This window comes from Temnothorax nylanderi, unplaced genomic scaffold (genome assembly GCF_030848795.1).
Source record: "Temnothorax nylanderi isolate EJ_2023f unplaced genomic scaffold, tnyl_v1.0 TNYL_tig0131_pilon, whole genome shotgun sequence".
In the NCBI taxonomy this organism is placed as follows: domain Eukaryota; kingdom Metazoa; phylum Arthropoda; class Insecta; order Hymenoptera; family Formicidae; genus Temnothorax; species Temnothorax nylanderi.
Genome location: NW_027249193.1, coordinates 120,357 through 264,535, shown reverse-complemented (window position 1 = coordinate 264,535; position 144,179 = coordinate 120,357). Strand labels below are relative to the sequence as shown.

Below are 144,179 nucleotides of genomic sequence, written 5' to 3'. Positions count from 1 at the left end.
CCATATTTCTTTCATGTAGCTTCGTAACTTCTTCTTTTAACGCTTTGTGTACTTCAGATGAAACATATTCTTCTTCCTCGTCAGCATCACCGTAGCTATTACTAGCTTCAGTAATGTCAGTTTTAGCCGTCTTTTTATCCTTGCTTAAATCAGTTCCTATTTCCTTAGCAATAAGTGTGCTTGAACTTTCAGTGTTACAAGTTTCTATGCGCTGAGAATTACAGTTATTACTAGTATTGGGTACGATAGCTGTTAGATTATCAATACCACATTTCTGCAATAGTGCATCAACATTTCTCTGCTTTATACACTTCAATGCTTGCTTTGTAGAAACTCCCTTTACCTGTTACAAACAATCTCATTATTATACATATTACAGAAAGAATTTATAGAAGGATTTTGTAAAGAATAATATAAAGAATTTATAGAAATTATATTACATCCTCTGTGTGTGAATCCTCGGCGGTCTCTAAAGATGAAGCACACGTATTTGAAGTTATTCTAACTCTTTCTGCTTTTAAAGATTTGTATAATTCAACCTGGGAGTCTTTAGATAGAATTAGTACATGAAACAATAACATGTAGTTTTAATATATATATATATATATACACACATACATACATATATATACATACATATAATTAAACATTAAACAGCAGTATATAATTATATATATATATATATATATATATAATAGCAATCTTATATATAATTATCCGTATTAATATAATTACTCATACATACCTTTAATTCTAAGAATTATCGCTGAATAATAGCCAGTAATACAAGAATTGCTTACGTATGTCTACGTAAGCAATTCTTCCTTGCTTTTTAAATAAACTTTCAGGGGTAATAATGGGATTACTACTCCAAAAAACCTGCCGCCGAGAGTTCTCACGAATTTCTTCCGTTGTTGAATATACTATAAAGGAAAGCGGGACTTCTCCTGTCGACCCGTCGAAATCGTATTTAACGTGAGCCCACTTCATTTTAATGTCACAAAAACTTGCACGTTGTAAAAGAATCAATTCTTGTAATGAAGACAACAACGACGACGACGACGACGACAACGACAACGACGAGGACGAGGACGAGGACCAAGACGAAGACGAAGACCGAGACGACGACGACGACGACGACGACGGCGGCGACGGCGGCGGTAACGACGACGACGACGACGTCGACGATCACGACGACGTTGGTCGGGGAATTGCGACCGGAGCGACAGAAAAAGGCGCGCACTTGCACGCGCTCCGAATTGTCACGCAACCGCGACATTCACATAACCGCGACGTGTCTGCTGAGTCTCCTGACGCGTGCGGGCTCCTAGCTCGTAAAATACACGAAACTTTTACGCGGCAAAAGGCATAAACGCTTCTTTCACTGGTTAGCTTATCAAGAGACACGGCAGTGTCTCGCGCCAAGTACACGCGGAGCGATTTTAGGTTACGTAAGAATACCGCCAATTGTGCATCGACCGATCATATCATCATCTACCGATGATCATCGCACGATCGAAACGCTCGTTTTGAACATGGATCTGATTGGCCACGGTGAAGCATAGAGGCCTGTGACCAATCATAGGCTGCTGTGCTTTGTCGCGGGCAACTATAAGTGTTTGTTTAACGTAGTTAAACGAGTTAAACGAGTCTCTCCCGAAATTGAACGTACTTGAACGAGTTAAACGAGTCTCTCCCGAAATTTTGTTTGATACACAAGATCACTTTGCAAATAACACTCACAGTATTGTGCTGAGATAATTATTTCAAATAATGCCCAAAAGACCAAGAGAATATAAGCAATAAATGTTCTTTTAGGAAAGCTAATGAATGGCGCGCGTGCTTTATTACAGCCTGCCATGCTTGTTTCTATTTCTGATCTCGATAATGCCACTTGGAATCTAGTTCAATACGTAACAGATTTCCAAAAGCTGATGTATGGCCCTCACAATATGACATTTAATGTACATTTATTGCTGCATTTAGGTAAAACGGTTTTAATGTTTGGGCTATTCTGCATTTTCATTTGAAAGTGGGAATGGATTTCTTCTAAAGCTTGTACAAGGAACGCGTGGCGTCCTAACTCAAATTGCTCGCAAGTACACATACCTTCAGTCACTTTTTCGGTTACTTGGTAAATACGATATTAGTGATTCAACAATAAATTATTGTTGAACAATATTCAACTACCATTTACAAAAACATGTAACAAAACTTGCTAATGTTACGTGTGTGTGTGTGTGTGTGTGTGTGTGTGTGTGTGTGTGTGTGTGTGTGTGTGTGTGTGTGTGCGTGTGTGCGTGTGTGCGTGTGTGCGTGTGTGTGTGTGTGTCAGAATAGCATAACAATTTTCACAATAAAATAATAATTTGTACTTAAATATGTAAAATATTTTGTGATGTACATATTTAAAAAAATATAAACATATTATCTATATACTTATTTGTCTTTATTCTTCATATTTTTATTACATCCAGAATATCCGATAATAAACATTATCACCGCTGGTGAAATATATAAAGAAAGATTTCTTTGAAATATATAAAGAAAGATTTCTTTCTTTATATATTTCACCAGCGGTGATAATGTTTATTATCGGATATTCTGGATGTAATAAAAATATGAAGAATGAAGACAAATAAGTATATAGATAATATATTTATATATTATAGTGTTATTGCATAAACGACAGATCCGCATAATATTTTGTCAATCACTTATCGACGTATAGTCGACATCTATAGAAGTATACATATCGATTTGATATATAGAAGATATCGTATAAGTGTGGATCAATTATTGGGGATTTAGTTGATGTGTAGTAGATATCATATTCAAGTCAAGTCGATATATGGAGAAGTTGATTCGACTTCAGTATGATATCAGTTGAATGATGACTAGATCGTCGACATCTACATAATATTTTCCAGATATTACGATGAAATCTTCGAAATATCAAATTGATTATTGATTTGCATATGATCTCAACTTGATTTCAATATGATATTCACCAGATTCTTTATCGACTTGTGAACCCGGGTAGTTGTCCTGGTGCTTCGGTCAATCCCACCGCTGCCACCAAATTATGTTATGCCGTGTCGCCGGTTGGTGACGGCTTACGGCAAAACGTTTATTCTTTTCGGGATCTCTTGACCTTACGAGTTGGAACTCGGTAGGCACAGGCGGGCAGACTAGGAAGAGTTCGGGTTCGTAGGTGGAACGGGGTGTAGGCGTCGTTAAATTAACTTCACTTCGTTTTACTTATATCGGAGCTTTATTTCAGCGCCCCTTTACACTCACTAATTTACACTTAGCTTCGCCTCTTACATCTACTTTAACTCGTCCGCACTTCGTTATACTTTCGCTTGCACGACACGACTTACGAGAACGGTCACGGGCAGAGACTCGGGTGTAATACTCTCCGTCGCGGCTTCTTCGGCGGTCTCTTATATTGTTTTGAGTTATGCCCTGTCGGCGCTTTTCCGCCGGGTTCGACGGTCCCCCGAATGAGGTCGGTCAGTGACCGAGCGCATTCGCAATCTCGCTGTACTCCCGCGGTTCCGCGATGGTCAAAATGCGTTGTCGCACATTCCTATGCATCTCGCAATATTGACGCGGAAGCTTGGTGAACTTCCGCGGTTCCGCGCTTGTCGAAATGCGTTGTCGCGCATTCCTATGCATATCGCAATAGTTCGATTGACGCGGAAGCTTGATGAACTTCCGCGTCCGCGTTGGCGTAAATTGAGAAGTCTTTCGAAAGACAATTTCCTCGAAGTCTTTCGAAAGGCTATTCTATAATTTCATTATAATGAATTTAATAATTATCCGTTGTAATTTTAGATTACAACAACAGCAACATCCAGGCGATGGGACTTATAATGCTTATCATTCCTGCTAAGTAGGATTTATCCTTACGAGGCATCCACTGTAAAAATGGCTCAACCACGTACATCTCGTAATCCCATATGGTGTTGGTATACATGTGGTGGCTCATCACGTGCGTGATGCGCCAATCTTTCGAGGATACCATGCTGAGATCGAAATAATACATACGAAAATTGTCTCTCATGTGGAAGTAATTGTGTGCCGCGACGATCGTCCATGTCAAAAAAACGCCTAGAATTATCGTCGAATAAACCAATCGATTAATACGTTTGCTCTTAATGATTGTAATTAATACAAAGCTATATTAATTAATAAATATAATCGTAAATTTTATTTTTATCGTTCTATTGCAATTGTCGTCATTTTTATTATACTGTTAATTAACGAATATCTTTAATCTCCATTATTTATAATTTCAATTCTTTATCTAATAAACTATTTATATCTTAATTATAAATAACTTCACGAATGCTCACTGGCCAGGACGGTAATGGCGTAAGAGTCGACGAGAGCGGCCGCGAGACTCAGCGCGAAAGTCGCGGTTGCCAAGGAATCGGTGATGAGATTCGTCGTCGTGGACGGTTTATGGAAATTGACGTTTTTCAAAGCCTCGGCCGCGCGTCTCTTGAATGTGCGATAGAAGCCGTCCGGCAGAAAGGTCAGGGTCGCGGACTCGTAGCTTCGCGGACGTAGAATTTTGACAGCAGTCCTTCGGCCTTGTCAGTGATGTGGTGACTCTAAGTGATAGAATTGACCGTTAAAATTTAAAGTTGCCTCCGAATTTACCTACACGAAAATCGTAGCGACAGACCCGAAATTTTTCAAGGAAAATTGTTAAAAGAAATAGGGTGATATATGTAAATAGTAAAGACACACATATTTCGGAATAGTGTAGCTGCAGGAGAATTTCTGCTTCTTCGTGTACCGGTTTAAGTTCCGGATGGGTTAGTTCAACGCGAAACGTCTTTGGTAGGGTGCTGGATAAACGGGCAGATAGATAGGAGTTTTATTCAGAATCTTCGAGCGTTCTCAGGATTACACGAAGAGTCGGGGGAAAAAGTACGGATAAACTCTGTAACCGCTCGCGCGAAACTATAAAATATTCTTGAAGATTACTTTTACTCATATGATTCATTGTGTGTTGTTTGAATCACAGGAGGAAAGAGAGTTTTATCAGTGGGTTCAGTGACTCCGATCATATCCTATTTCGATCCGATCGATTGTTTTTTTCGAAAATCCGTTACCGCGTTGGCTTGTGACATTTTATGGATCATGTTGAAACGATTCAACTTATCCATTATCGAGTCCATTAACAGAGAATAGCTATGGGAATCGGAGAAACCGCAACCGCACGGAGGGTTTCGTTTGCCGCAGTTCGGAGAAACCTCCATTTTCGGTAAACCTATTGCTTCCGGCAATATCGTTGTCGAGCTTTAAACGGAATCGTTTAACCTTAAAACCTTAAAACTTGCTTGACACGCGACTTTACTTAAGACGCTGCACATATTGCGCTGCACATTTGCGCGATATAAAATAAATATAAACTTTGCAAGATTTCTTCAGAATTTCTTGATTGCTTTAAGTCTCTGCCACAATCTTTCTTATATTAAATATACTTATATTTACTTTACTTATATCAAATATACTTATGTTAGTATTTGTGAAAGATGCTAAAGACTTGAAATTATTAATATACTAAATGTCAAGTGATCTAGGAAACATAATTATTTCTTTATTATTGCTTTCGCTATTTTAAGATTAATTCCTATTGTACACACAGAAAAATATATACTACCTACAAGTTAATATTACTTGCTTCAAGTATTTGATAAGTTCATATATGAGCAAATCTACCATAAAGTCGTCATAAGTATCACATTTACTCAAAACATATTCTAGATCTTAGCAAGTTTAGTACTTGAAACAAGAATATTAAATTAATACGAACATTCTGTTTACTTACAATATAGAGTCCACGGAAGAGAAGCACATATACTTCAATAAAGATATCACATTTTCTTGAGAGAAGTTTATCCGTTATTTGAATCAAGTAAAAATTTTATTCATCTAGAATAATCGTTTACTTCAAAAAAGTAATTTGTATTCTTGATGATTACAATTAATATTATTTTTATTTATTTAATTTTCTTTAATTCTTTAGTTCCTAAGTGGAATGTAGGTTAGGAGGTTTTCGTGCGCGGTGCGGAGGGGTACAGTTTAGAATATAAAAATTCCTGTCCTCAGGTGGACTCGAACCCGGTTCCTCGTGGTTATGAGTCTGACACTTTATCACTAGGCCACATCTCTGATTATATTCTTAGTGCTGCAGTATCTAGTTTTCACAAAAATGATTCATTGATTTCAAGTATTTCATATTCTTACCTAAAGAATCAGTAAATATTCAAATCAAGCTTATGTGGTTTTTCTTAGATAAAGTTTACAGAATATACTTGAAATCAATGACCCTGGTAACCAGTCTGATAGTTCAGATACGTCCCGAAAAAGTGCGCAAGAAAACAGTCCAAAATTGCGACAGAAGTGCATAATATCTGTGATTGAACGTGTACTTACTGTACTATTGCAGTAGTCTGCTGTAAGAAGCTACTGTAAAATTTTATACTACTTGTTAAAAGTAAACATGCAGCAGAAATGTGAAAACAATATGGAAGTATCTGCCCAACTGAAAAATAACAGCAAATCGCGTTAGACTCTTCACGCACATTTGCAGCAGAGTTTTGAGTACAGATCCGACCGGCAGAAACGTGAAAAGAACGTGCAAGCATCTGCCCGTGAGAAAAAAAGCAGTCGAGTGTGCTAGACGCTTGAAACATATTTGCAGCAAAATTTCACAAGTGTATGTCGCTTAAATTGTTGTTTTTGCCGTACAGATCCGACCGGGCAGAAACGCGAAAAGAACGTGCAAGCATCTGCCCGTGAGAAAAAGAGCAGTCGAATGTGCTAGACTCTTGAAACATATTTGCAGCAAAATTTCACAAGTGTATAATGTCGCTTAAATTGTTGTTTTTGCCGTACAGATCCGAGTGACAGAAATGCGTAAAAAGCGTGCAAGCATCTGCCCGTCAGAAAAAGAACAGCCGAGCGCGCTAAACTCCCAGACAGCACAAAATATTTATAAAATATTTTCAAAATATTTATAAAAAATATTTAAATATTTGAAAATATATACGTTGAATATTTTGTAAATATTGTAATGTCCGGAAAATAAAAGTATCTAAAAGATTATAATAAATATTTTAAAATAAAGTGTAAATAATTATCATCAATATTATTAAAGTTGTTTTTAATTTATGTTATAAATATTTATAGAAATAATTACTGTAAGTTAACTGGAGATTGTGAAACTGTTATAGCTTCGTGATGTAAGATGTAGGCTATACGGTCCATTTTGGCGTTTCGAATTTCGAAAAATGTTTGATTGATAAATCAGATGTACGGTATATTCTGCCAAAGTCATTTGTATTTCTGCTGCTCTACTTCTTACGCAAGCATCTGCCGTAATTCTTGTTGAATTCTGCTGTATGTGCTAGTTTACAACGATGCCGCTAGGCGGCGCATAATGGTAAAACTAACTCGCAAATAAATTTTAGTTGGGATCTAATATAAGCAGGCCTCCGGCGAAGCAAAATCATGACATTTGTGACAATATTTTCGCTAGTAATACAACGCAAGACTTACCCAACACCACTGCGGTGCTATAAATATAAAAAATATTTTTGTAAATTATTTTAATCTTCCTAAAAAATATTTTAAAAATATTTTGTGCTGTATGGGTAGCAGTAGGCGCTGCTACAAATCTGGCGCGATTATGTTGCACTGCAATTTGCGCAAGCATCTACCGCATTTCTTGCACTATTCTGCTATATGTAAATGCATACATATATCTTCCACAATTCTGTTGCACTACGACGAGAGCAAGTTTCTGCCAACAGAAAAATAGTCAAAGTTGGAAATAGAAAACGCATGATCTGCCCGAAAGTTAATGCACGACTTTTCGTGCAGTTTTACAGCAGAATTGCAATGGACTGGTTACCAGGGGAATCACTTCTGTCAAAACTAGATACTGCAGCACTAAGAATATAATCAGAGATGTGGCCTAGTAATAAAGTATCAGACTCATAACCACGAGGAACCGAGTTCGAGTCCATCTGAAGACAGGAATTTTAATATTCTAAACTGTACCCCTCCGGACCGCGCACGAAAACCTCCTAACCTAGAAGAATGTTGTTCTATACAGCCAAGTATTTCATATTCTTACCTAAAGAATCAGTAAATATTCAAATCAAGCTTATGTTGCTTTTCTTAGATAAAGTTTCAGAATATACTTGAAAGAAGAATAAATTCTTCTTTTAAGCACATGATGATAAGCTTTTCTAATACTTATGATAAGTATATCTTAAAACTAATATTAAGAAAATATTCTTTGTTGAAGAAAACTATTACTCAAACCAAATAAAATAAAATGAGTAATTGCTTTTCTTGGCTGTAGAACGATATTTTTCTGTGTGTACCATTTTTTTTCTTCTTGTAAGATATATACATAATTAGCAAATGGAAAAATATGTTATTCGTTTCTCTCGTAGAACTCTTTCTCCAACGAGAACAATTATGATCATTTGACTGATATTAAGATCGAGGGTTTGCTCGCGGTTCCTGCTCGCTTTTGCTGATTGGAAAGAAAAAATGATAAGAAAAGAAGTGTATTTGAAGGAGACATAAGCTTTCTATGCTATTATACATTCTTTGTCTTATTGTTCGTTTAGATAAGTGAAGATAGTTGAAGAGAAGCCTATAATTGTTTTCTCTTAATGTTTGTACTTTTAATGATTGGGATACTCTTAAGTGAATACGCATCAAATTGGCATATTAAACGGATGTATCCTTAAATGGATATATTAGTTATTTCGTATTTTTTATTTGGTATTTTTAAAGTTTTATGAATGATTTCTTTTGCACTAAAAGACAATCAAAAAATACATTATAAATTAATTTTATAATAGATATCTAATTATAAAATAAATAACAACAAAATGTATTAATTTTTAATCGGACCGTATATTACATGATTTCAATACAGTTTTAAATATTTTTAATAAACAATTGTAATATGTCGGCCATTTCGCGACGCCAAATATTTCTTAGATGAAAAATCAACAACGGTAACTTTATCAGGCTTTTGCGCGGTAAAAACTATTGTGCTAGAGGATTAAAGAGATATATGGCATAATAGGAAGGGGAGAAAAAGAGAAAGAGAGAAACGAGGAAGAGAGAAAAAAAGAGAAACCAGACGGCATCATCCCGAATATAATTTCAGTTTACGTATCGGGGGGAGAGGAGGGGGGAGGGGGAACGCAGAACGACTCTGCGTAAATACAAACTGCAATGTTGACCTGCCTTTTCTGAGACTCGAATCCTGTTACGTACGACCCACGGCGATGTTTTATTTCGCAATTGTGACGATGTCGCCGATCCGATTACATCGCTCGCGCGTGATATATATCGGGCCTGTTTGTTCGCAAAGAGGGAAGTCTGGTATGAAGCGGCGACGCGGGCGATCGAGACGCGGATCAGGGAGGCAGCGAGCAGCAGCGTCAGCGGCACGACGCCGCCGGCCGGGGTGGCGCGCGGCGTCGTCCTCTTCGTCGGCGACGGCATGGGGATGAGCACCCTCACGCCGGCGCGGATCCTCGCGGGTTATCGGCACGGGAATCCGGGTGAGGAGACGCAGCTCGCGTGGGAGAGCTTCCCGGCGGTGGCGTTGGCGCGGGTGAGTACGAGAAAGCGCAGATTGTTTTTTTCGTCTTTTTTCTTTTCTCGGAAACGCGCACGTAACAAAACCGTTGCTTTACGTGCATCAAATTTGTTGCGGTAAACTGTCCGTGGTCGAAGCACGCAAATCGTTAAATTGGCGCACGTAAGACCGACGATTTGGCCGCGGAATCTGGACGACTTTTAGCCGCGTGACTCAAGAGTTCACTCATCCTTATGGCGTTTTTAATTTATGCTGGCCCATGCCCGGTAATTTTTTAGGTAATTAAAATTTCGTGTTCCATTTCGTGGAATTAGAGGGGTACGACATACAAGTCCATAATTTGTTTATTTTATTAGGTCCGAGTTATCTAAAAGGTTTGGTTATCATTTACTTTTTAATGAGCGATGACATTTTGGAATGCGTCGGGTTGCATCCGCTCGCCAATCGATAACCGCTGTTTATGATTTCCTGCGAAAATTTACGAAGAAGAGAAAAATGAGATGAGCCATCAAACAAACAAAAGAGATAAGTCATCAAACATGCCCGATAAAAACAGTACGTGAAATCCACGTTATTGCTACGTGGATCAGCATCGTGGAATCCACGTGGACATTCGAGTGGACAATCCGCTCAAGAACGGTACTGTAGTCCACGTGGATGAGATCATCGATTTGACGTGAAATCCACGAGCTTTCTCTCTGAATTTCTTGGAGTGGAATCTCACTCCAAAAGAGTGAGATTTCACTCCTAGGAATAATGAAAATACTGCCAGTCTAATTGGAGTGAAATTTCACTTTTCGAAAAAGTGAGTTATTCATTCTTTACTTGGAGTGATTCTTCAACTCTGAAAAGAGTGACATGTTTCACTGAATAATTATTCACCCGACATAAAAAAAATTATTTATTTCGAAATTTTATTACTATTTTTTAACTAAATTTGTTTCTTAAGATGCAGTCTATGATTATAAATATTTTCTCGTATTTGAAAAACACACTTACCTTGGTAGGATTTGAACTCGGGACCTCGGGACCTCTGCATCGTGAGCCAACTGCCTTACGTGGTAGACTAATTTGATGTAAGCGTTATATATAGTCTACATATGTCATAACCAGCGCAAATATATAATTTTTCAAAAATCATCTTAAGAAACAAATTCAGTTTAAAAAGAGTAATAAAATTTTGAATTGGATATATGATATAATATTTCTTAATGTCGGGTGAATGTCAGAAACCAGTGCCGGCTCATTATGAAATTTTGTGTTCGTAAATATATTTATGAAAAAAGTATATTTATAAGGTTAAAACATTCTTATCAAATCCTTACAAGGGCCTCACTAGACAAAAATAAGGAAACCTTTCTTATGGCATCCCTAATAAATAATGATCGGGACCTCATCCGGTTAGCGCATAAACGCAGTATAATAATACTTTCATTAATTATAATCTTTATATCACTTTGATTAATTATAATCTTTAATAGAAATTACGTGGATGCAGATTTATCCACAAACTATCCACATGGATGCAACGTTTTTTTTTCATCACTACATCGAAGTCTTTTATCCTCGAAATATCAATAAAAATTCCCTGTACATATTTCTTAATAGATATATCCACAGAGAATCTACATTGATATTTCGGAGATAATAGACTTCGATGTAGTGATGAGAAAAGAACGTTGCATCCATGTGGATAGTTTGTGGATAAATTTGCATCCACGTAGTCCACGTAAATTACGTGGATTCGACGTGGATGTGACGTGACTGTTTTTATCGGGATGCAGCCAGTTTGATTTGGTAACAAACTAAGATCTTGAGATCGATATTAATATAAACTAAAAATATAAGAAATTAATAAAAGAAAAGTATGGAATACTTTGGTATCTGCTACAAAATTAAGAAAGAAGTCACTACTCAGAGAGACAATTATGGCAAACATAATTGAATTTGTTATTAGTGTAAGCCTCATGGGTTTCTTTTGTCGCTAATTTATATATTTCGGGCGTTGCTAGACTTCTGTTTGTTTTCCTCTTTCATATATTCGGCATTTTAAATTAATAATAAGAGTATTTTTATTTAAAAAAATATATATATTGTTATATCACGATGCACCTCGGACTATCGGGGGGTGGGGGGGGGGGTGTTGCTCTATATTTTTGAGCCTACCAATATATACCGACAATAACTTGGGATAGCGAGTGCGCTAAAGACGCGAGATGTTTGCTTATTTTTTCTGTAATATGCATTGTGTGTACATGTGAGCGAATATAAATTTATTTGGTCTACTGTGCTGGAGTAAAGTGTGACTGTAAAGGTTCTCATCTACAAATATGTAACATATGTAATGAATATATATCGAATTACGGTCTAAAGCGGTGGTAAAGTTTAGATGAGCACTATTGCGATTTAGAACAATCGAGATCAACGCACAATCGATCGACATCAACAGTAGAATTGTGACCGATTCACAATTCTATGTGCAATTGTGATAGATATATAATCGATTTAACCACGATTAAAATCAATTGCAACGACTACAAGATCGTACTGGAGTGTTAAGGTTTGCTGAAATCAATTCTTTTTATTGAAATTTGAGGTGTCAATCTGTGTTCTTTTATTAGAATCACAAACTGATACTAAACGTTTATTTACTGTTTATTTGGCGGAATAAGTGTTTCAAAGATTTCTTTTTCCTCGATGTCATTGGTCAATCGAACTTTTTAAAACATTTGAAGCAACAAGAAAAACGTTTTTGTTGACAATGTGCTTCATATGTTAATTTTATTAGTTTATGACTTTCCAGCATATTTTTTTCTCTGTACTTTCATATATGTTCCATTGTCTTATTATCTTTATAATTTTTTTTCCATTGTTTGACTTATTTAATTTGTTTATATGATATGTTAGTTTAAATATTATGTTACGGCTGAAGAAGACTCAGTGAAGTCGTATCGTACCAATTTATATATGTATTTACTAATTAATAAGTTTATGATTTAACATCTACCGTTGCTCAATTATTGGCCCCTCTTCTTTCAATTTTGTTAGTAAGTTGAAAATCAAGAAAATATAAAATGCAAAAAAATTATATGATTAAATAAAATCTCGAATTTAATGGCATGTATTATAGTGGACAACTTAATATAACATTATAAATGTATAGTGCTAAAACAATGTAATAATAATATGTTGAAATAAGTATACGTAAAATTATAACAGTAAGTTTATAATATAATAAATTTGCATTAATATAATACATTAAAATATATTGAAATGGTAAAATAATAGTAGTGTGTTAAAACAGGTGTATAATAAAGTTATATTAATAATAATAATACATTAGAATATATTGGTATAATAAGATAGTAGTAGTACGTCGAAAATATATAAAATTATAATGAGATTTCAATAATGTTATGCTAATAAAGTAATTGAAGTAGTAATATGATAATAATATAGAAGATCGTCGAGAATAGGTTTATAATAGGAAGGAATGGCAATAACAAAACATTGAATGAGTAATAATAGTATGTTATTTTGCAATTCTTTGGTAATATAATAAAATTTAGCGCTCACAGCAGCACAACAGTAAAAAGAAAAAAAAAGATGGTGACTTACTTCGGAAATCTGCGCGAAGACCGAGATTATGGATTCACAATATTCCGCGGTTATGAACTGATGTCTGTCAGGCTGAGTGATGGTTGTGAGACCGTTGCGATTAAAAATTTTTCAGATTAAAACATTTGAACTGCTTGATGGAAAAATTACTATTCCCAGCTCTGATTAATCCTTTGCGGTTAAATAGGCGTTCGGATAGCGGGCGGCCCTTGTCGCCGCGAAATTTGTGAAAGTAGGTCTAGGTGTCGGCATGGGTCCAACAATTAAGGTATCTATGTTTTGAGTTGTTTAAAAACATTTCGGAGGGATATTTATCCGTTCGTCACGACCAGGTACGCGGTATTTTTTCAGATGGTTACTTCTATGAATAAATAGAGTGTGCTTAAACTTAGATTATTGTCGCTTATTGATTTCTTGTTTTCATGTAAAAGAAGAGAAGACAGATGGGGGAGGATGGTGAAGGGGAAGAGTCGAGGATAGCGTGGCCGGTACGCGGAGACCGTTTATGATTCAAAAATTTGGCGAGGAGCTGTCGCTCCACTATACGAACCCGCCTGTTCCGTTCAATCCTTGCCCGTATTTTGAAAGCCAATGGTTTGCGGCACAGTATTTTCGGGCTCACTAAAATTGTTCGAATTCTTTAGCTTTGAATTGGGGAAGTTTAAAGATAAACTATACATACATATATATATAGATATATAAAATAAAACAAAGGAGACACTTTATGTAAATAGTTGTTATACATTTCGTGTGGATTCGGAAAGAGTCGCGTAGGTGCGTAGGTTTAACAAAGGTTTCAATTGAATCAAAACGCGCGGTGATCTTGTTAAAGTCTGACGAGGGTGGATTTTCAGTGGTTAAGTCGATGACCGGTGTAGGCGCAGTCAAGTCGATTAATTCCGGCGCGGGTAGATTCTTATTTTCCGTCGTCGGAGCGGAATGTAGTCTGTTAAGCCGACGCAGTTCGGCTAGGACTCTGACACGCTTGGCTCTAGAACACCGTGACCGCCGGGGCACGAAGCCCTCGGGGCACGCGCTCCGCCTAACCGAGTAAGTAAGGAAACTATGAAAGTAGTATTTCACCGGCGATGTTGCCATCTCCCACTTATGCTACACCTCTCATGTCTCCTTACAGTGCCAGACTAGAGTCAAGCTCAACAGGGTCTTCTTTCCCCGCTAATTTTTCCAAGCCCGTTCCCTTGGCAGTGGTTTCGCTAGATAGTAGATAGGGACAGTGGGAATCTCCTCGGAGATGAATCTCCCGGAGAGGACGGCCGTTATTATGGGAGAACGATTCTGCCGGTTTTGATATTGCAGAATGCGTTCTCTTCGCATCTTGCCTGCTCTATGTTTCCATACCATCTATATAGGAAAAGGATTCTTAATTACTCCGAGCGGATAATCGCTAAAGCAACTAGGCGAGAGAATAACTCTAAGGAGAAACAGCGGATTGATAGGAGATTGTGAGTGAATATCGCTGGGACAAAGGATTGTTGAGCGAATAACGCTAAGGTAATTAACCGGGAGAATTTAGGGACGGGAGATTCTGAGCGAATATTGCTAGGACAAAGGATTCTTAATTATCTTGAGCGAATAAAGCTAAGGTAATTAAGCGGGAAAATTTAGAATTGACGGGAGGTCCTGAGCAAATATCGCTAAGACAAAGGATTCTTAATTATCTTGAGTAAATAACGCTAAGGTAATTAAGCGGGAGAATTTAGAATTGACGGGAGGTCCTGAGCAAATATTGCTAGGACAAGGAAACTGAAAATCCTCTGAGCAAATAATGCTTGAGGAATTACAGCTGGGTCGTATGGAGCAGAATTGCGGGTCGGTAGAAGAGTGCCTTGAGCGTGTTGTCACTAAGGTAAAGGCTCCGATAATTACTCTGAGCAAGTAATGCTAGAGCAATTTCGAGAGGAGTTATAAGAATCTTGAGCGGAGAACGCTAAGATTATTCGAGACAGGAATAGAATGGCTATTATAATACGACCTATATATATATATATATTTCTGTTGGACGCTGGTGCTGATCGCAGGTCTCAGCGAGTCGCTAGCGAGGGTGATTCGTGGCACTTAGCGCGCACAGAATTGACACGCGAATCTTTAGGTTGGCGGAGCAGCAGAAAATTGCCTTTAATATATAAGTAAATGAAAACTGTGATGAGTATACGGATTCAGAAGTGAACTGTTTCGTGCCGGATCGGAAGTGACTCCAAGTGCGTAAAGTCGCGATTTTTATACAGAAGTAAGGAGGCGGGATTATTTTTTAATATAATTTGATTGGTAGAGTTCTCTTCCGATCGTGAGTTTTCCGACGTAAGTTTCGGTTTTCCGCCTATCCCTTGGCGAGCTAGATATAAATTATCTATTTTTACGGCTGTCCATTGGCAAGTCTTGTCGTAAGGCCCACCCCCACCGTCTTATTTTGGGAGTTATCGATTCTTCCAGTGACTTATCCATTTTTTTTATTATTATCGATTTCTCTTTTATTAGGGCTCTGGGTCCTTAGTTTATCTCGCGATCCTGTTTTTAGTACCGGCAGACAAATGCATTCCATCTAATCTTAATTGCAGTTTTATTGCAAACAGAAACCTCCGCCATGTGCCTTTTACAGGATTTTTAAAAGCACGTTTTAGATCTTGTTTCTGTTTGTCGGAAACATCGCGCGAGCAATTTTGAGCTGGTCGCGCGATGTAATAAAGATATTCATCAAACTCTGTCTGGGATTAAGGGCCCTTTGGCGCGTCATGTAGCCGTGTTTTATAGTAGTGGGCCAGACAAAGTTGATAAAATTAATGTATATATAATACTTACTGCATTAGCACTGTGAATTTCTGTCCAATCTTTAAATAATAACTGGCCGGCACAATTATTAAATCAGTTTTTAGTTTTTACTGCGTCTTTTCACTCTGTAGCTGAATGGCGGTAGCCGTGGGTAGCCGGTAGCAGAGAGAAGCCTCAACTAAGAAAGAGGCGCCAAACGCCAACGACGCCAAAAAGTCACGTAACCTGATTGGCTGACATATATATTAGCGCGCGTCAATATGGCTATAGTTGCCTACACATATTTCCATTTCATTGGCGAAAATGTGAACTAAATATTTTACGAAAACGGTTTCCAACAGATTGTGGCAACTTTTATGGCAATAAGTATGCTACGAGCTTTCCGCTTTATTCCGCTCGTTGTCTGCATAATGCCTTAAGTCGCTGCTTTACCAAAACACAACATTTAAAGCAGTAAATTGTTGATAAATTGTATATTGAATATATGTGAGTATTGGAAGGCATAAATGTCTAATATATATGTCGAAATAGTTCACGCATATACTTTCCACGCGAGACGAGTTGTCACATGGGTTCGTGGCGCGCTTTACAAGCTCGTTTATTGTATATCGCCACAAATATTCACACAGATGATCGACTAACTTTAACTTCTTTAATACCACCTCTACTTAAACGAGCTTGTAAAGCGCGCCACGAACCCATATGACAACTCGTCTCGCGTGAAAAGTGTATGCGTGAACTATTTTGACATATATATTAGTCATTTATGCCTTCCAATACTCAAAATAGCTGCTATATTTTTCAAACTTTTTTTGTTTATAACTTTTTAATCAACAATGACCGCCGGCTAAAACCTTCTGAAGGTCACTCAGGAGGGTGACCTTGACAACATATGTCAAGGTCAAGGTCATCGGAGAGGATGTCCCTTTTATGTATAATTACCGATGTATTTATGTATTAATGAATAAACGAACCTCCGTGTTTAGTGGAACATGCTATTACAACACATGCAATACATGTGGCCCAAAGTGTTCTGTTCAGTGCTACATAAATAGAAGTAGCTAGAACGGATATGTATCGATTGTAAGACAAAAATAGTCTTACAACATCCCTTCCCCCGTGAAAAAAGAAAAACTGAGGTATGAAGTTTTTCTTAATACTTGTATTTTACAATTCTTTTTTTTTCCTTTTCCATGGAGGTCACATTCTTTTATAATCTATTTTCCCAGTTGCCTGCGGAAGTCGCGTTGCGTTTCCTTATTCGTTTTTCTTTTTACTAACCATATGACCGTGATTACTATCCCTATTATAATTACATCTATGGACACGGAGCCCACGGGATATATTACATATTTGTTGGATAGGAGGCTGACTTGTGGTTGTTTTCTAGTTCCTCGTTTATTTCTTCTAGGTTCAGGCTTAATTTCGTTAGCTCCGCGGGATCATTAATCACCGGTTCTAATCGTAGTTCTTTTCCCGATTTATCGTTATTTCCAATATTTTTAGTTATTGTTTTGATGGTTAAGTTAAACTGTGGTAAATGCATTTGTACGTATTTGATGTATTCTCGTTTTTTTGTTCGTAGTGTTAAGTCCGTCGTAGTCAGTCTACAGTTTTCATTTAGCTTAATTTTTCCTGTTCTATGTATTTCGATTTTATTTTCAGCCTGATCATTGCATTGTATGGCTACTTGTTGTTTATACGGGGTAGAAAACAGCCATGTCTGTGGTTCCGCTACAGTTATCCAGAACGTCACGTTCGAGAGAATGTGACGTCGCTCGCAAGTATATATATCTCTTTGCGCTCTTATATAGATCTGCACCTCGCATGGTGCGTGCGCTGTTACAAAGTACACGGGGTAGTTTATATCGCATACAAATGTCGTGTCAGAATGCGTACATTTGTCTAGATCGTTTTCTTTTAACGTTAGGTAATTTCGATTTTCTTTATTAATAGCCAATAGAGTATGCGAGGTTTTGGGAATTATGAATACATTTTTATTGTCGTGCACCGGCAGAGGGTACTCGTACAATTTCGTAATTGGGGTATGTGATAATCGGGAAGGTTAGGATCGTGTAGACGTTGGGGTTGTCGTAATATGCATTTATTTCTACAAATTTTTGGATGGTATTCCAATTTTCTGCTTGTACTTTTTGAAAGGGAAGTGTGCCCCTCGGGATAGGTGGGTCGTCGCTTCTCTTAATTCCGCTACCATTATTTCGAGTGGCAGTAGTCGTACGAGTATTATACTGTTTTTTGTATAGGTAAGGTATTCCAAGGTATCTTCTACGTCGCTTACTAGTTTGGCTTATTACTAACAGGTGCTCGTCTAATTCTTCGCGGCGTACTAGTTTTGCTACTCGTTGTTGTACTCGTCTCGTGACATTCGCTATTAACTTTTCGTTTTTACTTAGTGTCTGCTCTAATGTCTCTATATGTCCTAACGTGGCGTTTATAATTTTAATTTGATGCTTCGCCGCGTGCTGTATTGTTTTCTGCTGATTGTGTATTGTTTCTAGCTGTTCTTGTATTCGTTGTGCGTCGTCGGCGTCCATTGTCCCAAATAGAGTTTTACCTATGGTGCCTATTGCGTCGATCAGTCCGCGTCGACTCGTCGTACTTTATATACGGTCTGTAATCGTAAGAGCAGTTGCGTCAGTTTTGCATTACTGTCTTCTGTTACGCGGAGGATATTGTTTTATGCGTCTCCAAGTATAATTTCAAATTCATCTTAATCAAACGTGTTTGTACCATTGCATCCATTCCAAAGAAATTATGTATGCACAGAAGATTTCTCCACCAATATTTCGCACAAGTTTCGTGCGACCTTTCGTACATGTAAAATTGCGATGTTTTATCGAACCAAGCCGAGCTTAATTGCGCTATTCCTAACACCGTTATGTAAGCCGGTGTCAGCCTTAAAAAGAAAAATTTTATTACAGACGCGCGTAAAAAAAAAGTAAGTTAGTATCAAGAGACACGGTAGTGTCTCGTGCCAAGTACACGCGGAGCGAGACCGACCGTGACTCTTTTACGCGACGCGACGGGTTGCGAGTACCCGAGATGTTGAGATCTCGATAACGAGTGAACGGATCAAATTCTAAGTAGGCTTGATCGATAGTTTGGGGTCGAAAAGGGGGGGTATCTCTTATAATATTTTCCGCTACGAGCCCTACGAGCGGAGATATTGCGACGAAAAGTCCAAATGTGTGAAAATTTTATTTAAGATACTCCTCCTCCTCCTAACGCCGACGTCTTATGACATATATATAATCAGAAATGTCACTTTCACTTTTTCGACGCTGGTAGCGCAGGTATCGCCAGTTTCGATATCGCGCGCGTATTTCGATCGATCTAGTAGGTAAATTAAATTAGGTCGATAGACTTATCGGTCAGGAGGAAGATTTCTATTTAGGTAAATTAGGTATATATATAATACATATTGAGTCAATTGCTTCATGTTTATCTGGAGAGATTTCGTATCCTTACATTGTATTACCACCGCTGCCGGAAAAGAAGGTTCTCTCCGCTGGGCAGAAAGTGCCGCTAGGGAATTTTTAAGTCGATTCTTATGAATCAAGCTTGAATTCGATGTCTAGGTATCCTAGGTTGCCGATGACGAGGTCCAGATAGTGCGCTTCATAGTTTTCGGTGTCCAGGTGTAATAATACGTTGAATTCGATGTCTACGTGTCCCAGGTTGCCGATGACGAGGTCCACATAGTGCGCTCCGTAGTATTCGGTGTTTACGTGTATTAATACTTTGAATTTGATGTCCACGTGTCCCAGGTTGCCGATTGCGGGATACAGATAGTGCGTTTCATAGTTTTCGGTGTCCAGGTGTAATCGTACGTTGAATTCGATGTCTAGGTGTTCCAGGTTGCCGATGACGAGGTCCACATAGTGCGCTCCGTAGTTTTCGGTGTCTACGTGTATTAATACCTTGAATTCGATGTCCACGTGTCCCAGGTTGCCGATGACGGGATCCAGATAGTGCGTTTCATAGTTTTCGGTGTCCAGGTATAATTGTACGTTGAATTCGATGTCTAGGTGTCCCAGGTTGCCGATGACGAGGTCCACATAGTGCGCTTCGTAGTTTTCGGTGTCCAGGTGTAATAATACGTTGAATGCGATGTCTAGGTGTCCCAGGTTGCCGATGACGATGTCTAGATAGTGAGCTCCGTAGTTTTCGGTGTCTACGTGTATTAATACCTTAAATTCGATGTCTAGGTGTCCCAGGTTGCCGATGACGAGGTCCACATAGTGCGCTCCGTAGTTTTCGGTGTCTACGTGTATTAATACCTTGAAATTGATGTCTAGGTGTCCCAGGTTGCTGATGACGAGGTCCAGATAGTGCGCTCCGTAGTTTTCGGTGTCTACGTGTATTAATACCTTGAAATTGATGTCTACGTGTCCCAGGTTGCCGATGACGAGGTTCACATAGTGCGCTTTGTAGTTTTTGGTGTCTAGGTGTATTAATAACTTTAAATCTGAATGTAGGACACGTAGATATCGAATTCGAGGTATTAATACACGTAGACACCGAAAACTACGGAGCGCACTATGTGGACCTCGTCATCGGCAACGTGGGACACCTAGACATCGAATTCAACGTATTATTACACCTGGACACCGAAAACTATGGAGCGCACTATCTGGAACCCGTCATCGGCAACCTGGAACACGTGGACATCGAATTCAAGGTATTAATACACCTGGACACCGAAAACTATGGAGCGCACTATGTGGACCTCGTTATCGGCAACCTGGGACACCTAGACATCAAATTCAAGCTTGATTCATAAGAATCGACTTAAAAATTCCCTAGCGGCAGAATTAAAATTATGTCATGACATAATAAAAATCCGCTGAATTAAAATTATGTCTAGACATAATAAAAATTGGACGAATAATAGTAACCTTTCGAAAGTAGAGGTTTTAAGCTTGAAATTTAAATTTTATTCATTTTTAACAAAGTTACCGCTGTTCGAATTTTGCCTATTTTTAAAGATAAATTTAGTGTTCCTTCAATTTTTGTGAGAAATGTATAATTTACTTTTACTTAAATATTATTAATTTTTATGTATTTGTTGTTATTGCTAATTTTGTGAATAATAAAAAAATAAAAAATAAAAATGTTTTGCAGATCCTTGCTTAACACTACAAAATAGGTGATATCAGTACAAAATTACCTTTTTCAAAAAAGGTAAAAAAAGTGCCAAGTACACGCAATGTATTTTGTAAATTCAATCGAAAAATTATCTTACAAAATTGTCTCACAAAAATTGTCTCACAAAATTATTAAATTACAAAATTGTTATTTTATTCAATCCAAGTGATATCTACCTCGAAAAAACCTAAATAACAAGTGGTATCTATTTAAAAAAAAATACGTGAAATCTTTTAATACTGCGCCAATTACAAAGAGAGAATATATATATATATATATATATATATATATATACCTTAACAAAATTATTATTATATCACGAAATTGCGTTACCAAACTCAATCCAAGTGATATATACCTTAACAAAATTATATCACAAAATTGTTTTACCTAACTCAACCTAAGTGATATGTTATTTCAAAAAAATATATGAAATCTTTAAATTACGCCAAATACAAAGAGAATATATATATTGCTTTGAAAAATAATTGTAGTGCAACTACTCTTAAAAAATAAAACAAAATTGTGTTACCTAACTCAACCCAAGTGGTATGTATCTTTGTATTCCTGAGGATCTTTCTATCAACCCAAGTGGTAGTAGTTTTAATTCTCCTTGATAAAATTATAATATTACAAAGAATCATTTAATCATTTTAATCACAAAGAATTAAAGAGGTAACATTATAAAATAAAAATATTTAATTAAAATAAAATAAATAAATTTTTCTTGTAAAAAACTTGGCGCTGCTTTTTTAAAGTCTATCCAGACAAATTTGCATCGCGCATAAACATAAGCGTAAGAAATTGATTGGTTCATATATATGTGCAAAAGGAAATAGACCAATCCATCTCTTTATGCATATGCTTATGCACCTATGCAAGTTTGTCTAGATTAATCTTAAAAAAGCAGCGCCAAGTTTTTTACAAGAAAAATTTATTTATTTTATTTTAATTAAATATTTTTATTTTATAATGTTACCTCTTTAATTCTTTGTGATTAAAATGATTAAATGATTCTTTATAATATTATAATTTTATCAAGGAGAATTAAAACTACTACCACTTGGGTTGATAGAAAGATCCTCAGGAATACAAAGATACATACCACTTGGGTTGAGTTAGGTAACACAATTTTGTTTTATTTTTTAAGAGTAGTTGCACTACAATTATTTTTCAAAGCAATATATATATTCTCTTTGTAGTTGGCGTAATTTAAAGATTTTATATATTTTTTTGAAATAACATATCACTTAGGTTGAGTTAGGTAAAACAATTTTGTGATATAATTTTGTTAAGGTATATATCACTTGGATTGAGTTTGGTAACGCAATTTCGTGATATAATAATAATTTTGTTAAGGTATGTATATATATACTAGCTGGTTACCCGGGCTTCGCCCGGGAGTCGTTTTTCTTAAAACGACTTCATTTATGTTTCAATATCCTTATTGTGGACAAACATAAGGAGTGTTCATGGATTAAACATGTCGTAACCAATCTTTTTCTACTCGGTCAATTATTTCCAGAAAAATTGGAAAAATTTCTGATACCGGTTTCCAAAAAGATTGATAACGAAAAATTATACACTTTATGGCACTCCCCGGGAAATTCTATATATACTTCTGTTTTATATACAATTCTTTAAGATTCGGTCAATTATTTCCCGAAAAATTGAAAAAATTTCGGATACCGGTTCCAAAAAAGATCGGTAACGAAAAACTATACAATGTATAGCACTCCCCGGGAAATTCTATATATACACCTGTTTTATAGAGGAAAGTACCCGATTATGAGATAGGCTCCTAATATGCGACAGCGAGGTTTCTGCTAAACTAATAGGCCCTATCTGTTGGTTCCACCATGAACTTATTGCCCTTGGGGTAAAACCTATTTAGTGGAAAATTCATTGTTTGATCGTGCGTGTAGTCGTTGCAGAGAAAGAAATTGTGAAATTGGATGTTGTCAAGTGCCATGGATATGAGTCTTTAAACCTTGTTTATTATATAATTAATAAATATTTGGCAATAAGTTCTGCATGCAGCGATAGAGTAAGGTCGTATTAATAGGAAAATACGGGATATGTTGAGTTGCTCAATTGTAGAGATTAGATTTGGTGATCGCGAAACCGCAAGGCGTGGTGCTCGTAACATGAGATACTCAGGGTACTCCTGGGTTGCTGGAGTATGAAAGTTATTGTATAGTAATAAAAGAAGAGAAAATACTATATTAACGTTAAGGGAAGGTTTATACGAATTTATAAGACTGCTGACCTTGATTTGAGGGTAAAGGGTGGAGGGGGAAGATTAGGTACAATATTGAGTATAAGTGGGTTTACGATTGTTGCAAATATGCTTCTCCATTACATTTGTCTTTCAAAAACTTTAAATAAAGATTTTTAATTGCAATATGATGTATTTTGCACTTTATTAGCGATTTCCCGGGGTCTCTCATATTAGGAGCACACTTTTTCGATTTTTTTGAAAGCTCATTTTTCACATTTTTCTAATTTTCAGCAAAATTAATATTTAAATTAAATTTTACATTTCAGCATCTTAAAGCTTATTAAATTCCCTTCAAAATGACCTACTATTTTTTTCAATTCTGCCCATAGACTTCCGGCAATCACACAAAATAGATATGGTATCTCATAATCGAGTACTTTCTTCTATACAATTCTTTAAGATTCGGTAAATTATTTCCCGAAAAATTAGAAAATTTTCGGATACCGGTTTTCAAAAAGATTGGTAACGAAAAATTATACACTTTATAGCACTCCCCGGAAAATTCTACCCCTGTTTTATATACAATTCTTTAAGATTTGGTCAATTATTTCCCGAAAAATTGGAAAAATTTCGGATACCGGTTCCCAAAAAGATCGGTAACGAAAAACTATACACTCTATAACACTCCCCGGAAAATTCTACTCCTATTTCATATACTTTTGGTAAAAATTCGGTCGAATAGTTTAAGAGTGTATAAAGAACATACATACATACATACATACAGACATTCTATTTTATATATATAGATATATATTCTCTCTTTGTAATTGGCGCAGTATTAAAAGATTTCACGTATTTTTTTTTTAAATAGATACCACTTGTTATTTAGGTTTTTTCGAGGTAGATATCACTTGGATTGAATAAAATAACAATTTTGTAATTTAATAATTTTGTGAGACAATTTTTGTGAGACAATTTTGTGAGATAATTTTTCGATTGAATTTACAAAATACATTGCGTGTACTTGGCACTTTTTTTTACCTTTTTTGAAAAAGGTAATTTTGTATTCAACTTACATGGATCATTATGCGTCAAAAGTTATAAATTACTAGTCATCGTTAAAACTTGTGTAACGGGGCGATAGAACAAAGGAATGTAAACTTAGTGCGGTATGACCGTCACGTATAACGCCCGACGAACGACTGATAAATGTGTCATGTTATGAATAATCACAAAATAAATAAAATGACATAGAATGTAAAGTTTACAGTGAAAATATAATCCGATCGTAGACCAATGGCAAGTTTTCCGTGTCTTTCTGCGAGTTTATCGCGTCAGTAGGGGAGACCGGGGCCTAACCGTCGCCGGGGTTGAACCGTCAAATCAAATATCTCGGAACCTGTATATTGTGCGAACTCGCTATTAACATTGTAAACGCTGCTTATGGTACCCATGTGACCAACGGAGTTCGGCAGGTTAACTGCCGTGTTATGATTTTTACGAGGGCAAACGTGTTTTCGGAAGGTGAAAGTTACATTTTCTGCGCGTGGAAATTTTGTAATATCTGCAATAATATTTGCTCTCCAAATCTCGAGGTACGTGATTATAAAGAGTAATGCATGCTGAACACGAATCCAGTGTAGTTTTTTCATTATCGTTGATGTCTAATATTTCGTGGGCGATCAAACCTGAAACTTGTGTTTGGGGTTAATCCGTCAGTAAGCAGTCCGGGTGCATTTCCAAGGCATTTCCGGGCATTTCCAGACTCACTGCATATGGAATATGGATGAGACGGGAATTACAACCGTTCAGACACCGAATAGAGTCATCGGACGTCGAGGAGTGAAACAAGTCGGGCGAGTGACTTCTGCGGAAAGAGGAACCCTCGTAACTATTTTTTAATAATGTTTCGCATAAAAATTTTAAATAAATTTTTATATTTTTCTCTTAAAAAACAATTATTAAGATGTATCATATCATTTTTCAGGATTAGATGTACGTATATGTATTGAAAATGCAGTGTGACGGTTAAACCCCGGCATTTTTGAGATTTCAATTTTTCCACCGTTGTCGTTTTTGCTCTATACCGGTTAAACAAAGCGACGTAGATAAAAATTTCCTATATAAATTTTGTAGCTAAAGGTTCACTCTTTACAGTGGTATACCACATTTTACTAAAATTATTTATTTTCTTGTTAAAAATCGGCACCGAAAAAAAACTGACGGTTAGGCCCCGGTCTCCCCTATGCTTTTTAATAAACAGCATTTCAGAAATTTCTCATTTTTTGAGATGCTGTTTTTTATGTAAAATCTTGACATCTTGCCATTCAAAATTATGATCAAACTCCATTCTATGCTTGCTGACGACCGAGTGCTGACTGGAATGCTTGTTAATGTCCGATTTTAGCGCACTAAGTTTTACATTCCTTTGTTCTATCGCCCCGTTACACAAGTTTTAACGATGACTAGTAATTTATAACTTTTGACGCATAATGATCCATGTAAGTTGAATATGTAATTTGTATTATTGTTTCCATTTTATATTTGTTACCGGCAATTTATGTTGTTCCAGCATTAAATGTAATTTGATAAGGAGACCCAAATTAGAGATCAAAACGTCGTTTAACATTAATCAATTATTGCCAGTCAGGCCGATCAATAAATAACTTGAAATATTATTCAGTTTTAATGATATGGTTTAAGCCTTTAAGTTGTACTGTGCATACACGTCGTAACGTGAGAACAGTAAGCAGTATCTCGTAAAATGCACGATGCTCATAAGCAAGCTAAGATGCTAGATGCTATATCCGCTAGCGCTAGGACTAGGAATACGTGTCAAATATGGGAAGAGTCGGGAAACCAACTGGAAGAGTGGGGGGAGTCGAGCTCGAGCTCCGTGGTAGGGGAAAGAGCCACGAGTGGCCCGCGGGCCGCAGGTTAGACAGGCCTGATTTACGCTGACACGGAACACTCACTTTAGAATAAACAAATTGCTTAAATTATGAGATTTTCTTTTTAACACCTTACTAACGCTCGATAACTGGTAATTGGTCGTTTCTTCTCCAAAAAATCACGAAATTGAAATTAAAGATTTTGATTAAAACCAAAATTTAAAAAGAGTAAAGATTGAAATATTATTAAAAAATTGAAGAATTTGTGATAAAAAGTTTATAGAAAATTAGATATAAATCAACGTATTATTACTTGTGTAAAAGTTAATTGTGATAAATCCACCATTCGCCAGAAGTACCAAACTTTTGTGTCTTATTTATTTAGGCGAGGTCAAGAAAACCTTTAACATGTCGAAAACTAGCACGGTACCCGGCTTAGCTTACCTGCCAGCGAGAGATATGACGGCGGCAACCGCGGCGGGTTTTCTCGAGGCTAGGAGAAAAATCGACGGTGCGGAAGGATTGTGGAGAATCGGAAATAAGCTTTACGATTTGGAAACCTTCGCGAAATCGCATCCGGGTGGAGCTGAATGGATTCGGCCAGTGATGGGAGTAACGCGTTACAAAAGTAACGCGTTACTGTAATATATTACTTTTGCTAGTAACTAGTAATATAACGCGCTACTTTTCAATATAGTAACGTAGTAATAGTAATATATTACTTTTTACAGTTACTAGTAACGCAAATGTGCATTACTTTTGCGTTACTTTTACGACTGGCGCTGATTGGTCATCGGCCGATGGCGCCATGGATTTACTTGTACGTTCCCCTTGCCCCGTGGAGGGGCCAAGGAACGAATTATTGGCCGCGTTCAGCAGATTCAACAGTTGAGCAACTTTACTAGATTTTTCTATAATATATGAAGATATAATGGCTGCATTCCGATATTCACTGTCAGTACTGCAAATCTATATTTTACGTCACGTATACTATAGTTTTTCAGTACTGAAAGTTACTGACAGTGAATATCGGAATGCAGCCAATATAGATAAATCTAGTAACGTTGCTCAACTGTTGAGTCTGCTGAACGCGGCCATTGTCGGGTAGTGTACACGGTCACCCTTGTCCCTTGTGTATGTATCCCCTGAATCAGGGAGGATTCCCCTCTATTACAATTTGGCGTGTTGCGCGTATCGAAACCTGGCATCACTGTCTATGTCTAGGGGAGACCGGGGCTAAAAGGTCAACGGGGTTGAAGCGTCAAATCAAATATCTCGGAACCTGTATATTGTGTGAACTCGCTATTAACATTGTAAACGCTGCTTATGGTACCCATCTGACCAACGGAGTTTTGGCAGGTTACCTGCCGTATTATGATTTTTACGAGGGCAAACGTGTTTTCGGAAGGTGAAAGTTACATTTTCTGCGCGTGAAAATTTTGTAATATCTGCAATAATATTTGCTCTCCAAATCTCGAGGTACGTGATTATAAAGAGTAATGCATGCTGAACACGAATCCAGTGTAGTTTTTTCATTATCGTTGATGTCTAATATTTCGTGGGCGATCAAACCTGAAACTTGTGTTTGGGGCTAATCGGTCAGTAAGCAGTCCAGATGCATTTCCAAGGCATTTCCAGGCTCATTGCATATGGAATATGGATGAGACGGGAATTACAACCGTTCAGACACCGAATAGAGTCATCGGACGTCGAGGAGTGAAACAAGTCGGGCGAGTGACTTCTGCGGAAAGAGGAACCCTCGTAACTATTTTTTAATAATGTTTCGCATAAAAATTTTAAATAAATTTTTATATTTTTCTCTTAAAAAACAATTATTAAAATGTATCCTATCATTTTTCAGGATTAGATGTACGTATATGTATTGAAAATGCAGTGTGACGTTTAAACCCCGGCATTTTTGAGATTTCAATTTTTCCACCGTTGTCGTTTTTGCTCTATACCGGTTAAACAAAGCGACGTAGACAAAAATTTCCTATATAAATTTTGTAGCTAAAGGTTTACTCTTTACAGTGGTATACCACATTTAACTAAAATTATTTATTTTGTTGTTAAAAATCGGCACCGAAAAAAACTGACCTTTTAGCCCCGGTCTCCCCTACTCTATGGTGACGTCACACGTGATGTGCGTTTATTTTCCGCTTTCATTCACGCTAAATAGTATTTAATTCCCAATGGAAGGTCGAAGTTCATTTGAACGATCCGTGTACACGGAATTCTTTGAACTCCGAACGATTACGAAAGATGGGAAAAACATCGATGTGAAATGTAGGCTATGTCCGCCGACAAAGAAGACCTACAGAACTTCGGTGAAGAGTACGTCGAATTTAAAGAAGCATCTGGAGGTAAGAACTAAGAAATTAGTAATTATACGGGCAGTGTGTGTATTTAGAATAATGCGGGTATGCGGGATGATGCGGCGAATGCGAGCCCTAACCTAACATAACCTTAACCGACTAACCCTAAACCGTACTGCCTGCATTGACGTGAATGCGGGTTGTCCGAAAACTGGCCAGTATCTTAAAACAATGAGATGATTGATGAGAAACTAAAAGTGAAATGGACTAAGATTGACTATGAAAGTGAAAAACTGCATGGTGATTGGTGAAATGAGGAATTAAAAATCAGACGAACCGCTATTGACAGACTGACAATGACAGTATCCTGAGCTTTTAAGACAGGCCTGCGGCCGGTTTGCATTTTTCGGCCGATTTTATCTATTGCCATCTTCACTCCTTTTGTTTCGTAAAATCTTGACAACTCGCGGAAACTTCAGACGCTTGAGTTCAGGGACGATATTAGCTGTAAATCGTGTGGCTGTAAATTAGCTGTAAACGCTTCGATGCGTGTTCCCGTGCTCTGTTCACTGTTATTATTTTTATTACCATATTATAAAATTACAGTATTATAATTAAAATTACAGTAAAATTAGTTACATTATGTAATTTATGTTACAGACATCACATCCTAGCGCAATTGAAAAGCTAAATACTCTCAAGAGGAAGGTGGATGATTCAGGTGCTGACAAGTTGGCCAAGAAATCATTGACACAGCCTTCTGTTACAGAAGTCATTGGTTCTGGTCGTGTCACGCAGTTCAAGGTGGATAGTTTGATCATTGACTTCGTGGTGAATGACATGCAGGCTTTCAGCATTGTCGAACAGCCATCTTTTATCAATCTTGTAACTGGTCTGCAACCGGGAAAGATTCGGCTCACGAAAGAGACCGATATCACCGAATTATTCGAGGTACTTATTAAATCATAGTTAGAGTTAACAATTTATTATCAGCCAGTTTTTTGCTTGGAAGTATCAATCATCGTACTTTCAATCCGTTATTATAATTATATTATTATTATCATTTATTGTGGGAAAATTAATTGGAAAGTTCGATGTCTATATAACATATGACTGGCCTATATCACCTTATTTCTTTTCACAATTTTCCTTGAAAAATTTCCGGTCTGTCGCTACGATTTTTGTGTAGGTAAATTCGGAGGCAACTTTAAATTTTAACGGTCAATTCTATCACTTAGAGTCACCACATCACTGACAAGGCCGAACGACTGCTGCCAAAATTCTACGTCCGCGAAGCCACGAGTCCGCGATCGGTGCCCCTGACGTTTCTGCCGGACGGCTTCTATCGCACATTCAAGAGACGCGCGGCCGAGGCTTTGAAAACCGTCAATTTCCATAAACCGTCCACGACGACGAATCTCATCACCGATTCCTTGGCGACTGTGACTTTCGCGCTGAGTCTCGCGGCCGCTCTCGTCGACTCTTACGCCATTACCGTCCTGGCCAGTGAGCATTCGTGAAGCTATTTATAATTAAGATATAAATAGTTTATTAGATAAAGAATTGAAATTATAAATAATTGAGATTAAGGATATTCGTTATTATAATTAACAGTATAATGAAAATGACGACAATCGCAATAGAACGATAAAATAAAATTTACGAATATATTTATTAATTAATATAGCTTTGTATTAATTACAATCATTAAGAGCAAACGTATTAATTGATTGGTTTATTCGACGATAATTCTAGGCGTTTTTCTGACATGGACGACCGTCGCGGCACACAATTACTTCCACATGAGAGACAATTTTCGTATGTATTACTTCGATCTCAGCATGGTATCCTCGAAAGATTGGCGCATCACGCACGTGATGAGCCACCACATGTATACCAACACCATATGGGATTACGAGATCTACGTGGTAGAGCCATTTTTGCAGTGGATGCCTCGTAAGGATAAATCCTACTTAGCGGGAATGATAAGCAGGATTATAAGTCCCATCGTCTGGATGTTGCTGTTCGTTACCGAAGGCTTGAAACGGTAATAGAAACTTAATTTCAACGTATATACAATAACATTCCACACCCTTTCGTTGAAATTAAGAGAAAGGTTTAGCTTGTATCTTCACTTTAGATTCTTAATTTTTCCGTCTGTCGACATCGAAAAATTTGCCAAATGGATTTCCAATTTTATTTGTCGTGATGAAAGATTTAATTACTTTTAGATATTACGCGGTATTCAAGGTGTACGGGGTCTTCGAGTTTCGCGATCTCGTGCCGCTCGTGCTACCTCTATCGATGTGTTTTATGGCACCTAAGATTCTCGTGGCTCTCAAGTTGTGGCTGATAATGGTGCTAATTAGTAGCGCCCTGTTCGGTCTGATTGGCTTCAATGCGGCTCATCATCATCCTGATATTTTCCACGACGGCGATACCTACAGGTTACATATAGCTTACATTTTTATTTTAAGGGAACTTTTATTCCCTGAAATTATTAAAGCATTTTTGAACCGATCAGATTTATTTTGTTTTCTCTCTATTAAAAAATAATTTAAATAAAGTAAAATAGTATAAAATAAGTTAATTAAAGGAAAAAAAAGAATATTGATTTAACTACACTCACTTCAAACATAGATCTAACATTAATTCAATCTCGATGTAATTTTCGCATGATTTTGATTTCAATTTTAATTAATTGACTTTGTTTTTAACGTCGAGCTGCTTGATATTAATTCCAATTTTAATCTCAACGTAATTTTAATCTTTTAATGGTAAAATATTTCTGTTCTATCTCGAAGGATTTAGTAAATTTCTTTAATTATTGCAATGTCTCCAAGGAATGACCTGGACTGGGGTCTGCTCGAGATGGACGCCGTGCGCGACCGCGAGGTGATCGACGACTCGACTTTCCTAGCGCTCACCAACTTCGGCTCACACTCATTGCACCATCTGCTGCCCACCGTGGACCATCACTATTTGCAATTATGCGTGCCTGCTTTCCTGCAAACGTGCGAGGAATTCCGCATCAGCTCGGACAAGTGGACGCAGTGGGAGCTTATGAAAGGACAATTCAGGCAGCTTACGCGAACTGACGCCAAGAAGAATCACAGGTAGAGCTCAGCCTTCGGCGAAACGTGCTCTATCATAAATATTGGATTCCTAGGCACTAAGTTTCTACGCGCTTCTACGCACTTCTAAATTTGTACGTGTCAATTTGCGACGTAAATACCATATGACGATATTTACCGCGAGACGATTGAAGTAGAAACTCGTTAAATTATCCGCGTAATTTGAGATAAGTTTTACGAATTAAGTTAAAATCGTATCTACATGTAAAGTAGATAAATAAAATGATAATCATTTTATTCCATTTAATTTTAAGAACAGACAAAATTCGCGAGATTACCGTTACGCGAAGTACTTGATGCATTAAGAAGTACTTGATGCATTAAGAAGTACTTGATGCATGAAAGCCAAAAATTATTTTCCACTGTTTCGTACGACTGCGGATTATATTGTACAATAAATTAAGCTGACACTTAAACAAATGAATAATTTCTTTGCGTTTACGGCGAAGATCGACACGTGACGTCCAACGAATCCTTGTCCTGGAATCGTCGAGTCTCACGGGTGGGTGATCGGCAAACGGAGCGATTTAGTTCTTATCTTTATTTATTGCTTATTTACTTTAATAAATACATACTTCGTCTCTCTTTATAAATTACAATTAAGTTTATAGGATACGATATCATTCGGATGACACGTGTAATGATACGCGCTTCTGATCAAACGTTCATCGCGACTCGCTCTCTCGTTCTACTACTCGCGAGTGATCCTTCTCCTCTTTCCACGATCTCGTTTCCAGGGCTGCGTTCGAAAACTCTACTCGGGTGCACACCGCGTCATTCTATCTTTGTTATTTACTAAAAGTTGAACAAGGACAGAATGACGCTGGTGCACCCGAGTGAAGTTTACGTGTTATTCTGCAACTCGCGAGAGCATAAACGTTTCTGTATTCGTCGCTCTATTTTCTCCCCCCCCTTTTCGTCTTCTGTGTATGCGTGTGTGTAAATATTAATATATCTGTCGCGCTGGCTCTCGCCCTCTCATCATCCGCTCGCGCGCCCTCTCGCTCGATCTCTCTCTCACTCTCACCCACTCTCACTCTCCCAGTCTCTCCCTCCCTTTCTCTCTCTCCCTTTCTCTCCCTCGACTGTCAGCTCGAGGTGGTAAAGAAACGCACCCCCGCCTACCACTCTCACCCTTAATTCTCTCCTTCCCGAGCGAGCACTGATTTTCCGCGTTTTCCCTTTTTGGCTGATTGAACAGAAAAAAATTATTATCGAAAAAGATGACGAGAATTCTATGATCCGGATGTGTGATGATGTTTGATTGATCGATCGCTCGATTGCAAGATGACGATGCCGTTGAGAGCTCCGAACGAGCTTTCGGATTCGTTGCATATGTATGTATATATTCGTGTCTTCGTTCGACGATGGACTCGATGAGGGCGACGATGTTCTTCCTTCTCCTCCTCCTCCTCCTCCTCCTCCTCCTCCTCCTCCTCTTCCTTCTCTTACCCATCTTCTTTATTCTCCGGATGTTTTCTGCTGTTGAATTTTTGACTTTTTTTTGATAGTTTTTTTACTAATTATTTACGCGAACCTCGGAAGGAGCTTTACAGTTCACCATCGGGCTGCAGGTCGAAGCCGGGAAAACGGCGAGGGAATGAGGGACCATCAAATTCGGGTTTAAACACAGGTCGGTGTGGCTGAAAGAAGAGAAATACAAAGCATAAACTCTTACGTGAGTCACTAAATAAATGTGAGGAGATATTCGCGCGAGGATTTTAATAGGTGCAATTTTTTTACCCGGATTCGGAAAACACAGTTCAATGAAAAAGAAGGGGAGAGGGCGAGTGACACGTTCTCTGTGTTTCTGCTCGTTTCTAATCGTGATCCAACATTTCTTGTTTTTCTGACCCCTCGCACTTGAAATACGCAAGTGGGATTGCGATAACGCACCAAGGGTCGTGACACCTCTATTTCGCCGCGTGATAAACACGGAATATGCATTTTTTTTAGAGAGGGGAGATTTATCTCAGACACTCGTAACTGGTGAGTATTAGTTACAATTTTTTTTTCTTTTAAAAAATCAGAATTAATAAATCGCAGTTCTTGTTGATGACGAACTGTTCGCGTGTTGTTAAATGTAAAGGTCAACAATGGCGACGTATATCGGCGAGGAAACTGGTGAAACCTTCCTGGATTAAAGGAAAATTAAATTAACAAAAGCCTCACTCGAACCGGAGTGAGAGTCATCGTAAATAAAAGAAACTTAATTAAATAACCAAGAAAGAAAAACACCATTTACGATCTGGACTTGCAGATAGCCTAATACAAGAAACTTAAATAAATTGTGAGAATCTGAGGAAATCGATACGTATAATCAGCATCTTTGGTACAAATTTAAAAAAGTAGGGAAATATAAAACTTTTTACGGATAATTTCGAAGAAAGTTATTCATAAAAAGAATTTCCAATTTTTATGTTAAATTAACAATTAAGAAGTAAATATGCTAAATATTGTGTTTAGAAATTAAAACTGGTATAATATATTATATAATAATTTCACGCCGTATTAGATATTAAAATTTCAAACTTATCTATGGGACGTTCCATGTCAACCGGGACAGGACCGTCTCCAAAATTCTATTGAACCGATTAAAATGGTTAAGGGCTTAAAATCTTTGTTTTTGTGTGCTTTATCAAGCACAGTGTGGTACTTTTTAAAATTTAATATGGCGGTCAAAATATGGCGCTTCATATGAGTTAAAAACACAAATCATACGATTAAATTGTTGTTTCTAATGGAAAAAAGACTATACATAGCTTGTGAGTAGATAGCACTAAGATTTGGATGTGTCTAAAAAAAAATGGCGGATCCAATATGGCGGACAAAAAAACCAAACTTTTACCAAAATTTATGAAACTCAGTATTTGGGGGTTTTTGAGGTCGCTGATTACGAATCCGTTCATGATTTTTTAAAATTCAAAATGGCGGATCAAATACGGTAAATAAAAAACAAAATTGTTGACGAAATCTGTGAAACTTAGTATTTGGAAAGCTCTCTGCGTTAACAGGGTTGAGACTGTCTTCAAATGTAGGTTATGAAGCCCGCATTACTTTTTTTTAATTTTTTTTTAAATTTTTTATTAATTTTTTTTACTTTTTTGAATTCTTTTTGATTTTTAAATTTATTTAATATTGTATAGTAGACATAATTTGCGTTGCATCAGAGTAGCGTTTCACTTGTAATCTTTTTGTGTCAGTCGGAATGAAAGAGTGTCCATGTTGGATTTTGGTAACACTAGGAGCTAGAGAGAATCTTTTTGCAAGTTTTTTTGCGTCCTACTGTGCATTTCTTTGCTGTACTCAAAAAATGTTATAATTGCAAATTTATTTTTTGCCCAATTAAAATGTCATGCGATGTCAAGATTGCCTCGGATGATTGAGCTTGCTCATCCGAGGCAATCTTGACATTGCATGACCTTTTTAATTGGGCAAAAAATAAATTTGCAATTATAACATTTTTTGAGTACAGCAAAGAAATGCACAGTAGGACGCAAAAAAAACTTGCAAAAAGATTCTCTCTAGCTCCTAGTGTTACCAAAATCCAACATGGACACTCTTTCATTCCGACTGACACAAAAAGATTACAAGTGAAACGCTACTCTGATGCAACGCAAATTATGTCTACTATACAATATTAAATAAATTTAAAAATCAAAAAGAATTCAAAAAAGTAAAAAAAATTAATAAAAAATTTAAAAAAAATTAAAAAAAAGTAATGCGGGCTTCATAACCTACATTTGAAGACAGTCTCAACCCTGTTAACGCAGAGAGCTTTCCAAATACTAAGTTTCACAGATTTTGTCAACAATTTTGTTTTTTATTTACCGTATTTGATCCGCCATTTTGAATTTTAAAAAATCATGAACGGATTCGTAATCAGCGACCTCAAAAACCCCCAAATACTGAGTTTCATAAATTTTGGTAAAAGTTTGGTTTTTTTGTCCGCCATATTGGATGCGCCATTTTTTTTAGACACATCCAAATCTTAGTGCTATCTACTCACAAGCTATGTATCCTCTTTTTTTCCATTAGAAACAACAATTTAATCATATGATTTGTGTTTTTAACTCATATGAAGCGCCATATTTTGACCGCCATATTGAGTTTTAAAAAGTACCACACTGTACTTGATAAAGCACACAAAAACAAAGATTTTAAGCCCTTAACCATTTTAATCGGTTCAATAGAATTTTGGAGACGGTCCTGTCCCGGTTGACATGGAACGTCCCATATATAAAGTTTCACATACATTTTGACATGATTATATATATAAGTTCATATAATTTATATATAAAGTATATATATAAGAATTAAGCATTTATCCATGTAGATTATATATGATTATATATAACCATATATAAACTTAAATTCGGATTATCCGATAGATGGCATTCGATAGGATTTATTTCTCGTATTTAAAATTTGACAAACAGTGGTATAAGAATGGTATCAAGAGACACGGCAGTATCTCACGCCAAGCAGCGCCAAGTTATATGTAAACCATTTCACTTTTGATTCTAGCTTTTGAAAAAATATACACTTAATTTCCTAACAGAATTCTTTTTTAATATTTATATATATAAAATATTTATTATGTTAGATATAATCACATATGATTATATATAAAATTTACATTAGATATAATTAGATATAAAAAATGGCCCAATATAATTGTATATAATTATACATATAACCACATACAATTATATATAATCATATATGGTTATATAATTATATGTGGTTATATAATTATATGTGGTTATATAATTATATGTGGTTATATAATTATATGTGGTTATATATAATTATATACAATTATATACAATTATATCGGGCCATTTTTTATATCTAATTATATCTAATGTCGATTTTATATAATCATAGGTGATTATATCTAATCATTTTTTCTCGGGTTTTTTCTCACTGTAAATTGATTTCGTACATTTGTCAAGTAGGGGGAGAACGAAAAAATATGTTTTGTGAAATGTATTATTATCATAATTTTTATTTTTCAGCTTTCACGAGATTGGAACAAAAGATCTGCCGGCCATGTTCGATTACATTCTCAATTATACAAAGCAAAAAGATTTATACTATATCGGTCATTCAATGGGGAATGCTGCGCTACTCATTCTTCTGTCATCAAAACCGGAATACAATATAAAAATAAAATGTGCTATTTGTTTGGCTCCAACTTCTTTTTGGCTAAAAGCATCACCTGCAGTTAACGAATTTGCTAACATTCTTCCAACATTCAAAGTAACTGTCGAAATCTGTGATTTTTTTACTACAAGTAGTAGTGTTTAAAATACAAGATTAAACAAACATAATTTTTATTATTTAATGCGCTAAAAATATTTGTTATCTAGTATGAGCTAATACTTGAATTCTTCGTTTTACATGTTTCAGGAAGTTCTACGAAAGCGTGAAATATACGATGTTTTCCCACAATCTTTAGCGACGGTTACGGTAGGAAGAATGTTATGTAATGACAATATAATGACTCAATTTATTTGTGCCACTATATTATTCATTATAGCTGGTCCTGATTCAGCACAACTTAACACCGTAAGTTTTAACATATATAACACACAAAAGACGAACTTAATATTATGTCCATAATGTGCGTGAATACTTTTTATTATATTACATAAAATTTCCAATTATTTATAATTAAATAAATTTACGGCTTTAACCACCCCAATCCTATTCTTCTAATTACTCATTGTTTTATGTGGCTTTTCATCTATAAAATTATTTCTGTTATAGACAACCCTGCCAGATATATTCTCCTACCCTGGTAACCAGTCTGATAGTTCAGATACGTCCCGAAAAAGTGCGCAAGAAAACAGTCCAAAATTGCGACAGAAGTGCATAATATCTGTGATTGAACGTGTACTTACTGTACTATTGCAGTAGTCTGCTGTAAGAAGCTACTGTAAAATTTTATACTACTTGTTAAAAGTAAACATGCAGCAGAAATGTGAAAACAATATGGAAGTATCTGCCCAACTGAAAAATAACAGCAAATCGCGTTAGACTCTTCACGCACATTTGCAGCAGAGTTTTGAGTACAGATCCGACCGGCAGAAACGTGAAAAGAACGTGCAAGCATCTGCCCGTGAGAAAAAAAGCAGTCGAGTGTGCTAGACGCTTGAAACATATTTGCAGCAAAATTTCACAAGTGTATGTCGCTTAAATTGTTGTTTTTGCCGTACAGATCCGACCGGGCAGAAACGCGAAAAGAACGTGCAAGCATCTGCCCGTGAGAAAAAGAGCAGTCGAATGTGCTAGACTCTTGAAACATATTTGCAGCAAAATTTCACAAGTGTATAATGTCGCTTAAATTGTTGTTTTTGCCGTACAGATCCGAGTGACAGAAATGCGTAAAAAGCGTGCAAGCATCTGCCCGTCAGAAAAAGAACAGCCGAGCGCGCTAAACTCCCAGACAGCACAAAATATTTATAAAATATTTTCAAAATATTTATAAAAAATATTTAAATATTTTGAAAATATATACGTTGAATATTTTGTAAATATTGTAATGTCCGGAAAATAAAAGTATCTAAAAGATTATAATAAATATTTTAAAATAAAGTGTAAATAATTATCATCAATATTATTAAAGTTGTTTTTAATTTATGTTATAAATATTTATAGAAATAATTACTGTAAGTTAACTGGAGATTGTGAAACTGTTATAGCTTCGTGATGTAAGATGTAGGCTATACGGTCCATTTTGGCGTTTCGAATTTCGAAAAATGTTTGATTGATAAATCAGATGTACGGTATATTCTGCCAAAGTCATTTGTATTTCTGCTGCTCTACTTCTTACGCAAGCATCTGCCGTAATTCTTGTTGAATTCTGCTGTATGTGCTAGTTTACAACGATGCCGCTAGGCGGCGCATAATGGTAAAACTAACTCGCAAATAAATTTCAGTTGGGATCTAATATAAGCAGGCCTCCGGCGAAGCAAAATCATGACATTTGTGACAATATTTTCGCTAGTAATACAACGCAAGGCTTACCCAACACCACTGCGGTGCTATAAATATAAAAAATATTTTTGTAAATTATTTTAATCTTCCTAAAAAATATTTTAAAAATATTTTGTGCTGTATGGGTAGCAGTAGGCGCTGCTACAAATCTGGCGCGATTATGTTGCACTGCAATTTGCGCAAGCATCTACCGCATTTCTTGCACTATTCTGCTATATGTAAATGCATACATATATCTTCCACAATTCTGTTGCACTACGACGAGAGCAAGTTTCTGCCAACAGAAAAATAGTCAAAGTTGGAAATAGAAAACGCATGATCTGCCCGAAAGTTAATGCACGACTTTTCGTGCAGTTTTACAGCAGAATTGCAATGGACTGGTTACCAGGGTATTTTCCAGCCGGTAGTTCTGTACAAACATTAGAGCATTTTTACCAAAATATTCGTATAAGTGAGTATTCCCCCATTCATAAAACAATATTTCCTTTTATAAAGCAATATTCCGGTTGATGTAATGTTGCAATAAAACATTTCTTGCCATTTAAAATAAGATATCGTTGAAAGATCTAAATTAATTTTTATAATTTTCTATAGATTAATTTATAATTGTATGCACATGTAATTATTTTTTTCCAAATATACTTTCAAGTTTTGGATATTTATAAATGTATGATTAATATCGATTGTTGCAGAGGACTTTCGAAACTATGATTATGGAATAGCTGAAAACTATAAACGATACAAACAGGAAACACCCCCAAGTTATAATCTGAAAAAGATTACTGCTCCAATAATTTTATTTTACTCAGGAAACGATGTGATTGTCTTAGAAGAGGTAATAGTTCTCCGTTAAGTTTTTCATTGTCTAATTTTTACTCTGAAATAAAAGCAAGAGAAAGAAATATTTACACAAACATAATGAAATAATGATCATATATAATATTTTAACAATATGAAAGAATCCGATTGAATATAATTGCAAAGTGTAAAAGGGAAAACAGCTGATTTGTAACAATCGGATCTATTTTCTACTCTTCATACATTTAAATCATCACGTCATTAATTAATACCATTTCTTTCATCATGTTTTTAATTTTCAGAATGTATTGGAACTTGGCAAAAGCTTACCAAATGTTCTCCTAACTGAGGAAGTTTCATATAAACTTTTCAATCACCTCGATTTCTTGTGGGCAATCAACGCGAAAACTCTTTTATACGACCGTGTGTTAGAACTATTACAAAAGTTTGATGCTGGCTAAAATAAGTTTATAAAATAAATCTAGTCGATAAATAGAGAGAAACCCTAATCTCTCTATATAATTTGAAATGTTGATAAACGTAGAATTGGTAAAACATCAGCAAGTTATATGCTTATTTATATTAAATCAATTAATAATTTTTGAAATAAGTAATTCACATGAGACTAATTACTTATTATTTAAAAAATTAATAAGTATTTTCCACTAATTATTAATTTTCAAATAAGTAGTAATTCATTTTTGACAAACTATTAATTATTTTAATATTAAAATATTTATTTTTACTAATTATCAATTTACAAAAGAAATTAATTTATTTTTGCCTAAATACTAATTTTCACGTAACTAGAAATTTTTCTTTAACGATTCAAATTACCAATTTGTTAAGTAATGAGTAGGGGAGACCGGGGCTAAGCCGACAACGGGGCAAACTTGACACTAGGCTTTTTGCCAATTTAAATCTATCGTAGAAACTTGCCTTTCCTACTGTAAATGCGTCTTTATGTGCCAGTATTATCAACGGAATTTGGTAACATTCTGAGTTATAGTGTAATTTTTAACGCGACATAAGCGTTTTTGATAGTGAAAAGTAATTTTTCTGATCTCTCGAAAATGTCTACTCTTTCATCGAGCTTTACTCTTGCGAATCTACCGGTAAGTGATTTTGATGGGAAATTTGATGCTCTATATGAATCCGATAATCGTTTTTGCATATTTTCAAAATTTTCATGTTTTTGAAGTGACAAAAGTGAAAAACGACGTCCGGGGCAAAGTCAACACCACGCCGTTTCGTCGGCTCCCAGTAACTAACAATGCTTGTCATGCAGCCGTATGGCTCATGACAAATGTATGCGCACGTCCGATCGCGAGTTTACCTGCATTAATTGTTTTTCAGACATGAGTTTAGATGAAGATAATTGAAAGTTCAACAATTTTTGTTCTTATTATTTCAAATGATTGTTCTAGCTACTTTATTCCAAATTTTTGTACTTTTTAAATACACAATAAACAATGTATTTTCATTTTCAGACAGTAAAAAATAAGTTCCAGATCAAATTGTGTCGATCAGACAAAGTGTTGAGTTTGCCCCGGCGGGGTGTCGAGTTTGCCCCGGCATTTTTCAATTCGAAAATTTGTCTTCGCGTCACTTTTCTTTTCCTGGCGGCAAAACAAAGCGACGTACAGCAAAACTTCCTGAATCAATTTTGTACCTGAAGAAACACTCTTTAAATATGTACCATTGAATTTGCCTAAAAATTTTAATTAAATATTAAAAATTGCCTTTGAAAAAATAGTGTCGGCTTAGCCCCGGTCTCCCCTAATTCACTTTTGCCTAAATATTAATTTTTACGTAATTAGTAATTTTTTGTGACTAATTACTAATTTACTATAATTATAAAAATTTAATTTGTTATTATTTCTAATTTCGGGAATAATAAAAAAAATTAAAAAATGGAAATTTTTTGCCGATCCCTGTTTAACACTACAAAATGCATGATATCAGTTTAAAATTACCTTTTTCTTGGCATCTTTTTTACCTTTTTCATAAAAAGTAAAAAGATGCCAAGTACACGCGCAATGTATGTTGTAAGTCCAAAAATCCAACCTAAATGGTAGCTTTATTGCGTTACCTAACTCAACCCAAGTGATATATGTAAATCCAAAAATCCGACCTAAGTGGTATGATATTAATATACCGTTTTGTTTAATAGCGCCAAGTTTTTTTAACTAAAACTTATAGAATTTTTTTAATTTTGTATTTTTAATTCTTATTTCTTTTAAATAAATGTTTAATTTTGTATTAATTTTTACATATCACTTGAGTTGAAAGGTAACATAATTTTATGATATTATTCTTTTAATTGAGTGGAGTAAAAAAATGGAGTAAAATGGAAGTTTTAATCGATCCCCGTAGGGTTACAATTCTCATCCATCACTACCCTTCTCCTCTCACTTAACTCTTTGGACCAACGGCTTAACGTCTCTTCCCGAAAGACGGAGCCCATTTTGCTCCGCACAAGAGCCTTTCTCGCACGGAGGGCGCAGCTTTCGGAAAATAAATTCCATGTTTACGGAGATCGATTAAAACTTTTAATTGAGTGATACAATAAATATTTTTAAGGAAAATTAAAGCTACTACCACTTGGGTTGGAATAGAAAGATAGATCGTTAAATGGCAATACAATTGTTTGATGTGTATTGTCACAAAAAAAGTTTATATAATATTTTTAGATTATCAAAAGATGCGGTGAGGGAACATGAAAGTTAGTTTGACAGTTAAAATATTTAATTACTCTCATACTCTATTAATACGTACTTTGATCATTCTTTAATATTTATATTAGTAGCACTCTCTGATGACGCGGGGGGGGTCCCGGAAGAATCATCGCGTTTCCCGGGGTGTCATCGCGTCTCCCCTCACTACTGAAAAACGCGCCTCAGATGGTCATCCGTGGGGTTTTAGTCGGTAGAAATCCGACACTCCCCCCGCCCCTCCCCGGGGGTGGGGGCGTCTTCCCCCTCCCACAAAGAGGGGGCTACCGGGCCATATACCGGACCTGCACTATTTATAGTCAGGTCCGGGAACCCGGTAGTTGAAGATTTCCCCACGCAAAAAAAAAAAGCACTCTGATGAATATAGAAACTTTTTTTAAATATCATATATGTGTGTAATAAATTGTTATAATATATTTTTCATTAAGATTTTGGGACAATTGCCAATTTCCTGGAGTAATAGGTGTTGTTAATGGAGTCCATATAGCGATATGGCCACCGGAAACGATCAGGGAGCATTTATATTTGAATAGAAAGCTTTACCATTCTTTGAACGTTATGCTTGTGAGTGTAATCATGTTTCGTAAAATAGCTACAGTAGATTCATCCAGAGTTATAAAATGTTACGCTAATCGGTCTAATATACTTAAATTAACACTTTTCCGAATTTCAATTTTTGATTACAATCTACAGATTTTGGCAGTTAATGCAGGGCATGGAGGCCGGACTCACGATTCAAGGGTTTGGAATGCTTCTGAAGTGTCCGTTCATCTGGAAGAACAACATAGGAATGGCAGGACGGGTACATGGCTGTTAGGTATGCGCAAATACTCTGACGAACATTTTTAAATGTATAATTCTCTATGTTGAGAAGGTATACACTTTAATATGAAAATTAGATAGATCAATTTCGTTATTCTATATGATTTTGTTACTATATTTTGATGTATAGGTGATTCCGGATATCCACTGTTACCTTATTTAATGATTCCTAAGCTAAATCAAATACCAGGGTCACCATCTGCAGCTTACATTAATGCACATGTAAAGGCCCGATGTTCAGTTGAACGGTGCATAGGCGTTCTGAAAGGACGTTGGAGATGTTTGCGAAAGGTACGGGCGCTTCACTACAAACCAGAATTTGCAGGTAAAATTCCTATTTGTATTTCATGATGCTTTTAAAAGAGGGGTAATATACAATAACTAAAGAAAACTGATATTTGTTATGTAGCACTGATTGTTAATGCTGGATGTGTTCTACACAACGTCGCAAAATGGTACAACATCACAGATCCAGAGCCGTATTTCGACGACATCGACCTTGAAGTTCATGATGCCAATGGAATTGATGCCATGGATGTCCCTAACCGTCGTACAGGAAATGAAGTTCGAGAGAACATAATACGGCGCTTTTTTATGTAATTTGCGTTTTTATTCATTTACAAAAATTTGTAATCAACAGTTATATAAACTTTGTTTACGCAAAAAAGAACGAAAAGAACAATCTTATTGTCACAAATAAATAGTAGTCATATGAACTTACAGTCTACGCTTTCTTTGGTTCTTAAGATAACGGTTTGTTGAGAAAGCTGTAATTGGGCTGCTCATAGAATCTTACAACAAAAATAAACAATCTTATTGTCTTAAATAATTAGTAGTTATTTGAACTTACAGTCTACGTTTTCTTTGGTTTTTAACATAACAGTTCGTTGAGAAAGCTGTAATAGCGCTGCTCATAGCATTTTATAAAGAAAAAGAACAATCTTATTGACATAAATAATCAATAGTAACTATTGTTATGCTAATTTAAAATACAAAATAAAATATTTAATGACAGAACAAAATAAACAAAATTACTACGTTTACGCGAGCGTTACTTCTGTAGTAACTTACGATAATTCCCTCGCGTAAACGGAATTTTGTAGTAACTTACGATAATTTACTCCGCGTAAACGAGTGAATTATTGTAAGTTGTTAAAGAAGTAACGCTCGCGTAAACGTAGTAAATGTCAGAATTGATGTTATGTATATATGTACACTACCTGTCGTTGACAAATTCGGAATTGTCTTAATAATACGTTAAGTCCCAGTCTACAATAGGTGTTTTAAGCCCTAAGCCTTAAGAAATTGATCAATTACAGTCGAATTTGAGGAAAATAATCGACTGTGATTGGTCAATTTCTTAGGGCTTAAGGCTTTAAACACCTATTGTAGACGGGGACCGAGGACTAATGTGAATCTTGTTCTTTATTTCTTTTTTATTAAGAGCCGATACAACCATGCGACATACTGCATCGCTTATATAAACGGGATAGAATCACACTGACAAAAAAGTCTGAGAATTGTCTAAAAATTTCTCTGAAAATGTCTTCAAATCTTGAAACACCTTTCTAAAAACGTCTGAAATTCTCTGAAAAATTAGAAATTCTCTGTCTCTGAAATTCTCTGAAAATTTCTCAAGCTTTTTTGACCAAGATCTTTCAAAATGGCCCCAATTTGAAGACATTTTCAGATAAATTTTTTGATAATTTTCAGACTTTTTCTCCTACGAGGTTATTTTTAAAATTATTAAGACAATTCACTCAACAACGAGGTATTCACATACTTACTATTCACAATTCATGGACGCAGAAGTTTTTTTATTTCTTTTAGTTCTTCTAAAATGCCTTTTTGCGTCTTAAGCGCATCTTTTCTCAGTTGAAGTTCTTGACGATTCAGTTCAAGTGTCTCTTCTTGAACGCGTAACATCAAATGTGATATTTCGCTTAAAGATTTTATTTTTTCTGGTAACGCAACAGATTGCTTTTCATTTTTCTTCGTCACCTGTTCGGTTTCATTGTAGGAACAATCTACCTTTACCTTCTTTTTATCTGATGATCCATATTTTGTAGATCTGTTATTACAGCTGCCGGCAGTTGTACTAGATGGATCGCTGCAGTTGACGATTTCAGAAAGTGAGTTCTGTAGTAATCCTGCCTTTCGTTTTTTATTTTTAGTTCACAATTCACGTTTTCTTTATCGTCATCCTCTTCAAATGTACAACCACTTTGGGTACGTGTAGTGGAATTGCCGAGATCATCATCGCAATAAATAATTGGCACTTTATCGATGTCTAGTACATCGAAATCATCTATGATTTCATTTTGTACACTTCTTTCTGGGACTTCTAAGACTTCTGGGACTTCTGGATGAGGTATCTCAGTTCCCTTATAATAATAATAATAATAATAATAATAATAACAATATTAATAAGAGTAATAATATTAGTAATAAGTATCGGGAGCATCCCAGTCTGCCAACGTTACGTTAAATCCATCGCATGCAGGATGCAAAAAGCAGAGCTTCTGGGTTTTCTCAGGCTACTTATATCACACGACTTGATAATGCTATATGACCACTTATAGTAGAGGGAGTGGCCAGAGTGGTCAATTACCTTCTTTGATTTAAATCCTGCTTGAGGTATATTTGCCAACCCAGCTGCCTCGGGAGTAAGAATTTCCAATAGTTGTTCCTCAAGGTCAGTAAAATTAACAATTTTTGGAGGTCCACCGCCTGTGCCTTGTACATTTCTCCTCCTATTCGTTTCTTTCTTAAGAACGTACATTTTCCAATCTGACCAACTCTATGAAAAAACATAAAAATATATGCACTGCTTTTAATATTCTTCGTGTATTCTTTTACAAATCAGTATACCTTTATCCATTCTTGTACTGTTTTAACCGGTCCTTCTCCGGAGCTATTTAGCTTATTTGTTATTTGCTCCCATATATCTTTCTGCAATGTATAATATAATCATTTCTAATATTGAATACAAATATATATACAAATATTTACAAAATTATTATATTTATATAATAACCAATTCTTTCCGGCTCTCAGACTTTCTTGAAACTCGACCTCTTATTATTTCCGGATGCTGTTTCAGGGAATCCAGCAGAATTTCCCGTTGCTTGTATGTGACATTCATACTAAAGCAATTAATTAAATTATATTAAATGATTAATTACATATTATTATTAAATATACTATATTATTGTATTATACAGGCAGCGTAGGATTTGACACAATTTTTATAACTTTCAGTATATATATAGTTTAAGAAGAAGATATTTTAAAATTATATATGTTTTTAATATCATGTAATATTTATATAGATATGGGTTATGTTATGACTAAATGATTACCTATCACTCGAATAACACATTTTATTCTAACAAATGCCTTATTCGTTTAAAACTTTTATTTATTTATATTTATCACAAATTATGGCGAATCTATATATATAAGTCACGTCCGTCTGTCTGTCTGTATGTATGTACGCGAACTACTCATTCGTTAGTGGACCAAATTTTTACCAAAAGTATATGAAATAGGGGTAGAATTTCCCGGGGATGAAAATGTCGTGGTTAATTTTTCGTTACCGATCTTTTTGGAAACCGGTTCTGAAATTTTTTCAAATTTTACGAGAATTTTTCGGGTATTAATTTACCGAATCTTAAGGAATTGTATATGAAACAGGGGTAGAATTTCCCGGGGAGTATCATAATGTGCATAGTTTTTTTGCTACCGATTTTCTGGAAACCGGTTTTTTTTAATTTTTTTGATTTTTCCGGAAATAATTGACCGCATTTCAAAGAATTGTATATGAAACAGGGGTAGAATTTTTCGAGGAGTGTTATAAAGTGTATAATTTTTTGTTACTTATTTTCTGAAAACTGGTTTGTTTAATTCTTCCAATTTTTCGGGAATTGATTGACCGAATCGTAAAGAATTGTATATGAAGTAAGGGTAGAATTTTCCGGTGAGCATAGTGCCATAAAGTGTATTGTTTTTTGTTACCAATTTTCTCATATACTCATAAATGTCACCAAGTTTCAAGGGTAAACCAAAGGATGATGTCGCTGCCCTAGATATAGAGGTTGATGTTGAATCTTAATAATGCGAAAATATACGACGATGCGCCGCGTAGCGGGCGCGAGTCGAACTCTCTCACAGCGCGAGCCCGCGTTGCCGCTCGCGCCGCACAATCGTGGACGACGGAAGACGCGCGGTGCGGAATTCATCTCTCTCTCTTTCTAGCTCTCTCTCTCTCTCTCTCTTTCTCTCTCTCTCTCTCTCTCTCTCTCTCTCTCTCTCTCTCTCTCTCTCTCTCTCTCTCTCTCTCTCTCTCTCTCTCTCTCTCTCTCTCTCTCTCTCTCTCTCTCTCTCTCTCTCTCTCTCTCTCTCTCTCTCTCTCTCTCTCTCTCTCTCTCTCTCTCTCTCTGTCTTTTTTTCTCTCATCAAATATTTTTAATTAAATAGGGGAATAGGATTGTTCCCAATGAGATAAATATAATTTATTAAACACAAAATATTAAAAACTTACATATGAACATTTATAACACATAATAATACGTATATATAATAATATAACATAAATTATTACATGTTAATATAATTTATTATAGTTTTATTTCCGCGGCCACGTTTGTGTCCACGGCCACGTCCGCCATATCCGCGTCCGCCACGTCCGCGTCCGCGTTCATGTCCTCGGCCTCTTCCTCCTCTGGCCCATCGAGGTGGTACTGGTGGAATCTCAGTAGCCATCACTGCAGGTTGTGGATTGTTAGTCACCACTGCAGGCTGTGGATTATCAGTAGCCATCACTGCAGGTTGTGGATTGTTAGTCACCACTGCAGGCTGTGGATTATCAGTAGCCACCACTGCAGGTTGCAAATTGTCAGCAGCCACCACTGCAGGTTGCAAATTGTCAGCAGACACCACAGCCTGCAGTGGTGGTTGCTTCGTCAAAGCAGCGAGTTGCTGCTGCAACTCATGCAACTTCTTCTTTAAGTAGAGATTTTCAGCATTAAGGTCCACAATGTCATTCTAAAAAAGATATATAAAGATATATATATATAGATAATAATAACCGCAATTCCTCTCTCTCTCTCTCTCTCTCTTTCTCTCTCTCTCTCTCTCTCTCTCTCTCTCTCTCTCTCTCTCTCTCTCTCTCTCTCTCTCTCTCTCTCTCTCTCTCTCTCTCTCTCTCTCTCTCTCTCTCTCTCTCTCTCTCTCCTCTCTCTCTCTCTCTCTCTCTCTCTCTCTCTCTCTCTCTCTCTCTCTCTCTCTCTCTCTCTCTCTCTCTCTCTCTCTCTCTCTCTCTCTCCTCTCTCGTCTCTCTCTCTCTCTCTCTCTCTCTCTCTCTCTCTCTCTCTGTATTAATTCCTTCCGCCGTAATGATACCGCTAATTTAAAAAAAGATATATAGAAATAAATCTATATATATTAATAACCACAATTTCTTTCTCTCTCTTTCTTTGTTTCTTTCTTTCTTTCTCTTTATTCACACACACATACGTACATATATACACACAAATCTTTTTCTTTCCTTCTCTCTCTTAACCATATTTTCTCTGTCACTCACATACATATATATACACACAAATCTCTTACTTTTCTTCTTTCTCTTAACTTTGTCTCTCTCTCTCTCTCTCTCTCTCTCTCTCTCTCTCTCTCTCTCTCTCTCTCTCTCTCTCTCTCTCTCTCTCTCTCTCTCTCTCTCTCTCTCTCTTTCTCACTTTCTCTTTCTTTCTCTTTTAATACCATTCTCTATCTTTCATTCTGTCATTTCTCTCTCTTTTTCTCTCTCATTGTTTTTCTATAAAATTCAAATTTACTTACATTATGCTCCTGTGAAGTGCATACATTTTCGCTGTTTGTCTCTCTATTGATTTTTGTAGGCTTCTGCAGTTTCCTCTTTGAAAATGGGATTATTTATATTTAATTTTTTCTGCTGTAATCATACCGCTATTCTAAAAAAAGATATATAGGTATATATATATAAATCTGTGTATATTAATAACCACAATTTCTTTATCTCTTTCTTTCTTTTTATTTACACACATACACATATATACATACAAATCTCTTTCTTTCCTTCTATCTCTTAACCTTATTTTCTCTGTCACTCACACACATATATATACACACGAATCTCTTACTTTTCTTTTTTCTCTTAACCTTCTCTCTCTCTCTCTCTCTTTTTCTCTGTCTCTCTCTCTCTCTCTCTCTCTCTCTCTCTCTCTCTCTCTCTCTCTCTCTCTCTCTCTCTCTCTCTCTCTCTCTCTCTCTCTCTCTCTCTCTCTCTCTCTCTCTCTCTCTCTCTTTCTCACTTTCTCTTTCTCTCTTTTAATATCATTCTCTATCTTTTATTCTGTCATTTCTCTCTCTCTTTCTCTCTCTCTTATTCTTTTTCTATAAAATTCAAATTTACTTACATTAGGCTCCTGTGAGGTGAATGCATTTTCGTTGTTTCTTTCGATCTCTGTAGGCATTTTATACGATATCGTATACACTATTATATATCTACTATTATATTAGATGAAATATGCAGGACAGCTCCAAAAACAATTGGAGATGTGGTACGCGTATAATATGAATATTGAGGATAAAGTTACCATGGTGATGGAACAAATGTATTTAAATATTTATTAAATGTAATAAATGTTTAAATATTTGTAATAGATATTTTTAGATAATAATTACATTTTTATTATATTTTTCTATATATAAAAAAACGGCTACTATCCGCCGATACAGATCTGCTGTGCGCCTGTAAAAAAACGGCTACTATCCGCCGATACAGAGCTGCTGTGCGCCTGTATAAAAAAGGCTGCTCTGTGCCTGTAAAAAAAACGGCTACTATCCGCCGATACAGAGCTACTGTGCGCCTGTAAAAAAACGGGTACTATTCGCCGATACAGAGCTGCTGTGCGCCTGTAAAAAAGGCTGCTCTGCGCCTATATAAAGAATCAATAAAACAAAATAAGCAAGAGAAAGAAAAGATTTATTAAGAAAATCGATCTATGCAAATAAGTAGTTTGCGGTCAGACAGACAAACAAATGGTATTTATATAGATAGATTATATCTATAGATAATTATTTATTCTAATGTATTTATTCTGATTCGATATCAAAAATTAAAAAATAAGGCTAATTAAAAAAATTGAATTCTAAAGGGTATTCGAGATAATAAAAATAATAAAAAATAATTTCTTTTTTAAATATCTATAGATATAAAGAATAATTATTATAGATTTGAAAAATAATATTGTATTGTTATTATTTATGTACTAGCGTATAATTATGCCTCAAAAGAGAAAATACAGAAATTTGACTAAAGTGAGTCGCGAAAGTAAGCGCTTACGACAAATGCGCAAAATTGAAAATTCGGAGGAAAGGTCTCAACGACTCGAAGCTAATGCTCAAAGAAATTCTCAGCATAGATCGAATGAAAATAACGACGCAAGGTCTCAACGACTCGAAGCTAATGCTCAAAGAAATTCTCAGCATAGATCGAATGAAAATAACGACGCAAGGATTCAACGACTCGAAGCTGATGCTCAGAGACATGCTCAGCAGAGGGTCAATGAAAATGATGACGCAAGGACTCAACGACTCGAAGCTGATGCTCAGAGACATGCTCAGCAGAGGGTCAATGAAAATGATGACGCAAGGACTCAACGACTCGAAGCTGATGCTCAGAGACATGCTCAGCAGAGGGTCAATGAAAATGATGACGCAAGGACTCAACGACTCGAAACTGATGCTCAGAGACATGCTCAGGGAAGGCACCAAGCTAGACAATTAAGTCATCACATTGCGCTAATTTCCAAGGGACATGAAATAAATGTGTCAGTTTATACACTTGGCCAAATGAATGTAGAATGTCAATTTTGCAAATCGTTTAAACTTTGCATGTGAAAAATCTAAAGATGGAAAATTTACATATTGTTGCCAAAAGGGCAAACTTAAATTAAAACCAATAAATTGTCCTGATTTTATTAAAGAATTATACATGGGAAATAATTATGCATCAAAAAATTTCCTTAGTAATATTCGTTCATATAACAGTGCTTTAGCTATGGCTTCCATGGGTGCCCCGGGAAATAGAAATCCATTGAATGTTGTGAACAATGCTCCTTATTGTTTAAAAATTCATGGGCAATATCATCATTTGACCTCGACGGCAATGCGCCCAGCGGATGGGCAAGCTCCGCGATTTGCACAACTTTACTTTTTAGATACAGAAGAAGCTGTAAATCATAGAATGAATAACAAAGCTAATCAAGAATGTGATCCAGAAATAATGAAAGATTTGTCATGTTTTATGGTTCAATGTAATGAATTTGCAAAAACTTTCAAGATGATGCGTCAAGTTGAAAAAGATCTGAATCCAATAGGCAATAAAACAATAAATTTAATGTTGTCATTTAGAAAAGATCCTCAACATGATCAAAGAAGATACAATGCTCCACAAGCTAATGAAATTGCTGTGGTCTTTCAGAATGTAGATGGTGAACCTCCATTTGAAAGAGACATTAGGATTTATAATAAAAATTCGAACGATGTACAACAAATATCAATTTTGGACAAAAGATGTGACCCAATGTGTTATCCATTGTTATATCCATATGGTAACGATGGATGGCATTCAGAACTTAAATCAGATAATCCTAAATATCCAGGATTTAAGATAAGTCAAATGGATTATTATGCTCATCTGCTGGCACCAAGAGTTGAATTTAGCCAATTTAAAAGGGCAGGAAAATTGAGATGTCAATTTATACTTGATGCATATATGAAAACTGAAGCCAATAGACTTAATTATATTAAATTGAATCAACCTCAATTAAGAGCTGAACTTTATTCCGGATTAATGGATCATCTTGATAATCGAGCACAAAATGAAGGAATTACAGTTGGTATACCTGTAATATTACCATCTTCATTTATGGGCAGTCCAAGAAACATGCAAGAAAGATACCAAGATGCTATGTCTTTGGTCAGAAAGTTTGGTAAACCAGACATTTTTCTTACCATGACTTGCAATCCTCAATGTCCAGAAATTAAGAATAACCTTGATGGATGTCTAATAGAGTTTCGACCTGATTTAGTTGCTAAAACATTTAACTTGGATGTCAAAGAAGTTTTAAAGGATTTAATACAAAATAAAATTTTTGGAAATATTATAGCTTATGCAGGCGTAATTGAGTTTCAAAAAGAGGGCTTCCACATTTGCATTTACTTGCAATGTTAAGTGATGAAGATAAGCCACGACTTCAAGAAGTCATTGACATGATGGTATGGGCTGAAATCCCTGACGAAGAAAGATATCCAGAACTTAATGAAAAAGTTTTGAAACATATGATTCACGGTCCATGTGGAGATCCCTCAATGAGATATCCTTGCACTGGGGAAGATGGAAAATGTTTAAAAGGTTTTTCCAAAAGAATTTCGTGAAGAAACTAATGCTAATGTAAATGGATATCCTATGTATCAACGTAGAAATTTTGAGGAAAAAATACATCGTCAGAGGCAAAAAAATTGACAATCGATGGGTGGTCCCATATTCACCATATTTAATAATGAAATATAATCGACATATAAATTTGGAAATATGTTCATCAGTGAAGAGTGTAAAATATTTATACAAATATATTCATAAAGGATTTGACTGTGCTGCAATTGAAGTACAAGCACGAGATGGCACAAGATTCATTAGAATAGATGAAGTTAACTCATTCCTGAATGCAAGATATGTTAGTGCTCCAGAAGCAATGTGGAGACTGAACGGATATGATCTGTTCATGAAGTCTCACACAGTCATAAGACTGGCAGTTCATTTGCCTAATCGCCAAATGGTTTATTTTCGTGCGGGAAATGAAGAGCAAGCTGCTCAAAGAGAGCTTAATCGAGATACTACGCTGACTGCATGGTTAAAATTAAATCAATCTGATGAAAATGCAGTACAGTTTCTTTACACAGATATTCCTTATCATTATGTATACGATAAAAAAGAAACTAAGTGGAAGCCACGCAAAAAAGGTGGTGACAAGATAATTTCAAGACTCTATACAGTAAGCATAAAAGATATTGAGAGATTTTATCTACGTCTTCTTCTATTACATGTGGCTGGAGCTAAATGTTTTAAAGATTTGAAAACTGTTAATGGAGTTGTTTATGAGACATTTAAGGATGCAGCAATTGCAAAAAATTTGGTGGAAACTGATGATCTTTGGGGAAAAACGCTAGAGGAGGCAATAGAATCCAAAATGCCTGTACAATTTAGAGAATTATTTTCTTACATTTGCATATTTGGAACTCCAATAGATGTATTAGCTATTTGGAATAAATACAAAGATTTCTTGATTGAGGACTTTGTACATAAGAATGTTGTTAATCCTGAAAATATGGCTTTAAATCATATACAAGAAATTTTAATAAATAATGGAAGTAGCTGTGAGAATTTTCAATTACCAAATCCAACTCCAGTAAATATTTACATAACAGAGTATAATGTGGATGAAGAAAGAATACGTGGTGATTATTTATTATCGACATTAAATGCTGAGCAAAAGCACGTATACGATATTGTCATGCGAGCAATTGAAAATCAAAATGAACTTCATCGGTTATTTTTTATTGATGGGTTTGCAGGAAGTGGTAAAACCTATTTATTTAACACATTTCTAAGTGTTATTCGAGGAAGAAACGAGATAGTTCTTCCATGTGCCTCGACTGGAATTGCAGCAACACTTCTAAAAGGAGGAAGAACTTATCACTCTCTATTCAAGCTTTCAATTCCAATTGATGATAGTGTTAAATCCAATATCAGAGGAAATTCTCAAGCTGCACGAGAACTGATCATTGCCAAACTAATCATATGGGATGAGGTGAGCATGACTGTTGGACATGCTTTAACAGCAGTTGATAAACTTTTAAGAGATTTAATGAAGAATCCTCGACCATTTGGAGGAAAAGTAATTTTATTTGCAGGAGATTTTAGACAAAATCTTCCCGTAGTGCCACATGCACAGAAAGCAGCCATAATTGAGTCGACTGTAAAATACAGTTCTATATGGAGGAATGTAACTCAGGTTAAACTAAAGCAAAATATGAGAACTGGGGAAGAAAAAGAATTTGCAAATTGGCTAATGCAACTCGGAGATGGTAAATTATCAAATACGGATGGACTACATCTCGATACAATTGAAATTCCCCAGAATTTTATATCAAAAGAATCTCTTATTGCTGAAATTTTTGGTGATAGAATCACCATGGAACAGATTAAAGAAAATCCAGATCGAACTATTCTTTGTCCTAAGAATGAGGATACATTCAAAATTAATGATGAAATTCTTTGTCTAATGGAAGGAGAAGAAAAAGAGTATCTCTCAATTGACTCTATAGTAAGTGATGATCCACAAGAGCAATTGAATTTTCCAACTGAGTTTTTAAACTCTCTGACACCTTCTGGAATGCCAGTTCATCGACTTAAAATAAAAGTCAGTGCTATAATAATCCTATTAAGAAATTTAAATACTAAAAAAGGACTCTGTAATGGCACAAGATTTATTGTTACTAATCTATATATATAAGTCACGTCCGTCTGTCTGTCTGTATGTATGTACGCGAACTACTCATTCGTTAGTGGACCAAATTTTTACCAAAAGTATATGAAATAGGGGTAGAATTTCCCGGGGATGAAAATGTCGTGGTTAATTTTTCGTTACCGATCTTTTTGGAAACCGGTTCTGAAATTTTTTCAAATTTTACGAGAATTTTTCGGGTATTAATTTACCGAATCTTAAGGAATTGTATATGAAACAGGGGTAGAATTTCCCGGGGAGTATCATAATGTGCATAGTTTTTTTGCTACCGATTTTCTGGAAACCGGTTTTTTTTAATTTTTTCGATTTTTCCGGAAATAATTGACCGCATTTCAAAGAATTGTATATGAAACAGGGGTAGAATTTTTCGAGGAGTGTTATAAAGTGTATAATTTTTTGTTACTTATTTTCTGAAAACTGGTTTGTTTAATTCTTCCAATTTTTCGGGAATTAATTGACCGAATCGTAAAGAATTGTATATGAAGTAAGGGTAGAATTTTCCGGTGAGCATAGTGCCATAAAGTGTATTGTTTTTTGTTACCAATTTTCTCATATACTCATAAATGTCACCAAGTTTCAAGGGTAAACCAAAGGATGATGTCGCTGCCCTAGATATAGAGGTTGATGTTGAATCTTAATAATGCGAAAATATACGACGATGCGCCGCGTAGCGGGCGCGAGTCGAACTCTCTCACAGCGCGAGCCCGCGTTGCCGCTCGCGCCGCACAATCGTGGACGACGGAAGACGCGCGGTGCGGAATTCATCTCTCTCTCTTTCTCTCTCTCTCTCTCTCTCTCTCTCTCTCTCTCTCTCTCTCTCTCTCTCTCTCTCTCTCTCTCTGTCTTTTTTTCTCTCATCAAATATTTTTAATTAAATAGGGGAATAGGATTGTTCCCAATGAGATAAATATAATTTATTAAACACAAAATATTAAAAACTTACATATGAACATTTATAACACATAATAATACGTATAATATAACATAAATTATAATATAACATAAATTATTACATGTTAATATAATTTATTATAGTTTTATTTCCGCGGCCACGTTTGTGTCCACGGCCACGTCCGCCATATCCGCGTCCGCCACGTCCGCGTCCGCGTTCATGTCCTCGGCCTCTTCCTCCTCTGGCCCATCGAGGTGGTACTGGTGGAATCTCAGTAGCCATCACTGCAGGTTGTGGATTGTTAGTCACCACTGCAGGCTGTGGATTATCAGTAGCCATCACTGCAGGTTGTGGATTGTTAGTCACCACTGCAGGCTGTGGATTATCAGTAGCCACCACTGCAGGTTGCAAATTGTCAGCAGCCACCACTGCAGGTTGCAAATTGTCAGCAGACACCACAGCCTGCAGTGGTGGTTGCTTCGTCAAAGCAGCGAGTTGCTGCTGCAACTCATGCAACTTCTTCTTTAAGTAGAGATTTTCAGCATTAAGGTCCACAATGTCATTCTAAAAAAAGATATATAAAGATATATATATATAGATAATAATAACCGCAATTCCTCTCTCTCTCTCTCTCTCTCTCTCTCTCTCTCTCTCTCTCTCTCTCTCTCTCTCTCTCTCTCTCTCTCTCTCTCTCTCTCTCTCTCTCTCTCTCTCTCTCTCTCTCTCTCTCTCTCTCTCTCTGTCTCTCTCTCTGTCTCTCTCTCTGTCTCTCTCTCTGTCTCTCTCTCTGTCTCTCTCTCTGTCTCTCTCTCTGTCTCTCTCTCTGTCTCTCTCTCTGTCTCTCTCTCTCTCTCTCTCTCTCTCTCTCTCTCTCTCTCTCTCTCTCTCTCTGTATTTAATTCTTCCGCCGTAATGATACCGCTAATTTAAAAAAAGATATATAGAAATAAATCTATATATATTAATAAATCTATATATATTAATAAAAAGAAAAAGAGTATCTCTCAATTGACTCTATTGTAAGTGATGATCCACAAGAGCAATTGAATTTTCCAACTGAGTTTTTAAACTCTCTGACACCTTCTGGAATGCCAGTTCATCGACTTAAAATAAAAGTCAGTGCTATAATAATCCTATTAAGAAATTTAAATACTAAAAAAGGACTCTGTAATGGCACAAGATTTATTGTTACTAATTTGAAAAATAATCTAATTTATGCAGAGGTTCTAACTGGTCCTGCTCGAGGACAGATTGTCTTTATTCCAAAGATGGATTTAATTACAAGTGATTTGGAACTGCCATTTAAGTTTAAACGAAGACAGTTTCCTATTCGAGTGTCATTTGCTATGACAATCAATAAATCACAAGGACAAAGTTTAGAAAAAGTTGGGATTTATTTGCCACATCCTGTATTTGCTCATGGTCAACTTTATGTGGCATTTTCTAGAGCAACCAGAAAGGAAAGTGTAAAAATTAAGATTGATGAATTAAGCAATCAAGGACATCTAATAGAAGGAAGTAAAAAATGTTTTACAAAAAATGTAATATACAGAGAAATTTTATAAATTGAAAAATTATAAAATTGTATAAATGAATAATATAATAATTAAAATGTTAATAAAATATACATTTAAAAATTTTAAAATAAATTACATGAAAAATTATAAATATTAAAATTGTAAAAGTAATTTTACAAATAATAATTAATTTTTAGTATGAGTGTAAGTGTGCAATACGAGATACGTTTTAAAATGTCAAAAAAGTAAATTGCGATCGATTCCCTTGAAATTGGTACCAAAATTTTTATTTATAGTGGTACAGCTATTTTTATTTATAGTGGAATAGGCCTACTGGGGAAACCACTAAAAAAAACGCATTTACAATAGTACCTCAAGGGTGATGCGGAAATCTATTAGCGTTAAATGTAAATATACGCTAGCACCTATTTGCGTGTTTTATTACATATGTCCTCCGGGGCTAAGCCTTTATCTATATATATAATTTCTTAGCTTTGAGGTTTACGCGCTAGCTCTGAGGCCCGCGCGAACTACTCATTCGTTAGTGGACCAAATTTTTACCAAAAGTATATGAAATAGGGGTAGAATTTTCAGGGGATGAAAATGTCGTGGTTAATTTTTCATTACCGATCTTTTTGGAAACCGGTTCCGAATTTTTTTCAAATTTTACGAGAATTTTTCGGGAATTAATTTACCGAATCTTAAGGAATTGTATATGAAACAGGGGTAGAATTTCCCGGGAAGTATCATAATGTGCATAGTTTTTTGTTACCGATTTTCTGGAAACTGGTTTTTTTAATTTTTTCGATTTTTCCGCAAATAATTGACCGAATTTCAAAGAATTGTATATGAAACAGGGGTAGAATTTTCCGAGGAGTGTTATAAAGTGTATAATTTTTTGTTACCCATTTTCTGAAAACCGGTTTTTATAATTCTTCCAATTTTTCGGGAATTAATTGATTGAATCGCAAAGAATTGTATATGAAGTAGAGGTAGAATTTCCCGGGGATTGCATTAAGTGTATAATTTTTGGTTACCGATCTTTTTGGAAACCGGTTCCAAAATTTTTCCAATTTTTCTGGAAATAATTGACCGAATCTCAAAGAATTGTATGTGTTGACACACACATACACGCGCGCACACATGGGCCGATTCTCTCGAATTTGATACCAAAATGCAAATTTTTCGGAGATGAAAATGTAGCGGCTTTTTTTTGTTTTACGCCCCCCCCCTCCCCATTCACCCGCGCGAAGCGCGGGCTCAAAAGCTAGTGTTTATTATAATTGTCTACTAATCAGAGGCTTTTGTCTACTAATCATCAGAGCAAATTTTATAACCATTAGTTATTTATTTATTTTAGCAGTTCGAATCTTTTAGTACTATTGTGTATTGAGAGAGTAGCTGTAAAAAATTTCATGCAAATCGGTTTACTATAGTCTCCGAGATACTTCTGGTACTGATTTTCAAAACATTGTTTCGAGAAACAATGACAATAGCTGCATGCTGTGGATAAATTGTTGAATGAATTTTTTAAATCTTACGCAGCATCGTTGATGCGTGGGCCATAGAATACTTATTCCTTTGACGAGCAGCCTCCTCATTATCCTTTTTTTGCTCTTTGCGCCTCGTTCGTTCGTCCTTCGACGAACTCTGCGCGAAGCGTTTCTGGACCTATGTTTATAGGAACTTTTTTGCTCCAAATTCAATTTCCTATAAGACCCTGTAATTTTATTGACCTGACCTGGAACACCCTGTATATATGTATCAAAAAGGTAAAAAAAGGCGCCAAGTACACGCGTAGTTGTTACCTCGAAAAAAACCAAGTGGTAGTATCATTATAATTTTAAATTCAAAAATATTAATAAAACCCAAATGGTACGTAATATCTTTGTACCTCGAAAAAACCCAAGAGTGGGTGAGTAGTACCTTTATTCTAAAAAAAATTGAAACCCAAGTGGTAGATATAGCTTTGTATGTATAATTACTTACTACTTCTTACTTAGGTTTTTTTTGCGAGGTACAAAGATATTACGTCTATCACTTGTTACTTAGGTTTTTTCGAGTAGATATCTTGGATTGAATAAGGTAACAATTTTGTGATTAATTAAACACAATTCCTATTAAATTCCGTTATACTTGCGCAGTTACTTGTTTATAAGAATATCTATCAATCACTGAATATATTAGATAATAAATATGTAAGAGCATATTTGAATTAACAAAACTTGATATAAATTTTTTCAACAATGTTATTTAATTCAAATAATTACAACTTTTATAAAAAATATACATTAAATATATTAGATTGAAATTTGTACAGTCTCTATATTTTAAATGTTAGATATTAAATTTTTTTATATTATATGTACACACACGATAGAAAATATATTAAAAATTCACAATAAATAAAATACTAATATCTGAGATGTTTACCCCTGTTGAGCTTCTCGATTTCCAAGAGATTGAGTATGTGTATTTTTTATATATTGGGATCGGTAATAAAGTAGAGTATTCGTAACCAATAAATGTATATATTGAATAGAATATTGAATAGAATAGTGTGCCTTCAAAATACATACGTGAGCTTTCTACGCGTGGAAAGTTGTAAACCCATGTGGCACCTCGTTTCGCGTGGAAAGTGTATGCGTGGAGGCAGTAGGTTCCGTCCCCCTGCGGGGGCTCCACTATTATTAAACTAGACACATATATAGTGTGCCTTCAAAATACATGCGTGGGCTTTCCACGCGTGGAAAGTTGTAAACCCATGTGGCACCCCGTTTCGCGTGGAAAATGTATGCGCGGAGGCAGCAAATTAAAAATGTTAAAAAAGTTGCTAAACTTTGGAGTCGCAAACAATCCTTTTGGTATATGTCTTTTTTTATCTAAAAGAAATCTATTCACAAAGTTTCACCTAAATCGGAGCACGGACGTTTTCGGAAGAACAGAGCCTTTACTTATATATCTTAAAAACTGTAGAACATTATATATGCATACAGACTGAAACGTACATTTTCTAAAGTAAAAATCAAATTTAATAAGATTTAAATAAAATTAATAAATAGATGTAATCAACAATTTAAACTGTTTAGTATCCACATTTAACAATAAATTTAGTTTTATTTTTGATCAGTAACTTTTTTTCTTTCTCGTAGAAAACTTTCTAAATTTTCAACTGTGTGTTATGCACAATAATGTTAATTCCATGTGAATCGCCTTCTGTATGCGGGTAAGTCGATTAGTATAGAAATTTCAATATAAAAACATCCATGCATCTCGAGCCTTCTTTTATGTTGTCTTATCGATAAACGATTTCTTCCAACAAACTTCCCAGATCATTTCCTTTATTACGCACGGACACTCACTGGGCACGCCTCGCAATGTTGTGCGGAATATCGGATATTATTCCGCTCGTGGCAGTGACAGCTGCCGCAGATGCACTTGCCGCGTCCGCTGCAAATCTGAACGTTCTTGCGAGATGCATGTGCTGTTTGTTTCCTTGCAATCGCACGTCTCGCCACCCCATTTTCGGCAGGCAATTGCAGGTACCGCATTCGCACTTGCCCCGTCCGCTGCAGACCTTAAAGTTTAAACGGACAAAGAAGAAACGAACGGTGAACGTAATGGGGTACATATAAAGGCGTGTAATTTGTCTAACCACCCTTATAAACGTCATTCGAAGGCTTCCGTGAATTTGTTAAAAACAGCTATCACAAGCTAGAATACGGTAGTTACACGCGATAATAAAGTTCTCTTGAGCGTGTATAATTTTTGTTATCTACATATATTGGCGGTAAATACTTATATATGCTTAGAAAATGTTAAAATATTTTTTAGTATAATTATGAATATATAATTTTTAATCCACAAAAAATCATGTTTATTTAAATACACAAGACAATAACGTATAATATCTGTTGAGTATTTTTATTGGGAAACTATTAATTTAACAACGTAGGGGAGACCGGGGCTAGACCGTTAGTTTTTTTTCGGTGCCGATTTTTAACAACAAAATAAATAATTGTAGTTAAATGTGGTATACCACTGTAAAGAGTGAACCTTTAGCTACAAAATTTATACAGGAAATTTTTATCTACGTCGCTTTGTTTAACCGGTATAGAGCAAAAACGACAACGGTGCAAAAATTGAAATCTCAAAAATGCCGGGGTTTAACCGTTACACTGCATTTTCAATACATATACGTACATCTAATCCTGAAAAATGATAGGATACATCTTAATAATTGTTTTTTAAGAGAAAAATATAAAAATTTATTTAAAATTTTTATGCGAAACGTTATTAAAAAATAGTTACGAGGGTTCCTCTTTCCGCAGAAGTCACTCGCCCGACTTGTTTCACTCCTCGACGTCCGATGACTCTATTCGGTGTCTGAATGGTTGTAATTCCCATCTCATCCATATTCCATATGCAGTGAGCCTGGAAATGCCCGGAAATGCCTTGGAAATGCACCCGGACTGCTTACTGACGGATTAACCCCAAACACAAGTTTCAGGTTTGATCGCCCACGAAATATTAGACATCAACGATAATGAAAAAACTACACTGGATTCGTGTTCAGCATGCATTACTCTTTATAATCACGTACCTCGAGATTTGGAGAGCAAATATTATAGTAGATATTACAAAATTTCCACGCGCAGAAAATGTAACTTTCACCTTCCGAAAACACGTTTGCCCTCGTAAAAATCATAACACGGCAGGTAACCTGCCGAAACTCCGTTGGTCACATGGGTACCATAAGCAGCGTTTACAATGTTAATAGCGAGTTCGCACAATATACAGGTTCCGAGATATTTGATTTGGCGGATTTACCCCGTTAGCGGTCTAGCCCCGGTCTCCCCTACTTTTTATATCTTATACAATATTATACATGAAGAGAATTAGGATTTTATTATCGATTGCATTGCTTAAAATCATATTTTGCAATTGTATCGTTATATCTTTAATTTTCGGACATACCTGGCCACCACTGCAGCGTTTGCAAGAGAAATTGTCGCATTCGCAATATTTTTCGTAGAACAATTCTTGCAGGTTGTTTGGTCATTTGTCGCAATCGCAGACGCCACTTGCATGTACCATGACCGCTGCAGATCTCGGTGGTTTGATTGTCGGGTTTGCAGTCGGTCATCGAGATCGATTTGTCAGCACCATTGTCGTTTCCCTCGCATTCACATTGTTTTTTATAAAAACCGGGATTGCAGGAACACACGCCGCACACGGGATGTGCCTTTACTCTTGCACTCTGCTGCGTTCAGCTTCCCTATAACAAATTTTTTGCAACTGCAAATGTCAGCAACAAATTATGTTTACCAAAAGGCCGCAAATGAGAAACACACTTTGTTATTGTCAATTCTGTTAGCACACTCCGTCAATGTGTAACAACCTTTATGAATAAAATATCTTTAAACGTTATCCAGATTTTCGAAATTTTCATTTCTTTTCACAACTTTGACATCTTGTATTTTGAAAACAAAGTAGTTTAGGACACATGTTTAGAGGACCTTTTCTTAAAAAAAAAAATTATGTAATATATATATATAAGCCAAGGAACATTCGCTTCAAGTTTGTGCACTTACTTAGGAAACAGTCTGTATAACTGCCTCGAATTTCTGCAGTATTAATGTCAAACAAATAAACATCTATTCTAAATTTTTAGTCTATATCAATGATGTATAAGTAAACGAGAAAATAAGCGACTCATTTATTTAAATTATGCAAAATAATTGAAATACTTCATTATTATTACGATTTGAGAGGCTGCACATTTATTATTGAAATTGCAAATAAGTGTTACATGGGTGCCCTGATAAAAAATAAAAACTTTTATTCGCTCAATTTTTTTCAGCTATTGATTGTTTTATCATTATTATATTTATATTATAGTCTTTAATATTTTAATAATTTTTTGAATGTGTACTTACTCATCTCGACTCAGGATTCTTGTGGAATGTCTTCTTAAATGTTTTCGTAAACGTGTAATATCTGTTAAGAAAGGCATTGTTTTACTACAATCATTACATTTTGCCTTATATCCCGGTAACTCCGAGTAATATTGCCTCAAGTCGTCAGGTAGTGTGAAAGTGTCGTTATTGAGAAATATTCCATGTTTATTTAAGTGTCCTATCATTATTGCTGTGCTGTGCGATGGATGAGGCATATAAATTTGTATTTTACAAATTGCGCATTTTACCAGCAAAGATTTCAATTCCTCGAAATAATCCCACAACTTGCTGCGTTTTTTTTTCGGTGCTATTATAACCGACCTGTAATACAAATTAATCGTTTGATACTAAATGTGATACAGTGAGCGCCTTAAAAAGCGTTTGCAGAATTTTTCATAAAGATAAAAAGAAAATATGGTTTCTTTATATTAGGGCGTATGTTTATATATAATTAAAATTTTCCTAATTATCAGATCACGTACGGATATACAAATGTCACATTTTTATAAAAAGAGTAAATAATGTACAATAACTACATGTACGTGCTCTATTCCAACTCATTATTGGACAAAATTTTAAAATAATATTTGATGTTATAATTTTATTTGTGTTTTTTACTATAAAACTATGATATCAGTATTTTTGCGCCAAGTAAGTATGATAAATTAGTAACATCTGATGTTTCTCTGAAATATTTACAATGACATCAGAAAGTTTGCATCAAGAGAATGGGATATAAATTAGTAGTAACATCTTATTTTTTTAATGATGTTTCTTTATTATAGTTGTTGGGTACGTGTTCTTTTTCAGAACACGTATACAACAAGTATAATAAAGAAACTTTATTTAAAAAATTCTCGATGTTACTAATTTATCTTGTTCACTTGGTGCAAACTTTGGGGTATCATTGTTTTTGTAGCAAGAAACATAAATGAAATTATCTGTCAAAATTAGATCAAAATTTTTGTCCAAAGAGAATATATTTATCTCGACAACAATTGGCAATCAATACATAATAGCTTCACAACGTTTCAACCCAGGATCCTTATCAAGTGATCTAACAAAATATAGCATAGAGTCAAATAACAACGTCAATAATTAGAATTTAAAAAATGTAACGAAAATTGAATTCCTTATAGTCAGTGCAAAATTTAAAGAGCGAAATAAATATCAAAAAACCTGATGAGAAAAAAAGAACCATCGCCAACACACTCTCTGTCTAATGCTTATGAGATTTTGGCAGAAGCATCATACATGAAAGGCTAGAAATTAACAGAAAATAAGTATGATGTCACAGCATAACGAGTAAAAAAGAGAGTACTTATTTACACAGAGAATGTCCCACGATGGCTCCAATTCGTATTGCGTACCATACAAGCGAAATTCACAATATCAAAGTGGCATACACGAAATACCAAAATTACAGAGCCACAAATAGAAACATGTTCATGATATTACTCCTTTTTTACAATTACATGAGAACCATGAAAATATAAAACCTTTGATATATTAATTTGCAAATAAAAAAATATGGATAATACAGAAGTCAACAATTGTTCTGCAGTATGTTAACGTCCTGCAGAAATATTCGTATCATAAACCGTTGAACTTGAAATGCTTGGTCTGCATCGAAATGTGTTGCAATTGAAAATGGAATTATATAAAATATTAACGTTATAAATTATCCTTTGCAGAAGAGTAAATATTTTAATAATAAAATGTCATTTATGTGGTACAAGCAAAAAAAAAATTTACCTATCACGTGCCCTTGTTTCCTTTCTCGATTGTTCACACATTTGAGAATCCAAATCAACTGTTTCCTGACTTTGACAGTCTGCGGTAGGATTCGTAACCCCGATATTGTAACCCGTTGAAATTGAAGTGCTTGGTCTGCATTGAAATACGGAGCAATTAGAGATCAAATTATTTAAAACATTAATGATGTAAATTATTCTTTTGAAAAAGAGTAAATATTTAAATATCAAGATATCATTATATTGTATGATATAAGCAATACGAATAATTACTCTTTAAGGACGCCTGTTTTTTCTGTCGTTTCTTTAAACGATTGAACGAGCAAACCAGATGCATCTTGACTTTGACGTTCTGCAGAAGGATCCATACCATTATCCGCTAAACTTGAAGTGCTTGGTCTGCATAGAAAAGTGGTGTGATTAAAAACAGAAAAGAAAGAATAATTATTAAACTACTACAATTGCACGTATTACTTAATGCTATTATGTACTTATTGGCGGTTAACCGTAATGGAGTGAAGTTTTGTAAGTGAGAATGAGAAGGAGGAAGAAAGAGAAAGAGATAGGGAGAGAATATTTTATACCTCAAATTTCTGTAATGCTAATGTCAAACAATTAATGTTTGAATTTGTGATTAATAGATAAGTAGAACACAACCGATATGATATAAAATTAAGTTAAGGAGAAAAACTGTTTTAACATAATTGATTTGTTCTAGTTGCAGTTGAAAGAAATGTACATAAATTCACACGAATAATTTTATTACTTTACTAAAATCCTATCCTGACCGTAAAATGGTGTATCTCCCTAATTCAACTTATGATTTTTTTACGTTACGATGACGTTCTTGAGTAACGTCACTGAAAGAGACGTTTTTCCTAATAAATAATTTATAATAGAGACTGCCTTAATCCTTTAACTGCTTTGGAGAATACTCGCGCGACGATATTGCCTGTCAGACGCTTTGGTGTTAACTTAGGCCGCAAGTTTGTCAAGCAAATTTTCATAATTTGACTACAAATATGATTAAAAATCGAGATTGTTTAATCAACAGCAACTAATGTTTTATTTTCTTGATATTTGAGGTAAAAAAAGAAGTAAAAGGAAGAAATGCGTAAAGAAAAAATACCAATATATTTGAATTGTTTTTCTGTGTGATAAATTCAAAAGCATAGAACAACACAAAGATCAACATTACGAGACATTTAGCGAGTTATACGAGTAATCGGGATACGAGATAGAGTTAAGAGTTCATATTTGTATCGTCCGTCATAACTTATATTCATTGCATCGCTTTTGTCATAACTATTTGCCTAATGTAGAACTTTGCTCAAAATAAATATTCACATAACGTTAATCATTTACTCCGACTCCACAAGTATTTATTTATTAATCCTACACTATGTTGACATTTGATCTACACGTATATTTAAATGATAAAGAACCGTTAATTGTTGGCTAATAAAATTTTTTATTAATTATTAATCATCTATGTAATATGTGGCTGGCAGATTTGAGTTGTGCTATATAGATTTTATTAAATTGAGCTATTTAATTTGAATACCTATAAGAACTGGGTATAATATTATACATTTTATACAGGGTGTTGTCTAAGTAAGTACACAAACTTGAAGGAGATATTCCTTGGCTTATTTTAAGAAAAAAAAGGTCCTATAAACATGTGTTCTAAACTACTTTGTCTTCAAAACACATGGTGTCAAAAACACACGCCCCAGGTAGATTAAAAAATAATTCATCGGTACTGGAAGATACATATTTCTTAATACCGCATATACGCATACTAAATTTGAATGAAATATCTTTAAACGTTTTCCAGATTTTCAAAGTTTTCATTTTTTTTTCACAATTTTGACATCCTGTATTTTGAAAACAAAATAGTTTAGGACACATGTTTAGAGAATTTTTTCTTTTATAAGTAAGCCAAGGAATATCCCCTTCAAGTTTGTTTACTTACTTAGGAAACACTCTGTATATCTGTCTCGAATTTCTACAGTGTTAATGTCAACCAAATAGACATCTAATTTAAATTTCTGGTCTATATCTATGATGCATAAAAGAACGTGACATAATCGACTCAAATTTATTTAAATTATGCAAAATAATTGAAATATTATTTTTATTACTATTTGAGAGACGTATTTATGATCAAAATTGTAAATAAATATTATATGGCTGACCTGATAAAAACTTGTATTCGCGTTTTTTCTTTAGCTGCTGATCGTTTTATTGCATTTATTTTATAGTTTAATATTTTAATAATTTTTTGAATGTGTACTTACTCATCTCGACTGAGGATTATTGTGGAATGTCTTCTTAAATGTTTTCGTAAACGTACAATATTTGTTAAGAATGACATTGTTTTACCGCAATCATTACATTTTGCCTTATATCCTGGTAACTCCGAGCAATATTTCCTCAAGTCATCAGGTAGTGTGAAAGTGTCATTATTGAAAAATATTCCATGTCTATTTAAGTGTCCTATCATTATTGCTGTGCTGTTCGATGGATGAGGCATATGAATTTCTATTTTACAAATTGCGCACTTCACCAGCGAAGGTTTCAATTCCTCGAAATAATTCCACAACTTGCTGCGTTTTTTTTTCGGCGCTATTATAACCGACCTGTAATACAGATTAATCGTTTGATACTATGTAAATGTGATACAGTAAGCGCCTTAAAAAGCGCTTGCAGAATTTTTCACAAAGGTAAAAAGGAGGTATAGTTTTTTTTACTGAGGCGTATGTTTATATGGATATGTAGTTCGAATTTATATAATTACTAGATCACGTACAGATATACAAAAGTTACATTCTGAAAAGGTAAATAACGTCAATTATCAAATGTACGTGCTCTATAGAACTCATTATTGGAAAAAATTCTGAAATAATATTTGATGTTATAATTTTATTTGTGTTTTTTACTATAAAAACAATCAGAATTTTTGCGCTAAGTGAATATGATAAATTAGTAACATCTGATGTTTCTTCAAAATATTTACAATAATATTCGGAAGTTTGCATCAAGTAAATAGAATAAGTTAGTAGTAACATCTGATTTTCTTAAAGACCCAGACAGCAACGTGTCTACATTGTTGTGGCATGTTGCCGGCAACATAGTATGTGTTGCTATCAGAATTGTGGCAACTGAGTCCGCATTTGTCGACAAGTTGATGCCTTCACGATATAACAATTTTGTACAATAACTTGCCAGCAACTTGTTGGCAACTTATATGCTGCGGTCTAAAATCGCCTTATTCAAAATTCGAGCTGTTGCTGTCATGTTGCTGTAATAATTCATAGGACCACACAATGCTGTTATATTGCTAGCAACGCGAAGTAAATTTGATGCTGTTCTCTTGCCGACAAATTGCTGGCATTACATATATCCAATATTGCCTGCGTGTTGCTTCAAATATTAAATTACTCGACATCAATTGAAGCAAATGTACGGCAAGTTGCCAGCATCATAAGCAATCACAAGTTTGCGCGATTTTGCTCAGACACGCTTTGCTATCTGGGAATTTATTTTATTCGTTTGATGCAAACTTTCGGGTATCATTGTTTTTGTAGCGAGAAAAACAATTATAATTGTATGACAAAATTAGATCAAATTTTTTTTCAATAAAGATTGTGTATGGAGCACGTATACCTGGCGCATTTTATTCACTTTTTTTTAAAAAAGATATGTTTTATACGGATATCACTCCTTTTTTACAATTACATAGAAATCATAAGAATATAAAACTTTTGATATATGAATTTGCAAATAAGAAAACGTGGACAATACAGAAGCAAAGGTATTTTTCTGTAGTATTTTAATGTTTTGCAGAAGGATTCTTATCATAACTCGTAGAACTTGAAATGCTTCATCAGAATCGAAATGTGGTGCAATTAGAAATGGAATTATATAAAATATTAACGTTAAATTATTCTATAATAAATTATTCTTTTCAGAAGAGTAAATATTTCAATGATATATCATTATATTGTATTATATATAAACAAACAAACAATTACCAATCACGTGCCCTTGTTCCTTTTCTCGATTGTTCACATGTTTGGGGATCTAAATCAACTATTTCCTGACTTTGACATTCTGCAGCGGGATTTGTATTATAATCCATTGAACTTGAAGTGCTTGGTCTGCATTGAAATACGGAGCAATTAGAGATCAAATTATTTAAAATATTAACATTATAAATTAATATTTTGCAAAAAAGTAAATATTTAAATATCAAGATATTATTATATTGTATGATATAAGCAAAAGGAATAATTACTCATCAAGTGTGCCTGTTTTTTCTGTCGTTTCTTTAAGTGATTGGACTGGCAAACCAGATAGTTCTCCACTTTGACGTTCTGCAGTAGGATCCATACTATAATCCGCTGAACTTGAAGTGCTTGGTCTGCATTGAAATACGGAGCAATTAGAGATCAAATTATTTAAAGTATTAACATTGTAAATTAATTTTTTGCAAAAGAGTAAATATTTAAATATCAAGATATTATTATATTGTATGATATAAGCAAAAGGAATAATTACTCATCAAGTGTGTCTGTTTTTTCTGTCGTTTCTTTAAGTGATTGGACTGGCAAACCAGATAGTTCTCCACTTTGACGTTCTGCAGGAGGATCCATACTATAATCCGCTGACCTTGAAGTGCTTGGTCTGCATTGAAATACGGTGCAAATAGAAATAGAAAATATTTAAACGAAAATTATTTAAAACATTAACGTTGTAAATCATTACTTTGCAAAAGAGTAAATATTTAAATATCAAGATATTACTATACTGTATGATATAAGCAAAACAAATAATTACTTATCAAGCGCGCCTGTTTCTTCTGCCATTTCTTTAAGTGATTGAACTGGCAAACTAGATGTATCTTGACTTTGACATTCTGCAGCAGGATTCGTATCAATACCCATTGAAATTGAGGTGTTTGGTCTGCATAGAAATGTGTTGCAATTAGAAATAAAATCATATAAAATATTAACGTTATAAGTTATTCTTTTGCAGAAGAACAAATATTTCAATAATAAGATATTATAATTGTGTGATATTATATGAACAAAACAAATAATTACCCATCAAGTGCCCTTGTTTCTTTTCTCGATTGTTCAGATCGAAGAACAAAATCAACTATTTCCTGAATTTGACGTTCTAGATTGGTGGGATCCATATCGTGATCTGTTGAACTTGAAGTGCTTGATCTGCATTGAAGTACGGAGCAATTAGCAATGGAATTATTTAAAACATTAACGTTGTAAATTATTTTTTTTGCAAAAGAGTTAATATTTAAATATCAAGTTATCATTATATTGTATAATAAGCAAAACGAATAATTACACATTAAATACGCCTGTTTTTTCTTTTAATGATTGAACATAATAGATAAGTGAAACACGACCGATATGATATAAAATCAAGTTAGGGAGAAACGCTATTTTAACGTAATTGTTCTATTCTAGCTTTAGTTGAGATAAAGAAATGTACATAAATTCACACAAATAATATTATCAGGCTACCGAATTCTGTCTTGACTGTAAAACGGCGTAGCTTCCGAGTTAAACTTATAATATTTTGTGCATTACAATAACGTTCCTCTTTAATCTGATTGTATATTATATCCGTCGTGTTTCACTTATTTATTGCTTATATACGCTGCCTGAAAGAAACGTCTTTCTTAATATATAATTTATAATAGAGGTTGTCTTAATGTGAGTACGCGTTTAAACATAAGACATATACGGTCACCAATTAAAACCATAAAAATATAAAATTTTGATACATAAAAAACTGTTTGTTATAGAAGGGGACTTTTGCCAACACCCAATTGCTCCGTCCTGAGTTATTATAGTTTTCGTGATTCTGAACATATGTCTCCCGTGTCACAACCACAGAAAATCGAAAGATAAAAGAATATGGAGCTCTGAAGTCATAGAATCTGAGTGTCTGCCAGAGTCTCTTTCAGATAACCTGATGCCTTCTTTTATATGTAAAGGGTACATATGCGCGTGTATTTGTGAATGTTGAGTGCCTTCATGTATGTGTTTGCGTTGTTTGTGTACGTATATGTACACGTGTACTTGTTTGTATGAATATTTTTTCGTTTGTGATTAGGTAGAAAATACCCTGTATATACATACTCTCGCACATTAATTTCAGTATCTTTAAGAACTATGTATAAATCATGCAGTTTATATATTTGCAGTAATACGAGCGAATTTATATGACCGTTATGATATGCAATCAAATAATTAAACTAAATCGCCATCTACGGTCCGCGCTGGATCTTGGTTGCCAAATTATGATATATTTTTTTGTGTATCACAAATATCTTTTTCCAACATTAGTAAACTGCACACCGACTAGATTTGTCAGACTTATAACACAGTTCCCGTTGGAGTGAAACCCTTTCCCTCCCCGTAATTAAATCAATACGATTTAAAAAATATATAATAATTTGGCTACCAAGATCCAGCGCGGACCGTAGATGGCGATTTAGAGAGAGTTTAATTATATATTTGCCTCGAATTTCTCTGCAATACTAATGTCAAACAAATAAATATCTAAATATCTGAATTGTCTTTATCAATGATGCAAAGAACGAGAAAACAACCGATACAAATTTATTTAAACTAAATGCGAAATAATGGAGAAATTATTATTATCACGTTTTGAGAGACACATTTATGATCAATATTGCTAATAAATATATGGATATCCTCACAAAAACTTTTATTCGCTCAATTTTCTTTAGTTATTGATTATTTTATTATTACATTTATTTTATAATCTTTAGTATTTTAATAATTTTTTGAATGTGTACTTACTCATCTCGGTTCAGGATTCTTGTGGAATGTCTTCTTAAATGTTTTCGTAAAGGTGCAATATTTGTTAGGAAAGACTTTGTTTTACCACAATTATTACATTTTGCCTTAAGTCCCGGTAACTCCGAATAATATTGCCTCAAGTCGTCAGGTAGTGCGAAAGTGTCATTATTTAGAAATATTCCATGTTTAATTGATAAGTGTGCTCTGAATATTGGCACGAGTCTTGATTGATGAGGTATCTGAATTTCTTTTTTACAGGTCATGCACTTTATCAGCGAAGGTTTTAATTCCTCGAAATAATTCCAAGACTCCCTACGTTTTTTTTATACATAAAAGAACGTGAAAATAAGCGAATCAAATTTATTTAAACTATATATGCAAAATAATTGAAACATTAATATTCTTACGAAATATTATTATTTGAAAGGCACATTTATGATCGAAATTGCAAATAAGTGTTACATGGGTGCCTTGATAAAAACTTTTATTTGATTAATTTTTTCAGCTATGTTTTATCATTATATTTATTTTATAGTCTTCAGTATTTTAATAATTTTTTGAATATGTACTTACTCATCTCGACTCAGGATTCTAGTGGAATGTCTTCTTAAATGTTTTCGTAAATGTGCAATATTTGTTAAAATAGACTTTGTTTTACCACAATCATTACATTTTGCCTTATGTCCCGGTAACTCCGAGTAATATTGCCTTAAGTCGGCAGGCAGTGTGTCATTATCGAGAAATATTCCGTGTCTAATTAATAAGTGTGCTCTAAATATTTTTGAGCGTCTTGTTGGCTGAGGTATCGTAATTTTTTTTTTACAGATCGTGCACTTTACCAACGAAGGTTTTAATTGTTCGAAATAATTCCACAGCTTGCGTTTTCTTTTCGGTGCCATTATAACAGTCCTGTAATATAGATTGTCTGATACTAAATGTGATACAGTGAGCGCCTTAAAAAATGCTTGTAGAATTTCTCACAAAGATCAAAAAGAGATTTTTTTTTATTAGAGTGTATGTTTATATACATATATAGTTTAAACTTTTTTAATTACCAGATCACGTACAGATCTACAAAAGTTAAAAAAATTTTGAATAATATTTGATGTTATAATTTTATTTGTGTTTTTTACTATACTAGACACCACAGCCGCGCGCTTCGCGCGCACTATTCAGCTTTAACATTACATACAACTGTCAAAATATACGATGACAGCTGCTCACGAAGTAAGCGCAGTGAGAGAACCAATCGACATCGCGGAAAAGCGACAACAAAAAATTTCGATAGATTCGAGTATCGACTTTACATGCCTTGGATGGAAAAACAGAAATTTTGCACCAAGTGAATATGGTAAATCAGTAACATCTGATGTTTCTTTAAAATATTTACAATAATACCCGAAAGTTTGAATAGATTATTAAATTAGTAGTAACATCTGATTTTCTTAATAATGTTTTTTTATTATAGTTGTTGTGTACGTGTTCTTTTTTAGATCTTTATTATATTTGCTGTGTACGTGCTTTTTTCTAGAACACATACACAACGAATATGTAGTAATAAAGAAACATCATTTAAAAAATCAGATGTTACTAATTTATCTTATTCACTTGATGCAATCTTTCGAGTATAATTGTTTTTGTAGCAAGAAACACAAATAAAGTTATATGACAAAATTAAATCAAAATTTTTTAAAATAAAGATTGTGTATAAAGCACGTATACCTGGCGCATTTTATTATCTTTATTCAAAAAAGGTATGTTTTGTACGGATATCACTCCTTTTTTTACAATTATATGAGAACCATGAAAATATAAAACCTTTGATATATTAATTTGCAAATAAACAAACGTGTACAATACAGAAGCAAAGGTATTGTTCTGCAGTATTTTAACGTTCTGCTGAAGGATTCGTATGGTAACCCGTTGAACTTGAAGTGTTTGGTTTGCATTGAAATACGGTGCAATTAGAAATGGAATTATTTAAAATATTAATATTATTTAAATAAAATATTTAAATAAAATATTAAAATAAAATATTAAATAAAATATTTAAATAAAATATTAAATTATTCTTTTGCATAAGAGTAAGTATTTCAAGAGTAAGATATCATTATATTGTATGATATAAACAAAACAAATAGTTACCCAATACGTGCCCTTGTTTCTTTTTTCAACTGTTCACATGTTTGAGGATCCAAATCAACCGTTTCCTGACGTTGACATTCTGCAGTAGGATTTGTATCAAAATTCGTTGTAATTGAAGTGCTTGGTCTACATTGAAAAAGGGTGCAATTAGAAACGAAATTATGTAAAATATTAACGTTGTAAAATTACTTTCTTGCAAAAGAGTAAAAAATTGTAAATCTTGTAAAAGAGTAAAATATTAAATATCAAGATATCGTTATATTGTATGATATAAGCAAAACGAATAATCACTCATTAAATGCGCCTGTTTTTTCTGTCGTTTCTTTAAATGATTGAACGGGCAAACCAGATGTATCTTGACTTTGACGTTCTGCAGAAGGATCCATACCATTATCTGCTAAACTTGAAGTGCTTGGTCTGCATAAAAAAGTGGTGTGATTAAAATTAGAAAAACGTAATAATTATTAAAATACTACAACTGTACGTATTACTTAATGCTATTATATGTACTTATTGTAGGTGAACCGTAATGGAGTAAAGTTTTGTAAGTAAGAGTGAGAAAAAGGAAGGAAGAGAAAGAGATAGGGAGAGAATGTTTCATATCTCGAATTTCTGTAATGTTAATGTCAAACAATTAATGTCTAGACTGAATTTGTGATCAATGCAATAGATAAGTGAAACACGACCGATATGATATAAAATCAAATTAAGGAAAAACGCTATTTTAACGTAATTGTTCTATTCTAGCTTTAGTTGAGACGAAGAATACCCCAGCAAAAACGTTTTATATAAAAACATATTTAAATATATATAATCATATAATATTAAGGAATGTCCCTGGCAATTAAAGCGGATAGGCTTTTTTTTGCTTATCTATATTAGATATAGCGCTATGAGTTTATGCAGGAAGAAGGAGCGATCGGTCGCCGTCATCGCCGTTGCCATATATGGCAATACGAAAAAACACGTGATTGCTCTCGTGCGTTTTGTATGAGAAAGAAATGAATTTTGTGTGTTTTCTTGCGATCTTCGCTAAGGTAGCGTAGCTTGATTATTAGTAGTAATTGTTCCTTAACCACTATAAATGTTTTTTTATTAGAATTATCTGTTTTTAAAACTCTACTGGAGTTTAAAATTTTTCACTTGTTACTCATGCTTACCCGGGAAAAAAAGATTATATATAATTATATATAAATATATATGATTATATATATGATTATATATGAATTTTGTCTCTATATATGAAATTATATATGGGTCCATATATGATTATATATGGACATATAATTCCAAATATAACTAGATATGAACAATAGATCATATATGCACACATATATGGATCCATATAAGATTCATATGGAAGTATATATAACCCTATATGATTATATAATATTATTATATATGTTCATATATAATTATATATGTTACGCCCAAACACCGAAATCGCTCAGTGAGCGAAAAAAACATCCACAACGTGTTGTGGACGGTGCTGATCACCCAAATACCGAAATGAGATATTTTTTCGGTGTGTGGACGTTTTTATTATCCACAACGCGATATGTGCATTTCAGAAACGTCCACGACGCGTTCTGCATAACTTGATATGCTCACAAAGCGAATTTACTTGAGAATTTATAGGAATAATATAAAATTAGAAAACACAGAGATGAATTACTCAAATAAAATGATTTATTACTAATAAATCAAACTATATTAATTATTAGAATCCAGGAACATAATTATTACGGCAATCTGATAACATTACTGTTTAGGAACATTGTTGTCTACGAATATAAAATAAAACAAAATGATATAAAATCAAACAAAAAAACTTAGAAAATAGTACAAAAATTAAGAGGAATCATTGTGGGGGGGCTCCACTACCATTGAACTAGACGCATAGTGTGCCTTGCAAAGTACATGCGTGAATTTTCCACGCGTGAAAAGTTGTAAACCCATGTGGCACCCTTGTAGTGGGCGATATGGAGTGGACCCCGTTTCGAGTGGAAAGTTGTAATGAGTCTATCACATACTAAATCATAATTTTATAAAAATTAAAAAATAATTAAATAAAAATGAAAAAAAGTTAAATTTTTAATTTTTAATAAATTTATTATGTCTTCAACCATTTAAGGGTATTTATTTGGAGGCCATTTGAAACATTTCCACCAAATAATACGTAAATTGGGCGTGGAAGGTTTTCGGAAGTTCATCCATCCTTTTAATTATTTTCTAATTCTTTTTCTTATAATTCTTCTTGTACATACAAATTGCAGAGATTATACAAGAGAAAAAAACATATATGAACATATAGAGGAAAGTACCCGATTATGAGATACCATATCTATTTTGTGTGATTGCCGGAAATCTATGGGCAGAATTGAAAAAAATAGTAGGTCATTTTAAAGGGAATTTAATAAGCTTTAAGATGCTGAAAAATGTAAAATTTAATTTAAATATTAATTTTGCTGAAAATTAGAAAAATGTGAAAAATGAGCTTTCAAAAAAATCGAAAAAGTGTGCTCCTAATATGAGAGACCCCGGGAAATCGCTAATAAAGTGCAAAATACATCATATTGCAATTAAAAATCTTTATTTAAAGTTTTTGAAAGACAAATGTAATGGAGAAGCATATTTGCAACAATCGTAAACCCACTTATACTCAATATTGTACCTAATCTTCCCCCTCCACCCTTTCCCCTCAAATCAAGGTCAGCACAGTCTTATAAATTCGTATAAACCTTTCCTTAACGTTAATATAGTATTTTCTCTTCTTTTATTACTATACAATAACTTTCATACTTCAGCAACCCAGGAGTACCCTGAGTATCTCATGTTACGAGCACCACGCCTTGCGGTTTCGCGATCACCAAATCTAATCTCTACAATTGAGCAACTCAACATATCCCGTATTTTCCTATTAATACGACCTTACTCTATCGCTGCATGCTGAACTTATTGCCAAATATTTATTAATTATATAATAAACAAGGTTTAAAGACTCATATCCATGGCACTTGACAACATCCAATTTCACAATTTCTTTCTCTGCAACGACTACACGCACGATCAAACAATGAATTTTCCACTAAATAGGTTTTACCCCAAGGGCAATAAGTTCATGGTGGAACCAACAGATAGGGCCTATTAGTTTAGCAGAAACCTCGCTGTCGCATATTAGGAGCCTATCTCATAATCGGGTACTTTCCTCTACTATATAAAATTTTATATAATCTATACTAATATATAAAATTTTTACGGGTGGTGTATGTTTGAACGTTATAGGGGTAAAAAAAACTGAGGAATATAATAGAATTCAAAAAATTGTTAATAATAAAGGGGTTACCGATTTCTGTCTAAAAAAATCTACGTGATTGCTTTAATTTCCGCATATTTTGAGATATTGAGTTAAATTTTTTTTATGGATGAAGTATCATTACAAATAGTAATAAATGATATTGAATTTGGCGAGAATCAGTGAAAGGATTGCCGAATTTTGCCTAAAAATTGTATAAGTTATACATCTCATCTTACTATATATAAAGAATCATTAAAGGAAGGTTGTTTTGAATTTGGCAAGGATCGTTAAAGGGTGTACCGATTTCTGCCTAAAAAATGTATAAGTTATTTGACGGATAGAGTATTATTTAAGGAAGGTTTTTATTGAATTTGGCTAGGATCGGTAAAATAGTTTTTCTTTATAAATTTTTGAATTTTTTGACAAATGTCCGTGGTTGCTCTAACTTCCGTCAATTTTGAGATATCGGGCTATCTATAATTCTATTATATTCTTCAGTCTTTTCTACCTCTATTTCATATATAATTCTTTAAAATTTGATTGATTAGGAAAATCTGAACAGAAAAAGTTACTAAGTACGACTCTTTTAAAGCATTTAAAATATTGGGGATATTACTAAAAAAAACACGTTAATAATATATAGTGTTTCTTGAGTGACGCGGAAAGTTATTGAAAATATGTGTTTATGAATCATACATTGGTGGATAAGATTTGCTAAAACACAAATGTAATAACACAAAAAAAAGTAGGTAAAAAAAGACGCCCGGGAGAAGCTCCGGTACCCAGCTGGTATCATATGTATAATTAGGTATATTTAAATATGTTTTTATATGAAAAATTTTTTACCCGAACATAAATTCACACAAATAATTTTATTAGACTACCAAATCTTGTCTTGACAGTAAAATGGCGTATCTCCCTAATTAAACTTATGATATTTTGTTGAACGTTATAATAACGTTCTCCATAATTTGATTGTATACTATATCCGTCGTGTTTTACTTATTTATTGCTTATATACATCGTTTGAAAGAAACGTTTTTCCTAATATACATATAATTTAAAATAGAAGCTGTCTTAATATGAGTACGTGTTTAAACATAAGACCGATACTGTCATCAATTAAAACGATCGAAAGTGATGGAATGTTCTCAGGGAAAATTGTAGAATATGCCAGAATAAATTAGGTTGGTGCTCTATACATACATATACAATAATAACCCAAAGATAAATAATAAATATCACTACAATGTTGACATTTGTAGACCTACAACGTATATTCAAATACAACAAAAAACGGTTGATGGTTGGCTAACAGAAACTTTTATTAATTATTATTCATCTACGTAATCAGTAGATGACAGATTTAAGAGGTATCTTATATAGATTTTATTAAATATATAGAGCTATTTAATTTAAATATTTATAAGAACTATGTATAAATCGTACATTTTATATATCCACCTCAAATTTCTGTAATATTAATGTAATACTCAAACAAATAAATATCTAATCTAAATTTCTAGATTGTCTTTATTTATAACGCATGAAAAAACGTGAAAATAAGCGATTCAAATTTATATAAATTATATTTGCAAAATAATTAAAAAATTATTATTATTATGATTTGAGAGGCACATTTATGGTCAGAATCGCAAATAAGTATTATAAGGATGCTCTGATAAAAAATTTATTCGCAGAATTTTCTTTAGCTATTGATTGTCTTGTTATTACATTTATTTTATAATCTTTAGTATTAAAATAATTTTTGATTGTGTACTTACTCATCTCGACGCTGGATTCTTATGGAATGTCTCGTTCTTAAATGTACTCGTAAATGGGCTGTACTATTTAAGAAAGTAAATATTTTGCTACAATTATTACATTTTGCCTTATATCCCGGTAACTCCGAGTAATTTTGTTTTAAGTCGTCAGGTAGTGTGCGAGTGTCATCATCGAGAGATATTCCATGTTTATTTAATAAGTGGGCTCTCATTATTTTTGTGCGATTTGTTGGATCAGGTATCTTGAGTTCTTTCTTACAGGTCGTGCACTTCACCAGCGAAGGATTCAGTTCCTCGAAATAATTCCACAACGTGCTGCGTTTTCTTTTCGATGCCATAACCGTTCTGTAATACATATTGTTTAATATTAAATATGGTACAGTGATTGGCTCAACAAGCGTTTGTAGAATATCTCACAAGGGTCATAAAGCGAGGCATGGTCCACTTATTACGATGTATGTTTATGCAGATATATAGTTAAAATTTTCATAATTACCAGATTGCGTACAAATCTTGAAACATATTTTAATTAGAAGGATAAAAAACGTACCAAATGTACGTGCACATTTATGATCAAAATTGCAAATAAATATTATATGGATGCCTTGACAAAAACTATTATTCGCTCAATTTTCTTTAGTTATTGATTGTTTTATCATTACATTTATTTTATAATCTTTAGTATTTTAATAACTTTTAGAATGTGTACTTACTCATCTCGATTCAGGATTCTTGTGGAATGTCTTCTTAAATGATGTAGTAAATTTTGCACATTTGTTAAGAAAGACACTGTTTTGCCACAATCTTTACATTTTGCCTTATATCCCGGTAACTCCGAGTAATTTTGTTTTAAGTCGTCAGGTAGTGTGCGAGTGTCATCATCGAGAGATATTCCATGTTTATTTAATAAGTGGGCTCTCATTATTTTTGTGCGATCATTTAGATAAAGTACCTTAATTTCTTTTTTACAGGTCGTGCACTTCACCAGCGAAGGTTTCAATTCCTCGAAATAATTCCACAACTTGCTGCGTTTTTTTTTCGATGCCTTTCTGTAATACAGACTGTCTGATATTAAATGTGGTACAGTGTTTGGCTCAACAAGCGTTTGTAGAATATCTCACAAGAGTCATAAAGAGGCATGGTCCACTTATTACGATGTATGTTTATGCGGATATATAGTTAAAATTTTCATAATTACCAGATTGCGTACAAATCTTGAAACATATTTCAATTAGAAGGATAAAAAACGTACCAAATGTACGTGCACATTTATGATCAAAATTGCAAATAAATATTATATGGATGCCCTGACAAAAACTATATTATTCGCTCAATTTTCTTTAGTTATTGATTGTTTTACGATTACATTTATTTTATAATCTTTAGTATTTTAATAATTTTTTGAATGTGTACTTACTTATTTCGACTCTGGATTTTTATGGAATGTCTCCTTCTTAAATGTACTCGTAAACGGGTTGTACTTCTTAAGAAAGTAAATATTTTGCTACAATCATTACATTTTGCCTTATATTCCGGTAACTCCGAGTAATATTGTTTTAAGTCGTCAGGTAGTGTGAGAGTGTCATCATCGAGAAATATTCCATGTACATTAAATAAGTGTGCTCTCATTATTGGTGTGCGATTATTTGAATAAGATATCTTAATTTTTTTTTTACAGGTTGTGCACTTTACCAGCAAAGAATTCAGTTCTTCGAAATAATTCCACAACGTGCTCCATTTTTTTTTCGATGTCATAACCGTTCTGTAATACATATTGTTTAATATTAAATGTGGTACAGTGATTTCCTCAGCAAGCGTTCGTAGAATTTCTCTCAAAGGTAAAAAAGAGACATTGTTTATTTATTAGGATGTACGTTTATACGGATATGTAGTTTGAATTTACCTAACTACCAGATCTCCTTTTTCCAAGAAAGATAAAAAACGCGCCAAGTATACGTGCTCCATACAACACCTTTATCAAAGAGAGAAAATTTTGATCTAATTTGATCTTATAATTCCATTTGTATTTTTTTGCTACAAAAACAATAACATCAGAAGGTTTGCGCCAAATAAATATGATAAGAAACACTCGGCGTCAAATGTCTTTTGTGTGTGAAACTAAATAATAAAAAAACAGTACAGGTTGTGTACCTTTTGACATCATTATTTTCGTAGTAAAAAATATGTAATTATAAGACCAAATTTGGTCAAAATTTTTTAAAATAAAGGTTGTGTATAAAGCACGTATTCCTGGCGCATTTTATTATCCTTTTTCAAAAAAGATATGTTTTGTACGGATATCATTTCTTTTATTACAATTATATGGGAACCATGAAAATATAAAACCTTTGATACATTAATTTGCAAATAAAACCTTGTTTCTTTTTGCGATTGTTCACATGTTTGAGGATCCAAATCAACCGTTTCCTGACTTTGACATTCTGCAGTAGGATTTGTATCAAAACCCGTTGTAATTGAAGTGCTTGGTCTACATTGAAAAAGGGTGCAATTAGAAACAAAATTATGTAAAATATTAACGTTGTAAAATTACTTTTTTGCAAAAGAGTAAAAAATTGTAAATCTTGTAAAAGAGTAAAAAATTAAATATCAAGATATCGTTATATTGTATGATATAAGCAAAACAAATAATTACTCATTAAATGCGCCTCCTTTTTCTGTCGCTTCTTTAAATGATTGTACGGGCAAACCAGATGAGTCTTGACCTTGACGTTCTGCAGAAAGATCCATACCATTATCTGCTAATCTTGAAGTGCTTGGTCTGTATAGAAAAGTGGTGTGATTAAAAATAGAAAAATGTAATAATTATTAAAATACTACAACTGTACGTATTACTTAATGCTATTATATGTACTTATTGTAGGTGAACCGTAATGGAGTAAAGTTTTGTAAGTGAGAGTGAGAAGGAAGAGAAAGAGATAGGGAGAGAATGTCTCATATCTCGAATTTCTGTAATGTTAATGTCAAACAATTAATGTCTAGACTGAATTTGTGATTAATACAATAGATAAGTGAAACACGACCGATATAATATAAAATCAAATTAGGGAAAAACGCTATTTTAACGTAATTGTTCTATTCTAGCTTTAGTTGAGATGAAAAATACCCCAGCAAAAACGTTTTATATAAAAACATATTTAAATATCTATAATCATATAATATTAAGGAATGTCCCTGGCAATTAAAGCCAGGGATAGGCTTTTTTTTTGCTTATCTATATTAGATATAGCGCTATGAGTTTATGCAGGAAGAAGGAGCGATCGGTCGCCGTCATCCCCGATGCCATATATGGCAATACGAAAAAACACGTGATTGCTCTCGTGCGTTTTGTATGAGAAAGAAATGAATTTTGTGTGTTTTCTTGCGATCTTCGCTAAGGTAGCGTAGCTTGATTATTAGTAGTAATTGTTCCTTAACCACTATAAATGTTTTTTTATTAGAATTCTCTGTTTTTAAAACTCTACTGGAGTTTAAAATTTTTCACTTGTTACTCATGCTTACCCGGGAAAAAAAGATTATATCTAATTATATATAATTATATATAAATATATATGATTATATATGAATTTTGTCTCTATATATGAAATTATATATGGGTCCATATATGATTATATATGGACATATATAATTCCAAATATAACTAGATATGAACAATAGATCATATATGCACACATATATGGATACATATATGATTCATATGGAAGTATATATATCCCTATATGATTATATAATATCATTATATATGTTCATATATGATTATATATGTTACGCCCAAACACCGAAATCGCTCAGTGAGCGAAAGAAACATCCACAACGCGTTGTGGACGGTGCTGATCATCCAAATACCGAAATGAGATGTTTTTTCGGTGTGTGGACATTTTTATTATCCACAACGCGATGTGTGCATTTCAGAAACGTCCACGACGCGTTCTGCATAACTTGATATGCTCACAAAGCGAATTTACTTGAGAATTTATAGGAATAATATAAAATTAGAAAACACAGAGATGAATTACTCAAATAAAACGTATTTATTACTAATAAATCAAACTATATTAATTATTAGACTCGAGGAACGTAATTATTACGGCAATCTGATAACATTACTGTTTAGGAACATTGTTGTCTACGAATATAAAATAAAACAAAATGATATAAAATCAAACAAAAAAACTTAGAAAATAGTACAAAAATTAAGAGGAATCATTGCGGGGGGCTCCACTACCATTGAACTAGACGTATAGTGTGCCTTGCAAAGTACATGCGTGAATTTTCCACGCGTGAAAAGTTGTAAACCCATATGACACCTCGTCTCGCGTGGAAAGTGTATGCGTGGAGGCAGTAGGTTCCGCTCCCCTGCGGGAGGCTCCACTACCGTTAAACTAGACACATAGTATACCTTGCAAAGTACATGCATGAACTTTGTACGCGTGGAAAGTTGTAAACCCATGTGGCACCCTTGTAGTGGGCGATATGGAGTGGACCCCGTTTCGAGTGGAAAGTTGTAATAAGTCTATCACATACTAAATCATAATTTTATAAAAATTAAAAAATAATTAAATAAAAATGAAAAAAAAGTTAAATTTTTAATTTTTAATAGATTTATTATGTCTTCAACCAGAATATACTTCTCTAATATCTGAAATTAATTTTGAAAAGAATTTAAATTGTGTTTAACTACATACTTTATTTGAACATTTTATGCCTTTATTTTTCTCGGTAAAAATCCATTTAAGGATATTTATTTGGAGGCCATTTGAAACATTTCCACCAAATAATACGTAAATTGGGCGTGGAAGGTTTTCGGAAGTTCATCGATCCTTTTAATTATTTTCTAATTCTTTTTCTTATAATTCTACTTGTACATACAAATTGCAGAGATTATACAAGAGAAAAAAACATATATGAACATATACTAAATAAAATTTTATATAATCTATACTAAAATATAAAATTTTTACGGTTGGTGTATGTTTGAACGTTATAGGGGTAGAAAAAACTGAGGAATATAATAGAATTCAAAAAATTGTTAATAATAAAGGAGTTACCGATTCTGTCTAAAAAAATCTACGTGATTGCTTTAATTTCCGCAAATTTTGAGATATCAAGCTAAATTTTTTTTATGGATGGAGTATCATTAAAAGTAGTAATAAATGGTATTGAATTTGGCAAGAATCAATGAAAGGGTTGCCGATTTTTGCCTAAAAATTGTATAACTTATACATGTCATCTTATATAAAGAATCATTAAAGGAAGATTGTTTTGAATTTGGCGAGGATCGTTGAAGGGTGTACCGATTTCTGCCTAAAAAATGTATAAGTTATTTGATGGATAGATTATTATTTAAGGAAGGTTGTTATTGAATTTGGCGAAGATCGGAAAAAGAGTTTTTTCTTTATAAATTTTTGAATTGTTTGATAAATGTCCGTGGTTGCTCTAACTTCCGTCAATTTTGAGATATTGGGCTATCTATAATTCTATTATATTCTTCAGTCTTTTCTACCTCTATTTCATATATAATTCTTTAAAATTTGATTGATTAGGAAAATCTGAACAGAAAAAGTTACTAAGTACGACTCTTTTAAAGCATTTAAAATATTGGGGATATCACTAAAAAAAACACGTTAATAATATATAGTGTTTCTTGAGTGACGCGGAAAGTTATTGAAAATATGTGTTTGTGAATCGTACATTGGTGGATAAGATTAGCTAGAACACAAATGTATCACAAAAAAGTAGTTAAAAAAAAGACTATATTTAAATATGTTTTTATATGAAAAATTTTTTACCGGAACATAAATTCACACAAATAATTTTATTATACTACCAAATCTTGTCTTGATAGTAAAATGGCGTATCTCCCTAATTAAACTTATGATATTTTGTTGAACGTTATAATAACGTTCTCCATAATTTGATTGTATACTATATTCGTCGTGTTTTACTTATTTATTGCGTATATACGTCGCTTGAAAGAAACGTTTTTCTTAATATACATATAATTTAAAATAGAAGCTATCTTAATATGAGTACGTGTTTAAACATAAAACGGATACTGTCATCAATTAAAACAATCGAAAGTGATGGAATGTTCTCAGGGAAAATTGTAGAATATGCCAGAATAAATTAGGTTGGTGCTATAAACATATATAATAATAACCCAAAGATAAATAATAAATATCACTACAATGCTGACATTTGTAGACCTACAACGTATATTCAAATACTACAAAAAACGGTTGATGGTTGGCTAACAGAAACTTTTATTAATTATTATTCATCTACGTAATCAGTAGATGACAGATTTAAGAGTTATCTTATATAGATCTTATTAAATATATAGAGCTATTTAATTTAAATATCTATAAGAACTATGTATAAATCGTACATTTTATATATCTACCTCAAATTTCTGTAATATTAATAATGTAATACTCAAACAAATAAATATTTAATATAAATAAATATCTAATCTAAATTTCTAGATTGTCTTTATTTATGATGCATGAAAAAACGTGAAAATAAGCAATTTGAATTTATTTAAATTATATTTGCAAAATAATTAAAAAATTATTATTATTACGATTTGAGAGGCACATTTATGGTCAGAATTGCAAATAAGTATTATAAAGATGCTCTGATAAAAAATTTATTCCCAGAAGTTTCTTTAGCTATTGATTGTTTTGTTATTACATTTATTTTATAATCTTTAGTATTTTAATAATTTTTTGAATGTGTACTTACTTATCTCGATTCTGGGTTCTTATAGAATGTCTCCTTAAATGTTTTCGTAAATGTGTTATATTTGTTAAGAAAGACACTGTTTTGCCACAATCTTTACATTTTGCCTTATATCCTGGTAACTCCGAGTAATATTGTTTTAAGTCGTCAGGTAGTGTGCGAGTGTCATCATCGAGAGATATTCCATGTTTATTTAATAAGTGGGCTCTCATTATTTTTGTGCGATCATTTAGATAAAGTACCTTAATTTCTTTTTTACAGGTCGTGCACTTCACCAGCGAAGGTTTCAATTCCTCGAAATAATTCCACAACTTGCTGCGTTTTTTTTTCGATGCCTTTCTGTAATACAGACTGTCTGATATTAAATGTGGTACAGTGTTTGGCTCAACAAGCGTTTGTAGAATATCTCACAAGAGTCATAAAGAGGCATGGTCCACTTATTACGATGTATGTTTATGCGGATATATAGTTAAAATTTTCATAATTACCAGATTGCGTACAAATCTTGAAACATATTTCAATTAGAAGGATAAAAAACGTACCAAATGTACGTGCACATTTATGATCAAAATTGCAAATAAATATTATATGGATGCCCTGACAAAAACTATATTATTCGCTCAATTTTCTTTAGTTATTGATTGTTTTACGATTACATTTATTTTATAATCTTTAGTATTTTAATAATTTTTTGAATGTGTACTTACTTATTTCGACTCTGGATTTTTATGGAATGTCTCCTTCTTAAATGTACTCGTAAACGGGTTGTACTTCTTAAGAAAGTAAATATTTTGCTACAATCATTACATTTTGCCTTATATTCCGGTAACTCCGAGTAATATTGTTTTAAGTCGTCAGGTAGTGTGAGAGTGTCATCATCGAGAAATATTCCATGTACATTAAATAAGTGTGCTCTCATTATTGGTGTGCGATTATTTGAATAAGATATCTTAATTTTTTTTTTACAGGTTGTGCACTTTACCAGCAAAGAATTCAGTTCTTCGAAATAATTCCACAACGTGCTCCATTTTTTTTTCGATGTCATAACCGTTCTGTAATACATATTGTTTAATATTAAATGTGGTACAGTGATTTCCTCAGCAAGCGTTCGTAGAATTTCTCTCAAAGGTAAAAAAGAGACATTGTTTATTTATTAGGATGTACGTTTATACGGATAAATAGTTTGAATTTACCTAATTACCAGATCTCGCATATAGGTCTCCAAACTTACCTTTTTCCAAGAAAGATAAAAAAACGCGCTATACGTATAAGTATACGTGCTCCATACAACATCTTTTTCAAAGAGAGAAAATTTTGATTTAATTTGGTCTTATATATTGAATATTTGTTCGTTTGTGATTTGATAGAAAACATTCCGTATATGTATACACACACGCGCGCGCGCGCGCACACACACACACACGCACACACGCATCTACGCACATCCACGCACACGCACACACGCGCGCGCGCACGCATGCAATTATCTTTTAGCAAAAGAGTAAATATTTAAATATCAAATTACGTACGGAAAATTTATCCTAAAATTTCGGATGACGCACATTAAAATTTTTAAACGTTTTATACGACGCACGCTAGCTCACAGTTCCGAGCGATCGCTCAGCTCCAAGTATAAATGTTTAGTTTATCTTTCGGTTATCCGACGGCTGTTGACAGGCTGAGGCCCAGATGGGGCCCAAAACTACGCTTCTAGAAACTTCTAGAAAACCTCCCCCCTTAAGGACGTTCTCCGGAAAATCGATTTTCTCTAGATTTTCTTGAAACTGTGAAGATACGTTAATTTAGGTGCTTTATGATGCGTGGTATAAAAGTACCTCTTGCGGTATTAAAAATCGAGATACTGAGCTTCAAAGTTTCAACTTTTAAAATGGGATTCCTATTCCGAGCTATTGAGAAACAGACATTATAATGAATTGTGAAAAAAGTTTTCTCTAAATGTTTTTGAAAAACTAGTATATGATGTTCCATAAAAATAGAAATAATATGCGATAAGTGTCAATACCCTTGCGGTACTCATTTTCGAAAAATACTTGTGTAAAGTACGCGATTTGCGATGAATTTTTCGCTCGGTTCAGAGTAACAGAAGAGGAGAGGCATTAATTACTTGGCAACGCTGCATGAGTTCTCACGCGTGAAGTTAACTTCTTATTTTTTAGACGTTATTATATGTAATATTTTGTATATAATAAACAATTAAAGGTGCCTTTTCACGTTAACGCTCGACGCTCATTTTCAGCAAGTAAAAATCTTCAGAAATAATATCTTTTATTTATATGTATCCATAAAATATTATTACTTGAAGATATTGCTTGAAAATAATTAATATTTTACGTATTTCGAAGTCTATGTTTGATTGTACTGGGACGATTAACGACGATTCAGCGACGACGCTGAATATTAAACAAATTCAACTTCATTTCTTTGACGCTAGCGTCAAACCACCACGTTCACCTTGTTGACGCTCATTTTCAGCGTCTCATGAATTGGCACCTTAACTTCAGTACAATGAATTTTATGTCACACGTGCATGGAAAGTGACACATTCCGCACGCGACGCGTGCGGGATTTACCACTTTCCACGCACTTGCAACATAAAATAGGGTGTGCAACACGTGCGTGAAGTTGAAAATTCCCGTGTGCGGTGACCGCACTCGCCTTCGGCTCGTGCGTCAACTCCGCACCCGTGAATTTTCATCTTCCAGCACTTGTTGCACAATATACTATTTCCTAACGCGAGCGTGAAATAGGCCACTTTTCGCGCTTGTTTTGAGTGAGCAAAACGATCCATTTCTCAACGATGACGTAAGCGTTGAGAAATGGAGCCATTTCTTAACTAGTGGAGAAATGAAATTGTAAACATTAAGAAATGGCTTCATTTTATTGATGTCTCATGGTGACCGCGGGTGTTAGCGGCAACTTCACGTTATTTTGCGTCGTGAGGTTACGATTCATTACGCGTCAATGCACATTTTGCTCGCGTTGTTAATCATGGAGATTTTGAGCAGTGACGAGGATTATTTTACGCCGCCGAATTACGCCGCGCGGAGGCTTCTACGGCCCGAAGCAATTTGCTACCGGATGCATCTCGAGATAAATACATCGCGGCCTACAAGCATTTTCTAGAATGGCAAAAAGAAAAACAAACATCGTCATTCTCGGAAGATTCTTTTTTGTCGTATTTTAACGTTAAGCTAAAAGATATGGCCCCCACGACCCTGTGGTCTCGTTATTCAATGCTCCGAGCTGTAATGGGGCTTCGCCCCGGACCCCATCGGGGAGCTTCGCTCGTGCGACCAACTTCACACTCATTCAGAATCGACCACTTTTCCCACTCGTTGTACAATATACTATTCTTTTTAAGCATGAATACAAGTTGAGTACGACTGGAGCCGGAGAACGTTCTTAAGACGCGTAGGAAGTGGTGAGAATTTCACGCGGGGAGTTCTAGCTATTTCGAGTATAAATAGGGCAAAAAACGCCGCGGAGCGACACATAGTTTTTGACTTTGGCTCTGTCACTTTATTCTCGACTTTAATTTTGACTACACACATTGTTTTAACTTTGAATTCTAACTCTTATTCGACTCCAGACAGTCACTTTCCGAAATTCGACTGCACGTTCAAGTCCGAGCATTCGCGCTCGATTCTGGGACTTAATCCCTGGTACTCTTGTATTTTAAGGTGGTTCATGCAGTAATTTGAAGTCACAAAAACAACTATTGTTACTAGTGACAAATATGAATGATTTAGTATGTAAAAATCAGCATACATTAAAATTAATTATTCCTTACGGTTTTTTCTCATTTAATCGTTGCTATAAACTGAAAATATCAGAGCAAAGTCACAAATTTAACTAAAGTTGATGATATAACCATAAATATGATCACGCCGGTAAAGAATAAAATATACTAAAATAGAAAAAATATACGTCACAATTTTTACAATTCCGCGATAGTGAATATATTCATACAACTGCCGAAAAAGATATGTTATCCTTATAACCTCCATTCAACGGTAGGAGAATGGTAGAACACGCGTCTTGTGCGTCAGCTGACGCGTGCGACGTTGCCAAGCAGCCACTCAAGACTTCAAGACGGCTGCCATGACTCTCGTGTCGTGTCCAAACGTCGAAAGTTGCCGAAAGTTTGTCGAAAGTTCCGCTTTATTTATATACAGTACGGTCAATCAATTTGGTGTCGCGTCAGCATCTTTAGAAATGTTTATTGCATCGATTAAACAGTTTTTTATTCGTTCATCTACTCGAGAAGTATGAACGTATTCTATAAATGTGCGATCTGACCCTCCTTTCCCTATTATCACCATGTAAAATTGGCAAAGTTTACGGACATATATCTCCGGAACCAAGCGGTAAAAAAATTTGAAATTTTTCAGACACACTCTAGGAACGTTAACCTTTCGTTTAATATCATATTTTCCGGGCTATCTACATTTGACCTAAATGCTTGAACCACCTTAAGACCGCCTTTCACGCGTAATTAAGTTTGTACTAAGACTTAAAGAATAAAGGTAAGATAAGTTTGAGAAAAGAATAAGCTTGAAATCTGGAATCTCATCTCGTATTTGTTAAATCCTTAATCAATAAATCCACTCCTGAGATACGACTCGCAGTTTTCGCTGACAAAGAGCGTAGCGATCTGTCCTTTTCGCTGACGAAGAGTGTAGCGAACGGGTACTTTCGCTGCCGAAAGGCGTACGGGGTTGATTCTTGGGAATTGCAATAATTGTTAATAATTCCCGAAAGTGACTTTGGCCTTTACGCTGACGAAGAGTGTAGCGATCAATCAAATTTATTTTTAAGAACGCGGCTGAATAACGAAAAGGGGAGGTAGACGAATTCAAATTAAAAGGATTAGGTTCCAGATCAAACAAGCTATTACTTCTAATCAAAATCTTCTCTTCCTCCTCCAGAAATTGCAACAATTAGAAAACGCACCTCCATTTAAACCTATTCCTGCCGATTTCGACATTGATTATCCTAATTACAATCAGATACATAAAAGCGATCCTTGTTACGAAACTTATAGACTCCGATATCTTTTTTGGTCCCAAACAATAATAATAATAACAATAACTTTCACACGACTTGTCCAAATCTCTGATAAATTGCTTAAATGCATTGACCAAAAAAACGGACGAACAACAGACAGAACGTGACACAAGGTATCATTGATATGATATAAGCAAAACAAATAATTACTCATTAGGTGCGCTTGTTTTTTCTCGTTTCTATAAATGATTGAACGAGCAAACCAGATGTATCTTGACTTTGACGTTCTGCAGAAGGATTCGTATCAAAACGTTAATTGAAGTGCTTGGTTGAAATACGCGTTGAAATACGGTGCAATTAGAAATGAAATTATTTGAAACATTAATATTGTAAATTATTCTTTTGCGGAAGAGTAAATATTTCAATAGTAAGATATCATTATATTGTATAATGTAAACAAAACAAATAATTACCCATCACGTGCTCTTGTTCCTTTTTTCGATTTTTCACATGTTTGAAGAGCCAAATCAACTGTTTTCTGACTTTGACGTTCTGCAGAAGGATTTGTATTGCAATCCGTTGAACTTGAAGTGCTTGATCTGCATTGAAATACGGTGCAATTAGAAATAGAATTGTATAAAATAATAACGTTATAAATCATTCTTTTGCAGAAGAGTAAATATTTCAAGACTAAGATAGTATTGTATTTGATATAAGCAAAACGAATAATTACTCATTAATTGTGCCTGCTTTTTATGTTGTTTCTTTAAGTAATTCAACCAGGGCAAACCAGATCTTGACTTTGACGTTACTAAGGTTGAAGAAAAAATAGTTCAGTTTACTAAAGTTGAAGAAAAATAGTAGTGTGGAAAAAATATTATTAAGCTACTAAATAATATTAAGCTACTAAGTTCCAATCTTGGACTGTAAATAGTGTAAATGGCTTATTCGATATTGATTGATTATAAAATTATTATTATGATTTAAGAGGCACATTTATGATCAAAATTGCAAATAAATATTATATGGATTCCTTGGTAAAACTTTTATTTGCTCAATTTTTTTTGACTATTGATTGTTTTATTATTACATTTATTTTATAATTTTATAATTATAATTTTATAATTTTTAGTATTTTAATAATTTTTTTTGAATGTATACTTACTCATCTCGACTCTGGATTTTTGTACACCTTCTTAAATGTTGTCATAAACGTGCAATATTTGTTAAGAAAGACACTGTTTTTCCACAATCATTACATTTTGCCTTATGTCCTGGTAACTCCGAGTAATATTGTCTGAATTTGTCAGGTAGTGTGCGAGTGTCATTATCGAGATGTCTCTTTAAATGTGCTCTGAATATTGCTGTGCGGCTTGTTGGATGAGGTATCTTAATATGTTTTTTACAGGTCGTGCATTTCACCAGCGTAGGTTTCAATTCCTTGAAACAATTCCACAACTCGCTGTGTCCTCTTCTCGGTGCCATTATAATTGTCCTGTAATACAGATTGTCTGATACTAAATGTGATACAGTGATCGCCACAACAATAAGCGTTTGCAAAATTTGTCACAATGGACAACAAGAGGCATGGCTTATTTATTAGCATGTATTTTATATGGATATATAGTTTAAATTTGTCTAATCACCAGAACGTACATATGTATATATGTTGATAAAACTTATATTTTTTAAAAGAAGATTAAGAAAGCACCAAGTGCACGTGCTCCATGCAAAATCTTTATCAAAGAAAGAAAATTTTGACCTAATTTGGTCTTATAATGCCATTTGTATTTTTTACTACAAAAACAATAATATATCAAGAGGTTTACGCCAAATAAATATGACAAATTAGTAATGTCTGGTTTTCTTAATGATGTTTCTTTATTATACTTGTTGTGTACCTGTTCTTTTTTAGAATAGCGATACACAACCTGTTCCGGTTTCTTATTATTTAGATTCACACATAAAAAACACCTGGTGCCAAGTATCAAGAGTTTCTACGGTGTAAACTAAGCCATAAAACTATATGCTATATTGGAATGTAAACTCACATGCTAGCGCTCGGGCCACGAGAAGAAAAAGACGGATTGATTTGCGACCGTTCTCTCTCTGTTTAGCAGACTTTTGATTGGTCAACAGTATTCAATTGTTGTCGTGATCGAAGTACAGCAGGGGTTCATGAATTACGCCTAGGCACACCTAGACATCCTGTGTCCACGATGCTAGAACTTGGTCCAAGTTCTCGGACCGAGGGAAAGTTACTGAAACTTGGATCGTGGACACACGAGTTTTGCATCCAAGTTCAGTGTGTCTACGATCCAAGTTTCAGTAACTTTTCCTCGGTCCGAGAACTTGGACCAAGTTCTAGCATCGTGAACACAGGCCTTAACACATGACTGCATTCAGAAATTCAACTTGGGTAACTCTAAGCTATAATTACGTACACTATAACATTAGAATTACGTAAGTGCGCCTAGGTATTATTCCTGAACGCTTGTATAAGTACATACAGTAGTGACACTGAGCGTCAGCACTTTTGATATAGTAGGTCCCAGGTCACGTGACTCGCCACCATCTTCTAGGCTGTACGAACGCTTAAGAGAGAAAAAGAGAGAAGTATCTTTCTTTTTGTCATACATATAGGCCGCCATATTTCTGGTAGGATAAAATTTATTACTACTAAAAAAGTTCAGTCTCTCTAATGTGTATACTTATACTGTGACTGTAGGGAGCAAAGAATAAGGAACAGTTTAATATTAACATATGCATTGTGCACATGGGATGCAGAATATAGAATAAAATTTCATCACTGTTAGCGCTATTCCTTCGTTTGTCTATTTTGTGTTAATGAATTATATATGTTAATGAATTTCATATATTATAATATTGAACTGTTCCATATTCCCTGTTCCCTGTTCTCTATTTCTTTTATTGTGCGCAGCCCCTAATGCTATAGGTTGAATTTCTGAACGCAGTCCAACAAAAAAGAAGGGGTTGGTCGCAATTCTCCCTCCCGCTCGTCCCGTTTTCTTCTCGAGTAGAGCCAGTAGAGTGAGTCGAGTTCAGATTCTAGTTTAGTATATGGTTCACTGCGTGTAAAGTATATCAGAGCTACCATTTCAAAAAAATTTTAACATTGGTAGCCATGCTTATTCTTAAAAATATGAGCTACTACAATATAAAAATTATTCAGTAAAGCCTATACGTATACTTAGTTCATTATTAAAAAAATATTTTTATTAAAAGTTCAGTTTACCATATATAATTCACTTTTTGAATATATTATTGTATAAATGGCTCACGGAAGATTGAGCGATTATTCAAAATGTCATTTATTGTTTATTTCAATTAACATTCATAGAACCAACGCGATGCAACCAATGCAATATTTCACACTATTAAGGATGAGTTACAGGACTCTGACAGAAGTAAAAATTAGGAAAAATTTGGGTCAAATTGTAAAAAGTTATAAATTAATAGAAGTATGAATTTTTTATTATATGTTTGTTAAGTACATTTAATATGCACAATATCTTGGTATAAAAAAATTATATTTTATAGTGAGCATTAACATTATTGTGTCCATTTTTTAGAATAACATTTTTTAAAACTGTAACAATAAGTTGAGAACGTAATTCGATTAACTTCATATTTGACACAAATGTTTATTATAATTGTCTACTAATCAGAGGCTTTTGTCTACTAATCATCAGAGCAAATTTTATAACCATTAGTTATTTATTTATTTTAGCAGTTCGAATCTTTTAGTACTATTGTGTATTGAGAGAGTAGCTGTAAAAAATTTCATGCAAATCGGTTTACTATAGTCTCCGAGATACTTCTGGTACTGATTTTCAAAACATTGTTTCGAGAAACAATGACAATAGCTGCATGCTGTGGATAAATTGTTGAATGAATTTTTTAAATCTTACGCAGCATCGTTGATGCGTGGGCCATAGAATACTTATTCCTTTGACGAGCAGCCTCCTCATTATCCTTTTTTTGCTCTTTGCGCCTCGTTCGTTCGTCCTTCGACGAACTCTGCGCGAAGCGTTTCTGGACCTATGTTTATAGGAACTTTTTTGCTCCAAATTCAATTTCCTATAAGACCCTGTAATTTTATTGACCTGACCTGGAACACCCTGTATATATGTATCAAAAAGGTAAAAAAAGGCGCCAAGTACACGCGTAGTTGTTACCTCGAAAAAAACCAAGTGGTAGTATCATTATAATTTTAAATTCAAAAATATTAATAAAACCCAAATGGTACGTAATATCTTTGTACCTCGAAAAAACCCAAGAGTGGGTGAGTAGTACCTTTATTCTAAAAAAAAATTGAAACCCAAGTGGTAGATATAGCTTTGTATGTATAATTACTTACTACTTCTTACTTAGGTTTTTTTGCGAGGTACAAAGATATTACGTCTATCACTTGTTACTTAGGTTTTTTCGAGTAGATATCTTGGATTGAATAAGGTAACAATTTTGTGATTAATTAAACACAATTCCTATTAAATTCCGTTATACTTGCGCAGTTACTTGTTTATAAGAATATCTATCAATCACTGAATATATTAGATAATAAATATGTAAGAGCATATTTGAATTAACAAAACTTGATATAAATTTTTTCAACAATGTTATTTAATTCAAATAATTACAACTTTTATAAAAAATATACATTAAATATATTAGATTGAAATTTGTACAGTCTCTATATTTTAAATGTTAGATATTAAATTTTTTTATATTATATGTACACACACGATAGAAAATATATTAAAAATTCACAATAAATAAAATACTAATATCTGAGATGTTTACCCCTGTTGAGCTTCTCGATTTCCAAGAGATTGAGTATGTGTATTTTTTATATATTGGGATCGGTAATAAAGTAGAGTATTCGTAACCAATAAATGTATATATTGAATAGAATATTGAATAGAATAGTGTGCCTTCAAAATACATACGTGAGCTTTCTACGCGTGGAAAGTTGTAAACCCATGTGGCACCTCGTTTCGCGTGGAAAGTGTATGCGTGGAGGCAGTAGGTTCCGTCCCCCTGCGGGGGCTCCACTATTATTAAACTAGACACATATATAGTGTGCCTTCAAAATACATGCGTGGGCTTTCCACGCGTGGAAAGTTGTAAACCCATGTGGCACCCCGTTTCGCGTGGAAAATGTATGCGCGGAGGCAGCAAATTAAAAATGTTAAAAAAGTTGCTAAACTTTGGAGTCGCAAACAATCCTTTTGGTATATGTCTTTTTTTATCTAAAAGAAATCTATTCACAAAGTTTCACCTAAATCGGAGCACGGACGTTTTCGGAAGAACAGAGCCTTTACTTATATATCTTAAAAACTGTAGAACATTATATATGCATACAGACTGAAACGTACATTTTCTAAAGTAAAAATCAAATTTAATAAGATTTAAATAAAATTAATAAATAGATGTAATCAACAATTTAAACTGTTTAGTATCCACATTTAACAATAAATTTAGTTTTATTTTTGATCAGTAACTTTTTTTCTTTCTCGTAGAAAACTTTCTAAATTTTCAACTGTGTGTTATGCACAATAATGTTAATTCCATGTGAATCGCCTTCTGTATGCGGGTAAGTCGATTAGTATAGAAATTTCAATATAAAAACATCCATGCATCTCGAGCCTTCTTTTATGTTGTCTTATCGATAAACGATTTCTTCCAACAAACTTCCCAGATCATTTCCTTTATTACGCACGGACACTCACTGGGCACGCCTCGCAATGTTGTGCGGAATATCGGATATTATTCCGCTCGTGGCAGTGACAGCTGCCGCAGATGCACTTGCCGCGTCCGCTGCAAATCTGAACGTTCTTGCGAGATGCATGTGCTGTTTGTTTCCTTGCAATCGCACGTCTCGCCACCCCATTTTCGGCAGGCAATTGCAGGTACCGCATTTGCACTTGCCCCGTCCGCTGCAGACCTTAAAGTTTAAACGGACAAAGAAGAAACGAACGGTGAACGTAATGGGGTACATATAAAGGCGTGTAATTTGTCTAACCACCCTTATAAACGTCATTCGAAGGCTTCCGTGAATTTGTTAAAAACAGCTATCACAAGCTAGAATACGGTAGTTACACGCGATAATAAAGTTCTCTTGAGCGTGTATAATTTTTGTTATCTACATATATTGGCGGTAAATACTTATATATGCTTAGAAAATGTTAAAATATTTTTTAGTATAATTATGAATATATAATTTTTAATCCACAAAAAATCATGTTTATTTAATTACACAAGACAATAACGTATAATATCTGTTGAGTATTTTTATTGGGAAACTATTATAAGTACTTTTTATATCTTATACAATATTATACATGAAGAGAATTAGGATTTTATTATCGATTGCATTGCTTAGAATCATATTTTGCAATTGTATCGTTATATCTTTAATTTTCGGACATACCTGGCCACCACTGCAGCGTTTGCAAGAGAAATTGTCGCATTCGCAATATTTTCCGTAGAACAGTTCTTGCAGGTTGTTTGGTCGTTTGTCGCAATCGCAGACGCCACTTGCATGTACCATGACCGCTGCAGATCTCGGTGGTTTGATTGTCGGGTTTGCAGTCGGTCATCGAGATCGATTTGTCAGCACCATTGTCGTTTCCCTCGCACTCACATTGTTTTTTATAAAAACCGGGATTGCAGGAACACACGCCGCACACGGGATGTGCCTTTACCCTTGCACTCTGCTGCGTTCAGCTCCCCTATAACAAATTTTCTGCAACTGCAAATGTCAGCAACAAATTATGTTTACCAAAAGGCCGCAAATGAGAAACACACTTTGTTATTGTCAATTCTATTAGCACACTCCGTCAATGTGTAACAACCTTTATGAATAAAATATCTTTAAACGTTATCCAGATTTTCGAAATTTTCATTTCTTTTCACAACTTTGACATCTTGTATTTTGAAAACAAAGTAGTTTAGGACACATGTTTAGAGGACCTTTTCTTAAAAAAAAAATATATATATATATATATATAAGCCAAGGAACATTCGCTTCAACCCAGTCAGAAGTGACAAGTCGAAAAGTCGGTTATTAGACGCCTATGTCGTCTATGGTTTTATAGAGGTCTAATTTGAAGGACACAAAAACGTCCCAGTCAGAAGTTACAAGTCGAAAAGTCGGCTATTAGACGGCTATGTCGTCTATGATTTTATAGAGGTCTAATTTGAAGGACACAAAAACGTATAATCGACCTAATTTTAGACGTCTATATCAACCGGTCCTTTGGTTAAAAAGTCGTTGATTCGCCGTCTTTTCAACTGATGATTTCTGACTGGGAAGTTTGTGCACTTACTTTTAGGAAACACTCTGTATAACTGCCTCGAATTTCTGCAGTATTAATGTCAAACAAATAAACATCTATTCTAAATTTTTAGTCTATATCAATGATGTATAAGTAAACGTGAAAATAAGCGACTCATTTATTTAAAAATTATGCAAAATAATTGAAATACTTCATTATTATTACGATTTGAGAGGCTGCACATTTATGATTGAAATTGCAAATAAGTGTTACATAGGTGCCCTGATAAAAACTTTTATTCGCTCTTTTTTTTCAGCTATTGATTGTTTTATCATTATTATATTTATTTTATAGTCTTTAATATTTTAATAATTTTTTGAATGTGTACTTACTCATCTCGACTCAGGATTCTTGTGGAATGTCTTCTTAAATGTTTTCGTAAACGTATAATATCTGTTAAGAAAGGCATTGTTTTACTACAATCATTACATTTTGCCTTATATCCCGGTAACTCCGAGTAATATTGCCTCAAGTCGTCAGGTAGTGTGAAAGTGTCGTTATTGAGAAATATTCCATGTTTATTTAAGTGTCCTATCATTATTGCTGTCCTGTGCGATGGATGAGGCATATAAATTTGTATTTTACAAATTGCGCATTTTACCAGCAAAGATTTCAATTCCTCGAAATAATCCCACAACTTGCTGCGTTTTTTTTCGGTGCTATTATAACCGACCTGTAATACAAATTAATCGTTTGATACTAAATGTGATACAGTGAGCGCCTTAAAAAGCGTTTGCAGAATTTTTCACAAAGGTAAAAAGAAAGTATGGTTTCTTTATATTAGGGCGTATGTTTATATATAATTAAAATTTTCCTAATTATCAGATCACGTACGGATATACAAATGTCACATTTTTATAAAAAGAGTAAATAATGTACAATAACCACATGTACGTGCTCTATTCCAACTCATTATTGGACAAAATTTTAAAATAATATTTGATGTTATAATTTTATTTGTGTTTTTTACTATAAAACTATGATATCAGTATTTTTGCGCCAAGTAAGTATGATAAATTAGTAACATCTGATGTTTCTATGAAATATTTACAATGACATAAGAAAGTTTGCATCAAGAGAATGGGATATAAATTAGTAGTAACATCTGATTTTTTTAATGATGTTTCTTTATTATAGTTGTTGGGCACGTGTTCTTTTTCAGAACACGTATACAACAAGTTGTAACAGTATAATCATATTCCCTCAACATCGACGCGTTCCGACTCGTCGGGAGTTCTTTTGGCGTACATATGATGTTATTCTGTATAAATATGTTATGTTGATGCTTAGAGTGACTCAGGTGAACAGGAAACGTATTATTTCGAAAATCTTAAAGACGAGATACGGTATAAAGGAACTATCGGTGGGAATGAACGACCCGTGCCAGCAATTGTAAGAGCGAGGAGAAGACAGCGATATCAGCCACACATAAGGCGGACAAAGACGCCAAACCAGCTGTCGCCGGAGAAAGCCGGGAAATTGACGGGGCTGCCCGAAAATCATTAGGCCCACCGGCGAAACTGACGAGACGCGCACGCGCCAGCTATCAAAGCGGCCTAAGCTGGGCCTTCGCCGGAGCACCGGATTGCCCATGGTGTTAGAAGACAGGTGTAACAGTTTCGAGGATGCGCAGTCGTCATTTTCTTTGACCAATCAGAACTTTATCCAAGATGCCAAAAGCAATATGGCTCCTTCAATATTATTGTGAAGTATATTATAGTTAAAGGTTATATTGTGTTTAGATATTAGATATTCTATTTTTGCGGAGAAGCTATGCCAACGTGCTGTCGTCGTCATTCACAGTCCTCGTCATCATTGTCTTCCCGTTGAATTTTGTAATTTTCACTTCGTTTCAAGATACATAACCGACCTCCAGACGTACGCGGCGGTTTATTTTACCGAAAATGTACAAAATGTAAAATAAAAACATGTTCTGGAAAAATTGCATTCCTTTATTTATAATTGTTTTAATATAATATCACTCCTACACTTTCTTTTATATTACAATCAATTACACGTCTCTACAACTTAGAACGGTGCTCATAGTTCAATCTTAGATTTCAGATTACAGAAAAGCTTATCTTAAGATGCTGCAAAGGCTATTTTATTATAGCATTTTATAATAAACTTAAGACGATTTTAAATATAACATTGTGTCAGGAATATTGTTCTTACAGTTTGCAATACGAGTAATCATTTCTGTATACTTCCTTATTAATAACGTTTTCTAATTCCTTATTTGCAATATTTATTCTTTATTTACTTATTAATGTAGAAATTGTTTTTTTATCATTAGTATATTATGTATTATATTTTTTAAATTAATTTGTGAGGTTTCGTATTATATTTACAAATTTTTTATTTTTGTTTGCATTTTTGTCACAAACTGTGACTAATGCTGCATTTAAATGTGGCGCCACATTTTGGATAAACATTTGATTGGCTGTCGTATTCTCCGGCCGCCATTATGCGCAATGTTACACCTGTCTTCTAACACCATGGGATTGCCGGAAAGCTCACTCTCCGGAAAGCCGTGCTAGCGTCACCACGTTTGTAATTCCGGGAGTCGTTCCCCCGAGTAGTCGGACCGCTGTTCCTTATATAATTGTGCGATTCTAACCGTCGTACTTCGTCACTGAAGTATATTAATTATATTGTATATAAGAATTTGTCGAGAAGTTCCTGTCGGCAACTGTGAGTATCATAAATCTGTATTCTCTTGCCTGAGTCATGATTGTATAATCTAACCATACGATGTTAAATATATGAGTTAATAATAAGCGATAATCTAAATCAGTCATATCTGAGGGTCCCTCCGACCATCCACCCCTGAGTTTTGTTGTGTACCCTTTTGCTAATTTTGTAAAAATTGGCTGGCGCCCTGTGAATATTTTTTTGTAAACTTGGAGCCCCGACGGCTACGGACCCGGCTGCGTCGGGTGAAGGCTGTAATATGTATAATTAATAAATTGTAAATATAATGAACTATGATACACTGGTAATAATTAAAAAAAAAAGAAAACAGCCTGTCTCAAAGTATAATAAAGAAACTTTATTTAAAAAATTCTCGATGTTACTAATTTATCTTGTTCACTTGGTGCAAACTTTGGGGTATCATTGTTTTTGTAGCAAGAAACATAAATGAAATTATATGTCAAAATTAGATCAAAATTTTTGTCCAAAGAGAATATATTTATCTCGACAACATTTGGCAATCAATACATAATAGCTTCACAACGTGTCAACCCAGGATCCTTATCAAGTGATCTAACAAAATATAGCATAGAGTCAAATAACAACGTCAATAATTAGAATTTAAAAAATGTAACGAAAATTGAATTTCTTATAGTCAGTGCAAAATTTAAAGAGCGAAATAAATATCAAAAAACCTGATGAGAAAAAAAGAACCATCGCCAACACACTCTCTGTCTAATGCTTATGAGATTTTGGCAGAAACATCATACATGAAAGGCTGGAAATTAACAGAAAATAAGTATGATGTCACAGCATAACGAGTAAAAAAGAGAGTACTTATTTACACAGAGAATGTCCCACGATGGCTCCAATTCGTATTGCGTACCATACAAGCGAAATTCACAATATCAAAGTGGCATACACGAAATACCAAAATTACAAAGCCACAAAAAGAAACATGTTCATGATATTACTCCTTTTTTACAATTACATGAGAACCATGAAAATATAAAACCTTTGATATATTAATTTGCAAATAAAAAAATATGGATAATACAGAAGTCAACGATTGTTCTGCAGTATGTTAACGTCCTGCAGAAATATTCGTATCATAAACCGTTGAACTTGAAATGCTTGGTCTGCATCGAAATGTGTTGCAATTGAAAATGGAATTATATAAAATATTAACGTTATAAATTATCCTTTGCAGAAGAGTAAATATTTTAATAATAAAATGTCATTATATTATGTGGTACAAGCAAAACAAATAATTTACCTATCACGTGCCCTTGTTTCCTTTCTCGATTGTTCACACATTTGAGAATCCAAATCAACTGTTTCCTGACTTTGACAGTCTGCGGTAGGATTCGTAACCCCGATATTGTAACCCGTCGAAATTGAAGTGCTTGGTCTGCATTGAAATACGTCATTAGAAATAGAATTATTTAAAACATTAATTATGTAAATTATTCTTTTGAAAAAGAGTAAATATTTAAATATCAAGATATCATTATATTGTATAATATAAGCAATACGAATAATTACTCTTTAAGAGCGCCTGTTTTTTCTGTCGTTTCTTTAAACGATTGAACGAGCAAACCAGATGCATCTTGACTTTGACGTTCTGCAGAAGGATCCATACCATTATCCGCTAAACTTGAAGTGCCTGATCTGCATTGAAATACGGTGCAATTAGAAATGGAAAATATGTAAATGGAAATTATTTAAAATATTAAAGTTGTAAATTACTCTTTCGCAATTAAAGAGTAAACATTTAAATATCAAGATATCATTACATTGTGTGATATAAGAAAAACGAATAATTACTCATTATGTGCGCCTGTTTTTCCTGTCGTTTCTTTAAATGATTGATCGGACAAACCAGATGCATCTTGACTTTGACATTCTGCAGAACGATCCATAACACAACACGTCGAAGTTGAAGTGCTTCGACTGCATTGAAATACGATGCAATTAGAAATGGAAAATATGTAAATATATGGAAATTATTTAAAATATTAAAGTTGTAAATTACTCTCTCGCAAAAGTAAACATTTAAATATCGAGATATTATTATATTGTGTGATATAAGAAAAACGAATAATTACTCATTGAGTGCGCCTGTTTTTTCTGTCGTTTCTTTAAATGATTGAACGAGCAAACCAGATGCATCTTGACTTTGACATCCTGCAGAAAGATCCATACCATTATCCGCTAAACTTGAAGTGCTTGGTCTGCATAGAAAAGTGGTGTGATTAAAAACAGAAAAGAAAGAATAATTATTAAACTACTACAATTGCACGTATTACTTAATGCTATTATGTACTTATTGGCGGTTAACCGTAATGGAGTGAAGTTTTGTAAGTGAGAATGAGAAGGAGGAAGAAAGAGAAAGAGATAGGGAGAGAATATTTTATACCTCAAATTTCTGTAATGCTAATGTCAAACAATTAATGTTTGAATTTGTGATTAATAGATAAGTAGAACACAACCGATATGATATAAAATTAAGTTAAGGAGAAAAACTGTTTTAACATAATTGATTTGTTCTAGTTGCAGTTGAAAGAAATGTACATAAATTCACACGAATAATTTTATTACTTTACTAAAATCCTATCCTGACCGTAAAATGGTGTATCTCCCTAATTCAACTTATGATTTTTTTACGTTACGATGACGTTCTTGAGTAACGTCACTGAAAGAGACGTTTTTCCTAATAAATAATTTATAATAGAGACTGCCTTAATCCTTTAAGGGGATGCTGGAGCCGCAGACGAACTCGATCAGCGTCGATAAAGAAGTGCTCACCGATTCTTACACATACATACAGAACGCAGGCGAACTCGATCAGCGTCGATAAAGAAGTGCTCACCGATCTTACACATACCTACAGAGCGCCTGCTCTAGGGCTACCCGTTATACTGATCCGTATGTTTTTGGCTGAATTCAGGGAGACGCGTAACATGTGCATATGAAATTTTCAAACACACTTTTCTCTTATACTAAAGCTCGCAGCTCATTTCTGCAAGCGCAGGATTCTTCTTTATTGTATTTCCGAGACCGCTGCCAGGTTTTTGTATACGTACACAGTCTAAAACTTTTATGTGCAGCAAATGTTGTCATGAGTCGACCGCAGAATCGAAAATAAAACTGTAATTTTCTAATTTTTTTTCGTTTTTTATACGCAAATGGTGTCTGCGGTATTCGTTATCGTCCATACTTTAATTCTGGACAAAAAATTTTTAATTCGGTGAAATCAATCAAAAGATTAGTGTGTCTGAAAATTTCGCGGTAAAACAGAGCTGTCTCCAGCATCCCCTTAACTGCTTTGGAGAATACTCGCGCGACGATATTGCCTGTCAGACGCTTTGGTGTTAACTTAGGCCGCAAGTTTGTCAAGCAAATTTTTATAATTTGACTACAAATATGATTAAAAATCGAGATTGTTTAATCAACAGCAACTAATGTTTTCTTGATATTTGAGGTAAAAAAAGAAGTAAAAGGAAGAGATGCGTAAAGAAAAAATACCAATATATTTGAATTGTTTCTCTGTGTGATAAATTCGATAGCATAGAACAACACAAAGGGCAACATTACAATGCTTACGATTTGACTTCTGAGAGTCTGACTAGTTTCCTAAACAAACGAATTAACTCGTCCGAAGCGTCTGACGGACGATCGTCGTCCGCGAGTATTTTCGTCTATAGCAATTAACGCGGTTAATATGAGTACACGTTTAAACATAAGACGAATACGGTTACAAATTAAAACGGTCGAAAATGATAGAATGTTCTCATGAAAAATTGTAGAATATGTCAGAATAAATTAGGTTGGTGCTATATATATAATAATAATTTCAAGGGTAACGAATAATCAATATCACTATTGTGGGATTATTTTCCGCGCCCGGTCGATAATCGATAATCGAGGATCGCGTATCGAACGTCTTCGCGAAGTTGTGCGCGGCGACCGCTCCGATCGTTAACAGTCAATCGGAGGACGGAGAGAGCAAGTCGAGCAATACAGAGTAACGTCGCGCGTTCACTAACGAGTCGCGCGGGTGATCAGATTATAAGACAGTATATTAAGAGTTACGTTCGTCCGAGATACGAGACATTTAGCGAGTTATACGAGTAGGGGAGAGTTGGCAATTACCGCGCGGTTGACAATTCCGCGCCATTGTTTATCTCAATAACTATTTGTATTACGCGCCTACAATGATGTTAATATCATAGAGTAACACGAAATACCCCACCCGCATGCGCCGTCAATGCGTTCCGGCCGTCCATGTAAACACAGTGCGCTCTGGAAGCTTCTCTGCTTGCTCGTTGCAATTTTGCTGGTAAGTTCCAATAAGAGGTGAGTAACATAATATTTTCATTAGAGAAATAATCCTGACGGATTTGATAAGCTAAAACACTATAAAATTAGGTTGCAAAGTGATTTTAGAAACACGCGTTTCTTTCCTATATATTTTAAGGTTGTAAAGTGAAATGATTGAGTTTGATAATTTCGCGCCAAGGTATAATACTCATAGGTATAACGATAACTGTGTGTTAAGAGTTACCAAGACTGTTTAGTTTACAATGTAAGGTGCTTACAGAAAAGATCGTTGCTTAAGTTTTGATTTGAATTTATAATGATCGTTATTTGTTAACGCATTCACTTATTTTTATATGTAGGTACCTACTAGACGATATTAATGCATAAATATAAAAAAAACATTTTGTTATTGTGTTCTACTTCATGTCACTGGCTGAAGCCAGAGTAATTTTTATAGGTACGGCTTTATTAAACTGGGCACGATTTTATCAGACCTGGTCACGATATTATCAGACCAGTTTGATAATACCGCGTTTTCTCATTTTTTGGAAAATTATTAATATTTCAGTTTGTCTTTAACTTTCAAGATTATTGCTATGATATATGGATAGCCAAATAAATGACCTATCTAAAACTGCACAGTTTGTTTTTTTGAAGCATTTCTGAGCTTAGATATACGCTTCGGTTCTTAGGGGCTCGGTAATTGCCAACTCTCCCCTAATCGGGATACGAGATAGAGTTAAGAGTTCATATTTGTATCGTCCGTCATAACTTATATTCATTGCATCGCTTTTGTCATAACTATTTGCCTAATGTATAACTTTGCTCAAAATAAATATTCATATAACGTTAATCATTTACTCCGACTCCACAAGTATTTATTTATTAATCCTACGCTATGTTGACATTTGACCTACACGTATATTCAAATGATAAAGAACCGTTAATTGTTGGCTAATAAAATTTTTTATTAATTATTAATCATCTATGTAATATGTGGATGGCAGATTTGAGTTGTGCTATATAGATTTTATTAAATTGAGCTATTTAATTTGAATACCTATAAGAACTGGGTATAATATTATACATTTTATACAGGGTGTTTTCTAAGTAAGTACACAAACTTGAAGGAGATATTCCTTGGCTTATTTTAAGAAAAAAAAGGTCCTATAAACATGTGTTCTAAACTACTTTGTCTTCAAAACACATGGTGTCAAAAACACACGCCCCAGGTAGATTAAAAAATAATTCATCGGTACTGGAAGATACATATTTCTTAATACCGCATATACGCATACTAAATTTGAATGAAATATCTTTAAACGTTTTCCAGATTTTCAAAGTTTTTATTTTTTTTTTCACAATTTTGACATCCTGTATTTTGAAAACGAAATAGTTTAGGACACATGTTTAGAGAATTTTTTCTTTTTCAAGTAAGCCAAGGAATATCCCCTTCAAGTTTGTTTACTTACTTAGGAAACACTCTGTATCTGTCTCGAATTTCTACAGTGTTAATGTCAACCAAATAGACATCTAATTTAAATTTCTGGTCTACATCTATGATGCATAAAAGAACGTGAAATAATCGACTCAAATTTATTTAAATTATGCAAAATAATTGAAATATTATTTTTATTACTATTTGAGAGACGTATTTATGATCAAAATTGTAAATAAATATTATATGGATGACCTACCGATAAAAACTTGTATTCGCGTTTTTTCTTTAGCTGTTGATCGTTTTATTGCATTTATTTTATAGTCTAATATTTTAATAATTTTTTGAATGTGTACTTACTCATCTCGACTGAGGATTCTTGTGGAATGTCTTCTTAAATGTTTTCGTAAACGTACAATATTTGTTAAGAAGGACATTGTTTTACCGCAATCATTACATTGTAAGATCTCTTTTGTCAAACCTTACTTATACATACGAAATAGATGACTCGATTCCCTGGAAGGGACGTGTATTCATTGAACGAGATATTTAGTCAAGTGTATCCGCAGTTTTATTTTACTTAAAGACGGCTACAAATATCTCTCCGGCAATCGCCTCTATACGCACGCCTGTCATACATACACACATTCGCTCAATAAATACTCGCACGCACAATAAATACTCGCACGCACAATTATCGCTCATTACGCCTCACGCCAAAGAGGGTTGTCATATTAAAATGTACGCGTCTCGATTGGAATTAAGAAAGAATGTAATTGTCAATAGGACAGTGTATGGGACAGATGGATACAGTTGTATAGCGCTCAAATTCTTGTAATCTCAGAGGCCGGGTGCCGGCTACGATTCAAGTTCATACTAGAGACAAGTAACTCATCTGCGTGCTCGGGAGATCGCTTCTTCCGCTTCCCACGTTGGCTCTCTCGCCTGTTCCGGGGACCCTTGCCTCAAGTAGCTGAGAGAATGCTGGGCGGGCCGTATTGCTCCGCAGTAGTTTGATCGCCTTATCCGGACTCGTGTTTCATCCGCGGTCAGTCCGGTCGTGTAAGGCCCGTATTCAGAGTTATGTGTGGTCGGCTCGGAGTCCCCAGAACGAAAGAGGCCGAGCTTCGCTCGGTCTCGTCGATCACCGCGGATCGCTGATCGATTGTCATGCGCAGATCATTCGCCTCTTATTTCGGGAGAAGCATGGAGTGGTGGAAAAGCGCGCACATTCCGATTATTACCTCACAACATTTTGCCTTATATCCCGGTAACTCCGAGCAATATTTCCTCAAGTCATCAGGTAGTGTGAGAGTGTCATTATTGAAAAATAGTCCATGTTTATTTAAGTGTCCTATCATTATTGCTGTGCTGTTCGATGGATGAGGCATATGAATTTCTATTTTACAAATTGCGCACTTCACCAGCGAAGGTTTCAATTCCTCGAAATAATTCCACAACTTGCTGCGTTTTTTTTTCGGCGCTATTATAACCGACCTGTAATACAGATTAATCGTTTGATACTATGTAAATGTGATACAGTGAGCGCCTTAAAAAGCGCTTGCAGAATTTTTCACAAAGGTAAAAAGGAGGTATGGTTTTTTTTACTAGGGCGTATGTTTATATGGATATGTAGTTCGAATTTATATAATTACTAGGTCACGTACAGATATACAAAAGTTACATTTTTCTGAAAAGGTAAATAACGTCAATAATCAAATGTGCTCTATAGAATTCATTATTGGAGAAATAATTCTGAAATAATATTTGATGTTATAATTTTATTTGTGTTTTTTACTATAAAAACAATCAGAATTTTTGCACTAAGTGAATATGATAAATTAGTAACATCTGATGTTTCTTCAAAATATTTACAATAATATTCGGAAGTTTGCATCAAGTAAATAGAATAAGTTAGTAGTAACATCTGATTTTCTTAAAGACCCAGACAGCAACGTGTCTACATTGTTGTGGCATGTTGCCAACAACATAGTATGTGTTGCTATCAGAATTGTGGCAACTGAGTCCGCATTTGTCGCAAGTTGATGCCTTCACGATATAACAATTTTGTACAACAACTTGCCAGCAACTTGTTGGCAACTTATATGCTGCGGTCTAAAATCGTCTGATTCAAAATTCGAGCTGTTGCTGTCATGTTGCTGTAATAATTCATAGGACCACACAATGCTGTTATATTGCTAGCAACGCGAAGTAAATTTGATGCTGTTCTCTTGCCGACAAATTGCTGGCATTACATATATCCAATATTGCCTGCGTGTTGCTTCAAATATTAAATTACTCGACATCAATTGAAGCAAATGTACGGCAAGTTGCCAGCATCATAGCAATCACAAGTTTGCGCGATTTTGCTCAGACACGCTTTGCTATCTGGGAATTTATTTTATTCGTTTGATGCAAACTTTCGGGTATCATTGTTTTTGTAGCAAGAAAAACAATTATAATTGTATGACAAAATTAGATCAAATTATTTTTCAATAAAGATTGTGTATATAGAGCACGTATACCTGGCGCATTTTATTCACTCTTTTTTAAAAAAGATATGTTTTATACGGATATCACTCCTTTTTTACAATTACATGGAAACCATAATAATATAAAACTTTTGATATATGAATTTGCAAATAAGAAAACGTGGACAATACAGAAGCAAAGGTATTTTTCTGCAGTATTTTAATGTTTTGCAGAAGGATTCTTATCATAACCCGTAGAACTTGAAATGCTTGGTCAGAATCGAAATGTGGTGCAATTAGAAATGGAATCATATAAAATATTAACGTTAAATTATTCTATAATAAATTATTCTTTTCAGAAGAGTAAATATTTCAATGATGTATCATTATATTGTATTATATATAAACAAACAAACAATTACCAATCACGTGCCCTTGTTCCTTTTCTCGATTGTTTACATGTTTGGGGATCTAAATCAACTATTTCCTGACTTTGACATTCTGCAGCGGGATTTGTATTATAATCCATTGAACTTGAAGTGCTTGGTCTGCATTGAAATACGGAGCAATTAGAGATCGAATTATTTAAAATATTAACATAGTAAATTAATCTTTTGCAAAAGAGTAAATATTTAAATATCAAGATATTATTATATTGTATGATATAAGCAAAAGGAATAATTACTCATCAAGTGTGCCTGTTTTTTCTGTCGTTTCTTTAAATGATTGAACGGGCAAACCAGATAGTTCTCCACTTTGACGTTCTGAAGTAGGATCCATACTATAATCCGCTGAACTTGAAGTGCTTGGTCTGTGTAGGAATGTGTTGTGATTAAAAGTAAATAAGAGGAAGTAATTATTAAATATGTCACAGTTGTAAGTTATATTTGTGCAGAAAAGTTAATATTTAACTAGTTGGATACCATTACATTGTGTGATATAAGTTATAAGCAAAACAAATAATTACTTATCAAGTGCGCTTGTTTCTTTTCTTGTTTGTTCAAATAATTGAACGGGCAATTCAGATGATTCTTGGTTTAGACATTCTGCAGTAGAATTCGTATCAAAACCCATTATAATTGAAGTGCTTGGTCTGCATTGAAATACGGAGTAATTAGAAACGGAATTATTTAAAATATAACGTTGTAAATCATTACTTTGAAAAAGATTAAATATTTAAATATCAATATATTATTGTATTGTATGACATAAGCAAAACCAATAATTACTTATTAAGTTCGCCTGTCTCTTCTGCCGTTTCTTTAAATGATTGAACGGGCAAACTAGATGTATCGTGACTTTGACATTCTGCAGCAGGATTCGTATCAATACCTTCGAATCAAGACTTTGACGTTCTGCAGAAGGAACCATAGTATTATCCGCTAAACTTGAAGTACTTGAAGAAATTCGAGATATAAAACATTCTCTCCCTATCCCTTTCTCTTCCTTCCTCCTTCTCACTCTCAATTACAAAGGTTTACTCCATTACGGTTCACCGACAATAAGTACATATAATAGCATTAAGTAATACGTACAGTTGTAGTATTTTAATAATTATTATTTTTTTCTATTTTTAATCACACCACTTTTCTATGCAGACCAAGCACTTGAAGTTTAACGGATAATGGTATGAATCCTTCTGGAGAACATCAAAGTCAAGATACATCTGGTTTGCCCGTTCAATCATTTAAAGAAAGGACAGAAAAAACAGGCGCATTTAATGAGTGATTATTCGTTTTGCTTATATCATACAATATAACGATATATTGATATTTAATTTTTTATTCTTTTACAAGATTTATAATTTTTTACTCTTTTGCAAGAAAATAATTTTACAACGTTAATATTGTATTTTACATAATTTTGTTTCTAATTGCATCCTTTTTCAATGTAGACCAAGCACTTCAATTACAACGGGTTTTGATACGAATCTTACTGCAGAATGTCAAAGTCAGGAAGCGGTTGATTTGGATCCTCAAACATGTGAACAATCAAAAAAAGAAACAAGGACACGTATTAGGTAACTATTTGTTTTGTTTATATCATACAATATAATGATATCTAACTCTTGAAATACTTACTCTTCTGCAAAAGAATAATTTAATATTTTATATATATAAATATTTTATTTAAATAATATTATTATTTTAAATAATTCCATTTCTAATTGCACCGTTTAAATGCAAAGCAAACACTTCAAGTTCAACGGGTTACCATACGAATCCTTCAGGAGAACATTAAAATACTGCAAAACAATACCTTTGCTTCTGTATTGTCCGCGTTTTTTTATTTGTAAATTAATATATCAAAAGTTTTATTTTTTTATGGTTCCCATATAATTGTAAAAAAAGAGTGATATCCGTACAAAACATACCTTTTTTGAAAAAAGATAATAAAATGCGCCAGGTATACGTGCTTTATATACAATCTTTATTTTAAAAAACAAAGCTTTCTCTATGCTACAAAAACTATTATACTCGAAAGTTTGCATCAAGTGAATAAGATAAATTAGTAACATCTGATTTTTTAAATGATTTTTCTTTATTACTACATATTTGTTGTGTGTTCTAAAAAAAAAACACGTACACAGCAAATATAATAATTAAAAATCTAAAAAAACACGTACACAACAACTATAATAAAAAAACATTATTAAGAAAATCAGATGTTACTACTAATTTAATAACCTATTCACTTGATGCAAACTTTTGAGTATCATTGTAAATATTTTAAAGAAACATCAGATGTTACTGATTTATCATATTCACTTGGCGCAAAATTTCTGATATTGTTTTTCCATCCAAGGCATGTAAAGTCGATACTCGAATCTATCGAAGTTTATTGTTGTCGCTTTTCCGCGATGCCGATTGGTTCTCTCGCTGCGCTTATTTCATGGGCAGCTGTCATCGTATATTTTGACAGTTGTATTGTATGTAATGTGAAAGCTAAATAGCGCGAAGCGCGCGTCTGTGGTGTCTAGTAGGGGAGACCGGGGCTAAACGGTCTGTTTTTTTTTGTGCCGATTTTTAACAAGAAAATAAATAATTTTAGTTAAATGTGGTATACCACTGTAAAGAGTGAACTTTTAGCTACAAAATTTATTAAGGAAATTTTTATCTACGTCGCTTTGTTTAACCGGTATAGAGCAAAAACGACAACGGTGGAAAAATTGAAATCTCAAAAATGCCGGAGCTAATCGGTCCCCCCCCCCCCCCGGGGCTAATCGGTCACACTGCATTTTCAATACATATACGTACATCTAATCCTAAAAAATGATAGGATACATTTTAATAATTGTTTTTTAAGAGAAAAATATAAAAATTCATTTAAAATTTTTATGCGAAACATTATTAAAAAATAATTGTTTTACCTATTCCATAAAACAATTTAGGCACGTGAATACAGAGATTAACCAAATCGTAAACTCCCCAACGGCACGTCACATTGTCAACGCGGGCAACCACGGGGAACACGCGTGACGGCGTTCCGGTGCCATAGGATCAGCGCGGACCCTCGAGCAACCTAACCAAGCCGCGTTTCTCGCGGGGGAGCCATAAATAGCGACAGGGGGGTTAGAAAAGCTCGCGGTGGAGCGCGACCATTTTACCGACTCGACGGCGTCCTTGCGCCGATTACTCGACGCGCCGACGACGACGACGACGACGGCCACGACCACCACGACGACGACGACGACGACGACGATGACCACCACCACTACAACGGCGGCACAATGACGCCGAGACGATGCGGCGAACGCTGGACGATGCGGTCGCACGCGCGACTGTCACTGACACAACGACCAACAACGACGATTTACCGCGGCCGGGAGTCGGGACGATCTACCGCGCGCGCGGCATGTCAACTCTCGCGCGGAAATCGCGGGATCTCAGAGCCGTGCCGTGCCTCGCCGTACCTCGCCGACGTGCCGTGAGCGCGAGCGATCTCGAAAACAACGGTCCGCCATCTTTTCGGTCGGTCAAAACACCCGTTTTGCGACGATACGTGCGTACCATTTCCCTCCTACACAAACTGACGCACGTGCAAGGGAAGACAGAATCACGCTCGAGGGAAACCTAACCTCAAATCGCCGTGAGCTGAAGTCGTGCGCCCGGCGCGCCACAGTGACGAGACTGACGGATAAACCCCGGGTGCTTGTAGACCGATTAGCCCCAAACACAAGTTTCAGGTTTGATCGCCCATGAATTATTAGACATCAACGATAATGAAAAAAGTACACTGGATTCGTGTTCAGCATGCATTACTCTTTATAATCACGTACTTCGAGATTTGGAGAGCAAATATTATTGCAGATATTACAAAATTTCCAGGCGCAGAAAATTTCACTTTCACCTTCCGAAAACACGTTTGCCCTCGTAAAAATCATAACACGGCAAGTAACCTGCCGAAACTCCGTTGGTCACATGGGTACCATAATTTAAGCAGCGTTTACAATGTTAATAGCGAGTTCGCACAATATACAGGTTCCGAGATATTTGATTAGACGTATTTACCCCGTAGACCTTTTAGCCCCGGTCTCCCCTATAGTAAAAAACACAAATAAAATTATAACATCAAATATTATTTCAAAATTTTTTTAATTTTTGTAGATCTGTACGTAATCTGGTAATTAGGAAAATTTAAATTATATATCCATATAAACATACACTCTAATAAAAAAAACTATATCTCTTTTTTATCTTTGTGAGAAATTCTACAAGCGTTTTTTAAGACACTCACTGTATCACATTTAGTATCAGACAATCTGTATTACAGGACTGTTATAATGACACCGAAAAGAAAACGCAGCAAACTGTGGAATTATTTCGAGCAATTGAAACCTTCGTTGGTAAAGTGCACGATCTGTAAAAAAGGAATTACGATACCTCAGCCAACAAGACGCTCAAAAGTATTTAGAGCACACTTATTAATTAGACACGGAATATTTCTCGATAATGACACACTACCTGCCGACTTAAGGCAATATTACTCGGAGTTACCGGGACATAAGGCAAAATGTAATGATTGTGGTAAAACAAAGTCTATTTTAACAAATATTGCACATTTACGAAAACATTTAAGAAGACATTCCACAAGAATCCTGAATCGAGATGAGTAAGTACACATTCAAAAAATTATTAAATTACTGAAGACTATAAAATAAATATAATGATAAAACATAGCTGAAAAAATTAATCAAATAAAAGTTTTTATCAGGGCACCCATGTAACACTTATTTGCAATTTCGACCATAAATGTGCCTTTCAAATAATAATAATACTATTTTGTAATAATATTAATATTTCAATTATTTTGCATATATAGTTTAAATAAATTTGATTCGCTTATTTTCACTTTCTTTTATGCATAAAAAAAACGTAGGGAGTCTTGGAATTATTTCGAGGAATTAAAATCTTCGCTGATAAAGTGCATGATCTGTAAAAAAGAAATTCAGATACCTCATCAATCAAGACTCGTGCCAATATTCAGAGCACACTTATCAATTAAACATGGAATATTTCTCAATAATGACACTTTCGCACTACCTGACGACTTGAGACAATATTACTCGGAGTTACCGGGACTTAAGGCAAAATGTAATAATTGTGGTAAAACAAAGTCTTTCCTAACAAATATTGCACCTTTACGAAAACATTTAAGAAGACATTCCACAAGAATCCTGAACCGAGATGAGTAAGTACACATTCAAAAAATTATTAAAATACTAAAAATTATAAAATAAATGTAATAATAAAATAATCAATAACTAAAGAAAATTGAGCGAATAAAAGTTGTTGTGAGGACATCCATATATTTATTAGCAATAATGATCATAAATGTGTCTCTCAAAACGTGATAATAATAATTTCTCCATTATTTCGCATTTAGTTTAAATAAATTTGTATCGGTTGTTTTCTCGTTCTTTTATGCATCGTAGATAAAGACAATTCAGATATTTAGATTAGATATTTATTTGTTTGACATTAGTATTGCAGAAATTCGAGACAAATATATAATTAAACTCTCTCTAAATCGCCATCTACGGTCCGCGCTGGATCTTGGTAGCCAAATTATTATATATTTTTTAAATCGAATTGATTTAATTACGGGGTGGGAAGGGGTTTTACTTTAACGGAAACTGTGTTATAAGTCTGACAAATTTAGTCGGTGCGCAGTTTACTAATGTTGGAAAAAGATATGTGTAATACACAAAAAATATATCATAATTTGGCTACCAAGATCCACCGCGGACGGTAGATGGCGATTTAGTTTAATTATTTGATTGCATATCATAAAGGTCATAGAATTCGCTCGTGTTACTGCAAAAATATAAACTGCATGATTTATACATAGTTCTTATAGATATTGAAATTAATGTGCGAGAGTATGTATATACAGGGTATTTTCTACCTAATCACAAACGAAAAAATATTCATACAAACAAGTACACGTGTACATATACGTACACAAACAACGCAAACACATACATGAAGGCACTCAACATTCACAAATACACGCGCATATGTACCCTTTCCATATAAAAGAAGTAATCAAATTATCTGAAAGAGACTCTGGCAGACACTCAGATTCTATGACTTCAGAGCTCCATATTCTTTTATCTTTCGATTTTCTGTGGTTGTGACACGGGAGACATATGTTCAGAATCACGAAAACTATAATAACTCAGGACGGAGCAATTGGGTGTTGGCAGAGGTCCTCTTCTATAACAAACAGTTTTTTATGTATCAAACATTTTATATTTTTATGGTTTTAATTGGTGACCGTATATGTCTTATGTTTAAACGCGTACTCACATTAAGACAACCTCTATTATAAATTATATATTAAGAAAGACGTTTCTTTCAGGCAGCGTATATAAGCAATAAATAAGTGAAACACGACGGATATAATATACAATCAGATTAAAGAGGAACGTCATTGTGTAATGCACAAAATATTATAAGTTTAACTCGGAAGCTACGCCGTTTTACAGTCAAGACAGAATTCGGTGGCCTGATAATATTATTTGTGAGAATTTATGTACATTTCTTTATCTCAACTAAAGCTAGAACTATTACGTTAAAATAGCGTTTCTCCCTAACTTGATTTTATATCATATCGGTCGTGTTTCACTTATCTATTAATCACAAATTTAGTCTAGACATTAATTGCTTGACATTAGCATCACAGAAATTCGAGGTATAAAACATTCTCTCCCTATCTCTTTTTCTTTCCTCCTCCTACTCACTCTCACTTACAAAACTTCACTCCATTACGGTTCACCGTCAATAAGTACATAATAGTATTAAGTAATAAAGTGTAGTATTTTAATGATTATTACTTTTTTCTATTTTTAATCACATTATTTTTCTATGCAGACCAAGTACTTCAAGTTTAGCGGATAATACTATGGTTCCTTCTGCAGAACGTCAAAGTCTTGATTCGAAGGTATTGATACGAATCAAGACTTTGACGTTCTGCAGAAGGAACCATAGTATTATCCGCTAAACTTGAAGTACTTGGTCTGCATAGAAAAATAATGTGATTAAAAATAGAAAAAAGTAATAATCATTAAAATACTACACTTTATTACTTAATACTATTATGTACTTATTGACGGTGAACCGTAATGGAGTGAAGTTTTGTAAGTGAGAGTGAGTAGGAGGAGGAAAGAAAAAGAGATAGGGAGAGAATGTTTTATACCTCGAATTTCTGTGATGCTAATGTCAAGCAATTAATGTCTAGACTAAATTTGTGATTAATAGATAAGTGAAACACGACCGATATGATATAAAATCAAGTTAGGGAGAAACGCTATTTTAACGTAATAGTTCTAGCTTTAGTTGAGATAAAGAAATGTACATAAATTCTCACAAATAATATTATCAGGCCACCGAATTCTGTCTTGACTGTAAAACGGCGTAGCTTCCGAGTTAAACTTATAATATTTTGTGCATTACACAATGACGTTCCTCTTTAATCTGATTGTATATTATATCCGTCGTGTTTCACTTATTTATTGCTTATATACGCTGCCTGAAAGAAACGTCTTTCTTAATATATAATTTATAATAGAGGTTGTCTTAATGTGAGTACGCGTTTAAACATAAGACATATACGGTCACCAATTAAAACCATAAAAATATAAAATGTTTGATACATAAAAAACTGTTTGTTATAGAAGAGGACCTCTGCCAACACCCAATTGCTCCGTCCTGAGTTATTATAGTTTTCGTGATTCTGAACATATGTCTCCCGTGTCACAACCACAGAAAATCGAAAGATAAAAGAATATGGAGCTCTGAAGTCATAGAATCTGAGTGTCTGCCAGAGTCTCTTTCAGATAATTTGATTACTTCTTTTATATGGAAAGGGTACATATGCGCGTGTATTTGTGAATGTTGAGTGCCTTCATGTATGTGTTTGCGTTGTTTGTGTACGTATATGTACACGTGTACTTGTTTGTATGAATATTTTTTCGTTTGTGATTAGGTAGAAAATACCCTGTATATACATACTCTCGCACATTAATTTCAATATCTATAAGAACTATGTATAAATCATGCAGTTTATATTTTTGCAGTAACACGAGCGAATTCTATGACCTTTATGATATGCAATCAAATAATTAAACTAAATCGCCATCTACCGTCCGCGGTGGATCTTGGTAGCCAAATTATGATATATTTTTTGTGTATTACACATATCTTTTTCCAACATTAGTAAACTGCGCACCGACTAAATTTGTCAGACTTATAACACAGTTTCCGTTAAAGTAAAACCCCTTCCCACCCCGTAATTAAATCAATTCGATTTAAAAAATATATAATAATTTGGCTACCAAGATCCAGCGCGGACCGTAGATGGCGATTTAGAGAGAGTTTAATTATATATTTGTCTCGAATTTCTGCAATACTAATGTCAAACAAATAAATATCTAATCTAAATATCTGAATTGTCTTTATCTACGATGCATAAAAGAACGAGAAAACAACCGATACAAATTTATTTAAACTAAATGCGAAATAATGGAGAAATTATTATTATCACGTTTTGAGAGACACATTTATGATCATTATTGCTAATAAATATATGGATGTCCTCACAACAACTTTTATTCGCTCAATTTTCTTTAGTTATTGATTATTTTATTATTACATTTATTTTATAATTTTTAGTATTTTAATAATTTTTTGAATGTGTACTTACTCATCTCGGTTCAGGATTCTTGTGGAATGTCTTCTTAAATGTTTTCGTAAAGGTGCAATATTTGTTAGGAAAGACTTTGTTTTACCACAATTATTACATTTTGCCTTAAGTCCCGGTAACTCCGAGTAATATTGTCTCAAGTCGTCAGGTAGTGCGAAAGTGTCATTATTGAGAAATATTCCATGTTTAATTGATAAGTGTGCTCTGAATATTGGCACGAGTCTTGATTGATGAGGTATCTGAATTTCTTTTTTACAGATCATGCACTTTATCAGCGAAGATTTTAATTCCTCGAAATAATTCCAAGACTCCCTACGTTTTTTTTATGCATAAAAGAAAGTGAAAATAAGCGAATCAAATTTATTTAAACTATATATGCAAAATAATTGAAATATTAATATTATTACAAAATAGTATTATTATTATTTGAAAGGCACATTTATGGTCGAAATTGCAAATAAGTGTTACATGGGTGCCCTGATAAAAACTTTTATTTGATTAATTTTTTCAGCTATGTTTTATCATTATATTTATTTTATAGTCTTCAGTAATTTAATAATTTTTTGAATGTGTACTTACTCATCTCGATTCAGGATTCTTGTGGAATGTCTTCTTAAATGTTTTCGTAAATGTGCAATATTTGTTAAAATAGACTTTGTTTTACCACAATCATTACATTTTGCCTTATGTCCCGGTAACTCCGAGTAATATTGCCTTAAGTCGGCAGGTAGTGTGTCATTATCGAGAAATATTCCGTGTCTAATTAATAAGTGTGCTCTAAATACTTTTGAGCGTCTTGTTGGCTGAGGTATCGTAATTCCTTTTTTACAGATCGTGCACTTTACCAACGAAGGTTTCAATTGCTCGAAATAATTCCACAGTTTGCTGCGTTTTCTTTTCGGTGTCATTATAACAGTCCTGTAATACAGATTGTCTGATACTAAATGTGATACAGTGAGTGTCTTAAAAAACGCTTGTAGAATTTCTCACAAAGATAAAAAAGAGATATAGTTTTTTTTATTAGAGTGTATGTTTATATGGATATATAATTTAAATTTTCCTAATTACCAGATTACGTACAGATCTACAAAAATTAAAAAAATTTTGAAATAATATTTGATGTTATAATTTTATTTGTGTTTTTTACTATAGGGGAGACCGGGGCTAAAAGGTCTACGGGGTAAATACGTCTAATCAAATATCTCGGAACCTGTATATTGTGCGAACTCGCTATTAACATTGTAAACGCTGCTTAAATTATGGTACCCATGTGACCAACGGAGTTTCGGCAGGTTACTTGCCGTGTTATGATTTTTACGAGGGCAAACGTGTTTTCGGAAGGTGAAAGTGAAATTTTCTGCGCCTGGAAATTTTGTAATATCTGCAATAATATTTGCTCTCCAAATCTCGAAGTACGTGATTATAAAGAGTAATGCATGCTGAACACGAATCCAGTGTACTTTTTTCATTATCGTTGATGTCTAATAATTCATGGGCGATCAAACCTGAAACTTGTGTTTGGGGCTAATCGGTCTACAAGCACCCGGGGTTTATCCGTCAGTCTCGTCACTGTGGCGCGCCGGGCGCACGACTTCAGCTCACGGCGATTTGAGGTTAGGTTTCCCTCGAGCGTGATTCTGTCTTCCCTTGCACGTGCGTCAGTTTGTGTAGGAGGGAAATGGTACGCACGTATCGTCGCAAAACGGGTGTTTTGACCGACCGAAAAGATGGCGGACCGTTGTTTTCGAGATCGCTCGCGCTCACGGCACGTCGGCGAGGTACGGCGAGGCACGGCACGGCTCTGAGATCCCGCGATTTCCGCGCGAGAGTTGACATGCCGCGCGCGCGGTAGATCGTCCCGACTCCCGGCCGCGGTAAATCGTCGTTGTTGGTCGTTGTGTCAGTGACAGTCGCGCGTGCGACCGCATCGTCCAGCGTTCGCCGCATCGTCTCGGCGTCATTGTGCCGCCGTTGTAGTGGTGGTGGTCATCGTCGTCGTCGTCGTCGTCGTCGTGGTGGTCGTGGCCGTCGTCGTCGTCGTCGTCGGCGCGTCGAGTAATCGGCGCAAGGACGCCGTCGAGTCGGTAAAATGGTCGCGCTCCACCGCGAGCTTTTCTAACCCCCCTGTCGCTATTTATGGCTCCCCCGCGAGAAACGCGGCTTGGTTAGGTTGCTCGAGGGTCCGCGCTGATCCTATGGCACCGGAACGCCGTCACGCGTGTTCCCCGTGGTTGCCCGCGTTGACAATGTGACGTGCCGTTGGGGAGTTTACGATTTGGTTAATCTCTGTATTCACGTGCCTAAATTGTTTTATGGAATAGGTAAAACAATTATTTTTTAATAATGTTTCGCATAAAAATTTTAAATGAATTTTTATATTTTTCTCTTAAAAAACAATTATTAAAATGTATCCTATCATTTTTTAGGATTAGATGTACGTATATGTATTGAAAATGCAGTGTGACCGATTAGCCCCGGGGGGGGGGGGGACCGATTAGCTCCGGCATTTTTGAGATTTCAATTTTTCCACCGTTGTCGTTTTTGCTCTATACCGGTTAAACAAAGCGACGTAGATAAAAATTTCCTTAATAAATTTTGTAGCTAAAAGTTCACTCTTTACAGTGGTATACCACATTTAACTAAAATTATTTATTTTCTTGTTAAAAATCGGCACAAAAAAAAACAGACCGTTTAGCCCCGGTCTCCCCTACTAGACACCACAGACGCGCGCTTCGCGCTATTTAGCTTTCACATTACATACAATACAACTGTCAAAATATACGATGACAGCTGCCCATGAAATAAGCGCAGCGAGAGAACCAATCGGCATCGCGGAAAAGCGACAACAATAAACTTCGATAGATTCGAGTATCGACTTTACATGCCTTGGATGGAAAAACAATATCAGAAATTTTGCGCCAAGTGAATATGATAAATCAGTAACATCTGATGTTTCTTTAAAATATTTACAATGATACTCAAAAGTTTGCATCAAGTGAATAGGTTATTAAATTAGTAGTAACATCTGATTTTCTTAATAATGTTTTTTTATTATAGTTGTTGTGTACGTGTTTTTTTAGATTTTTAATTATTATATTTGCTGTGTACGTGTTTTTTTTTTAGAACACACAACAAATATGTAGTAATAAAGAAAAATCATTTAAAAAATCAGATGTTACTAATTTATCTTATTCACTTGATGCAAACTTTCGAGTATAATAGTTTTTGTAGCATAGAGAAAGCTTTGTTTTTTAAAATAAAGATTGTATATAAAGCACGTATACCTGGCGCATTTTATTATCTTTTTTCAAAAAAGGTATGTTTTGTACGGATATCACTCTTTTTTTACAATTATATGGGAACCATAAAAAAATAAAACTTTTGATATATTAATTTACAAATAAAAAAACGCGGACAATACAGAAGCAAAGGTATTGTTTTGCAGTATTTTAATGTTCTCCTGAAGGATTCGTATGGTAACCCGTTGAACTTGAAGTGTTTGCTTTGCATTTAAACGGTGCAATTAGAAATGGAATTATTTAAAATAATAATATTATTTAAATAAAATATTTATATATATAAAATATTAAATTATTCTTTTGCAGAAGAGTAAGTATTTCAAGAGTTAGATATCATTATATTGTATGATATAAACAAAACAAATAGTTACCTAATACGTGTCCTTGTTTCTTTTTTTGATTGTTCACATGTTTGAGGATCCAAATCAACCGCTTCCTGACTTTGACATTCTGCAGTAAGATTCGTATCAAAACCCGTTGTAATTGAAGTGCTTGGTCTACATTGAAAAAGGATGCAATTAGAAACAAAATTATGTAAAATACAATATTAACGTTGTAAAATTATTTTCTTGCAAAAGAGTAAAAAATTATAAATCTTGTAAAAGAATAAAAAATTAAATATCAATATATCGTTATATTGTATGATATAAGCAAAACGAATAATCACTCATTAAATGCGCCTGTTTTTTCTGTCCTTTCTTTAAATGATTGAACGGGCAAACCAGATGTATCTTGACTTTGATGTTCTCCAGAAGGATTCATACCATTATCCGTTAAACTTCAAGTGCTTGGTCTGCATAGAAAAGTGGTGTGATTAAAAATAGAAAAAAATAATAATTATTAAAATACTACAACTGTACGTATTACTTAATGCTATTATATGTACTTATTGTCGGTGAACCGTAATGGAGTAAACCTTTGTAATTGAGAGTGAGAAGGAGGAAGGAAGAGAAAGGGATAGGGAGAGAATGTTTTATATCTCGAATTTCTGTAATGCTGATGTTAGACAATTAATGTCTAGACTGAATTTGTGGTTAATAGATAAGTGAAACACGACTGATATGATATAAAATAAAGTTAGACAGAAACGCTATTTTAACGTAATTGTTCTATTCTAGCTTTAGTTGAGATGAAGAATACCCTGGTAAAAAATGTTTTATATAAAAACATATTTAACCCTTCGTCTGAAAACGTTTTTTCGGGACCTTCGGTCTGAAAAGGGGGGTCATTAGAGTCCGGCGCGTTTTTGAGGGTGTTGAACCGCTTAAAAAAATCTGCAAAAATTCCTGGAGCTTCCTAAACTTTTGAACTTGAAGTACCAGTCATGCAATTATAATAAAAAAAATTTTTTATATATTTTGCATTAAATAAATAGGGGGCACCTATGGAAAAATCCCTTATTCACTAAAAAAATCATAACTTCGAGCCAGAACATGATATCGACAAGAATAAAAAACGAAATTAAAGGGAAAAAGTGTACCTTTAAAACAAAAATAATAGGATCGATAGTTTTTTTAAAAAAAGCTTAATTTTTTACCCTCAAAGTCGACAAAAAATATGTTCAAAATTCTTCGTAAAAAGTTTAATAAAAATTATTTACGAACAGAAGTAGTCATGTAGTGAATAATTACACAAAAGTACATTACCAAAAGAACATTTTATTATAAAAATACAAAAAACGCGTTACACACTAGTGCATTCGAGGCATTGAGCCTTGCGGTGGTCTTCACACGTTGGCTTCTGGCATCGAGCACAGCAGTATTTATGGCAACGTTTCCAGATCTTCGACCGCGATTTTCAGGAGTTTCCACACACCATTTGTGCTTATCCTTTCCGAACACATACTTCCTACGTCTGCCAGAGGATGCGGGCTCAGCGTCTTCTCGCGCTTCTCGTGCTTCACTGTCACTATCGCTCGTATCCAAATCGGAAGCACTCATCACACTGCCATCACTATCGTGATCTTCGACGGCGTCAAGTTCATTCTCGCTGTCGTCGCCGCCGAAGTAAAAAATAGGATCGCGCGGGCGAAGTACACGCGACACCTCGTCGCCCGACCGTTGGGTCATTTCGTCGAAAACTGCACAAGAAAAGTTACTTAAATTTTTTTTTGTTCGCGCGGATCTTTTCTTCTTGTTTTTAGTGACACAAAGAATATATAAAAACAAGGAAACAAAGAAATTGGTACTTACGCGTTTGGGCAATATCCTCTGAAAACGGGGGTACTTCGTGTCCTGAGCAATTTTCGTCCGGCTGCCACAGCTGTCTGACACGAACCGGAGATCAGGCAGTTGGTAGAAGGGTCCTCGGTGATACTAACTAAATTACCAGAGGCACACTAGCGCCATCTAATAGTGCGTTCAAAAGTTATAGCGATGATTCACTTTAGGCCGGACACAAACGACCCCCGTTTTCAGACGGAGGGTTAAATATATATAATCAATAAAATAAAGGGAATGCTCCTGGCAATTGTGATTTCTGCCCAGTGCTCTGAATGTCAACGTGAAGAAATTCAAGCAAGCGCGGGTAAACGGCGGGAGTAACTATGACTCTCTTAATCCTTTTGGCAATAGATTATGCAAGCTATAAGGCTGCTCTTGGACTGTTTTGTCGATGGTTTTCTTATATTCGGACTACGGAAAGGTAAATAATTTAGGCCGGCTCAGGGGGAGCGAGGAGACCCGCTTGGGAACCGGGTCCTCCTGGATGGGAGTCATAGTTGCTCGTTCACAAGGGGGCGCAGCCTGTTGTCTGCGCCCCAAGTCTGCCCCACCTCCAAGATCGGTGTCCGCTGGGTACCCGGCTTGCCGGGGAGCTAACGGGGTTCAGGCGACACGGGAGCATGCCCTGGGCTCTCGGCCGGTTTCGACCGATGCCAGCGGGTTTCATTCCCGTCAGGGCAACAACATCGAGAACATACCCTGGGCTCTCGGCCAGTTCCGACTGGTGCCAGCGGGTTCATTCCCGCCAGGGTAATAACGAGAGCACACCCTGGGCTCTCGGCCGGTTCCGACCGGTGCCAGCGGGTATCACTCCCGTCAGGGCAATACAGCTGGTCACGGGCTAGCAACCCCGGCTGGCTTATCTTAAAGTCGCTAAATATAGAAATGGCAAAGCCTCGGACGATGGGGAACACGGCCCCATTCCCCTGGAACACGGCCAGGGGGCTATACGGAGACAACCAAGGCAAGAAGCACTGGTCTTGAACGATGGGGAACACGGCCCCATTCCCCTGGAACACGGCCAGGGGGCTATTCGAAGACAAACAAGGCAAGAGATACAGGTCTGTGAGTTATCGCTCCCCTTCAATCGAAGGCGGTGCGAAAGTTGCGCCGGAGTGGGCGAATATATGGCTCTCACTATCAAAGATGAGGCCCGGCACATTGAGGAAGTGCACCCTCACCTAAGCGTCAGATATAAATGTGAATGGTGTGGCAAGTCGTATGCGTCTTACCATGCGGCTGCATGCCACTTGCCAAAGTGCCCAGCAGCCGGGGTAAATGAGGGGCAACGAACCGTAAAGCAGGGCCGGTTCGACTGCCCGGAGTGTGACAGAAACTTCACTTCACAACGAGGGCTGTCGCAACACCAAAGGCTGGCGCACCCGGTAACAAGGAACCGATTGAGATCAGAGCAAACGGCTCCGAAGGTGAATGAGCAAAGACGGGTCAGAATTTTTTCTGCCGAAGATATCAGCAGGATGCTCGAACTCGAAGTGGAGCTCATGGGCAAGATGAACATAGCGAGAGCTATGGTTCCGTTTATGCCGAAGAAAACCCTGAAGCAAATAAGGGAGTCATGTTACAAAAGATGGAGAGAACAACGCCTCAGTAGTACACTTTCTAATCAAGAGGCTGTCAAGGAAGAGGACCAGCAAGTGGGCGGTGCACCACTAGAGGTCGACGAGGTTTTTGTTGACGCAGAGGAGAACGAGGATGTTTTCATGGATGCGGAAGAGACACCAGGCGATATTTACAGCTTTGAGGAGTCTTCGTCAACCATGAGTTGGAGGCAAGCCAGCATTGCGGCTGTGCTTAAGGAGCTCAAGAGTAGTGAGCCCAAGGAAACGCTGGAAGTGCAACGGCATATTATCGAGCTCCTGACGGCAAAGAGTGAAGGTCAGGCAATAACGCAGGCAGAAGTAGACGCAGCCTACGAGCTGGTGGTCAGTTTGTTCCACGCCCCTGCAACTGGGAAGAAAGGCGGTAATTCCCGGAAGCATCGGAGTCGGAGGAAAGGGCTCTCGGGTAGAAGCGAACGCAAAGCCCGAGCCTATGCCCTTACGCAAGAATTATATAAAAACAACCCTGCTATGCTCGCTAAAATGGTAAGAGAGGGTATGGACATTCAAGCGCAAGATACAGGTGAATCGGTGAGTCCATCAGTGGAGAGCGTCAAGGAGCTCTATGAAGGGCTGTGGGGGAAGCCCGGTCGATGTGATGTTGAACAGGAGAAACGAGAGGCCACGGTGCCATATAACCCAGCAGAAATTCTGCACCCTATCTCCAGTGCGGAGGTTCTGAAGCGTTTCAGGTCTACACGGCTGAGGGTGGCAGCCGGGCCCGATGGACTCCGCAAGGGAGATCTGATGAGAAATGAGGGAGGATACATCCTCCAAGCGATCTTTAACGTAATCATGCTGGCACTGAAACAGCCAAGCGCATGGCGCTGCAATAGAACAACGCTGTTGCTCAAAGAGGGCAAGGATCCCTCAGTAGCGGCCAACTACAGGCCAATTACTATCTCCTCGATACTGAGTAGATTGTATTGGGGTATTATGGACCAACGCCTAAGAAACGTGGTCCACCTAAAAGAGATATGGACCAAGCACTGAGGACGGCGGTGAAAGATTATCTGCACCTCCCACAGTCTACGGCAGATGGTCTGCTATACGCATCCAAACGCGATGGCGGCATGGGCTTCCCGAAGCTCGAAATTGTTGTAACGTCCGCAACTCTAAAAGCTGGATTTCGCTTTCTAACTAATAGCGACCCGGCAATACAGGCCCTAGTAGTAGCGTCAGGGCTGGAGAACAGACTAAAGCGCCTTGCGCATGTAGCCAAACTTGGCTGGCCACTACAGTCGACCAAACAGATCGACGGCTACAAGCTCAAAGCCAAAGCAGACGAATGGAAGAGATGGGCGGATTTGCCCTCCCAAGGCAAAGGAGTGCAAGCCTATAGAAACGACAAAATAGGCAATGAGTGGCTATACCGTCCTAACCTGTTGAAACCGTCCAGGTACATTACGGCGCTCAAGCTGAGAGCCAATGTAGCGGCGAACAAGGTGTCGCTCAATAGAGTCGCTAAAACCGGCAACGTCATGTGCCGAAAATGCAAGGCGCAGCCGGAGACGCTAGGCCACATACTGGGGCAGTGTACGTATACCAAGTCCGGTAGGATTAAACGACACAACGATATTCGAGACTGCATTGAACGACAAGTCTTGGGGCAGCGTGGCATGGCAGTAACGAAGGAGGCAAGGCTGCAGGACCCTCATCTGAGGAATCTCCAACCAGACCTGATCATACAGCATCGGGAAAGGATCTTTGTGGTTGACATCACAGTCTGCCATGAGGATGGTGATCTCCTTGACAGAGGTAGAAGGGACAAGCTCGCTAAATATGCGTCCCTCGTAGCCCCGCTTAAAGCTCAATTAGGGGTGAAAGAATGTATGATCCTCCCGATAGTTATCGGGACAAGAGGAGCAATGCCCAGAAACACTGTTACCTGTCTACATAAACTGCAAATTAGAGACAGAGGCTCGCTGAGAACGCTAACACTGCAAGCGCTCAGGAGCTCAGTGGAACTTTTCCATATGTTTATGGACTATAATGCGCCGTTGCGCCTTAACAACAGCGATGCTGCTGATTAAAAACTCTTGGCTAGCTCACTGATGTAATTTTTTATACACTAACGATGGTCTGGGATCTGATCCACCCATGCAGTATTTATTTATTTATTTATTTATTTGGGAGCCTTCTACACTCCCAATTTTAAGCTATGCCGGCACTTTTGCCGTTGACATCAGTGATGCGAGTCGTTCGGATGGGCAATGTCCATGGGCACCGAACGGCGGCAGAGCCGTGCGACCGACCGCCACGGCGCACGGGCGGACGCCTCCACGTGGCTCCCCGCGGTAACGGCAACACTAAGCCGGCCAAGTTCCGCTTCCCCAAGCTGGGGACTCTGCTTCACAATTTCTCCAGCCCGTGCGCAGGAATCCCGCGGCAGATCAGTCAGATGGGTTTCCCTCCTGCGGGAGGACTTGCCAAGAGTGCTAGATAGACCCAGTCAATATAGATAGGATGGAATTAGACCGAAAGTTACACTGGATCTCGTATCCTTACTGTTTGGGCAACCTGTTGCGAAGATGAGCGATCCAATCGTTAACCTGCAGGATCGCTCAGCCAGGTTCCGTTGTTAGCAGGAACCGCACTGTCCCGAAGCGGTAAGACGCGCCGATGGCGTGATATAAATAGCCAAATGCCTCGTCATCTAATTAGTGACGCGCATGAATGGATTAACGAGATTCCCACTGTCCCTATCTACTATCTAGAGAAACCACTGCCAAGGGAACGGGCTTGGAAAAATTAGCGGGGAAAGAAGACCCTGTTGAGCTTGACTCTAGTCTGGCACTGTGACACAATAGACTTTTTTTTGCTCATCTATTCAAATAAACTATTTTTTTTATATTACGTACTAGCTGGTTACCCGGGCTTCGCCCCGGAGGACATATGTAATAAGACACGAAAATAGTCTCTCTCTCTCTCTCTCTCTCTCTCTCTCTCTCTCTCTCTCTCTCTCTCTCTCTCTCTCTCTCTCTCTCCCCCTCCCTCCCTTTCTCCGTCTCTGAATTCTTTAAGATTGTGGTAAAAATTCGGTGCAATAGTTTTTAAGTTATTAACGTTCAAACATACACCACCCGTAAGGATTTTATATATTAGTATTAGCCCAGTAGCTAGGTAAGTTTACCCTGCAAAAGGTCGGGTAGTTTTGATTTTTGGATATGTTTTATACTTTGGGGTCCTAATGAAAAATCCAAGTTTTCGACCTTGGCGCACTTCCGCTCGCGCCGCTATCTTGAGAAAATGGAGCACAAAACCGGTTTTTTCGGAATATCTCCTCACCAGTAGGTATTTGGGCAAAAATAGTTATTATCAATTTTGTAGAAGATATAATTCCCTACAGCTTTTGTCTAAAACATTTTTTCGTATATCTAATAGATAGCAAGCTACAGCACTGTAAAGTGGAGCAAATTATTAAAAAAAAAAAAAAAATTATTTTGCGAGAAAAATTATCACATGCCTCGGTGATCGAATTGGTGAGACGCCCGCACGGTATGAGGGAGGTCCAGGTTCGAATCCTGGCTGAGGTGATATTTTTCGCAATAAATTCTTTACAGTAATATTTGGGGGGAGGAGATGTTAGATACGATGCGTATCAGCATCAAAAATTAAATCGATTATCGATTTAAAAATATGTAAATGTTCCTACAAGCATGCTGTGTTTCAAGACCGACAATTCAGTTGGCGCGCAGTATTTGTTGGAAATAGTATCGACTAAAAATTTACACAAAAAATTATTTCGTTACTTAGTTACAAAAGCTCGGACTAGACGGCATTCTCACATTATATCGATTTTAAATCTTAGAGTTCTATTACTATTGTTAATAATAATAATAATTAATTTATATTATTAAAAATTAATAAACAATAATTATAATAAAATATGCTTAAAAAGGAACCTTTTGTGAAATTTTTAATAATTTGTTCCACTTTACAGTGCTGTAGCTCGCTATCTATTACATATACGAAAAAATGTTTCAGACAAAAGTTGTAGGGAATTATATCTTCTATAAAATTGATAATATCTATTTTTGCCTAAATACCTACTGGTAAGGAGATATTCCGAAAAAACCGGTTTTGTACTCCATGTTTTCAAGATGGCGGCGCGAGCGGAAGTGCGCCAAGGTCGAAAACTTGGATTTTTCATTAGAACCCCAAAATATAAAACATATCCAAAAATCAGAACTACCCGACCTTTTGTAGGGCAAGACCTATTTTTTTCCCCCTGCTACTGGGCTATATAGATTCTTTAAGATTCGATCAATTATTTCCCAAAAAATTGAAAAAATTTTGAATACCGGTTCCCAAAAGATTGGTAACAAAAAACTATATAGTTTATAACACTCCCCGGGAAATTCTACCCCTGTTTTATATACAATTCTTTAAGATTCGATCAATTAATTCCCGAAAAATTCGAAAAATTTCTGATACCGTTTTCCAAAAAAATTGGTAACGAAAAATTATACACTTTATGCCACTCCCCGGAAAATTCTACCCCTATTTTACATACAATTCTTTGAAATTCGGTCAATTATTTCCCGAAAAATTTGAAAAATTTCGGATACCGGTTCCCAAAAAGATCGGTAACAAAAAACTATACACTCTATAACACTCCCCGGAAAATTCTACCCCTATTTCATATATTTTTGGTAAAAATTCGGTCAAATAGTTCAAGAGTGTATAAAGAACATACATACATACATACATACATACATACAGACATTCTATTTTATATATATAGATTATTTACTTTCCTTAATACCTCCTTTTGTTACGTTAAAGATTTATTTATTTACATTAAAGTATTATTTTCTTCGGTTAAAAAAATTAATTTTTTGTATATAATATTTTTACAAACAACTTTGTTTGATTTAAATGCAATATTTATTTAAATTGAGTAAATAATTCCTTTATTTTAGGTACTCTTTCTTCAAGTTTAATAATAAAAATTTTACGTGAATTAAATATTTCTTTAGAATAATAAAATTCATTAACTTCCTTTAAATAAATATTTAGTTAGGAGTATTCAAATAAATAACTTTTTTGTCTTAAACACAATTTTTTTAATCTTAATAAATCTTTTTCTCAGTGCATTTATTTGGAGGCCATTTGAAACATTTCGACCAAATAATACGTAAATTGGGCGTCGGAGGTTTTCGGAAGTTTATTCATCCTTTTAATTAGTTTCTAATTTGTTTTCTTATTATTTTTCTTGTACATACAAATTGCAGAGATTATACAAGAGAAAAAAAATATATGAACATATTCTATATAATATTTTATATAATCTATACTAATATATAAAATTCTTACAAGTGGTGTATGTTTGAACGTTATTAACTTAAAAACTAATCAACCAAATCTTAAAGTATTTTATGTATAGGGGTAGAAATAGGGGTAGAAAAAACTGAGGAATATAATAGAATTCAAAAAATTGTTAATAATAAAGAGGTTACCGATTTCTGTCTAAAAAAATCTACGTAATTGCTCTAATTTCCGCAAATTTTGGGATATCGAGCTAAATTTTTTTTTCTAGATGGAGTAGGGTTGTGTGGGGTGATGTGCAACACTTTTTTTCGTTGCTCGGAAAACATATCCAAAAATCAAATTCTTGAATATATCATGGCTGTATAATGTAGAGGAAAGAAAATACTAAAATTCTGCGTGATTAGATTTTCAAAATTTTAAATTTTTCCTAAAAATTTTTCGAGTTTTCAAAAACGTCTGTTTTAGCATTTTCAAATTTTCTTGGGGTGATGTGCAACACAGGTAAAATTAAGGTAAAAAATGCATGAATATCGACATCAATCGACTTAAATGTTAAATTTGGGCTTCTTAAATACAAATTAATCGAAATCTGGTGAACAAAAAATTTCACTGTGTTGTAATCGACCTGAAAAAAAAATTATTTTTTATTTGATTTCTTATTTATTTATCGCTTAAAAATTAATATAATAAAAGGAAAAACGCAAAAAACTTTATTTTTCATCATCTGAATCGCAGTTGTCACAAGTAAAATAGTTGCGACCTTGCATGTCGACACATTTCACATCATGTTGCACATTACCCCAAACACGCTATTTTGCGCGGACTGGCGTGACACCAACACAATGTAAGGAAATCACAAAATCGCTTTGGATTATCAAAAGCACTTGAAAAACTAACAATATAAAAATATTTACCTATAAGATGACTAAAACCAATTCACGAAATCACTATGAATGTGAAAAGCAAAAAATACATTCAGCTCGAGAAATTTAACTCGCTTTTCGTACAGCAAACCAGGGTGCGTGCTATCTCGCGAGTTATTTATCTAAAACAAGGTACTGTCGACACAAACACATGGCAGTATGCGGTTCTGTCAAATGTTGACATGCAGACCAGGAATCGGAAACGTAACGCTCGTTCTCGTTAATATTTCTTATTTTCGTATATTTCGTGCCGCATAGCTAGGTTATTAACGGCCCGGCAGTCGCGACTCATCGAGCAAGGTATTAAAATAGTGTAGTTTTACATTCGCGAAATTTACGTGCTCAATACCGATATTGCAGTGCGAGCGATATTTAATTTTAATTGTGTTTTTGATTAATCAACTGCGTGTCTTTACTAGCCGTCCACTTGATTCGCGTAGTACCGCGCCAAGTTACTGACATCTTCGAACATTTCGTCGCCATTAACCCAACGCAGCGATGAACGCGGAACGGCAATCGGGGCAATGTAAAATATTTCGGAAAATGATATCGGGATTCGGGACTGGCACGCGGCTTCGGTGTGTTTTTTTTTTACACGGCGCGCTTTGTTCATGTAAAATCACCGTGCGAGAAATCACCTTCATGCTAAATAACTAGTAATCGAATGTTATTAATTTTCTATTGAAATTTGACTTCTGCGTTTTATAGAGTCGCGAGTGGATTTGACAAAATAGTTCTGAGATCCAGGAGTTATATCTTCAGGAGCATTATCGTCAGCTACAATTAACTCAAGTGCAACAGTGAATGCAACGAATAAATTCGAGAAAATGAAGAAACTTGAAGGACATTGGACGTTACTCGATATGGTTATTACTTGTTGTTAGTTGCTGTGGATCGTACCTGTAAGTTATCGAATTATTTTATAATAATTTTTAATAGATAATAATTTTTTATAATAATTTTTTTACAATAATTTTTTTATTATTTTAATTATTTTATATTTTTCAATTATTTTTTTGTAATTAAGTTATTTAATGAAAAAGAAGACAATTATTAACCATGTTTTAATTTTATTCTAATTCTTCGTAGCCTATCTATTTATATTTATATATCGATAACTTTATTTTATATTATCTGCTTTTATATTACAGAATAAAGTACTTCCTTCCCATGGGTACGACCTTGGCGAAGTGGGAAGGCCCAGTACCTCGAAGATTTTACCCAAGCAAAACTCTTGTTCTGCTTGGATAAAAATCCAAAGACGGGGAAGCTAACGTACCCTCGTCCGCCGATTTAATTTAATAAACGAACCGCAGCCGGTTCGTCGCGTTTGCTTCGGGAGTGTCGTACAGTAATCGGACTAAAGAACTTTTTAAAAGTCTATTTGAAAAATATTACGGCGTACTTGACGGAATATTCTTCTCATGAGCTTTATAAACGGGAGTGCCGTGCAGTATCGCGCGAAAAAAACTTTTACTGCTACACGTAATTAGTCCGCGCGCGATTGTAGTTTACTATCCGCGAGTGTTACTCGCGAGTGTCCTGTGAGATGAAAGGAGGAGAAGAAGGAGGGGGAGAAGGAGGCCTGACGTCCTGAGAGAAGGAGGAGGTCTGAGAGAGACATCGAGCCCCGGCGGAGCAACCTTGGGGTAAGTATCATCTCTTATCTGCATAATAATTCTTTTCCATTTATACAGATGGTTTTATCTCGATAAGTTAAAAATAATTAAAGAAAGAGAAATTATCTAAAATTTCACTTCTGTAAAGATCTTTTTCAGTAAATAGATAATTATATTGCTAAATGTTTTATATTGAAAAACGAATTAGAGGTGCATAAGAATTATCTTTTGAAATATTGATTATTTTGAGCACTTCTTTAATTTAAATTTTATTTTTCCAAAATTCTTTGCTTTGTCAGTGAAATATTAACACAGGTTGTATTTTTGACCAAACTGACATTTATTCTTACGTTAACTCGACGTTTCGACACTGGTTTTGTGTCCTTATCAAGAGAATTTCTAAAATTATACAAAACGAAGTCGTTACAAGCATATTATTACAGGAACGAATGTCGCACGAGAAACAATCAAGGAAATATCTACCTATCTCATACTGTTCGCAAATTGCATTAGCCACCCACAAAGTTCTTGCAGTTCTACTAACATTGTCAAAATTCTTATCTTAAAAAAGGTCGCACTCCAGAGCGAGCCGCAGTCATGATGTGAACGGAACCGACCGGCGACACGTCGTTCCGGATCGAAAGACAGCGACTGACTAATCGCCGATATATAAATAAACTACTGAATAGGTCAAACAAATAAAAATAACGCTCTTATGATTCTATCGTATAGCGGATTGAGATTCTCCGTGTCTTTCTTTAAATTGATCGTGATCTTTTGTTCTTTTTTTATGTAAAACATTTCTGCAATCTCTCTCTTCCTTACATTTCTCTCTCTATGCATAATTTCCGTATCGGACCATTTAAAATTATGTCCGTGTGCAAGTCGGTGCTTGCTAACAACGGAGTGTTTATTCACATCTTTTTTGATGTCACCTAAATGTTCCTTCACACGAGTTTCCAAATGTCTTAGGGTTTGTCCAATATAAGAAACGTTACAGTCATTACATCCGATTTTGTAGACCACTCCTGTTTCTTTCATATTTTCGAGCTTATCTTTGCCCCGTTTTATAATTGAATCCAGCTTTTTGGGGATCGTGTAAAGGACATCCAGGCCACATCGGTTTACAGTCCGGCGAATATTCTCACTAAGACCCTTAATGTAAGGAAGCGCAATGTATCTCCGGGCGTCGAAAGTATTGCTTACATTATTACAGTCGGTGATGTTACTGCGATGCTTTAATTCTTTTAATCTCTTGTTGATTTGCTTATCAATCAGCTCTTCTGGGAAGCAATTATTCCTAAGGATGTCCCTCACAATTTTAATATTAGAACTATGAAATTGTTTATCCGAAAGTAAAATTGCATGGTCAACAAGGCTTGTGATTGTGTTATATTTGTATTTCAGTGGATGGTTGGAAAAGTAATTTACATATTGGCCCGAGAACGTGGGTTTATAATATTATAATTATAATATTCGCGCACCACCAACCGCGCCTGGCTTTTATTTAGCCCGCTATCTATACTTGGTTTTATTCCATAAGGAGCCTACACTTCGAATCTTAATATTTATATTACTGATTACTGATGATTTGTTTAATCTCTGCGCTTTCGACAAATTTCCATCAAAATACGAGACATTCACTTAAATTATGCAAAACATTCAATTTTAATAGACTTCAACATTGATCGGTTAAAACAGAAGCCAAAGTGACAAGGTATGAAAATACATTTTATAAAGTAAACGTGACAAACGAGGGATGCCTTATTTTTCTCTTACGAAGAAAGCTGGATCATAGTTGATCATAGTAATTATACATTGTTATTTTATTATTTCAATTATTTTATTTTGCACGGAATGAAATATTTCATACAAAAATTAATATAAATTATATATATATATATATATATATATATATATATATTAATAATCTGAAATAAATGTTATTAGGCATAAGATCCGCTGATAACCGTTTCCAACGTTATTTATAACGATAAAAACGATTATCAGCAGATCTTATGTCTAACAACATTTATTTCAGAATATTAATATTTCATCATTAACATTAATAATTAATTCAATATACTGATGCTAATAAGCATCTTTATGTAAATAATGCTACTGAATCTCATATAAATCTACAAGAAATTTATTACTGAAAAGTATTCATTAAATATTATGATAATTTGCCTTATATAAACTATTCATTAGCTATCATATTTAAAATGTATATTTTATACTAATAAACCTTTTGTTTATGAGATTAAGATTAAGATTTTTAAGATGCAGCAGCATCATTTATATAAAGAATTATATAATGCTCATTAGTATTGATATATTAAATTGATTATCAATTTAATGATAAATTATTTATTAATGTAACAAAATGAATATTGTAAGAATTGTTAATGGTGATTTCTGCCATTATTTAAACTTACATTGAATGAAATTTATTAGCCGACTTATAATTTAAATTTGCACACATATGCTAATTGCTGACTTTTGTCCTGTGCATAAACATTGCGTGTGCAAAAAATAATTTAAGTAATAAAATTATAACATATAATGATTATAATGGACTATGGTACGAGCTTTTTTCGTAAGAGAGAAGATGTCTTTCGTTTTCTTAATAAAATTTATTTCATAACCTGTATTGTCATCTCGACTTCTGTTTTAACGTTACTGCTACGGAAATCCGTCACAATTGTATTGCAACTTCGGGCGCTACAAAGTTTATTTTATTGTAAAAAAGATATGCGAGTGATTATAGGTGATGCACCGAAGTCAACGCAATTGTGAACGACCATGCGCGCCTGCTCGAATGGGCAACCCGACTTACTGATGTGTATGTTGCGGAAGCACCCATTGTGATACTTTGATTAAAATGTTACACTACTAAAAAAATGACTCTTGATAAAGTATTTATACATATATATGTGTAAAAATTTTTGCTTAGAACTATTTATGAAGGCATTAATATAAAAATCTTAAAATGCATACATAAATGGATAATTAAGAAACTAATATTAAATTAAATAAATAGATAAATAAATAAGTCCTGATTAACGCTTAAGATTAGTAAAATCTTGTCATATAATACTAAATTGTAAAGTTTAATCTTTCACAATACTAAAGATAAAATGTTATTATTAATATTAATATTAAAATGTAATATTAAAATTTATTCTACATAAAATTTGGAGAAAAAAAATACTAATAGGGAGTTATTTTAATTTTATTTTTTATTTTATTTTTATCGAAGATGTAAAATTCTGCACTTATTAAAAGTTATTTTTAGGCAGTTTAGATATATATTTAACAATATACATTATTATCAAATTATTAATTAACGTAGAACAATAAAAAACGCGAATTTCTGGCTATCGATTTAAACCTCGATGATTTTCGAGAAACATTAACAATTGAACGAAAGTATCAGCTATACATATATGTCTTTCTGAAGGATGGATAAATAATGGACTTTCAGACGTTTTATTGATTAATTATTATACAAATAATTTGTAATATAGTTAATAACTTTGTTGCAGTACGATAAATTCAGAGTTGACTGAATTAGTTTAGCTTATAATGTCTCAAACATTTAAAAGCTGAAATATTGTTAAAGAAACACGGTAGTCAAGAAGAGACACGGTAGTGTCTCACTCGAAGTACATGCGCAGCGAAATTGACATTACCGGGAAGGTTTGATGCAAATGTTCGATTTAATATGTGTAATGAACTTGCACATTAAGCAGATACTGTAGAATAGATAAATATATAATCTGAACTCGAGTGTATCTTGCTACAATGTATAATTTGATAAATAGTTATAAATTTGATGGATAGTCTAGAAACTTTAGATGGATATTAGTTATGAAATTATTCTACAAGAAAAACATAAATACCTAAAAAATGCTTCTATTTAAATCATGAATATAAATGGAAAAAGTATATCTAATACAATAGTGAGAAAAACTAATTAACTATAAATTAAATTAGAAAGAAAGACAGCTAATTTTTTCAAAGATCTATGTAGATTAACAATGTAAATTATGTACGAAAGATTTTTAAGTTTTTATGATGACTTTAACAGATGACTTTAGACGGATAAATCACGAGGTAAAGTTCTCTTTGACGATAAAAGAAATATTTTATGCAGGAAAACGTGTATAAAAATGTATAGTTTTATTATTTTAATGGGAACTTCCTAAAGTGGAAGAACTTAGATATTTAATGCTAAAATATTTTTACATAATTTATAAGAAATTACACTAAATGACGATGACATAACGTTGACATTGTTAACTATATAATGCAATTGTGAGGAACTGCTATTTTGAGTTATGTCTATTAATTAGCGTGATAATTTAACATTACAGGTAGAAAAAATATAGAGAACTTATTCTTTATTCATATCGTACGTACTTCGTGTCATATGTACAGGCAATAAATATTCCAGTCACTAGCGATACGTCATATGCAGTAGCAATCGACTATTTTTATCGTAGGAACGTGTTCTGTGTCGGCTGATATAGAGCTGAAATATCGACTTTGTTCTTTATCACACGTTTATGACTTTCACGAACTTAATAATTAATAATGTTTTGCATTCATGATGTTTGCCATTTGCGGAAGCATTGCTGCGTATGCTCAGTGTCACTTCGTAAGAATAAAGCGCAACAGACTCGAGTGCACGTAGATTTACCAGACTCGTAATTGATCGTAATTTATATGACGTTCAAAAAATCGCAATTAATTTGGATTCAGAGCAACTGGAAAGATAGATATCGATAAAATAAAACTCTTATATTATCAATTCATAACGCATGTGTGAAATTTTTTGACAAAAGTGTGTAAATTGAAAAAATCTTTACGCACGGATGTCTCATAAAACCGAATTAAAATATAGAAGATATTTATAAATCATTATGGAATAATGCATGTGAATATGCACAAGTTGACGAGACATAATGAAGAAGAGAAATAGATATTAACTTCAAGTTTAATTATGGAAGAAGATAGTGGCTGCAAAAATGTCTTCGATTCGGTTGAGAATTCAATCTTCATGGATGCCTATAAAATCAACAATTTCTTCAAAAACTTAAATAAAGATAATGCCGCCGCAGAGAAAATTAGTAAACAGAAAGTAATCAAAATAAAATCAGAGTTACATCAAAATTCATTTTGGATGCTTAAGATGTCGATAATATTTTTCAAGCTCATCGGTCTCGCCACGTTTGCCCATCATATCGTCACGCGGAAGAAGAGATCGTTATACACATTTCAGTACTCCGAATTTGGCATCGTGTACAATGTCGTATTAAGTAGCTTAATAATCGCCTCGAACTATTTGTCGATACCATTCAGACTCAATTTGGAATATGAAAATAAGTCAAACTTGACTGTAGGCATCGAGGTTCTGCAAACTGTACTTGGCTCTCTAGTGATCTGTATGATTTTATTCATCTATTGCATCGATCAGAAGTCCCTGGTGCGGATCGCTAATCGATTAATGGACGTCGAGCACGAAATGGATTGTCTGTATCATCTGTATCAACCGCTGCGACGACAGCATATCTTCTGTGCTGTGATCATCGTCTGCATCTTAAAGGTTTGCTTGCTGTTTCTTCTTCTGATCACCGAGATCCTGGCCTTTCACACGGGCCCGGTCTCCTGGCTGTCGGACATTCTGCCGACATTTCACGTGGGTTGGCTGTTGATACAGTACTTCTTGTTGGTCACGATCATACAAGCCGATTTTGCTGACGTGAATCAAGCGATACAGAGCCTCACCAGGGTCGGCACACCTGATCTTCGACCGCAATCTCTCTATCAAACGCGTCGTGTTGTATTCAGCAATTCCACAGTTCATCAACTGCTGCAGCTACGAGATATGCACTGTCATCTTTGCGAGATCTCCGAGGACGTGTCGGACTTCTATTCACTACCAGTATTGTTCGGTTTTACTTTTCTCTTTCTGACACTCATATATAACGGCTACTATCTTTTCTCGCCTCTGTTGATGACCGATAATATCTTAGAGTACGAGACTCTTAGTAATACCTTTATCTGGTTAATATTCCTGATTTATCCCATTTCTCTCCTCACCAACAGAACTACCAAGATTTTGAACGAGGTAGGATAATCAGTATAATAACAAGCTCGAGTTTTATATCATATTTTGATCGAATTGTTTTAATCGAAAGACATTTTTTTATTAGCAAATAAAACCCTGAATGTTTTACAAAATTGCGCGGCATTGTTCCAATTACAAATTTATTTTAGATAGGGAAAACGGGCAATGTGATACATGGTCTTTTAAGATGCGCGATCGGCAAAGAAACAAAGTCAGAGGTAAGACACGAAGTCACGTGAAACTTTCTTAAGGTACTCAATGTAACGACGTTTATCCTAGATCTGTTGCAGCTCGAGGAATTTTCGCTTCAATTGCTACATCGCAAGATACAGTTCACAGCTAACGGATATTTCACGCTCGATAACAGTTTTCTTCACTCGGTGAGAATATTTTTAATGTTGTTTTGATAGTCTAATATAAATTAAATTTTGTAATGAATAATTTTGATTATTAGCTGATCGGCACGGTGGCGACGTATTTGGTGATTCTTGTGCAATTTCAAATGGGAAGCTCGTGTTCGTCAAGACTGCACTTGAATTGTACAGGGAATGATTTGTTGAACGCAAAATAATAAATTGAAATTAAAAAGCAGAAGTAATTTGTACCGCAAAGTTTCTTGAATTGGTAGAGGAAAGTCCCCTATTATGAGATAAGCTCCTAATATGCGATAGCGGGGTTTCTGCTAAACTAATAGTTCTATTTGTTAGTTCTATACCATAAACTTATTGCCCTTGGTGTGAAACCTATTTAGTAGAAAATTCATTGTTCGATCATGCATGCACTCGTTACGAATATCGAAATTGTGAATTTGGATGTTGTCAAGTTCCATGAAGGTGAGAGACTTTGAACCTTGTTTATTATATAATAAATAAATATTTGACAATGAGTTCTGTATGCAGCGATAGAGTAAGGTCGTATTAATAGGAAAATACAGGATATGTTGAGTTGCTTAATTGTATAATAGAGGATAGATTTGGTGATCGCGAAACCGCAAGCATGAAGTCCGTAATATGAGATATTCAGTGACGATCGTTGCTAGAGTATGAAGGTTATTGTACGGTAATAAAAAGAGGGAAAATACTATGTTAAAGTTAAGGGAAGGTTCATACAAACTTATATAAAAGTGTGCTGATGGTGATCGCATGCTCATGCTGGGCGCACACTGGCTGCGCTGGAAATATTGAGTATAAGTGGGTTTGCGATTATTGCAAATAAGCTTCTCCATTACATTTGTATTTCAGAGACATTAAATAAAGTTTTCTAATTGCAATACCGAGGTATTTTGCACTTTATTAGCGATTTCTCGGAGTATCTTATATTAGGAGCACACTTTTCCGATTTTGCATGTGAAGCTCATTTTTTACATTTTTCTAATTTTCAGAAAAATTAATATTTAAATTAGATTTTACATTTCAGCTAGCATCTTAAAGCTTATTAAATTCCCTTCAAAATGACCTACTACATTTTTCAGTTCTGCCATAGACTTCCGATAATCACAAAAAATAGATGTGGTATATATCTCATAATAGGGCGCGGGACTTTCCTCTATCTAAAATCCATTATGTGGTATCGATACGCAAAATTGCTCTGTAACTTTCTATTGTAATCTTCTGATGTATTAAATTAGTTCTGATTTGCAGAACTAGTGGACACAAATGTAAATATATATATATATATATATATATATATATATATATTGTATGTAAATTATATGTATGGTTAATTAATTAATTTAATATACATTATATTAAGTAAAATTAAATGGCATCCGGTATTACGGAGTACAGTGATAGAATGAAATTCTATAAGTATACATTTATATTTTCCCAATCAAAGAATAATTAAGTTTCAGTGTATATAAAAATCCTTGATACGGAACGTAATTGTCGGAAAAGCTTTATTGCTATAATGATTCACATTAAGAAAATACGCACTAAAAAACAAAATAATTGAATTACTTTCAAAGATACCAAGATGCTTGATGGAGCTTATTTTGGTATACTCAATGATCTCTCGCCAATGCTCTGTCTATATATTAGAATTAAGAACACTTTTAATTTTGTTTTTGCTTTATACATTCATTTCGTATCGACTTTCACACGAATACACGATACTTGATCTTTCACCCAAAATTCTTCTCATTTTTCTTTACCTGACTATTCTTTGTAAGTTGTTTCTTTTCTGACTTTATTGAACTTTTTACTTTTCTAACTCTGTAACTTCTTTACCATTTAAAAATGTTTAATATTATTCATTCTTCACACTTTTTATATGTTTTAATCAAAGAATCTCTTTATTTCTGAGTCTTTGACTTTTTAGTGTGGACTACACAATTAATTGGACTACACGATTTTAATTATAACTAACAATCTCATTAAACTTATGGGACTAACATATTTTCGCCTCCGAACGAAGTAGAAGCTCTTTAATAGTTCTTCAAACCGTCGACCTTAAATTGTTTTTGTCTATTTTAAATTCAATCTTTAAAATATCATAAATTTATACTTACAACAATGTTTTTGATCTTTGCCATGGCCTTTTATCGATCAATTACGATTTGTATTTTTAATCCATAAAGTTATATCTCAAATAATATTTTTATGTTTTAATTCTCTTTACATTATGCTGTTTATATTCTCTGCTTAAATTATTGTGCTAGAGAAAACTTACAATTAATATAGTCGATACGTGCACTTTGTTTCGTCTACCATTAAACAGAATACTACAGAATAATTTACGGTAACATCCTTTAGTGCTCGTACATTGGCCTTTTGCCTTTCTTATATTGTTTTTACTGTAACGAGCGTTTACTTATTTATTACTTTTTTTAAATTAGTTCTGATTATCTTCAACGAGTGAGAGACAATTACATAAATGTTTCGAAGAGGATTGTTCTACAGTTCTGTATTAAAAGATCGTTTTCATAAGAGTTGCAAGATAATAGTATTTTTTGAAATCAGAAAAATTGATATTATTCTATGATTTGAGAATAAAAAGAACAAATTTATCTGACATTCATATAACATATCCTTCTTTCTATTCTTACAATTAGTAAAATAGCTCACAAAATAGCTCCTACAGTTTTTATCTCCCTAATGTATCATATTAATATTATTAGAGAGAATGAATAAAAAATATTTAAGCGCAATTTTCTTAATAAAGAATATTAGTAAAATTTGCTTTCTTTTTAATATGCACGCTATTTAGCAACACTTGCTAACAATAACGTATGAGATATTCCTGTCCCTCGAAGGAACTATTAATATACGTATTACATAGTATTAATATACATATTAATATACGTATTGCAAAGTTTCTTTGACATATATATAGTATAATTATAAAGTTACTTGAACTAATTAATTGCTACGTGCAGAGTCATATAGATAACACAATTCTTGTATTGAGTATAATCTTGCTTATTTCTTTATGATTCGTATAATATAAATCAGAATTTGATCGATATACGCGATGAACTTAAAATTACAGCTGTCAATGTTCAAATATTCGAATAATATAATTGCACATACATTCGGATATTTGGCTCACGGTATTTAATCATTTGCGCGATATCATATTGTTCTTTTATTTATTGATATTTTAACTTCTGTTATATATAATAGTGCACATTCCATATGCATTATTTTAGTAGATAATATCGGCAAGTACGCCTCTTGATATTAAACTAGTAAAATTGCAAGTAAGTAATCTTGCTACCATGATTTTTTAGATAAAACTGTATTACATTGCAAATTAGAAAATATTGTATAAATGTATAGTATAGTTTTTATTTTTTATAATATATATAATAAATAATAAATTGTAAATAATTGTACAGTAAATATATGTGTCGACAATGTAAATTAATACGTAAATCCAGTATTACGATCTCATATAACAATTTTAACAAAGAAACACTGATGGATGAACCATCTTTTTCTGCGGACAGAGATTTAAATGGTCTGTTTTCATAATCATGTTTTATATTTTCTTATTCAATCTATAACAGTTTGTCACACTAGTGCGTGCATTTAGCAAAATTCCTTTTATTAAAAAAAAAAATAATGTTAGAATAATACATTCTACAAGAATATGAGCCAGTAAATATATAGAAGTGAAGGACTATTATAAAGAACTTTGAAAATAATGGTATTAAAATAAAAATATCAGTAACAAAGTATTTAACGATACTTGCAGCAACTTTAATAACGTCTTTTAATATATAATTTCGTTATATATTTCGTATATTCGCTTCACATATTCTTTAAATTATGTTGTTACATAATTTATTAATCGCCGTGATTAATATATTTTTACTAGTTTACTAATTACATATAGAAACTGTCCTTTAATTTATTAATAACAATTAATTTTATAAATTATGTATTTAGTATTAGCAAATTTAATTTTTAGATAAAATAGGTATAACGAAGAATTTCGCACTAATGTTTGTGGTACGCAAATTTTAAAAAAAAAAACATGAAGTGTAAATAAAATTGCAATTGAAAATAAAAGAATAGGTCCACATTAAGTCTTTTAATCATTTGTAAGATATTAGTTAGTTAAGAACGACTAATTCTTCACCTTCTAGTATAAATAATCATCAAGATGATCAATATGAGAGATCAGGAATATATAAACCATATATTGTAATCAATTTATGTTTCTTTGATCAATTGTAAGTTAAAGAAAATATATGGATTGTTTTTTTAAATATCTATTATCTTATTAATTAGTATGTGTCTATTTCTTTCTGTTTTACGATTTATTTCTGTAAAACAGTGTCGAACAAATATAAACATAATATCCATAGTATGTTTCAATAATAATTTTGTGT

At 34.5% G+C, this 144,179-nt stretch overlaps 11 protein-coding genes and 2 long non-coding RNA genes across 22 annotated transcripts in view; 8 read left to right on the top strand and 5 right to left on the bottom strand.

The window, feature by feature from the left end:
- Positions 1 to 596, bottom strand: part of LOC139776879 (uncharacterized) — a 2,546-nt gene extending 1,950 nt beyond the window's left edge. The window contains exons 1-2 of the mRNA XM_071713885.1: positions 441 to 596; positions 1 to 343 (exon numbers count right to left, since the gene is read on the bottom strand). The exon at positions 1 to 343 is cut by the window's left edge and continues 245 nt beyond it. Of these exons, the coding sequence (XP_071569986.1) occupies positions 1 to 343; positions 441 to 581 (484 nt within the window). The 5' untranslated portion in view covers positions 582 to 596. The remainder of the gene's footprint in view (positions 344 to 440) is intronic.
- Positions 597 to 28,518: 27,922 nt separating this feature from the next.
- On the top strand, positions 28,519 to 32,442 carry LOC139776872 (cytochrome b5-related protein-like). Of its 3 annotated transcripts, none has more exons than XM_071713871.1 (6): positions 28,519 to 28,704; positions 29,317 to 29,607; positions 29,895 to 30,162; positions 30,412 to 30,703; positions 30,888 to 31,103; positions 31,500 to 32,442. In XM_071713871.1, exons 1-6 carry the CDS (start codon positions 28,534 to 28,536, stop codon positions 31,774 to 31,776), a joined length of 1,515 nt encoding a protein of 504 aa, XP_071569972.1. In that variant the 5' UTR covers positions 28,519 to 28,533; the 3' UTR covers positions 31,777 to 32,442. The 3 variants fall into 3 exon arrangements, with proteins under 3 accessions (XP_071569972.1, XP_071569973.1, XP_071569974.1); XM_071713872.1 differs by having other exon boundaries at positions 28,552 to 28,704; positions 29,426 to 29,607; XM_071713873.1 differs by lacking the exon at positions 28,519 to 28,704 and adding an exon at positions 28,878 to 28,956 and having other exon boundaries at positions 29,426 to 29,607.
- Positions 32,443 to 33,077: 635 nt separating this feature from the next.
- LOC139776892 (lipase 3-like) lies at positions 33,078 to 40,298 on the top strand. The gene is made up of 7 exons (XM_071713914.1): positions 33,078 to 33,127; positions 36,812 to 37,055; positions 37,206 to 37,364; positions 37,566 to 37,691; positions 39,027 to 39,246; positions 39,488 to 39,630; positions 39,896 to 40,298. Exons 1-7 carry the CDS (start codon positions 33,078 to 33,080, stop codon positions 40,052 to 40,054), a joined length of 1,101 nt encoding a protein of 366 aa, XP_071570015.1. The 3' UTR covers positions 40,055 to 40,298.
- A 1,999-nt stretch (positions 40,299 to 42,297) lies between these two features.
- On the top strand, positions 42,298 to 43,979 carry LOC139776891 (putative nuclease HARBI1). Its single transcript, XM_071713913.1, has 5 exons — positions 42,298 to 42,302; positions 42,757 to 42,892; positions 43,022 to 43,145; positions 43,281 to 43,475; positions 43,560 to 43,979. The coding sequence occupies exons 1-5, from the start codon at positions 42,298 to 42,300 to the stop codon at positions 43,748 to 43,750; spliced, it is 651 nt and encodes a 216-aa protein (XP_071570014.1). The 3' UTR covers positions 43,751 to 43,979.
- A 968-nt stretch (positions 43,980 to 44,947) lies between these two features.
- Positions 44,948 to 46,317, bottom strand: LOC139776890 (uncharacterized). Its single transcript, XM_071713912.1, has 5 exons — positions 46,188 to 46,317; positions 46,022 to 46,102; positions 45,762 to 45,950; positions 45,188 to 45,534; positions 44,948 to 45,092 (listed from the first exon to the last, which is right to left on the bottom strand). Exons 1-5 carry the CDS (start codon positions 46,293 to 46,295, stop codon positions 44,948 to 44,950), a joined length of 870 nt encoding a protein of 289 aa, XP_071570013.1. The 5' UTR covers positions 46,296 to 46,317.
- Positions 46,318 to 51,233: 4,916 nt separating this feature from the next.
- LOC139776888 (uncharacterized) lies at positions 51,234 to 52,409 on the top strand. Its single transcript, XM_071713911.1, has one exon. It carries the CDS (start codon positions 51,234 to 51,236, stop codon positions 52,407 to 52,409), a length of 1,176 nt encoding a protein of 391 aa, XP_071570012.1.
- A 41-nt stretch (positions 52,410 to 52,450) lies between these two features.
- LOC139776887 (uncharacterized) lies at positions 52,451 to 54,988 on the top strand. The gene is made up of 3 exons (XM_071713910.1): positions 52,451 to 52,589; positions 52,820 to 54,657; positions 54,983 to 54,988. Exons 1-3 carry the CDS (start codon positions 52,451 to 52,453, stop codon positions 54,986 to 54,988), a joined length of 1,983 nt encoding a protein of 660 aa, XP_071570011.1.
- A 4,698-nt stretch (positions 54,989 to 59,686) lies between these two features.
- On the bottom strand, positions 59,687 to 86,898 carry LOC139776894 (uncharacterized). Of its 4 annotated transcripts, none has more exons than XR_011719223.1 (22): positions 86,436 to 86,898; positions 85,732 to 86,067; positions 81,623 to 81,748; positions 81,344 to 81,457; positions 80,387 to 80,731; positions 79,683 to 80,018; positions 78,970 to 79,314; positions 74,179 to 74,304; positions 73,888 to 74,013; positions 72,316 to 72,651; positions 71,743 to 72,054; positions 69,994 to 70,119; positions 69,728 to 69,853; positions 69,449 to 69,574; positions 69,186 to 69,311; positions 68,923 to 69,048; positions 67,186 to 67,527; positions 65,159 to 65,284; positions 64,887 to 65,021; positions 62,526 to 63,452; positions 62,149 to 62,449; positions 59,687 to 60,748 (listed from the first exon to the last, which is right to left on the bottom strand). XR_011719223.1 is itself a non-coding variant. In XM_071713915.1 (21 exons), exons 1-21 carry the CDS (start codon positions 86,789 to 86,791, stop codon positions 62,419 to 62,421), a joined length of 4,464 nt encoding a protein of 1,487 aa, XP_071570016.1. In that variant the 5' UTR covers positions 86,792 to 86,898; the 3' UTR covers positions 62,145 to 62,418. The 4 variants fall into 4 exon arrangements, 1 of the variants encoding a protein (XP_071570016.1); XR_011719222.1 differs by having other exon boundaries at positions 63,111 to 63,452; XM_071713915.1 differs by lacking the exon at positions 59,687 to 60,748 and having other exon boundaries at positions 62,145 to 62,449; positions 63,111 to 63,452.
- An 8,480-nt stretch (positions 86,899 to 95,378) lies between these two features.
- Positions 95,379 to 110,436, bottom strand: LOC139776875 (uncharacterized). 4 transcript variants are annotated; one of them, XM_071713876.1, is made up of 11 exons: positions 110,273 to 110,436; positions 109,729 to 110,136; positions 109,466 to 109,591; positions 106,933 to 108,069; positions 102,920 to 103,045; positions 102,639 to 102,764; positions 102,357 to 102,482; positions 102,088 to 102,222; positions 98,450 to 98,790; positions 97,211 to 97,511; positions 95,379 to 96,724 (listed from the first exon to the last, which is right to left on the bottom strand). In XM_071713876.1, the coding sequence occupies exons 4-9, from the start codon at positions 107,007 to 107,009 to the stop codon at positions 98,730 to 98,732; spliced, it is 651 nt and encodes a 216-aa protein (XP_071569977.1). In that variant the 5' UTR covers positions 107,010 to 108,069; positions 109,466 to 109,591; positions 109,729 to 110,136; positions 110,273 to 110,436; the 3' UTR covers positions 95,379 to 96,724; positions 97,211 to 97,511; positions 98,450 to 98,729. The 4 variants fall into 4 exon arrangements, with proteins under 4 accessions (XP_071569977.1, XP_071569980.1, XP_071569981.1 ...); XM_071713879.1 differs by lacking the exon at positions 109,729 to 110,136 and having other exon boundaries at positions 97,211 to 97,531; positions 110,273 to 110,433; XM_071713880.1 differs by lacking the exon at positions 109,729 to 110,136 and having other exon boundaries at positions 97,211 to 97,525; positions 110,273 to 110,433.
- Positions 110,437 to 113,844: 3,408 nt separating this feature from the next.
- LOC139776897 (uncharacterized) lies at positions 113,845 to 114,844 on the top strand. Its single transcript, XR_011719226.1, has 2 exons — positions 113,845 to 114,155; positions 114,423 to 114,844. It is a non-coding gene; the product is annotated as an uncharacterized lncRNA (long non-coding RNA).
- Positions 114,845 to 118,140: 3,296 nt separating this feature from the next.
- LOC139776896 (uncharacterized) lies at positions 118,141 to 119,140 on the bottom strand. Its single transcript, XR_011719225.1, has 2 exons — positions 118,830 to 119,140; positions 118,141 to 118,562 (listed from the first exon to the last, which is right to left on the bottom strand). It is a non-coding gene; the product is annotated as an uncharacterized lncRNA (long non-coding RNA).
- Positions 119,141 to 124,255: 5,115 nt separating this feature from the next.
- LOC139776886 (uncharacterized) lies at positions 124,256 to 126,383 on the top strand. Its single transcript, XM_071713909.1, has 2 exons — positions 124,256 to 124,521; positions 124,655 to 126,383. Exons 1-2 carry the CDS (start codon positions 124,256 to 124,258, stop codon positions 126,381 to 126,383), a joined length of 1,995 nt encoding a protein of 664 aa, XP_071570010.1.
- A 10,911-nt stretch (positions 126,384 to 137,294) lies between these two features.
- LOC139776885 (uncharacterized) lies at positions 137,295 to 139,936 on the top strand. Of its 2 annotated transcripts, none has more exons than XM_071713908.1 (4): positions 137,295 to 139,342; positions 139,492 to 139,560; positions 139,622 to 139,722; positions 139,797 to 139,936. In XM_071713908.1, the coding sequence occupies exons 1-4, from the start codon at positions 138,215 to 138,217 to the stop codon at positions 139,798 to 139,800; spliced, it is 1,302 nt and encodes a 433-aa protein (XP_071570009.1). In that variant the 5' UTR covers positions 137,295 to 138,214; the 3' UTR covers positions 139,801 to 139,936. The 2 variants fall into 2 exon arrangements, with proteins under 2 accessions (XP_071570009.1, XP_071570008.1); XM_071713907.1 differs by having other exon boundaries at positions 137,301 to 139,342; positions 139,633 to 139,722.
- The last annotated feature ends 4,243 nt before the right edge of the window (positions 139,937 to 144,179 follow it).

Coding starts and splice junctions, on each gene's coding strand:
- LOC139776872 (XM_071713871.1), top strand. CDS start 28,534: ATGGAAGGTCGAAGTTCATTTGAACGATCCGTGTACACGGAATTCTTT. Junction 28,705..29,316: donor ATTTAAAGAAGCATCTGGAG/GTAAGAACTAAG, acceptor TTTATGTTACAG/ACATCACATCCTAGCGCAAT. Junction 30,163..30,411: donor CGCCATTACCGTCCTGGCCA/GTGAGCATTCGT, acceptor CGATAATTCTAG/GCGTTTTTCTGACATGGACG.
- LOC139776892 (XM_071713914.1), top strand. CDS start 33,078: ATGACGATGCCGTTGAGAGCTCCGAACGAGCTTTCGGATTCGTTGCAT. Junction 37,692..39,026: donor TAATATCTGTGATTGAACGT/GTACTTACTGTA, acceptor TAAATGCATACA/TATATCTTCCACAATTCTGT. Junction 39,631..39,895: donor ATGTGATTGTCTTAGAAGAG/GTAATAGTTCTC, acceptor TTTAATTTTCAG/AATGTATTGGAACTTGGCAA.
- LOC139776891 (XM_071713913.1), top strand. Junction 42,893..43,021: donor ATTCTTTGAACGTTATGCTT/GTGAGTGTAATC, acceptor TACAATCTACAG/ATTTTGGCAGTTAATGCAGG. Junction 43,146..43,280: donor GACGGGTACATGGCTGTTAG/GTATGCGCAAAT, acceptor TTTGATGTATAG/GTGATTCCGGATATCCACTG.
- LOC139776890 (XM_071713912.1), bottom strand. CDS start 46,295: ATGAATGTCACATACAAGCAACGGGAAATTCTGCTGGATTCCCTGAAA. Junction 46,103..46,187: donor CTGAGAGCCGGAAAGAATTG/GTTATTATATAA, acceptor TATACATTGCAG/AAAGATATATGGGAGCAAAT. Junction 45,535..45,761: donor CAGGATTTAAATCAAAGAAG/GTAATTGACCAC, acceptor TATTATTATAAG/GGAACTGAGATACCTCATCC.
- LOC139776888 (XM_071713911.1), top strand. CDS start 51,234: ATGGCTTCCATGGGTGCCCCGGGAAATAGAAATCCATTGAATGTTGTG.
- LOC139776887 (XM_071713910.1), top strand. CDS start 52,451: ATGGTATGGGCTGAAATCCCTGACGAAGAAAGATATCCAGAACTTAAT. Junction 52,590..52,819: donor AGATGGAAAATGTTTAAAAG/GTTTTTCCAAAA, acceptor ATATTCATAAAG/GATTTGACTGTGCTGCAATT.
- LOC139776894 (XM_071713915.1), bottom strand. CDS start 86,791: ATGTATTACAGAACGGTTATGACATCGAAAAAAAAATGGAGCACGTTG. Junction 80,019..80,386: donor AAAATCCAGAGTCGAAATAA/GTAAGTACACAT, acceptor TCTGTATTACAG/AAAGGCATCGAAAAAAAAAC. Junction 69,575..69,727: donor GAAACAGGCGCGCTTGATAA/GTAATTATTTGT, acceptor ATTTCAATGCAG/ACCAAGCACTTCAAGGTCAG.
- LOC139776875 (XM_071713876.1), bottom strand. CDS start 107,009: ATGTCCTTCTTAACAAATATTGTACGTTTACGAAAACATTTAAGAAGA. Junction 102,765..102,919: donor AAAACAGGCGCACTCAATGA/GTAATTATTCGT, acceptor ATTTCAATGCAG/TCGAAGCACTTCAACTTCGA. Junction 102,223..102,356: donor AAAACAGGCGCTCTTAAAGA/GTAATTATTCGT, acceptor ATTTCAATGCAG/ACCAAGCACTTCAATTTCGA.
- LOC139776886 (XM_071713909.1), top strand. CDS start 124,256: ATGGGAGTCATAGTTGCTCGTTCACAAGGGGGCGCAGCCTGTTGTCTG. Junction 124,522..124,654: donor GCGGGTTCATTCCCGCCAGG/GTAATAACGAGA, acceptor CGCTAAATATAG/AAATGGCAAAGCCTCGGACG.
- LOC139776885 (XM_071713907.1), top strand. CDS start 138,215: ATGGAAGAAGATAGTGGCTGCAAAAATGTCTTCGATTCGGTTGAGAAT. Junction 139,561..139,632: donor GCAAAGAAACAAAGTCAGAG/GTAAGACACGAA, acceptor GATCTGTTGCAG/CTCGAGGAATTTTCGCTTCA. Junction 139,723..139,796: donor ATAACAGTTTTCTTCACTCG/GTGAGAATATTT, acceptor TTTGATTATTAG/CTGATCGGCACGGTGGCGAC.